At 33.5% G+C, this 127,507-nt stretch overlaps 16 protein-coding genes and 2 pseudogenes across 21 annotated transcripts; 9 read left to right on the top strand and 9 right to left on the bottom strand.

Moving 5' to 3' along the window:
* The first annotated feature begins 18,276 nt into the window (after window positions 1-18,276).
* Window positions 18,277-23,389, top strand: LOC145561830 (U-box domain-containing protein 5-like). The gene is made up of 6 exons (XM_081621948.1): window positions 18,277-18,855; window positions 19,892-19,976; window positions 20,378-20,563; window positions 20,822-20,929; window positions 21,203-22,350; window positions 22,458-23,389. The coding sequence occupies exons 2-6, from the start codon at window positions 19,920-19,922 to the stop codon at window positions 23,185-23,187; spliced, it is 2,229 nt and encodes a 742-aa protein (XP_081478074.1). The 5' UTR covers window positions 18,277-18,855; window positions 19,892-19,919; the 3' UTR covers window positions 23,188-23,389.
* Window positions 23,390-25,162: 1,773 nt separating this feature from the next.
* Window positions 25,163-28,618, bottom strand: LOC145561829 (tubby-like F-box protein 5). Its single transcript, XM_081621947.1, has 5 exons — window positions 28,142-28,618; window positions 26,743-27,155; window positions 26,534-26,621; window positions 26,218-26,347; window positions 25,163-26,128 (listed from the first exon to the last, which is right to left on the bottom strand). The coding sequence occupies exons 2-5, from the start codon at window positions 27,097-27,099 to the stop codon at window positions 25,462-25,464; spliced, it is 1,242 nt and encodes a 413-aa protein (XP_081478073.1). The 5' UTR covers window positions 27,100-27,155; window positions 28,142-28,618; the 3' UTR covers window positions 25,163-25,461.
* A 4,956-nt stretch (window positions 28,619-33,574) lies between these two features.
* LOC145563013 (laccase-11-like) lies at window positions 33,575-36,412 on the top strand. The gene is made up of 6 exons (XM_081623421.1): window positions 33,575-33,786; window positions 33,941-34,092; window positions 34,247-34,491; window positions 34,590-34,718; window positions 34,835-35,764; window positions 35,986-36,412. Exons 1-6 carry the CDS (start codon window positions 33,673-33,675, stop codon window positions 36,114-36,116), a joined length of 1,701 nt encoding a protein of 566 aa, XP_081479547.1. The 5' UTR covers window positions 33,575-33,672; the 3' UTR covers window positions 36,117-36,412.
* Window positions 36,413-37,221: 809 nt separating this feature from the next.
* LOC145563012 (putative glucose-6-phosphate 1-epimerase) lies at window positions 37,222-40,568 on the top strand. The gene is made up of 10 exons (XM_081623420.1): window positions 37,222-37,421; window positions 37,571-37,692; window positions 37,854-37,971; window positions 38,111-38,162; window positions 38,467-38,604; window positions 38,841-38,939; window positions 39,294-39,391; window positions 39,798-39,905; window positions 39,986-40,067; window positions 40,288-40,568. Exons 1-10 carry the CDS (start codon window positions 37,348-37,350, stop codon window positions 40,351-40,353), a joined length of 957 nt encoding a protein of 318 aa, XP_081479546.1. The 5' UTR covers window positions 37,222-37,347; the 3' UTR covers window positions 40,354-40,568.
* A 285-nt stretch (window positions 40,569-40,853) lies between these two features.
* On the bottom strand, window positions 40,854-46,398 carry LOC145561828 (syntaxin-112-like; annotated as a pseudogene). Its single transcript, XR_014094226.1, has 8 exons — window positions 46,078-46,398; window positions 45,082-45,153; window positions 44,265-44,324; window positions 43,880-43,974; window positions 43,401-43,470; window positions 43,138-43,275; window positions 42,616-42,620; window positions 40,854-41,908 (listed from the first exon to the last, which is right to left on the bottom strand). The product of XR_014094226.1 is annotated as a syntaxin-112-like (transcript).
* Window positions 46,399-51,559: 5,161 nt separating this feature from the next.
* LOC145563009 (peroxidase 27-like) lies at window positions 51,560-53,412 on the bottom strand. The gene is made up of 4 exons (XM_081623419.1): window positions 53,119-53,412; window positions 52,760-52,945; window positions 52,488-52,653; window positions 51,560-52,341 (listed from the first exon to the last, which is right to left on the bottom strand). Exons 1-4 carry the CDS (start codon window positions 53,326-53,328, stop codon window positions 51,935-51,937), a joined length of 969 nt encoding a protein of 322 aa, XP_081479545.1. The 5' UTR covers window positions 53,329-53,412; the 3' UTR covers window positions 51,560-51,934.
* A 3,409-nt stretch (window positions 53,413-56,821) lies between these two features.
* On the bottom strand, window positions 56,822-60,514 carry LOC145563008 (uncharacterized). Its single transcript, XM_081623418.1, has 4 exons — window positions 59,817-60,514; window positions 59,006-59,108; window positions 57,505-57,704; window positions 56,822-57,416 (listed from the first exon to the last, which is right to left on the bottom strand). The coding sequence occupies exons 1-4, from the start codon at window positions 60,416-60,418 to the stop codon at window positions 57,167-57,169; spliced, it is 1,155 nt and encodes a 384-aa protein (XP_081479544.1). The 5' UTR covers window positions 60,419-60,514; the 3' UTR covers window positions 56,822-57,166.
* Window positions 60,515-61,795: 1,281 nt separating this feature from the next.
* On the bottom strand, window positions 61,796-65,741 carry LOC145563007 (transcription factor bHLH18-like). The gene is made up of 4 exons (XM_081623417.1): window positions 65,600-65,741; window positions 64,789-65,214; window positions 62,541-62,987; window positions 61,796-62,183 (listed from the first exon to the last, which is right to left on the bottom strand). The coding sequence occupies exons 1-4, from the start codon at window positions 65,630-65,632 to the stop codon at window positions 62,100-62,102; spliced, it is 990 nt and encodes a 329-aa protein (XP_081479543.1). The 5' UTR covers window positions 65,633-65,741; the 3' UTR covers window positions 61,796-62,099.
* A 4,770-nt stretch (window positions 65,742-70,511) lies between these two features.
* Window positions 70,512-73,997, bottom strand: LOC145563006 (putative E3 ubiquitin-protein ligase BAH1-like 1). Of its 2 annotated transcripts, none has more exons than XM_081623415.1 (7): window positions 73,867-73,997; window positions 72,814-72,969; window positions 72,280-72,530; window positions 71,746-72,003; window positions 71,312-71,449; window positions 70,939-70,997; window positions 70,512-70,864 (listed from the first exon to the last, which is right to left on the bottom strand). In XM_081623415.1, exons 2-7 carry the CDS (start codon window positions 72,962-72,964, stop codon window positions 70,765-70,767), a joined length of 957 nt encoding a protein of 318 aa, XP_081479541.1. In that variant the 5' UTR covers window positions 72,965-72,969; window positions 73,867-73,997; the 3' UTR covers window positions 70,512-70,764. The 2 variants fall into 2 exon arrangements, with proteins under 2 accessions (XP_081479541.1, XP_081479542.1); XM_081623416.1 differs by having other exon boundaries at window positions 72,814-72,965; window positions 73,867-73,974.
* Window positions 73,998-75,480: 1,483 nt separating this feature from the next.
* Window positions 75,481-78,581, top strand: LOC145561826 (uncharacterized). 2 transcript variants are annotated; one of them, XM_081621944.1, is made up of 7 exons: window positions 75,481-75,731; window positions 75,862-75,966; window positions 76,633-76,771; window positions 77,218-77,388; window positions 77,519-77,756; window positions 77,848-77,939; window positions 78,155-78,581. In XM_081621944.1, the coding sequence occupies exons 1-7, from the start codon at window positions 75,617-75,619 to the stop codon at window positions 78,441-78,443; spliced, it is 1,149 nt and encodes a 382-aa protein (XP_081478070.1). In that variant the 5' UTR covers window positions 75,481-75,616; the 3' UTR covers window positions 78,444-78,581. The 2 variants fall into 2 exon arrangements, with proteins under 2 accessions (XP_081478070.1, XP_081478069.1); XM_081621943.1 differs by having other exon boundaries at window positions 75,482-75,731; window positions 75,859-75,966.
* Window positions 78,582-78,725: 144 nt separating this feature from the next.
* On the bottom strand, window positions 78,726-83,175 carry LOC145561827 (ankyrin repeat-containing protein BDA1-like). Its single transcript, XM_081621945.1, has 5 exons — window positions 82,847-83,175; window positions 82,235-82,766; window positions 81,981-82,111; window positions 79,777-80,348; window positions 78,726-79,600 (listed from the first exon to the last, which is right to left on the bottom strand). Exons 4-5 carry the CDS (start codon window positions 80,344-80,346, stop codon window positions 78,878-78,880), a joined length of 1,293 nt encoding a protein of 430 aa, XP_081478071.1. The 5' UTR covers window positions 80,347-80,348; window positions 81,981-82,111; window positions 82,235-82,766; window positions 82,847-83,175; the 3' UTR covers window positions 78,726-78,877.
* Window positions 83,176-83,457: 282 nt separating this feature from the next.
* LOC145561825 (ankyrin repeat-containing protein BDA1-like) lies at window positions 83,458-87,227 on the bottom strand (annotated as a pseudogene). The gene is made up of 3 exons (XR_014094225.1): window positions 86,743-87,227; window positions 84,817-85,388; window positions 83,458-84,223 (listed from the first exon to the last, which is right to left on the bottom strand). The product of XR_014094225.1 is annotated as an ankyrin repeat-containing protein BDA1-like (transcript).
* Window positions 87,228-87,355: 128 nt separating this feature from the next.
* Window positions 87,356-90,926, bottom strand: LOC145561823 (protein RER1D-like). Its single transcript, XM_081621942.1, has 4 exons — window positions 90,753-90,926; window positions 89,500-89,896; window positions 87,732-87,912; window positions 87,356-87,551 (listed from the first exon to the last, which is right to left on the bottom strand). The coding sequence occupies exons 2-4, from the start codon at window positions 89,865-89,867 to the stop codon at window positions 87,495-87,497; spliced, it is 606 nt and encodes a 201-aa protein (XP_081478068.1). The 5' UTR covers window positions 89,868-89,896; window positions 90,753-90,926; the 3' UTR covers window positions 87,356-87,494.
* Window positions 90,927-97,955: 7,029 nt separating this feature from the next.
* Window positions 97,956-102,301, top strand: LOC145563005 (soluble inorganic pyrophosphatase 1-like). The gene is made up of 9 exons (XM_081623414.1): window positions 97,956-98,138; window positions 99,398-99,542; window positions 100,046-100,074; window positions 100,490-100,555; window positions 101,134-101,241; window positions 101,343-101,408; window positions 101,531-101,651; window positions 101,773-101,854; window positions 102,000-102,301. Exons 2-9 carry the CDS (start codon window positions 99,407-99,409, stop codon window positions 102,040-102,042), a joined length of 651 nt encoding a protein of 216 aa, XP_081479540.1. The 5' UTR covers window positions 97,956-98,138; window positions 99,398-99,406; the 3' UTR covers window positions 102,043-102,301.
* A 1,659-nt stretch (window positions 102,302-103,960) lies between these two features.
* On the top strand, window positions 103,961-108,661 carry LOC145561822 (gamma carbonic anhydrase 1, mitochondrial-like). Its single transcript, XM_081621941.1, has 5 exons — window positions 103,961-104,246; window positions 105,548-105,691; window positions 106,829-106,954; window positions 107,038-107,189; window positions 108,133-108,661. The coding sequence occupies exons 1-5, from the start codon at window positions 104,132-104,134 to the stop codon at window positions 108,412-108,414; spliced, it is 819 nt and encodes a 272-aa protein (XP_081478067.1). The 5' UTR covers window positions 103,961-104,131; the 3' UTR covers window positions 108,415-108,661.
* Window positions 108,662-109,376: 715 nt separating this feature from the next.
* Window positions 109,377-113,883, top strand: LOC145561821 (gamma carbonic anhydrase 1, mitochondrial-like). Its single transcript, XM_081621940.1, has 5 exons — window positions 109,377-109,590; window positions 111,108-111,251; window positions 111,858-111,983; window positions 112,066-112,217; window positions 113,180-113,883. Exons 1-5 carry the CDS (start codon window positions 109,476-109,478, stop codon window positions 113,432-113,434), a joined length of 792 nt encoding a protein of 263 aa, XP_081478066.1. The 5' UTR covers window positions 109,377-109,475; the 3' UTR covers window positions 113,435-113,883.
* Window positions 113,884-116,327: 2,444 nt separating this feature from the next.
* Window positions 116,328-119,801, top strand: LOC145561820 (uncharacterized). Of its 2 annotated transcripts, none has more exons than XM_081621939.1 (8): window positions 116,328-116,641; window positions 117,049-117,312; window positions 117,405-117,476; window positions 117,639-117,677; window positions 117,883-117,990; window positions 118,103-118,200; window positions 118,992-119,103; window positions 119,266-119,801. In XM_081621939.1, exons 1-8 carry the CDS (start codon window positions 116,468-116,470, stop codon window positions 119,512-119,514), a joined length of 1,116 nt encoding a protein of 371 aa, XP_081478065.1. In that variant the 5' UTR covers window positions 116,328-116,467; the 3' UTR covers window positions 119,515-119,801. The 2 variants fall into 2 exon arrangements, with proteins under 2 accessions (XP_081478065.1, XP_081478064.1); XM_081621938.1 differs by having other exon boundaries at window positions 118,992-119,130.
* A 447-nt stretch (window positions 119,802-120,248) lies between these two features.
* Window positions 120,249-123,107, top strand: LOC145563004 (cytochrome P450 71D8-like). The gene is made up of 3 exons (XM_081623413.1): window positions 120,249-121,491; window positions 121,922-122,264; window positions 122,354-123,107. Exons 1-3 carry the CDS (start codon window positions 120,926-120,928, stop codon window positions 122,975-122,977), a joined length of 1,533 nt encoding a protein of 510 aa, XP_081479539.1. The 5' UTR covers window positions 120,249-120,925; the 3' UTR covers window positions 122,978-123,107.
* The last annotated feature ends 4,400 nt before the right edge of the window (window positions 123,108-127,507 follow it).

Below are 127,507 nucleotides of genomic sequence, written 5' to 3'. Positions count from 1 at the left end.
TGTCCTGGCTCTACTCTGTTAAAATATGCTCTACTCTGCTCTGCAGTGTGTGAAAATCCAGCCTTACTCTGTTCTCTGAAATCTACTCTACTCTGCACAGTAACTCAAAAGAATAAGGTCATGCTAACATTTTTTTGGGAGGTAAGGAGGATGTTTGATCATAACCTCTCGCATAGTCCGTTAGTCACATGTCAATTTCGTCATGATTTAGGGCTTGTTCTCTTCGGCTTAATTTCACTTCAATTCAACTCCAATCAATTTAGTTCAGTTCCTAATTTCCATCTCTCGTAAACAATTCAGTTTAGTTCAGTTCAATTCAGTCCAACTCTAATCAGTTCAGTTCAGCTCAGTGCAGTAAATCAGAACAGACCCTAGATGTATGTTAGTTAGGAGAAACAGGAAAAGCGAATTTTCACCCAACGTGTAGAGTTTTGATCACACAACCTCGTGATTGAAAATATACAAATCTATTGTCAATTGACCAAATTAGTAAATTAAATAGACTCATAGCGACCATTTGGTAAAAGTTATGGTGGCTGTGTTATGGTTAGTCATGTCTAATGAGCTATTTCGATGTAACCTTAAGTCACAAACTTAGCTGTTGGTAACATTAATTAATGAGGGAAAATATGTAAATGGATATTTTTAAGAGTATAAATGTCCGCACATTATTCTGAGGAATTTAATAAAAAAAAAACAATTAACATTAATAAGAGCAAATACTATTCATAAGAGTTATCTTATAATTTTTAAAATGTAGTAAGATAACTCTAGCAACAATTTGGTAACAAAATAAATAAATAAATAAATAAAAAAAACCTAACCATAAATTGGTAAAAAATAATATTAGGCGACAATTAATCAAAAAAAAAAAAACAAAAAAAACACACAACAACAACAAACTGCTCGCGAATACTAGAGTTCATTTAGTATCGCCGTGGTTTTCTTTTTATTGTTTTTTGTTTTCCCTATAGGAATATAATTTACCTCCCATTTAAACCAAACAAGCCCTAAATCCATTATATTTTAATTTCCATATTTTGACTTTTAGTCTTGTCAATACATAATTTCAACCATTTTATATCTCTAATTATAAATAAGAATTTTTTTAACAAGGATTTTTTAAAGCTATTTTGATGAGGATAAAATGATATTTTATATCTTATCAATCATCATCAATCAATCAATAACTAATATAACACATGTCATCTCCCGGTATATATTAATTAAGGATACAAATTATTAACAAAAATAATATATGGAGTACATATTTTTAATACATATTCCATATTAATATTTAGTAATTACTTTGTATTATATTTAAAATAAAAAGATTTCACAAATCTTTCTAAAATTTTTTTGGACAACTATAAACCTAAAATCACACTTTGTATTACTTTTGTTTTAGTTGTTTATTATGAGTAGTAGCTATAATTAAAAAATGCAAATACCAAATTAATATATCACACAATTTTATTATTCCTCAAACTAAGGCCCCGTTCACTTCACCTTATTTTTGATGAACTGAAATTATTTGTATTAACTGAAATTATTTTTGCTGAACATAAATTATTTAAACTGAACTGAAATTAATTTTGTTGAACTTAATTATTTTTAATGATTATAATTCATTTTCAAAGCTACTGAATTTATTTTTACCGAACTTAACTTATTTGTACTAAAATGAAATTATTTGTAGTGAACTAAAATTATTTTTACTTAATATTACTTTTTTAAGATGAAGTAAACTGGGCCTAATTTATAATTACAATACTTATTAATCAATAATCATACTACGTAACTATAAATCACCAAAAAAAAAAAAAACTCCGTACCATATAAGGTCCCGTTCACTTCACCTTATTTTTGCTGAAGTGCAATTATTTTTACTAAAGTGAAATTATTTTTGCTGAACTGAAATTATTTTTACTTGATTCTATGTTATATTTCTTATTTAGAGTTACTAATTTTTACCGAACTAAAATTATTTTTATTGAATTGAACTGAAATTATTTTTGCTAAACTAACTTATTTTTACTGAACTGAAATTATTTTTTATTTAATAATAGGAATTTTTGACTTTTATGACAAAAAAAAAATCAAAAAATTGTTTTTTACCACCAAAACTTCTAAAACTTTTATTTTACCACCAAATAAAAATAATTTAAGTTAAGTAAAAAGTTTTGGTGGTAGAAAACAATTTTTTGATTTTTTTTGGTGGTAAAAGTCAATATTTCCTTAATATTATTTTTTTTAAATGAAGTAAACCGGGCCTAAGAGCAAGTTTGGCCCCAAGTCTTAAGACTTGGATGTGACATTATTTTTGGTGGTCCCATTAAAAATGATGTCATCAAATTCTTGTTAAGACTCACTAAGACTTGCACAAATTTATCACTTTAACCCTAAGACTCAAATGTATGACATATTATATGTAAAAAAGTGTAAAAAAAAAATAAAAAAAATAAAAGTGAGGTGGGTCCCAATCTCAAGTGTAAAATAATTTTATCACTTGAGACTTGCTTGAGATTTAATAAAAAAAATGGGAAAAGTTTTAAACATAAGTCTTAAGACTCAAGATGATGATGTCACTTCAAGTCTTAGAGCAAGTTTAGCCCCAAGTCTTAAGACTTGAAGTGACATCATCATCTCGAGTCTTAAGATTATGTTTAAGACCTTTCTCATTTTTTTTCAAAAATCTCAAACAAGTCTCAAGTTGAATATTAAAATTTTAAAACTCAACTTAAGAGTTGAGATTGGGACCCACATCACTTTTATTTTTATTATTTTTTTTTTCACTTTTTTTTACATATAATATGCCATATATTTAAGTGTTAGGGCTAAATTGATAAAATTTGTGCAAGTCTTAGTGAGTCTTAACAAGAATTTGATGACATCATTTTCTATGTGAACCATAAAAAATGACGCCATATTCAAGTGTTAAAACTTGGGGCTAAACTTGCTCTAAACGATGTAAAGTTTTTTCTAGAATTCTTGGAGACAAAAAAATATATATTTCTTTTTGAAAAAAGAAAGAAAAGGTGGTTTCGCAAACTCTCAGTTGTGCACTTGTGCTACGCTCGTCTGAAATGTGGATATTCAATTTGGTTGTTCTTCCCAGAAGACCGCTTTTCATGGTTATTCCTCATCCGTAAAAGGTAAACCCTCATCTTCCGATCCCTCATTTTTTTTTTAAATTCATAATTAATTATATTGTTTACTTTATGCAATAATATGTGATGATTATAATTGATACGTTATCCGTCTTTGATATGTTCATTTGTTTTTGTGAAATTGTTGGTAAAATAGCAAAACCCAAAATTTTCATTAATACTGAATAACAAACATTACATTACATAAGAACACAATTACAATAGATCATCTGAGGATGGAATACACATAATAATTAAGAACACAATTACTAGGTCATCTGATAATGGAATACACATAATAATTCTTGGCTAATTGCACTGAAAATTGGAAATGTACTTAAATTGACTGATAAATTGCCCAAGAGAACTTCCTTGGAATAATTATGGATGGGTGTACCCAGAATTCCGTTTTCGCCGTCTTTACACGTGGTAGGATAATTTAATACTATTACTCCATTACTGCATTTTGAGCGTATAGCCTGTTAAACACCCAAACAAATGAAATAATTTTCAGTTACAAAATTCAATTTACAGAATACTAGAAATAATCATGCATGTAGATGTAGCATGTGATAGTAGTGTAGGAAAATTAATCAAAACTTGGTTGTTAATTATGGGTTTAATTACTTTAACTGGTGGGTATTTGAAGGGGCAGCTCAATGAGTTTTATATACTACCAAGTATGCGACAAATTTCAGTTTCAGAACTGATGCTTGTGAAAAGTGTGCTATGTTGGGTTGATAAAACAGTGGCTCTAAGCGTGGACAAATGGTTAGCTTTATATTTTCTCCATTACTTTATAAAAGACTAGGAACTATAAAGCGAAAAGAAGAAAAGGCGTTGGGTACGTGATATTGGAGTATCATCATCCATTTTAGTCCATCTAATTATTAGGAATCTTAAAAGATAAGCTGGTTGGATGTGCAAGTTGCAAGCACACGAAACACAGGATATATTATCCAAAATCTAATTGAATGTTAAATGGGTTCTTTTTTTTTTTTTTTTTTTTTTTTTAGGTAGTGAGGGATTTGGGACAGGATAAGGAGTTGCATGTACTGTGGACTGTGGTCAGGAACTCAGGAAGTACTACGTGTATGATGTAATATGAAATACTAGATTGATATCCATAAAATTAACTTCCAGTGCTCTTTCTGTGTCATGCTTATTGCTTAAATCCTCGAGTGTGAAGTGGATGTGCAGTATATAACGTATAGTTTAAGGTAGTTGATTGATTATCATGCTTTTTAGAAGGTGGATGGATAGACAAGAGTGAGCTGTTTTCTCTCAAAACTAAAGGAGAAGTTGCTCAAGATCCTATGCTTTTAAGTATTGCCTATGAACAATGACAATTGTTGAATATGAATTAATCTAGGAAGTTATGGCTGCATGAGGTATGATATATGCAATGTATGGTGGCAAGTGATTGCTGTTTCAGCTGATCAGTCAAGAGCTAGATTAAGATTACCTTCACTTGCAGATTTTTGATGTTTAGCCATTGTTTCCAGTTGATCTATAAGGATATGGGACTTGACCTTGCTCAATGCTTTTAACATCTTCAACAAGGATTTCATAGTGCCTTTTTACTTCTTCTGGAGATTTTCCAACGACATTGGCAACCTTTTGCCAGCGGTCTTGGGTGTCCTTATCATATAAAGCCAAGGCCTTTTCGAACAGTTTGTTTTGCTTGGTTGTCCATGAGGAGTTGGAACTGCATGATGCCATCTGTGACTTTAAAATGATTAATTGAACTCTTGGTGTTTCTGGAAGCGTATAGGACGAATGAAGGTCAGGGAGGTTATTTTTTGGTTGACAATCCTAATGTTCAAGGAGGAAATGAGCAGCAAAAGAATTGTGACCGGAGAAAACGACTAGTCACTTTAGTACAGGAAGACTCCTTGGATTGAGGTTGGGAATGGTTTGAGATTAACAGAGTTACCTCCTTATAAACTGGAGGAAAAGTTGTTTGTGGGGTTAGTCCCAGCTGTGAGAATCCTGCAAAAGGTATTCCAAGTGGTGACCCTTCCCTCTTTTGAAACCACAAATTGATCAGGCCAACGAGCGTCTGTATAGGGCATACCGTTCCTGAGCCAGATTATCTTGTTTATCATATAATAGCAGACTAATTCTCTTCGCATTTGTCATTAGTTGCTAAGTTTCCTACTTGTTTTTTTATTTTTATTTTTTTTAATTTTTTTTATTTCCTGAGGATAATTTAATCCCCACTAGCGTATTCTCCATTAATTAACCCTCGTCATTTATTCCCATGCTGTTCTTTTGTTGGTATGTTCCCCAGAATGATACCCAACTCAATGTGCCTTATTTCCAATCCATTTTTTGGCAAATATCCCCTCTTTTCCTCCCAGTGGCCTGTGGTAAACTGTTTGTTGGGTTTAGTTCACATATATGACTTAAATGTGGTACTGTGTATAATCCTAGATGCAGTCTAATATAGAATATGCTACTAAATATCAAAAAATTTATTTTCATGGTAGTGCTGATAATGTGATGTACAAATGTATTGCAACTTGTATCCGACATTGGCTTTCTGTAGATTCCCCTTATTGAAACAGCGAGGGTAATGACCTGTGGCAAAGGAGTCTGAATAGACACCCAACTTCAGGCTTCACTCCCTGGCTCTCCTAGTGTTTGGCCAGGGAGTCAAATCTAATGGAGTGATAATGAAAAGCCAAAAGCTAAACTAGAGATCATTATCATAATAATTGTTCTTTTTATGAATTGCTCAAGTGAGAGCAGCATCTTCTTAGCAACAAAGCACCAATATCTGACTTCAGCTGACATAATCGTGTGTATTGGTTAATTTGCTGCACTAAACTGGAGAGTAACTCCACTTTCTTTATATTTAGGTGGTTTTAGTGGTTGGAGAAGAAAGCTTCAAAAAGGTCTTGCTCACCACTTTGTACGGATCAAATAACCTTTTATACCTACCTAGCTACATGATTCCTTTAGGCAACATCATACACAGATACCATATATAGGAACTAATACACTTCAATTGGGTTCCCGTCACATCTTCAAAGATCTTCTCGCTTGTGATTCTTATATCTGAGCGGATTGTTATTCTTCCACTTGCTTTTATTCAATCAAGATATGGAGTGCATTTATTCAGTGAGCGAGTAGTTTATTTCTTGTTGAAACATATGGCATATACTGTAAAACTATTATGGATGATTTTTTGCATTTTATTTTCTCTTGAGCAAGTTGCTTGTAGCATCTAACCCTTTTATTAAGTGGAATGACTGCTGTCCATTCATTTCAATTAAAATCAAGTACATCTTTGTCTCTATTCAGTCATTAAAACATGAAATTCTTCTTTCAAATGCTGAGGTATGGAATAAAGCATAGCCTATACTTATAATTTGACATTGTAATGGTGTTTGCTTTCCAATTAGTAAAATATGTCCAAGTGGATTCCTGACTTGCTTTCAGAGTAATTTGCAAGTATGTGACCATCTTATATGTATTTGTGTAAACAAATATTACATTTTCGTTGACACATACTACTATAGGTTTCTAGAATTCCAAATGACTGGTTAGATTTCCTTTTTGTTTTGTGTGTAAGGTAATAGGGTACATGAAATCATATTATTGTTGACTTTACTCCCCTCCCCAAATAATTAATTGCGTATGGATGCATAAGTAAATGAGTATTTGTTATTAATAACAATCAAATATTAAAGCTTATATAAAGAGAAAGGAGAGAATCTAGATAGGGAAAAATTCAAGAGGATAATGTCAGTGAATAGAGTTTATTTCGATTTATATAATATATTTCACTCATATATCTGTGCTTTTCTAGTGACGCCTTGAGGATAAAGGAACATTAGATACAAGGAAGTAGCGCTAATCTTGATATTTTTTCTTATTAAATTCTAATTTGTTGGACTAGTCTAGAAGAATATAATTTAGCGCAGGATGGACACTTTGATTGGTTTTAATTTTCCAGGAAGGAAAGAGAGTAAGATGGGTGACTGGGTGGAGCTTGTACCTGTGTACCATTGGAGAAAGAGGGATCAAAAAATGTGAAAGAGATATCCACCCACAATGGTCCTTAAGGTTGATCATGATGATGATGCTAATATCTCGAATCTTGTTATCTTCTAAGTCTTCTTTACTCATGCATATTTTATGGTCACTAATTTTATCCGTAAGCTAGTACTGTAATGTACCAATGATGTCTGATGAATGTGTTGATGTGCATGGTTAAGTGATATTTGCAGGTTAAACAAATAAAAAATGCAGGGTATAATTAGGCTTAAGCTAAGATCTTCTTACTCCTGTTTGTTTGTTAGAAAGAATTGAAATGGTTTTGTTTCGAATCTAATTATGTCTCCATCTTGAAGCACGTATAGGAGATTATTCTCTCTACTTTGATGCCAAGGATGAATAACTAGAGTAGACCATAGTGTTTTTTCCACTTTGTCTCATAGTGAATACAAAGATATGATATTTGTGGACGAATCTTATCTGGGCATAATTTTGGCACTCCCTTCTTTTGATGATTAACTTGGGCCTCTGTTTTCAAGCCTAGCCCAGCTAACTCAAGTGCAACCTATGATCATGACCCCAATCCACTGCCCCCTGCCCCCTGCCCCAACCATGTGTGTTTAGCTGGTTAGACCCATGAATTTGATATGGGAGATGTGTGCCTAAACATCTGGCTGACCGCCGAACCCTGTACCTCAATGACCAATAGTTCGGTGTTATTTATGATAATGAATTTGGATTTTTGAGCTGTTGTGCATCACATGTAAGAATGGGTTCATATACGGAGGCCATCTTCATCCCCTCAAACAAGTGGTGCACAACGGTGTTGTAAAACTACCTGTGAGATTGAAAAATTTATCGGACATGAACATCCAGGAAGTTCAAATGAAATGAAAACATTAGCTGGGAGTCTAATGCATTTTTTTTTTTTTTTTTTTTTTTTTTTTTTTGTGACATAGGTTTTCTCAGCTTGTAATGAGATATGGAGGCTGACAAGCGAAAGCATGAAGCTGGGAAGCCGTGAGAAAGTAAATAACAGGTGAGTAAAAAGTTTTTTTGGCTAAGATTATCTGTCAATGCCCTTAAGCTTTGAGCCGTGTCCGTAAAATCATGATTACTCAGTTCAGAGATGGGCAAATCACCCAATATCAAGAGATTTTCTTCACCAAATATCCCCTTCTCTACCGAGGATCATCCCAAAATGTTCTATGTATGGCTTGCATATAGATAAACACCCATTAAATTAAGTCTTGTTTTGCCCCGTCTCTATAATAAATTTTAAACTATGATTATTGCAGTATATGTATTGATCCGTACAGAGACTACAGACCGTACCTCTCTGTTATGATTTGATTACGCTAAAGCATGATTTGCCTATTCGTATTTCAATATCATTTCGTGTGGGTCTCTAAGGACTTGGGAGGTAGGAATAGTCTATGTATGGGTGGAAGGTTATGGCTACGTATGGGATTACTACATTATTGTTGTTCTCTTAGGATAGTTTCGTAAATTTGCAGTGGAACCAGGCGCTTTTAATCACTACCATCGCCTCCACCCATTTATAACCTTTTTAATAACTCCAGGATTCCCCTAAATGATTTTCACCATTCCAAATAATCCCCAAGTAGGATTCATTTTACAAGAATTCTTTGTACTGCTGCACATGTTTTTTGCACCCTAGAAAGTGACACAAAGAAAGCGAATATGCACCTATGAGCATCCGAGTACAAAGATAGTTAAGTGAACCCAAGAACCCAAATTTGAATTGCATGTTATCTCTTCTGTTCTGTTAATGATGTAATGTTTTATTCTCTCCTCCAACATGAATCATATGAAGTACTCCGTAGGTGATAATGTATACTTAATGCAACAACGGAAGTGTTGGTTAAGAGGAGACGAAAAGGAGCTGATTCTTTTGCTTAGCAAGCAAAGAGCAGCCTGAAAGATAGATTGCATAAAGAGAGAAACTGAGAAAGCTACCCCTAAATTATGGGCTAATAATATAAATGATTTAGTCATTGTTTGGAGCCTTAAATGTGCTTGTATGATGAACCCAAAAAAAAGAGGAAAAAAAAAAAAAAACAGGAGAAGTGGAAGAATCTGATGTTTGTTTGACTAAAGCATAGGATTTTAAGCTTTCTAGGAAGTTTGTACTTGTGTTAGTAACATTATTAGTGAAGTTGTGAATGACATAGCTAAGAAGGAATATGGTTATTGGGAAATGAGGTTTCACTGTTTGAGTAGTCGAGTTATTTGCACCTTTGTGACATAAAGATAAGTCAATTAGTTGTGAGTCCTTGTGACCCTTTCAGGTGGGTGTGCCGTAACTGCATGTAGGAGGTTTGGAGCAGCATCTTTCCAAGTGCACAATAAATTTAGGGGGTAAAGTTAGAAATTATTTGGAGAAACCATTTTGTTTTAAATACAATTTCCCTGTTTTTAGATCGGAGAGACGGAGAGATAAGAAAAGAGCTAATGTTAAAAATGTCATAAGTTCTAAGCAATATGAATGATAAATTCACGTAATCAATATTGAAATTGATGATTAAACATTTTTTTTTATTATACTTTGTACTTTCTTTGTTCTTTTTTACTTGACCTGTCGATATACAACTTTAACCATCAATAATTTTAATTCTCTCTGAGTAAAAATTATAAAAGTTATATGTATGAGTTGGTGAATAGTGTAAAAGTCAAAATGAGTCAAATAAAAAAGAACTAAGGGAGTATAACTTAATGTCTTCATTTGTGACCTTTTTTTTTTTTTTTTTTTTTTTCTGTAAGGGATCATTTTTGACTCCTTATATGTTGCTAGAAGGATTGTATATTTGTATTTGTATGTATCATTTTCATATTTTTTGCTGTTATAAATATCAATAATCAAAATTCAATCTTTATAAAAAGTGGATGCCTTGATAAGTTGATTGCTTATTTGCTTTCCATGATTCCTTTTACGTAGTACTCGTGTTAAAAAAGGTGGAGAACAATTCATTGTATGGCTAATGTGTCATGGATTTCGTTTCATTTGTTTTAGGTCATCACTGTTTGTACTCCGCATAAACTCCTCCGTCTCCAAATGTTAAAACTTTGTCTAATCACTCAAATGTTAAAAGTTTGTCCATAAACTTCCTTTAACCTATAAGAAAGGGCATAGTCATGGGATATTTTGCAATGCGAAGTACAATTCACTATGCATGAGAAAACGAAAGAAATTTTGTACACAAAAAAAATGAAGATGTCTAATGTTTAAAATGAGTTATAAATTCATAAAAAGTCTGTTTTTCAGAATTTCTTAAAATCGGGAGAGAAGTTCTAACTAACCAAGCTATCCTCATTCTTGTAAAAAGTTTGTTAAACTTGTGGACATTGTGGTAGTGTGTTAATATAGCAAATCACACCTACAAAATAAGGGGGTTGTTTTCTGCCTCTCTTGATACTGTATTACCTTACTAATAGTGTGAAAGGTTTATTTAGAAGTGGGGTTGTGGATCTTGACCTCCTATTTAGCGGTCAATAAGAATAGTTGATCTACGTCATGTGGAGCCCACGCTGAGAGTGAGCTTAATGACTTCGTTCTTCAGATGTTGACCGTACTTCGTACGGAATTAATACTCCGTAGTAGAAACTATGAGTACTCCTTATTAGTTATGGGGGTTAACCCTTAGACCACTCTCACTCATGGACAAAAAATAAAAATGCCACTTTCTCTTTACTAACTTTTTCACTCCTCTTTTCCATTTTTTCTTATGGGCATTTTATTTAAGAACTCTTTCCACACTCATGGGTTAAACAAAAAAAAAAACCACACCACCATCTCTCCTATATTTTCTCTCACAAACACTCATGGGCCCATAGGTAATGTAGCAATTTATTTTTGCCATTCCTATGGGCATTTGGTAATCTCCTCATGGGCATATTTTTTTTTGCTCATGAGTGGGATAACATTTTTAGCATTTTTACCATTAAATTCTCCTCATGGGCATTTTTTTGCCCATGAATGAGAGTGCTCTTAGAGCATAGTTGTTATTTGTTAGCAAACATATAGAATGAAAATCTTATCACTATATACATAATAGGTGACAGGTGGTAAGTATTTTGAAAGAAAATATTTAACCTATTGGATGGTAAAAAGTACCACTACCTGCATAATAGTACAAAAAAAAGTATTATTAAGATAACTCATACTTTAATGGTACATTATACATGTATAATAGTTCATTATAATGTACCACTATAGAGTCAGTTTTTTTCGTTACGGAGAGTATTACTAATCCTAATTTACTTAGGCCCTGTTTTGACTGACTGAGCTCAGCTGAACTGAACTGAATATTTTATGATAGAAGGAAATTAAGAAGTGAACTGAACTGAACTTATTGAAGCTGAACTGAACTGAAAATAATCTGAAGAGAATAAACCCTTAATCTTAAAATTGTTAGTTTGATCATCATTTTTGTCAATTTATACTATTAATTAAGTACTTCATATGACATTTGTGTAGGATCATTTTATATTGTAAGACCGTTTAACTATTATAAGACCGTTTTTATGAGTCATTGACTCATTGCAAGCATATAATCTTTTCTCAATTTATTTTCTCCTTTAGCCCGACCTACCTACAACGTAGAAGTATCTGAAAAACGTACATTAAATTAATAACATTATGCTTTTGCCAAAAATAAAATAAAATTACATTATTCGCATTTTTATCTTATTATTATTAATAAAAATATATTATCTAAATTTTTATACAAGTATACAAACAAAGAAGCTTTGTTATTATTGTATTTAATTTGTTATTTTTTCGTGGGAGGAGGGTGGTGGGTTTGGTTGATTTTGAATTTTTGACTGTACAAATGTACAATCCTTTTTAAAAAACTTCTTCTTTTTTTTTAATATGTAGAACAGAAGAAGGAATTAGTCGCTAATGATACTCCGTAATATATTGTGAGTTTATGAGAGAAATTAAATATTGTATGTAGAGATTAGAGTACATCATATGCTTTGACAAGCAAAATTATGACAGATTCGTAATCTTTAAAATATTTCTTACGAGTAAAAGACAATAATCAATAGTGTTAAGACGTTTGTTATTCCATAGACATTCATTTACGTCATAGAAAGTACACAACAATATTTACGTCATAGAAAGTACAATATTTACCATGAATCCATAATTAGGGATGGCAATTCAGTCCGAATCCAATCCTACTCTGCCCCGATCTAAGATAAAAAATCCACTTCGAGTCCAAGAAAAAGGCAATCTGACTCTGTTAAAATAATCCGACTCCAAGCCGGATAGAGTCAGATCCTACAAAAAATCCGACTCCGACAAATGTCTGACTTTGACATATTATCCGACTTTTCGATGGATTGTGGATTTGGATGTGGGTCGTGGTGGCAATGGGTGTGGGTGTGGGTTGCAAAGGCCAAATAGCCCAATTTCTCAAATTATATTGAATAACCGAAGAAAAACTCAGAGTTGGGTTGGATTGGAGTTGGAATTGGAGGTCGGATATTGAAGATGGATCGGAGTCGGAGGCAGATTTAGCCTTCGACTTCCTGTAGGGTCGGAGTCAGATTTAGCATAATCCGCTCTGAGTCCGATATGTTGCCATCCCTATTTATAAATCCATAATTACCTTGAGAAGATATTTGACTTGAGTAAGAGAAAGTTTTAAGAATGTTTTAAACTCGTATTATTTATCGTGGAAAATGATTAAAGGAGCATATAATTATTAGGGCTGTACTATTTAAGAAGCTATAAATGAAAATTGTAAGCTAAATTAAAAGTAAACTACTCCAATTAAAGCATATTTTTATCATTATTTATTATTCAGTTCTTAATTAGGGTATGTTCACATTTGCTGAACTAAACTAATTGGAGCTGAAATGAAATGAATATTTTATAAGAGAAGGAAATTGGAAACTGAACTGAACTGAACTGATTGGAGCTGAACTGAACTTAAGATGAAGTGAACAAGCCCTTACTCCGTATCATTTTACCCTTTTGTTACGAGTAGTAAAATATAGTTTGTCAAGGTTCAAACTAGTTAAACACCAAAATAATATGATAATGTCCAACAAGACCTACTTCAACTTGTCTAAGAAGGATAGAATTGAACATCCTGCTTCTTACGTGATTACGTGAGATCTCAAGTTGGTTAAAAACTTAAAACATGGACCATTCCCCCCCCCCCCCCCCCACACACACACACACAAAAACTAACCAACGGCTTGTCCTATCTTAAGAGGAGATCGAAGTTGAACCCTTCATGCCATCACGATATATGCAAGGGTTAACCGTGTATTTATCCTAGACTCTTTCGGTGTGTTTGGATAGAAGGAAATGGAAGGAAAAGAAGGGGAGAGAAATGGAGAGATGTGATATCTTTCATTTGGATAACAAATGAGGAAGTAAGGGAATTGGAGGGGAGAGAAATAGAGGGATTAAATTGTAGGAAAATCATCCCTCTATCAATGAAGAGATTTGGAAGGAAAACTCACCATTCTTCTCTCCCCTCCCTTTCCCTCCCCTCCTCTTCTCCCCCTTCCCCTTCTTTTCCTTCCTCTAATGTTATCCAAACACACTGTTTAAGAAAATTCAATCTCTAAGCTACGTAATAAACCTGGTTGTACCTTGCAAGGAAGATTTCTCGTGACACCCGAAATTAATTACCCCAAGTTACCATAAAAGATAAAACCTATGATCTAGTTCTTGTCACAAAAAAAAAAAATAAAAAAATAAAATCCTATGGTATATTTGTATTAGAATGCTTTTTTTTTTTTTTTTTTTTTTTTTTTTTTTTTTTTTTTTGTTTGTTTGTTTTTTTGTTGGGTATGTTGGAGCATAATTATAGACTCTCATTCCCTTTTTTAGCTGAGGGCATCAATGCAAAATTACGAATGAAGTGATAGAGAATTGCATGATTCTCTTTGATTTACAGTGAAACTTACGCATTAAAAAATAACTTAGTTTACATCAATGATAAAACTCTATAATAATACGGAGTTGGGACTAATAGTGGTATATATTCTTTATTTTCCTACACTTAGATGTATTTATTAATCATTAAGTATGCGTCCTACGTTTAACGTAACACTTTACATGTATGTCCGTGGCCCATCTTGCTGACTTGCTCCCGATGTTTAATGAATGACCAAAGTGGTTTTTGTTTTATATTGGAGTGGAAATGAATGAACAAAAATTAAGTCTTGCATCTTATGCTTATCCTTGAATTGTTCTTGGGCTCTATGCAACTAATTATTGTAAACAGTAGAATTTTGGAACCTTGACTACAAATTATATTGTGCAATTAGGTGTATTGTGTATCCCTGTACCATTCTAATCTTGCCTTCGGATCGTAAAGGAGAAACGGTTTCATGTGTCCCCCCCCTTTTTTTTTTTGTTTTTTGGGTGCAAATGAGCCATATCATTCTAATCTTGCCTTCGGATCCTAAAGTATAAACGGTTTCATGTTTTTTTTCTTTAAAAAATTTTATTTGGGTGCGAATGAGTCATAGGACAATATAAATTACTAATGAGACCACTGCAGGAGCATTTAAACACATGAGTGATATGAACTATCGTTCTATTGTACATAGACTTTCAGTCAAAATCGCACATTGTAGTGGTGCATGGTATATAACGATGGACCTGATCGTACACCATAAACACTACGAGTGCATGACAGCTAGTGCTACAGCGGCATATTTGGATATTACCTTCGATGCTTACATCAAAGCTTTAATTTGTTAACCCAAGTACTATATGAGGTTTAAGTTTAATGAAAAGGAACCTTTTCATGTTATGCATTTACTTCTATAATTTATAACATGTGAAGTCAATGCCTTTTTTTTTTTTCTTATCCTATTGGCCTATTGGAATTTCGAATTTATTTTATTCATGTTGGCCTACAAGAATATTTTAATATATATTGGGTGTGACTTGTGAGAGAGAATATAATCCTATTGTTTGATTTTATGGTTATTATAATTCCTTTTTTAAGGTAATTAGAATTAGAATTTAACAAACGAAATATTATAATTTTCCAACGTGGTAATGACGTGCATAATTGGATTAATTAAGATTCGAGCTCTTGGGTATTATATTTGATGTGGATGGCTTTTGTTGAAATTCTTTGATTAGTGACCTCTCGATAATTAGGATTATATCAAAACTACTCCCTTCGTCTACTTATATTAGTAAAATCTCGTGACCAAAAGAATCCAGAAGTTAAAGAATGTTATTAATCATGACTATAGAATTTTATAAAGCATGGATGTTTTTCATTCCATCTTATACTTATATCCAAAAGTCGAGGATCATTTGATTTGGCATTGAAAGCTAAGTTCTTCACTTGGTGATTTTCAACCGATTGATGATCACATGGTATGATTATCTTTATAGAATACGTAGTCCATTAGGTAGCATGCTTATGAATTATTTGGCCTTTAATGTTAATGCATGTTCAACACATGTGAAAGAATTGAATTTAAATTTAGATGCCCTAGCCGAAGTGAGTGTTACCCTACTTAAGGTAATGCCCAAAAATTTGGAGGAGCTCATATTAGATTTTAGAGATAACAAAATAGTCCATTTCATAATTTATTTGTGGCACACTAAATGAGTTTTGTAGTAATTTTTTAAAGGAAATAAAGTTTTATACTTCGTACTTCATAGTATTTAAAAGATGGTTGGTGATGTGGTATGTAACATTTTTGTATCATAGACGTTTGTAGTAGTAATACATTATTTTGGCTTTCGGTGATATTTTAAAAGCTTATTGATTAATTTTCCAACACTCTTTAGATATGAGATTGAGTTTTTTCTTATGAGTATTTTTGTTTTTCTTCAATTTGTGATCACAATTATGAATTATTATACGAAGTATTGTAAATTGGTGCTTGGTAGGAAAAGCTTCTAGGGAAGATCATAACCATGCAAGAATCCAATTTAGATGATGTAGGAGGTTGTATGCATTCATGTATCATACAGTAGGAGAATTCAAATGCAATAGTTCAATTTTTGTGTGCCATTTATTATGATATGTCTTAGACTCTTAGGACAAAGTTTGCTTGTTGAAGTCAGGGAAACTTGGCATATGCTCTTTTATTGAAATCTTTGTGCATATGTACTTACTCGTTTACACGTTAGTGATGTAAATTTGGGTCAATATATAGGGAACAAGTTCATCACAATCCCCTTTGGGTGTTTGAACCAAGTTAATAAGATACTACATTCGTTCATTAAAAGATTGTCCTGTTTTCAATGTTCACTACATCAATTGTATTGAGCGAGTAGATAGATTTGTTGTTTATTACATAGGATAACAGGTAATTTAAAGAGTACATGGTGGGAATATGTTTAACTGAAAATGAAAAGGGGGATTATTATGCGGGAGAATTAAAAAGAAAAATGGAACAATCTTAAGAAATGGAGGAAGTAGATTAGTAGAACTTGGTCTTTACTAGTTAACTTCTCTCGTTGTAACATAGGCTAATTTATTTATTTAATTTCTAGTATTGGTTTAGTTGGATTAAAAAAGTCACACGAAAGAGAATATTGTTATTGAGTACTGTAGTAGTGTAGTACGTTAGTACCAGACAATCATCATGCTATTATGGGAGACAAGAGATTAATTATGAATTTATGATGGTAGTATAAATGGATAGGATTTAGAGGGTGCATCGTGCATGGTCACTTTTTGGAATAGGTCATTATTTTTGTATTGAATTTCTTACCTACCCCAAAAACTCTAGGAGTAGAACAAACAGCCGTCATTTTTCACTCGTTCACTAAACTCTACACCTTGGTTTATTTTACCTTGGTTTTGGCTTAGGTTAGATTAATCCGAGTCATATTTGAGTGATGAGTTATTTGTAAATAAGAAGTGCAGAATTCTTTGCATGAATGACTTTTTTGTTTTTCTTTTCTCAAGTGAGTGAACCTTTCCACAGGAAGTCCAACTTCACATATTCAACAAAATTTTAAACAAATTTCATAAATTAGAATATCTTAAGATTTGCTAATTCCTAAAGAGTTTAACTTATGGTCAGGGCCGTCCTAATCATTTTAGGGGCCCTGTTCAAACCCTAGAAATTGGGCCCTAGTAAAAAGTATAAAAAATTTTTTTAAAAAAAATCACTCTGTTATTCTGTATCACTCTATCAGATACAAGTATTACTTTTACAGTATTTCCATATTCAATATACACCATTTATTTAACCAAAAAAAAAAATCCACCATTTTAAAGTTTTAAACAAAGCCCAAAAATAATCAACAGTATATGCAAAGGGGATTGAACCAAGGTTTGCCGCAACAACTAATCTACTATAGAGACTACTTGTTTGCTACAAGTCTGCAACTCGGCAACTCACAAATTCATAATTAATCAAACATTTCTTTGACTTTCTATCTTAAAATGGTAAAATGGCAATAATAAGCTTATAGCAAAACTACAGATAGGAAATTCATTACCATAAAAAAAAAATTTGCCGTCAAAATAACGACAGTTAAGAGATCTAACTATGGGAGACACGAAATTAATTCTTCCATTAGAAGCAAGAAAATCTTTGTAATTGATTGAGAAAGGAAAAATTTAATTGGAAAATTTGAGTTAAATAAGAAAATTAATGAATAATTATAATTGAATGAAGGAAGATGGAAGGTTTTAAAACAATTTAAGGTAATTAAGAGAATTTTACGGAAGTAAGCGTTGTACTGGAGTAAATGAATGGGAGAAAGATGGGATGTTGACGATTAAGCGTTCAAAGTCAGACACTTTTCTTTTTTTTTTTTTTTAACAACATTGGGCTCTATACAAATTGGGCCCTCAATATTTTGGGGCCCTGTGCTAAGGGTCTGTTTGCACAGGCCCTTAGCCGGCCCTGCTTATGGTGTGCAACAATTGACCACAACCACTAAACTAAACTAAACTAATGTTGAGAATTAAACAGGATTATAGTTTTCCTAATTATATACACAATGCTAGACAAAGTTTGTCATTGGATTGACCAAGAATAGAAAATTAAATAAATAAATACAGGAAAATAAAGAAAATATTTTTCTGATAGAATTGACAAGTCTACCAATGACCAATATTACCAGAAACAAAACCAACAAGTAAAGAACGATGTCTATCAAAATCGTGCGGCGGCCCCCGTCTTGTTCTTCTTTATACAAGTAGAAATTTGGAAATGGTCAAGCTGCTTTTTTTTGCCGGGATACTTAGCTTTAATAATTTCATCTTTTTAAAAAAATCATCTTTTTAAAAAAAATCATTTTTTTTTTTTTTTTTACTTTATTGTGTTTCTCTCTCCTTTCTTCTGCAACTTTCATCTTGATATAATTCGGATTCTCCATTGTCACTAATTCATTTCTCTGTTCTTTCTTCTTACCCACCACAAAATATAAAATTGTTTAAAAAAATTTTAAAAAGTCCTTTCTCTTGTTCTTCTGCTTTGTAAAATTTTCATTTAGAGGTGGGTGTTGGGAGAATTTCTGAATTGTATGATGCAGTAGGAATATGATATTTTTATTTTATATTTAATTTGTTTTAAAGTTTTTTTTTGGGGTTTAATGAAGTGTAATCTTTGTCCTGGGTGCTAATTGGACAATCAAGGGTAAAAAGTGAAGGTTTGATAAAGGAAGAATATAACAAACCAACAATTTTCTGGGTTGCTCTCTACTATTGGTCTTCTGGTACTCCCTATTTTTCTTTTTACTTTATAATTATTAGTATAATTATTTTGGAATAAGTTTATTTTGAAATCATTATTATAATAAGTCAACCAAAGTTGTAGTGGATTCTTGACTGCTTGTATATTGCTTGCTTTATTCCTGGCTATTCTTTTTTTTTTTTTTTTTATTGAAGATAGAGTAGTTCAATGTTAAATTGTCACTTTTCATGTATATTTATTGTATACTGCATGCTGCCTTGCCTGTTTAGATCTTTACTTGGTTGACATTTTGGTACTTGAGGATTGAATTTATGGATTAATAGGTTGATCAGTCTTGGTTTGGATAGAAAGGTACTCATTCTCTAGGAATTTAGGATGATTGAAGTTGGCAATGAGCTTTTCCGGCACAAAGTTGGCCTGGCCTAACCTTACAATGGCATGTCCAGGCCACATGTCGTGCTTAGGTTAAGATTTTCAAAAATTAGCCGGCAATATCAAGCAGGCTAGCACCAGTTTTAAAGATGATGATGCTTTGGCATTATTGCGAGTGTAGAACGTAGGGTATGAATATATGATGTAATGATGATAACGAGTTGTTTGTAGCTTGGGCAATGGCAAAGAAATTTATAGCTGCTTGAAAGTCCATCTAGCTCTCTAGTCCAAATTATGATTCAGGCTCATCCCTCATGTCTAGCGTAGGCCTAGTAAGAGCTGGAACAAATTTTATTGATGGATTGGGTAATGGGTTGCATCCATTGGTTTCCTTGTGTGGTTGGTCTATCTGTTGCAACAAATCCCAGGAAACTTCTGGAGTTCTTGCTATGGTCAAATGTGTTATTTATACCTCTTTAGTCAATGTGCTACTTGCGGTGCATCCCTCCTTGTGTGTGTTTACTTTATGTGAATGACTGATGTGCATCAAAATCCAATTTTTTTCCTGGATGCTCAAATAGACACATGTGATTTCACTAGTTTGATTTTGAAAAATCAAAACTTAACATTATTTCAGAATTTGGTCTTAACAATATTAGCCACCCTAAATTCAATTTTTGATCCAGGACACTAATCTTGACACTAATCTTTCGGATGGGGTCTGATGTCTCTGAAGTGCAGGAAGCATCAACACAGACTCTTTCTATTAAGGTAATTACTAATTAGTATGCAGTTCTTGTTTTGTTTCGTCTTCAGTTGTTACGCTTCTTGATTATGTTGAGTATAAGGTAATGAGTATGCAGTTCTTGTTTCATTTCATCTTCAGTTGTTATGCTTCTTGATTATGTTGAGTATATTTTCTCTATTAACAGAACTCAAGACTAATTTGATTGTGTTATATACTTTTTAGTTGTCAATGTGATCGAAATTTGTTAAACTAGTATCTTTTTCCATTGAGGTCAATTAAAATACATAACTGGAAAACAGTGTTTCGATGGTGAATGAAAAGGTTCTGCTAAGAAGATCATCTGTGGAAATAGATAAATAGTTGTCTCCCTCCTCAATTAGTCTAACTTTTTGAATCATAACAATCTTCTTTATTGCATATGCAGGTGCATATATCTATGTGTACACAACTCCTGGGACTTGTTGAAATTATCGATAGTATAATTCCAGTTATTGAAGCAGCTCAACCTAGGTGCTCCCTAGGATTGCAGGCACTTTCCCATTTACGCATTGCAATTGAGAAATCCAGGGAACTTGTTCAGAATTGCTGCATGTCTAGTAAGCTGTACCTGGTATGTAAAACCTATACAACAAAAATACTTCCAATAGATTCTCAAGCATGTAGTTCAGTGGATTAACCCGGATATTTATGAAATTTATAGTTGCAATTCCATATTTCCTGTGAGTTTGAATATGGGATTTCCCAGTTTGAATAGGCATGAAGAAGTTTATCCTTGGCTCTTTCTTTAATAATATATAGCGGAAACTCGGAAAGAGAAAAATATAACTGTTATATCAACATAAAGATTTTTTTTTATTTTATACTTCAGGCAATGACAGGGGAGACAGTAAAAGCAAGATTTGATAAAGCAAAAAATTGTATGGAGCAAAATTTGAGCCAACTTCAAAATATGGTTCCTGTGTCTTTGAAACTGGAGGTCTGTCATACTTTATTTGCTTCTTCAGCTCATGCATGTTTCTTTCTTCATCTTCATATTTTTTTTACCGTATATCACTTTATGCTGCTGTGAAACCCACTCCTTCCATGGGCAATGAGAAGAAATGACATCTAACAACCTCTCAAAAAAAAAAAAACAAAAAAATCTCAGCCCTCCCAAACTCTTGTTCTGTGGAGCTAAACTGCTAATTCATGCTTAAATATTATTTGCCTGAGATGAAATCGATTAAGCAGCTGTATTTGTGTTTGGCAGATGTCTGACATACTTGTTGGTCTAAGAGGTATAAAATTCTCCTTGGACTCATGTGAAGAATTGGCTGGCAAAGCATTACGAGCAATACTGCAGCAAGATCCTTTTCCTGTAAATTCAGTTGGAAATTCGGAGATGGAGTTACTTCAGTTTGCAGCTTCAATGCTTCATCTAACGACAAAAAAAGACCTTAAGATAGAAGGAAGACGCTTAAAAAATCTTCTTAATGACGTGAAAGAGGAAGGGTCAACAAAATGGAAGACTCTGAAATACCTTCTTTATCTCCTGAACAAGTATGAAAAACTTATTGTGCAAGGGCAAACAAGAAGCTTCTCAGCTCAGCATGATTTAGCTTTTTCTGTGAAGTCTGATAGCGAATCTATAACAACCCAGTCTCCTGATCTTGATTCCCGTGCAGACAATTTCAACTCTCTTCGCAGGCCTGACCCACCTGAGGGATTTAGATGCCCCTTATCCTCAAGGTTGATGTATGACCCTGTTATGATTTCTTCTAGACAAACTTATGAAAGGGCATCCATACAAAAATGGTTTGATGAGGGTCATGATACCTGTCCAAAAACAGGGATGAAGCTATCGAATCTGTCCATTACACCCAATACTACCATGAGGAAGTTGATCTTAAAGTGGTCTATGGAATATGGCAGTGAATTTCCTGACCCAACTATAGTCGCATCAGTATATGGCTCCCTTGAGACTTCTTCAAATTCTATCCGTAGCACTGCAAGTTCTATGAAAGATATAAATCTTCAAATAGATATAAGCAACTTATCCCTAGGATCTCTTGATAGCAGTTACAGTACTATGTCACATGCTAAGCTTGAGAACAGTTTTGGCTCTATTAAGAAGTCTTCTGCTGTTGAATTTCATAGATTTCAGTTCTACTCTAGCATTAATGACATTAGAAAGCAGTTCTTATCTAATGTCAGGGAACTTCCTTGGGAATCACAGTGTACAGCTATTCAAGATGTTAATACTTATTTGAATGACTATAATCCTTCTTGTTCTTTTGTTTCTTCCGAGAATTTTCTGGATCCACTGATTTTGTTCTTGGAAGATGCTCTTGGCAAGTGTGATAAAGATGCTCAAAAGGCTGGAATTAAAGTGCTATCAACTTTTCTCCAATCAAAGAGGTGATTTTCCTCATTTTGATCTAAACGTATATCCTTCAAGGTTTTAACTAACAAGATCATAATTCTTCGCTTACATTATGTTATTAACTTCCATTAATGTATTGCAGGAAGGAACCCGCTCTTTTAAATGAGGATGTATATTGTCTCTTGGCTTCTTTCCTTGCAACTGAAGCTGCTGCTGAAACACTTGCCATAATGGAATTATTATCTACTGAGGTTGATTTTTTCATATTTGCAGCATCAGGTGCTCTGAATTCAATTCTCAAAATACTTGATAGCCACAAAAAAGATCTTCAAGAATCAGCCCTTAAACTACTGTACAGTCTTTCATCGAGAATTGATAGTTCATCGTGCAACTTAGCTCCAGATTGGATACCTATATTGGTTCCTTTCTTGGAAGATAGCTCAGTTGCTGGAACTTGTTTAGGCATTTTGGAGAAGTTGTGTCAGTTTGAAGAGACTAGGATTTCTATTGCTGAGACCCAAGGCTGCATTGCATCAATCATTAAGGTACTTGAGGATTGCAGCTACAAGGACCAAGAGCATGCAGTCCGTATTCTTCTTGATTTATGTTCTCAACGCGAATATTTTTGTCAAAAGGTCATACGTGAGGGATGTATACCTGCTGTCCATTATGTATCAGTCAAAGGAAGCGACAAAGGAAAGGCAATCGCATCAGAATTGCTCCGGCAGCTGAATGAGACTAGATTTGAAGAAGAAAAGCAAGAGTGCCTTAGATCTACTGGTGATATACCCGTGGCTTGTCATGTGGGAAATAATGCTCAAAAGTCTTCCAAATCACCTGGTTTTATCAGGAGACTCTTCAGAAAGAAGTGATGCTCTTTTCAAATGGTATGAAGGGTAACAACTTTGCTGATTCCTTAACCAAAATTTTGAGGTAAACTAATGATGTAGATAAAGAGTGTCAAATTGGTTAATTTGCTACTTGCTGCTAACTTACTACTAGTTGCTAACTGATCCATTACTGATGTAGTAGCTTCTATATGTACAGATGTATATAGCATTCATGTTTTCGGTCGGCCGTGTGAATTTTTTTTTTTACCTGTTTGGTATGAGGTAACAATTGGAGGTAAAATATTCAGACTTTGGCACTTTGCCACTGAATTGCCAAAAATACTCGTTTTAGTTACCTCCATTCATCGTCTTGTATGCTGTATCAATCGGGCCATTAGGATAACCTGTAGTTTCTTTGTTTTGAGGGTGATTTCCATAGAAATGGTTGGAAAAGTTATAAATTCCAACAATGTCACTTTTTGCTAATATTCCCTACATACTATTCACGTCATCAACCATTTTTTTTTTTTTTTTTTTTTTTTTTTACTATTTTACAACAAAACGCGGTTTTATCAAAAAGAAACCGCTAATTGAATTAGCGGTTTCATTTATTTTGTTTCGTATACATGAATTTCAAGTAAATAAACCGCTAATTCAATTAGCGGTTTTACTTTAAAAAAAAATATAAATCAATTTTTATGGTGACATGGACGGTATGTAAAAAATATTTACAAAAACTAACATAATCTTGCAATTCATAACTTTTCTAACAATATTGATGGAAATCACCCTTGTTTTGATTAGTGTTTAGTTTCTCTTTGATTTGCATGATATGGAATATCAAATAGGATTAGGAACTTGTACAGAGCCTCTATAAATGGAGGAAATACTACTATTTTTTTTTTTTTTTTCTATAGGTAAAACTGTTAAAGTTAGTTTGTAACGTTGAACTATGTAATATCACTTTCCTAATTTCCTTGCAGAATATCAATAAAATTTCTTAGTTTGTGCTATACATCTGAATGAACAGCATCAGTTGCATGTCAGAATATTGGAATGATCAGCTGATGTGCGAACAGCAGTAAACATGAAGTAAAATATCCTGAAGAAATACTAATCTTCTTAAAAATATGAATCATAATATTGGAATGTTCTTATAACATAATCGGGAAAATAACACACTGTAAAATTAGTTGTTTAACTTGGTCTTACAAAGTTACAACTCACAGAGTATCAAATTGGGCTTTCTGAGTTTTGACATGCATTTTTCTTGTGAAAAGACTCAATATTTCCTACTAGTATTTTTTTCTTACCTTTATTATTTATGCTTGATATCCTGAATTGTAGTACTGTAATAAATTAAGTCCAAAAGTTCATATATGCCTTGTCTTAGAGTGAGAAAACTTGAGCTCCGAATCCACACATGACACATGTGCAGGCCGCCTTGTCTGGTCCGAGTAGAGCATGTTGCATGTGTGCCTGTGGGTGCAGGTGCATGCTCCTCTTCACAAATAACTCTCCCACTAATATAATACGAATTATGATGTTACAAACTCCTGGCCTAAACAAGTGCACATATCTAGCTGGCTGACTGGCTGTATCAGCACTGGAGACATCATTTACGGTTGCAGCACCATTCTGTTTTCAAGGTAACCACATACAATTTGAAAACAAGATATGGCTGTTGGTACCTTATTAATACGATATACGAAGTAAGATAGACGTGATCTCAATCGATGTCAATATCAACATTAACGTGGATCGAGTAAGAGCTCGATAGTTTGGCTCTTCCATCTTCTAAGAGGCACCTGGGGGGGGGGGGGGGGGGGGGTTCTGTGCCCTTCTGGTTAGGGAAGTACCCTGTTTGGGGTTTAACTTCAAGAAAGGTCTGCTAACAGTCTCCACATCCTACCTACTTACAAACAAAATTCAATATCAACATTGCCAACTATGCTTTGGTATATAGCTTATCTCAATTCAATATCAGGATTAAGCCATTCTCAGTGCAAAACTGATAAGAAGATCAAACTAACCAAAAGGAGTTTGCATGAACCTCCGGTATCTCTTGAGGCGAGTATATGTAAATAATACCGAGTTGAAGGAAAATGAAATTACAACATAACCTACTTCCCCTGGCACCATAAATATACATCCATTGATGTTTTGCAATAAAAATTTCCATGACTGCACAGTTAAGATCACTCGCCACAATCTGCAGGGTGGCACTCATGGCCATTGATGCAGATGCCCAGTGATCAACTATCACAGGGCAAGCCTTACAGGGGATGAGAAACTCGTGAAAACTAACCCTAGAAGTCATTCGCATGCTGGCTTTGTGTCAAAGCTGCTAAGACAGATTGCAAAGGCTTGAAAAGCAGAGAGTGGATAGCGATAATCCATGGTGAATATATCTTTTCCAATCTTTCCAAACTGTAGTATAACCTTTTCTTGCTCAGCAACAGGGATGTTGTGGTGTGGCTCAACAGCTGCCACAAGCTGAAAATTCTTGACAGAGGCAACTGTTACCCGGCCTCTGAAGTTCAAGCACCAACACTGCAGCTGCTCATGCCATCTAGGAGCTTTGTTTTTAAGTATGAGTCGGTCATCTGAGAAGGTAGGCGGCGGCTCTGATAGACTGGTGGAGCTAAAACTGATAGGTTGTTCCTTCCCTGGCAAGCCTGGTGAAGGTGGACAATGCTCATTAATTGATTGAGGAAATGATTGAGGAGTTGGGGCAGATCCTCCCTCTTGAATGGAAGCTAGAGGAATGGAGTGAATGACACAATGTAATCTCCTAGGCCCTCGGGTGCGGAGAACACTAAGCTCATAAGAGATGGTTGCTATGCTGTAATTGTAAGCAGGCACTCTAGGAGAAACCTGCTTAGAATGAAACCTTCGGCTAGACCGACTGTTAGTTTTAACTGCTGCATCTTGTGGGGGTTGGCTGTCATACACGGTGAACTTGGTACCCAAAAAATTTGACCTGAAACAATAATAATAATAATTTGTCAGATGTTTTTCATTGAACCATTTGGACAGCAATTGACATCTGATGTGATAATGTAAGCTTGCCTGAGCTTTCCAACATATGCATTGCTAGCTCTTGAGAAGTCGTCTGCAACTAAAGATATTACAAAATCTGTGCTTGTTGCTCTTCTGATCTTCCTAGCAGCCAATAGTAATTTATCGTTTTCTTCTTCAGCTGCAAAAGTGAACAATTAATATGCATATATACTTAGTTACTCCACTTAACCTAAGCTTGTTCAGTAGATGTCCTACAAACATCACACTAATCTCCAAGCAAAATGCTCCTAGAAATATATTCAGAAACTAACATTTGCATCTGAATAATATATTTATACAAAAGAATGAAAAGAAACTGACTTACATGGCGTCAATCCATAGTAAAGGCGGAAAGTAGAAGTTGCTCTATCCCTTTTGATAAAACATTGTATAGGCTGATCACGCGATCCAGGCTACAAGAAATTCACATACAACGGAAATTAGATGTCAAGGAGAACAAATCTACACTCTATATACAAGTATAAGAATGTTCCAACTTTCAAGCAGTAAACCACACTAAAATTCCAGTTATACCTGCTTCAAAGAGATCGGAAAAGTGATCCTTCCACACTGTTCTGGAGTCTGAACTATTTCTTTCGTAACATCTCTCCACGATCTACAAACGGCAGCACAAAATACTACAACACTTCTAGCAGGCCATGATGTCTCAGTATCTTCAACCCTCCTAATGATATCCAAAAGCAATTCAGATGGCAAATTCGCCCACCGACCTTGCTCAACTTCTTCAATATTAGGTGACGCCTGGTCAGGTGCAATATGTGATCTCGTTCTCCCACGCCACTGCCTCCCTCCTTCTCCTCCCCGTCTGGACCGGTTTCCGATCCCCTCTCTCATCTCTTTCAGTTCCCTTACGATGCCCTTGAAGGACATCTTATTTTGGACTAGTCTGGTCTTTTAATATATGCACCTAATGAGCTTGATGACACCTGAAACCAAACTAATGTTATCATGATTTAGACAAAGTACGGTCGGTCTTTCAAGGCATCCAACTATTATGTTTATTAAACATAAAAACAATCTGTTATTATCTTGATTTAGATAAGCTATAATCTTTCAACACTTCCTACCTAATCAAATTAAGATACATCAAAATAAGCAGTTGTCAATTTGCCAAATTACAATAGTGTTTTGTAGCTTAATACTTTGATGATGACATTGAACCAAATTATTACTTGTATTAATTATCAAAATATAAACAACAAAACAAATTTCAACTAAACCCTCAAACACAGCTAAAAAACAAACAATATATACCATTTTTATTATCATTATTCAATGCTCAAAATAAGAACTTAATTAGCCAAAATACATCATCTTACACCTAAAAAAGTTGAGATTTTTAACAATACTTTCTTTTGGTTAGCCCAATTAAAAAATGAGAGCTTTAATTTTTTTCATTTTTTTATGCATCTGTATATGCAGATCTACAACAACCTTTAAGTCGACATAAAAATCCAAACCCTAAAAACTAAGATAAAATTAATTAAATGGGCAGTTGTAAATTATGATTTTTATAACAATTCAAAACTGTACTCCAAAAACTAAACCAAAACCCTTTTCGTCTCTAAAAGTTCTTCTTATTTGGACGGTGATTATAACACTAATTAAAAAAAACTCAAATACGAGAACTTTTGATGTGGAGAGTAGCAAGAAATGATCCGATTATCAACCAACTTTTCAAATAATTTGGCGAACATTAAATTAGCATTAACTAATTTGAACATTTCTAGATGATTAAATTCAAAAACTATCACATTTTCACAAAAATTGTAACAAATTTATCCACTAAAAATGTCAATAAATGTCGATCTTATCAACTTTAACCCCAAAAATAGCAATTTTACAAATCCTAACAATAACCCAAAATAAAAAATAAATAAAAAAAAATAATAAATAAATAAAAAAAACCAACCTGGGTAAAAAAAAAGCTGGGATTAGATAGAAGAGGAGAGAGAAAGAGTGGGTATAAATTCAAAACCCAGAAAAAAGTGAGCAGCAATCAGATCAAAGAGAGAGATTGAATGAAAATTTTGGAATCAATCAACAATCAAATCAAATCAGAATAAATTTTCAGATGAACGGTTGGATCTGATCAACATTTCTCATTCTTTCAATCTCCGCCGTCAGATCACCGCCGGTAACGGTCGGAGGTTCCGGTGATGCCCGAGAACTGCCCACTGCCCCCCACCTTCTACCCGTAAATTTGAGAGTTTTTTTTAGATCCCCATTTTACTCTTCTACCTTTCTTTTCTCTCACTACTTTTTTTTGCTTTTTCTAATGTTTCCAGAATGGAGGCTCTCTTCTCATTTTTGTTTCTCTCTCCTCGATTTTTGCGCCGCTTCCCAAAAAAAAAAAAGAAATTTACTTTGTAAAAGAAAAGAAAAAAAAAAGATTTCTGGGCTATTTTTGTGTGTTTATTTTATTTTATTTTATTTTATTTTTTATAAGAAAAGGTTTATGAGTTTTCTGTAAAAAAAGTGAATAAAGGCTTATCCGTTTTATATATATGTATGTGTGACATACAGTCATGCACTCATGCTGGATAACTAGAGTAGAGTACTAGACTAGTTTATGTGTTTGCTAATAGCGCCTCATAGGATATATACAAGGGTTATTTTGATTTTTCTAACAGAGTATAAATAAATACTTCCTCCATTTTTTAATAGTTGCAACACACACTTTCACGGTATTTAAGAAATGTGAGATTCACATGATATAATTCACTTTAAAATAGGGTGAGTGGTTGTTAGTAGTGTAATTTAGTGTGCCATGTACTTTAAATAATGAAAATAGTATAATTTTTCCTAAAATAACTTTCCATTTATAGTATATTGCAAGTATTGTGGCATTTTCATTATAGGGAAGTGTTGCAAGTATTAAAAAACAGAGGAAGTACATCATACTCTGTACTCATGCTTTCACTATTACATATTCTCTCCGTTTTTAAATATTTGCTCCACTTTTTTTTTCGGCCGTTTTTAAATACTGCTCTATTTCCTTATTTGAAAAGATTTTATAATATTTAATTAATTTCTCTCACCAAGTGGACCCAACAATATTAATTTCATATTCTCTCTCTTTTAATTCTCTCCACTACTTTTATTTTTTTACAATTTTTTATTCTTCCACCAACCTCCATATTTTATTATTTTCTTCAATTTCTCTAATTTCTCCTAAAACTCCGCACATGGAGAAATGAAGCAAGTATTTAAAAACGGAGGGAGTACTAAATAGTCCATACTACGGAGTATTTTACCAAGCTAAATTTGATCTAATAGAAAAGATTGTACTAGACTAGTTTATGTGTGTTTGTTGATTGAGTGCCTCATAAGATATACAACTTGTTTTTTTGTTCTACTATGTACGGGATATATTTTCATGTATGCCGATACTTGGTTGTTAATAACATATATTTTCACGAATTATTGGATTTTTGATAAATTTTATTGTCCAAATAAGTCATAAAAACAATACAAATATCTCATAATAAGGTGGCTTAAGACCTAGTAATCTATTGTATATCATTAGATCAAGACCTCATAATACGGTGACTTAAGAATATTGGTGTTATTCTTATTATTACAAATCAATGAATCATGACAAAAGTAACGGTCAGATTTGCTTTTAAGGCATTGAGTTTGTCCATTGACTACAGTATTAGCATGAGTGTGAATGCATTCAATCCAACCCCGTTTTTCATTTCCTTATTTAGATTGGTTGATTATTTATAAGTATAACCTCTTTTTATTTTGAAATTTATAAAAAAAAAAATTTAGTATTTTTTATCTGCAATATAATATTTAAAAAATTTATTTGACTTTCTTTTAATACGTGAGTACTAAGTATATTTATTGACTTAAAAAAAAAATTGTGACTTTTCTTATAAGAATGAATCATATGTTCATATCCAATAAAAAAGCAAATTATATATGGTATACAAGTAATTGTCCATAGATGCATTGGATTGAGGTAATTTTCCAATTTGTTAGAATAATAAAGTATTTGGTTTAAATTTTGATATAAGAGAAATTAACTCTTCGTGTACTTGAAATTTTCGATTTTACTTGGTACATTTTTTTTTTTTTTCTAACAACTGACTATTTACAATATTCCACAATACTTAAGGAACCATGTTCAAAATATAAATGACTTTAAAACTTGGCTGTGAGTTTATATTTCAAGGCATGCTCGTGTTTATAATAAACATTTTGATTAAATGGTCATGATTAAATCAAACTGCATACTTAACTTTTATAGGGCCCATAACCAAAAGGTAAGAGAAATGTAAATAAAGTAGAAAAAAAAGTTATGAAGTCTTTTTTAAAGCATGTATTCCTTCTTAGCTACAAAATTATTTTTTTACTAAAGAGGTTTTATTCAATATTGTCAATTAATATATCCACAAATTCATTATTACTCCTTTTTTTTTCATTAAAAAGACACAATTAGTTAAGACTTTGGATAAACTTTTGACGATTATGGAAATCAAATAGCACTCTAATTAAATTCATGCAATAGCTTTAGTACGTAGTAATTTACATGATTTTTCTTATTTTTTTAAATACGTAGTTCTATTAGTATATAGTATCGCACAAGAGGTAAGTATTCTTTTCCGCTATGACTTTTCATCATCAAAAGGTAAGTTTTCATGTTTTAACTTTTCACATGACTTATGAGACAATCAACGTTTAAAACTACTCGTTTTGCTTTTTTAAAAATTCTTATTTTAAAACAATCACCTTTTAAATAAGAAAATCTTATAAAAACGGAATGGGTAGTTTAAATAAGTTTATCGGGGAGGAAGTATCGGAAAACGAGTAGGCCCCTTGATTAGGTAATCCGTGCCAAGATGCAACAAAAAAGGGGCAAAGAAGGACTAAGATGGGATGACGGGCACATGCAATGTTAAAATCCATTTGCTTAGAAAATACCAACCATATATAGAGCCCCAAATCCAACCAAACTCTCTATATAGAGTCATACAGATGGATCAGTTGAAGTGAAGTAGGTGGTTAGTTAATCTTGTCTTCCCATGTTTTCATCACAAACATGAAAATGATCTGGACTATCTCATCATCATAATATATGAGGTGATCAATATTCATGCTCAATGATATAAATGGTTAATAATTGATATATATGTCACGTTATACAGTCATTTTTTTTGTAACTTTTCTTTAAAAAATTGCCTTGACATTTTTGGTATTCTTTACTTTTTCCGGAAAGATTTGTACTTGGCTGGAGAAGAGTGTCAGAGGGAATTTAGATGGAAAAAAGGGGTTAAATCTTTAGTCCATGTATGTATATCAATATATTTATCAATTTATTTATGCAATAGAAGTCAAAATAATAAAGATATCCACGATCGAATGTTCGCATGTATGGCTAGTTATTGTAGAATGTAGATTAGTCAACTTTATACTTTATACTCCAATTATGTAATAATTGAGTGAATTTCTTTTATAATACTCTTATATATACAAGTATATAACAACAATCACCAAATCGTAGTCATGAGATAATTTGGCTAAAACGTCCATAAAAAGTAAATGTATCTATAACAGAACGTTCTTTAATTTTTATTTTTTTTAATAAACAGATTGTTCTTTGTTATTATATATACCATTTATATATAATTATAAATCATACTTCACTTCTCACAATTTGCATTATATAAGAGTTGAATTCTTATTTTATTTTACAATTAGTCATTTAGGATGGGCCTCGATTGCATGACCCTATTTTCTACCTTGTCTAAAAAATCTAATGAATTAAAGGACAATACAAATTATAAATGAGTGTGCAAATTTTAAACATATAACATATTGTATAGTATACGAACCTCAATCGTAACCGGTAGGCTCAAATGGACTCAATGAGTAGTCCGATCCTTTATCCCAATTGTGTTATACAAGTATAGTATACTCTTACAATACTACTAGTTATTTTTTCTTCTTAAAATGATTGGAATGCATGCAACTATGCAAGGTGGCGCGGTATGGCAGAAAAGTGTAAGGCAAATGGGCTAATTACTACAACTAACCAACAAAATGAAATATGATTTTTGGGCCTACCAAAGTGTGTGTGGGCTAAAATTTTAATTACAAGTGAGTCTGTACATTTTATGGAGATTTATAGGCCATACATTATCCAAACCCCCATACCTGACCATATGCATAAAAAAAAAAATAAGTTTGTAAATTAACAATGTTTAGACATTAAAGATTCAATGTTTATTCTAATTTTAGAAAATTTAAACTTCAACCTTGTTTAGAATTCTATTTTGCAAAAGCTTTTAATTATTTTTTAATTTTTGCTTTTTAAATAACTTAAGAGGTGCTGCAACTTAATAAAGTTATTTCATTGACCACACTTCAAAAACACTAACATACTACATACAAACAAATAAGGAGAACTTCCTTCATTTCCAACTAATCTAATTATATTTCCTTTGGGAATAGGCATACATTTATGTAATTGGACTCCTAAGATAAAGAACAATAAATTTCAAACCATAAACTAAACACAAATTCTTATATATAGCCATCATGATAGTTATTTTGTGACTGTTATGGGAGTTACTTTGATCTTTTACAAACGGCCACATAATGTGACTAGCGGCACATGAAATGTGCTATAAATTAAAATATCAAAGTAACGTATATATAAATGACTAGTGCAAGTACCTTATAGTATAATAGGACATCTTTTGATATAATGTCAATCGAAAGGAAAGTAAAAAAAAACTCTAGATCATCGACATTGACATCCTATTACCATTTCTATATACTTGTGTGGTTGAATAATATAGCTGGTACAGTACAGTTTACAAAAGTTGCTCATAATTGGTCAGAAGGAGCTTTCATTACAGAAATAATATTAGTGAATGTAAATAATCTTATACCACATAAGTAAACTTTATAGCCAGTGGTATTGTCAACATTAACAAAATAACAAGCTAAATATCCCTTCTCCTTAAAGCCTAAGTTCTAAGGGACCAAAAGTAAGGTAGGTTGGCCCTTAGTTTCTCTCGATCATTTTACTTTTAATTTATGATTTTTTTATTTGTTCATATTAATGTTTTTACCTTCAAATATACTACCTTCAAATATACTATTGTAATATTAAATAAAAAACATAAAAAAAATTTGACATATATATCTAATGTAGGAAAAACTTGATTTAGGGTTCATGTTATCTCAGCCTCTAAGTCAGTCAATCACCTGCCAATACAATGCAAGCCATTTTCTGTATAAGTTACAACTAACTGATTTATTTGTTCTACCACCCTACATACGTATAACAACGTATTACATATGTAGATATTTATACATCTATATATTAAAATCATTCCTTCACCTTTCTCACCAACATCATCCAAAATCTCTCTATTTCTCACATTTCTAACAGATTATATCAGGGAGCTTATTGGCTCCATAAAGATGGCGGCCTCGAGCTCGAGAAATTTTCACCATGCTTACAAATGTCTCATTTTCATTTTCCTAGCTACATTCTTTCTCCCATCAGAAGCAGCTGTGAAGAACTACCAATTCGACGTGAGTTTATAATTTAAACGTCTCACCACTTTCTTAATTCGATCATATAACTTCCTTAATTAGTGTTGCATTTAAATTAAATTGCATGTACTACATAAGGTGCATGCATGATTTAATAAAATCAGATTTTAACATATGATTTTATTGATTTCAGATACAAGTGACGAATGTAAGCAGGCTATGCCATGCAAAGCCTATAGTAACCGTGAATGGAATGTATCCTGGACCAACTATTTATGCTAGAGAAGGGGATAGAGTTGTGATTAACGTTACAAATCATGCACAATATAACATTTCTATCCATTGGTAAATATTTTCTATAACTCAATCTTTTATTAGTTTAATTAGACACTTAGATAGTCTATATTAAACCTTAGATGATTTTAATCGATCTACTTTGTTCTTCGTTTCTTTAATTTGCTATATTTGAAACAATGTTTTGGTTGGGCAAAACTTGTAGGCATGGGCTGAAACAATATCGAAATGGTTGGGCAGACGGACCAGCATACGTAACTCAATGTCCAATTCAAACCGGGAATAGCTATGTCTACGACTTCAACGTTACAGGACAAAGAGGAACACTATGGTGGCATGCACATATTTCATGGCTAAGGGCCACTGTTTATGGTGCCATTGTCATCATGCCAAAAGAAGGGACTTCATTCCCTTTTCCTCAACCTCACTTGGAAGAAAACATTGTTTTAGGTGAAGTAAATATATAACTTCCTTAATTTATCTTAATAATTACTTATTTATCGTGCATTTTGTTGATTTTGAAAGTGGTTGTATGTACAATTGTGCAGGGGAATGGTGGAACACTGATGTTGAGACGCTTGTTAAACAAGGCAATCAACTTGGTTTGCCGCCGAACATGTCAGATGCTCACACTATCAATGGAAAACCAGGACCCTTGTTCCCTTGCTCGGAGAAACGTAAGACTAATCGAAATAACATAACACAATTACATGTTACTATGTTAGGCTTGCTAAATACAGAACATTAATTTTCCTGCTGACAAATCTTTTCCTTTAATTTTGTTTTTTTGTAGACACTTATGCAATGAAGGTTGAACAAGGAAAGACGTACCTCCTTCGGATCATCAATGCTGCACTCAACGACGAGCTATTCTTTGGCATAGCAGGCCACTCTATGACCGTGGTAGAAATAGACGCGGTATATGTCAAACCATTCACAACCAATTCCATCCTCATAGCTCCAGGCCAAACCACCAACGTGTTGGTCCGAGCAGATCAACCCCCTAACCGTTACTTTATGGCCACTAGAACCTTCATGGACGTACCCATCCCCGTAGACAACAAGACAGCCACCGCGATTTTCCAATACAATGGCGTCCCTAACACCATCATCCCTTCTTTACCTCAACTTCCTTCACCGAATGACACTTCATACGCGCTATCCTACAACAGGAAGCTTAGAAGCCTTAACACCCCTCAATTTCCTGCCAAGGTACCTTTGAAAGTTGACCGAAAATTGTTCTTCACGATTGGATTAGGGGCAAACCCATGCCCTACATGTGTGAATGGGACTCGTTTTACAGCCTCATTGAACAACATCACCTTTGTCATGCCTAAAACCGCGCTCTTACAAGCTCATTACTTCAACATGTCCGGGGTGTTCAAGACTGACTTCCCGGACAAGCCTCCTAAACCTTTTAACTACACCGGGGCTCCATTGACAGCTAACCTTAGGACGGTCCAATCAACAATGCCGCGGCTTAGCAAGATTGCTTTCAACTCCACGGTTGAGCTTGTTTTGCAAGACACCAATTTGCTTTCCGTAGAGTCTCATCCTTTTCATCTTCATGGCTACAACTTTTTTGTGGTCGGTACTGGGGTTGGTAACTTTGATCCCGTTAAGGACCCGGCTAAATTTAACTTGGTTGATCCTCCTGAGAGGAATACTGTAGGAGTTCCTACCGGAGGTTGGACTGCTATCAGATTCAGAGCCGATAATCCAGGTAATTAATACTAACATTTTCAAATGCCTTATGATAGAGTATGTAACATCTGCGCACACATTTTATTACATAAAGTATACAAATTATACGTGACATTGACTAGCTAGGGTGTGTTTTAGTCTAACATTAACGTTGCACATATATATTCATTACTTGTATTAGTATATATATTTTGAGGTGCTACACTATATTTGCTAATAATTGATTATATATGGTTGCAGGAGTATGGTTCATGCATTGTCATTTGGAGCTTCATACGGGTTGGGGATTAAAGATCGCGTTCGTGGTTGAAGATGGACCCGGACCAGAGTACTCTGTGTTGCCTCCACCAAAGGATCTTCCACAATGCTAATATCTCTCAAGTATAAAACCATGAAAGTTGCCTACTTTATTATTGTTATCTGGGTGTAACTTGTAAGAGTCGCAGGAGTAGTTGAGATTTGAGCTTACTTTGAGGAAAAATTATTGCATTGTTTGATGAGCATCATTAACGAAAATTGTAATTTGTAGCATACTCTCAACTGTAATACAGATTTTCAGCAAAACGTTTGGATATGATGATTGTTGGTTTTTCCTATAGTTGTTCACTTGTTCTTGTTCCACAACATTTACCAACTCTATGTCAAAATAATATACATTGTTGTCTCATTGTATATCTCTACATCTCATATGTTAACTTATGATTAAGCATAAGATCCAGACATCCTCGATAATCCAATAAGCTAGAATTTTTATCATTTCTTGAAAGTTGTTTAACATTATTATAGGTGACAACAAAGGCCTATTCTGATTTACTGAAAACAACTAAATTGAACTGAACTGATTGGAGTTGAACTGAACAACTGAACTGATTGGAGATAAACTGAACTGATCTAAACTGATTGGAGCTGAATTGAAATGAACTGAATAGAGCTGAAATGAATTGTTTATAAAAGAAGGAAATTAAGAATTGAACTGAAATTAAGCTGAAGAGAACATGTCCTAAGTGTACTATCTTAGTAAAAGACTTGAAACTACTCCGTACAGGTTAAGTTTGGCATGAAATAGCACTCCGTGTCTCCGTATCAATTTACCCCTGTACCACAATACTGACTTTTTTTACTCCTAAAATTAGTAGAGTATAGTTCATTCTCTTAAATTTCCATATATATTTTCAAAGTAATATCCAACGATGTGATATGTGTTTACTGTTTAGTAGTAGTAGATGATACCTTCCACAAATATGGTATATCCGATAATCCGAATCTATATTTGCAAATATTGCAATAGGAGACAAGTTATTATTTGTCCACTCTTATTATATCGGACAAGAAAACAAGAAGTAGTTGTGTACTTGTGTGTGTCCAAAAAATCAAAATAAAAAAATAAAAAAGGGTGGAGAAATCATGGTTTAATGAAAGCTTAATTATTTTGATTTAATACTAAAGAAGTTGAGATAACATTAGTTAATTACAGATAATATAATGTCCGAAAGGCAATACAGCTGAAAATTGACTCGTGGTTTAAGTGCAGGGACACACAATATTAAACTCTAAAAAGTAAAAACTCATCTGCACTGCAACACCATAACTTTTCTATCGGAGATGGCATCAATTTTAATGGCAGCTTCATTACCCTCTCTTACCAACCTCAAACTCCATTGTCCCAATTACAATAGGTATTCCTCTTACCTTTCTCTCTCAATTACTCTAATCATTCAATTAAATCAAATAAATGGTCTAATTTTATTGATTGAATCAGCTGAAAAAGTTTTAAATTGATGTAAAATTGAGTAGTAATTTCTTTGGGATTTGCATTTTGGTAAAGATTTACAACTGTGAGTATGAGAGCATCAGCAAGTATTGATGGAGCAGCTATTTCCACTCAAGGAGTTAAGCTTACTGAAGGATTGGGTAATCTTCCCAAGGTTGTTCTCACTTCTCCTCATGGTAGGTCCACTAATATCGATAACACTGATTTACGCGTGATTTTGTCGCTTATTCCGAACTTTATACAAAACCCATTTGTTGTTGTTGTTGCTGCTGTGGTAGTTTACTAATACTAGTAGTAGAATATTAATACTGTGATTGTTTGATGAATGGGGTTGAAGGCAGTGAGGCTGAAGTATACTTGTTTGGAGGTTGTGTGACTTCATGGAGAATTCCAAATGGCAAAGACCTTCTTTTTGTCAGGCCTGATGCTGTGTTCAATGGCCAGAAACCCATCAGGTTTCTCTCTTCTAACCCTCGGCCTCGGCCTCGGCCCGGTGATTTAAGGGTCTTTGAATGGTTAAATACGGAGTACTTTGTTATGTATGATGTATGATTTATTGATTACTGATATAATCTATGTGATGTTACATGGTAGTGGAGGAATCCCACATTGTTTTCCTCAGTTTGGACCTGGGAAAATACAGCAGGTATGATTGTTACTGCTTCTGCAATGCTTTTCATCATTCCATTCTGAAAAGCATATAGATTTTACTACTGATTTTGATGTTAATTTATAATATGCTATCCCTGATATGTTATTATAACATTTGAAATTTTGGGTTGATAGGGTGATGGACTAAGAAATAAAAATGCTTTCTGTGTGAACTAAAATGGGTTATTAATGGAATAATCATGAATAATTAAGAATTCTTCTTTGTTATTGTTGCTTTTGTTTTGTTCTACCATCTGCAAACATCTTCATTATGCTTGCTTTCATTTATCATTCTGCAGCATGGTTTTGCAAGGAATATGAATTGGTCGGTTGTTGATTCTGAAAGTATCGATGGGAAACCTGTTCTAACTTTAGAACTGAAGGATAATCCTTACAGCCGGGCAATGTGGGATTACAGCTTCCAAGCTTTGTATAAGGTTAGCTACTTAGCTGCCTTGCTTTGCTTAGTATTAGGTTAAAGAAAGAATTACAAAATGACTCAAGGATGTTAGAGATTTCTATTTCTTTTCCTATTTTAGATCCCTTTTTTGTATCATGTGTCAATCATACTTCCATTTGAATGATGCTTGTACCTAATTTTAAGTGAAACTTGATCTTCAATGCTGTGATTTCAAGACTAGCTTAACGTTTGTGTTTCTCTTGCATGTTTCAGATCATTTTGGATTCCAATAGCCTTTCAACAGAGTTAACTGTCACTAATACAGACAAAAAGGCCTTTTCTTTTAGCACTGCTTTGCATACATACTTCCGGGTGAGTACCCTGCTCACATTTTGAACACTAAAGTTATTAGTCAAAATCAAATTATTTTGCACTTTCCTCAATGGAAGCTTCAGAGTGGATAAGCTGTAACTCTGTAAGCGTAATCTGTATATATTTTGAGCCTTTTAAATGCTGTAAAGAGTTCTGGATAGAAGGCTTTTTAATAAAAGGATGATCATAAATTACTAAAATGTTAGTACTCCCTTCTCCAGTAGTCCCTATTATAAATCATCAAAAAGCTATTTTCCATTTTCCCAATCATATGTCTTCCTGCCTTCCAAACTTGTTTGAAGTGAAAATGAAAAACTTCATCAGAAATTCAGAACTGCCTTGGTTACTGTGCAGGCTTTGATCAATGGGGTGGCGGTTACAGGTCTGAAAGGTTGCAAAACACTAAGCAAAGAATTAGATCCAAAAAATCCTCAAGAGGGTACAGAGGAGAGGTACATATCATATTCATAAAATGCAAGTGGGATATCTATTTCAGTTTTAGCTGGAAGATTTTAACATTGATTCAAATGACAGCCAAATATTGTAGATGGTAGACAGCTTGATTGGGGTACATTGTTATTATGGTACAATTTTACACTGGTGCATATCTTCTCTAAAAATTCATCTCTCGACATACATAATTTTATGTATTTTTTTTTGGTCATGAGTTCCACTCGAATGCAGTATTTTGCTCTGACAGTGGTGGTTTAGAAGTGAAGAATAGTTTTCAGTGCTAAATAGGCCTTTACATATGTGAAAGTGGAGAAAATGTTCACTTTAAGAATGTCCCAGAAAAGCTTTAGATTGTGCTTTGCATATCTTAGTCATATGGTCAATTGACTTATAATGATATTTCAGGGATGTGGTCACATTTCCTGGATTTGTGGACTGTGTATATCTTGATGCACCAAATGAAGTACTCCTCGAAAATGGTTTGGGGGATAAAATATCAGTCAAGAATACCAAGTACTTTCTTATCTGAGTTCATCTGTTCAGACTCAACTTCCTAAGTTCGTCATTCCTCACACCTTGTTAAATCTATGCAGTTGGTTAGACGCGGTCTTGTGGAATCCACATCTGCAGATGGAAGCTTGTTACAAAGATTTCGTTTGTGTTGAGAATGCCAAGGTAAATTCTTAATTATTGTAAATGGATGACATATTTGAGCTATATGCTTCAGCTTCTCTCTGTAGGGTAACTATTTTCATTCATCATATGAACTCTAAAATTGTTTGTTGAGTCAATTCCTGATAAAAAGGATCTACCTATTTGCTACTAGATCATTTCAGAGAGTTTTAAAGCCCTTATTATACTCAAATCTTTACTTATGGATCATTCTGTCATGCAGATTACAGAAGTCCAGTTACAGCCTGAGCAATCTTGGACAGCAACACAGCAACTTAGTGTTGCTTGAGATAATTTTTGCGGCATCACATTTAAGGAACGCATTTCCCTTGTCAGCATCTGAGAAATACTCTTCATGGATTTGGCAGCTTGTCATTTGAATAATCAAAATAAATTTTGTATATTATTCAGCATTCTTCCATAAATATTTTGTATCTAGTTGACTTGTTGTAACATATTACTGTTCAATGGACAATCTAGCAATTCCAAAATTATATACTGTCACTCTGAGACTAATTGTTTATGCTGAAGCAATTTCCTTAACAACTACTGTGAGACTGATTGTTATTCAACTTCATACTCCAGTACCAGATTTTGGTTCTCAGAATATGTGGTACATTTGTATATGACGTATGAAGGCTTCAATTCACACTATAATAGGCAAAAGTTCTGGAAAATGATTGAGTTCAACATAATGAAGTTCAATAATCAGAAACACACGAAGAAATAAAAGCAAGAAATTAACTTTTATTAGTGCTATATCATGGAAATCTTTGTATCTAAAGAACTAAAAGAATTGACAAACTAGGTAAGTAGCCAACTAAAAGAGCTCAGAAAAGCTCAAAAAAACCCCATAAACTGCATTTACATTAGCAAATCTAAACCCCAATTAACCTAAACACATGATTTATTCTTATCTCAGAGCAATTAAGGAGATGAAACACACCAACAAGATGATGAATCCTACAGCCCAAACCCAATGCACCCAATTCCTGTTTTTCTTCATCTGCTTAGCATAGTACAGACTGTTAGTCCCTCCACTGATATATTCTCCTGCATTCACCACATTCTGCTCAATGTCATTGATTTGTTCCCCTTGTTTCTCGATCAAAACCGCCATATCGAGAAATACTTGATGCAATTTATTCAAGCTCCTTTGTATATCCTTTACAACCTCATATCTTTCCTTTTCCTCCTTGTCTGCTCCTCCCACTCGCCCCTCGAAAACCTCGATTTTCAGACTGCCAGCCAGCAGTTTCTCCACAGTTTCTTCACTAGGTGCCTCTCCTGTAGCATTATAGTACTTCCTTCTTAGATCATCCCTATGATCATTCATGATTGTTTCCCTTAACCCTGTAAAATCAAATATCATATCCTTGAATTTGATTCTTAACCCATTAGTCACTGCCACCCTAGTACGATCCACAGTGCTTCCTTCACGAAACGAGACCGATACTCTTCGATTGCTTACATTCGAGTTATCGAGGGACTCGAGGCGGGACTTGAGAGACTTAACCTTTCGAAGAATGGCAATGGTGTCGGAATCCATTCGATCTCGAAACCCTCGGAGGAGTTTAGTACTGTGAGTGGTCTTGGATTCTTGATGAAGAGACTCAAGTTCATGAAGAAGATTACTGATTTCCTCCATTTGGGATTTGATCAAATCGATTTCTTTGAAGAAAACAGAGAGATTTTCTTGATCAATTGGGTTTAATTCCTTCCATGTTTCTGCATCAGAAAGCTCTGTTTCAACGTCTGTTTGAATTTGCTTCTTCAAATCAACATAACTTAAGAACGATTTCGTCATCAAATCATTCATTTTCGGAACAATTTCTGAAATGCAACTGCCAATTCAACACAGAATTATCAGAATCCATCAAACCAAAGGAAAAACAGAGCATAATTTTGTGATTATTGAAATAAACAAATACAAACTTAAATGGGTTACTAAATTCTATTCAAATTCTTGATTAAGAATAAATAACAAAAACAAAATGAGAAATTTCATAAAATTAAACCAAGATTCTGATTAACTTCAATAATCAACGTAAATAAGAAAAATAACAACTTAATTGTAGAAAATTAAAGAAATTTAATAAATACCCAAATAACAAGTTCTGAAAAAATTCATAATCGACAACTAATTTGAAAGAAATATATGATTACCTTGCTGAAGATTGAAGAAGAACGCTTTTTTGGTCTATTTTCCTGTGTTCTTCAAGAAGAAAAAAACGGGTTTTTTTCCTCTCACTAAATTCTTTATCTCTCAACAAAAATTGGGGATTTTTAATTGTTTGAAGATGAATGAGGATAAGAAGAAGAAGAGAGATAAAAAGGGTTTGGAAATGAAATTTTGGTGAGGGAGAAATGGAGAAAGAAGCTGTTAATGAGGGAGTTGGTTGTTTTTTGGGAGGGGTTTTTTGAATTTTAAATAGTCAGCCGTTAACATTTTCTTAACCGCTTACAAGCGTTGTTTTTTAAAACGTTGACGTTTGATTGTAAAATAGATTGAAACGACAAACACCTTACAAGAATTTAGTTCGAGGGTAACAAAACCTAAAAGAAATATAAAATCTATTTGTGATTCGTATAATCGTATTGTTGTAATACAATAGAACTGCTACGCAACAAAATTCTTTTAGATGTTATACTAGTAGAGTGTGAGAATTTATTTATTTATTTTATTTTTTTTAGAGATTAGAGTCTACAAAACTCGTAAAATTGCAAACTTTTTAAGAGTGTTTGTCATAGACCTTATAGTAAGTAGATCGAAAATGTTTCATTGGTGATGATTTTTTTTTTTTAATTACTCGTATTATGGAAGGTTATAAATGTAGCTAGAAGACTTGTTAGAAAATTTTTCAAGGTAACTCTGCACATAGTAAATTTTCTTGTACAATGCACATCTTTAATGTTTAATTATGAATTGCAACCATTAACTCTAGCAAAAATGTAACAATGGGTAACCGCAACGCAAATTGTCACACAAATGTTAATTCTGAGATATTATGTATGCAAATTTCTCGTACACGTGTTATGATGTGTATATGCTTATATGGAGTATATCTTTCACTAAGGTGATTCGATATCCAAAGGAAGAATTTCAGGTTTCTTGCTGAATTCCTAATTTCTCTGCCTCAAGCTTTCTTAAGGTTGTCGAACTCAGCTTATCATCACTTGTTGTATCAGATACTAAATCTACAACTTCAATCTGCAATTAATATATAATGCGAGCTTCAGACCAACACAAGAATATGGAAGAAATTTCTTTTTTTTTTAAAGGCTCAGCTTACAGAAAACTAAAAATAGAAAATGTTTGCAAGTTAATGATCAAACCTTTAGTTCTGAAAGTCCCTTCTCAGCTCTCTTTCGATTGACTGACAATCCTCCGGTATACGTCTCCTTACTGCCAGGAAAGCAGAAGCATAAATCAGTCAGGTGTGGATTGTGACTGAGAATCGTATAAGTTATGTTTTAATCAAGATCATGAAGTCAACACTAATGGCACAAAGATATCCTTATCAGAATCCAGCAAAAGACGAGCAATTTCAGCAGCTTCAATGCAGAGTAAATCTTCCCATCTTTCACAAATATACAGTACTAAGGTAATGGTATATACCAAAAAATGTATTACTCCTACAAGATGCTTCACATGAAGTATGTGCCAGAAGAAAAGAGCACAAAAAGAATCAAAACAGCCCAAAAGCTGTCATAACAAGGGGGTATGTGGAAATCAGTGGAATTAATGGGCTGCGATTAAGAATAAAAAAGACTGCTAGGCTGCTATTTCCTGCACCTAAATCCACATAACATACCTGACTACAATGGCCTCCAAATTTTCATCAGTAATAGAAGGACCATAAGGATCTACAAGGGGTTCGACTTGAACAGTTAGCTCTGGTTTGATGGACTGCAGAAAAGAGAATATACAAAATACGATAATTCTGATTAATAATGTGAGAAAATGGAGAACTGTGTAGTCATATGCAAAGAACCAAAGATAAAAACAAAGCCAGACGGACTTTTATAGCCAAAAAAGACTCATAAGTTCTATAAAAACAAGATTGAATTTCAAAATGTTATCAAGCAGGAGTTTTGCAGAAATTAAGTAGCAACAGTATTAGAATGATGCCACAGAGGTTAAGCAGATAATTTCTAAGAAATATGAGCCTTTGTACTTGATGATTACAACATGTGCACCTTAATATAATCTTGCACGTTCTGCATCCTTTTCTCAATAGGTTCTATCAATTCTGCATACTGCAAAAAAATTCAAGATGGGTAGAAATTATCAGTAAAAAATAGTTGAAATTCTGTAACCATACTTGAGAAATAGAGCATATGGAGTTCTTAGAGTTCAGCTATGTGGACCTTTGGTAGTAATTTTATAAGCAAAGATTAGGCTAAAGGAGCATATAAATATGGAAAATCAAATTCACAAAAAACTAACACGAATGAATAACAGTTTGAACTCAGTGGATAATTCTAAGTCCCACGTCATTAACATGCTTTAGTATGGTGGATGATAAGACAAGGTCGCAACTACATGAGACACAGAAGCTCAGTTATGGCCAAGCACACTCTAAAGCAGCTTTCAATTCAAACTGAACACGAATAATTCACATCCTATCTCTGTAGCTTTCATTTCACTTGCCTGCTACACAATTTACGGTCATTAATTAGAATTATTTTGACAGAAACATTAAGATTTGACAAGCTAATTAAAAAGACAGGACACTCGGTGATTCTCGTTTGTTATTGTTCCCTTCGTCAACTACTAAGACATGCATGTTATCTGATATCTCCTCATTATGGCCAAGTAAACGTAGATTTTCAAGATAGTAAACTTACAGTGGTTATCCAGATAGTAAAACATAATAAATGAGGCAGCAAAAGAATTAATATCAAAATATTTTCAGATGCATAATCAAATCTTCTCACGGATGGTCAAGTAAAAAGAAAGATGAAACAGGCATATACATGTAGCGATTGGGGAGTTTCGGGTGGAGAGATTCACCTGCTTTTTAGCCAGCATAGGGCCATCACAAACTCCAATAACAACACGGTCTGTAGCAAGATCAGCTGCAGCCTAAATTAACAATGCTCTGTCAGGAATGTCTCAGCATCCAAGTCAAATCAATCAGAAACATGTATGTTGTCTAAAAACAGAAAAGGCAGTTTCCGAATGTCTTCCCTAGATCAATAATAATAGCTTTCAAAATGACACACTCTTCCTTAAACATGGCAACCCCATACAACACCATCCCTATAATAGTTTGTCATAATCAGATTAACTGAAAACTTTAGAAAAGACATTATTTCATATGCAAAACCAAAAACCTGCAGGCCACATCCACAATTATCAACGCCGACACTTTTGTACCTTCACTGTGGTTCAATACTTCTATTCCCAGAAGCCATTACTATAAGAATGTCTAGGCTATGAGAGCTCTTGCCATTAGTCCATAAAATTCATCTCGAGCATCAATGCTATTAGCATAATAGAACTAAGACATCATAAACATATCTCAGAATCGACCCAAATATAAACTCTAATTAATAATGAGCTTAAATCTCTGTCTATGTAATAATGAGCTTAACTCTATCTATGTAATACACTAATATGTAATCCATCTATGTCCTACAGTATACTATGTTAGGAAATTCAGTAAGACAATAATTCAAGCAAATATAAACCCAAATCCAAATTAGTCATTAGATAAGAGTACTACAGAAAAGTCAAAGCCTACAAATTGTTGATCAAATTCATGAACCAAACAAATTCCTAAACAGACTATAATAAGGTAAATGTATAACAACTTATCCCAGAAATTAATTGTCAAAATTTCCCAAAACAGCAGCTCCTGTAAAATTGAAACCAAAAATAGTAACATATCCCAATTGACCAATTGTAGTTGAACCCCACAACCCAAAATCCTTTAATTACTAATATTAGATAATTAATTGAAGATCAAAAAGAAGGAATTAAGTTAAGGATAGGAAAAGATAGAACCTTGAGAAAAAGACGGTGACCATCGTGCAAACGGTCGAAAGTGCCGCCAAGAACAACACCCGAAGATGAATTTGGAGGAGAGAGATTCGAATTCAAAGGTTGTTGATCATGGCTTTCTTCTTCAATTGGATTAGTTTGTGGCATTGTCAATTTGTTTTCCAAAACCCTAGATTTCTTATTATTAGAAATTTCTTGAACAATTTATGAATTTGGAGGAGACAGATTCCAATTCAAAGGATCGTTCGATGTGATGGAAATTGGTTGAATGAGGAGAGAGAGAAAGGTTGGTAAAAATTTTGGTGTTGGAGTGATTTTTACTAGGGTCAGAAAACGAGGGAGTACGAGTCTAGGGGTGAGCATGGAACGGGTACCCGTATCATTAGGACTAACGGTTCGAGTATCCGATAACCAATATTACTAAAAGTGATATTCATAAACCGAACCGATAAGTTCGGGTATCCGGACTTAGGGTACCCAAATTTTCGAATCGGTTATCGGGTATCCAATAATGATAATTAAACATAATAAATTAGTTATTATGATATTTTTAACAATAATTAACAACAATACCATATGATCTTGGTCAAGTTATTAATAATATATTACTAATCATTAATATTATATAGTGATTATTTCGAACCGTTATGGTTATCGGATCGAGTATCCTAATTTTCGAAACGATAACAGAATGGATTTTCGATTTTTCGGGTAGTTTTGCTCAACCCTAAGTACGACTGTACGACTCTACCTCATTTTTTTTTAAAGAAGGATTCTAATCGAATTTCAACCCTCACGGTTTTTAATTTGATATTTGCGGGTTAGACACATTATGAATAAGGAAGAAAAGGTAAGGAATCCCTACTCTCAAAGTGCTTCTAATGAAGATTGAATCCCCATTCTCAAGATTAGAAATACAATCTTTCCCACTACACCAAATTTAGGGTCTGTTCACATTTACTGAACTAAACTGATTGGAATTGAATAGAGAGAAATAAATATTTTACGAGAGAAGGAAATTAGGAGCTGAAATGAACTGAACTGATTGAAGCCGAACTGAACTGAAATTAAGTTGAAGTGAACAGGCCTTAGTTTAGTAGACCCTGTACTTGTGGTTCGATAATTTTAAACTTTGTCGATAATTCAATTACATAAGCATTTCAATAATAAATAAGCATTTCCCCACAATCCATATCAAACACATTCATAAGACATGTTCATAGACTCATTTCTCAAATTTAATCGTGGATGTTAACAATAAATGTTACCTCAAACCGTAGAGAATGAAATTGAATGTTCTTTTCTTCTAGCAATATCAACAGACTGTTCTTCTCCGCGCTTCCAAGAATCACTTACTCAGTTACTCTTATAATTGGAAAATTTGCCAAATTTAAATCACGTATTAGTGACTATTTGAACAGTCGAGTTAATAATACCATAGCCCTTAAAGACATCAATCATTCTTAGATTATAATGTTATTTTGAACCTTATAAACTTAGTAAAATACTTGTATAAAAAATACTAGTATATTGGCTTTTGATATAGTAAATCCTTTTATAAGATTATATTTAGAATATACTTCATACTTCAATTCGTATATCACAATTTTATTGACAAAACATTATAAATATTAAATTAGAGTTTATTAGAGTTGAACTAAACTGAACTGAAATTAAGTTGGAGAGAACAGGCCTTAGTAATAGTTTAGTGTTTTGAGAAAATATGATCATTTCATAAAATTCACTTAAACTAGTCATATTATTTGCAAAACACTTAAATACTCTTGAGAATTCCATTGTATGATCTCAAATACTCATGAAAGAATCATTATTTTAAATATAGTTTTAAAAAAACAAAGCTAATGATACTATATAAATCCAATATAATAATAATATTATAACGATAGGTAAAGTAAATCCAAAATATTTCTCCAAAATATAAGTAACATCAAAAGTTAAAAATACAATTTAATTATTCAAAGTTTGGGTTATTAAAGGAGGAAAATCAAAGACCCAAATTATAAATAAAAAATATAATTAAGGAAGCACCAAGGAAAAAACAGAGGAAAGGAAGATGAGGGGCGGCGAGTGTTGAAGGCGGCGGCGCCACGGTGGTTTGCCGGAAGAAAGGAAAGATTTTGAGGTCTTTAAATTGGGATTTTATTTGGGATTAATAGCTGAAATGTTATGGGTAAGATTGCAATTGAAATGGGATGAAATTGAAGGTAAAAATCATGTTATTTAAAAGCTTGGATTGGTTGACAATTGAGGTGCATCTTGTGGTTGGGAAGAACTTGAAGATGGTGTATGAATTGTTGATTTTTACACGTAGATGAATGCAATTGAACAGTAACTTTGTAGTTTGAGGCTCGTATATTTGGGGAATATGCATCGACTTGAACTAAGGAATATTGACCCAACTAATTAGTTTAATGAATAAAAGTTTAGAGAACATATTTTGCTTATTTAAAACCACTTTTGAATTAAAAGTAGTGTGTTTGAACTTTGAACCTTAAAATGTTCCGAATTATTGCATTCACGCTATAATTTAAACCCTTATTTGTATTTAATTTTTTAAAAGAATAATGCTTAGTGGTTAACACTTTAGTAATCAAATTGATGGTGTGGATCAAATTTTGTACAAATTATATTTTTAAGCAACTTTAGGAATGCTTCTTTATTTATATACTACCTTCAATTTTTTTTTTAGTTGCAAATTTGGGGTATTATTTAAGAGATACGAGTATAAAATATTCCGAACTTACAACTAAACATGGGCATCGTGCCGTGCTTGGCAGTGGACCATTCCGTATTTTTTTTTAAAAAAAATATATATGTATATATAAAAAAAACGATATATATATATATATATATATATATATATTTAACAACTTAAGTTTATATAAATAATGTTATAAATTATGTTTATGTTAATGTTAATATATATATTTTTTTAAACAACTTTAATTTAATAAGGTTTATAAACTTACAATAAATTATTTATATAAACTTAATTAAATAAGTTTATATAAACAAACTTATTTATTTATTAATTAAATAAGTTTATATAAATGAAGGTGGGCATGGGCCGTGCCACGTGCCAGGCTGGTAGGCCGTGCCGGCATGCTAACCCACGGGCCGATGACCGTGCCGCCCGCCGTGTCCGTGCCGGATTTCAATTTTTTTGTTCACGGCACGTCCCACGGCCCACAAGTGAGCCGTCGTGTCGTGCCGTGCCGTGTTGAAACCGTGCTGGCACAGTCCATGCCCATCTTTAATTGTAACTAAAAAAAAATCGGAGATAGTATATTGCTTGAGTATAGATTTAGAAAACTTAGAAATATCTTGATTTGCTGATATACTCCGTACATAATTTAATTAAAAGTTCACTCCGTTTCTTTCTTCTTAATATCCTACTCTAGTGGACCTAGTGTACTCTTTATTAAATTGACAAGTACATTAGGGACATTTCATTGGCTCTATGCCTCTAATAATGAGGATAAACAATGCATGTTCAATTATTACAACTTACGTATCCAACAACATGTCTGTAACATCACTTTGACTTTTCTTCATTCAACTTGTGACATGTTTTCCTTACAATTGCAATTTGCAAATCACTTACTTTTGCTCAAACACTGAAATTTATTACGGAGTACTCTCAAATAGGGGTGATCACGGATCGGATATCCGATCCGAAATTCAATTTCGGATCGGATATCCGAATCCGAAAATTCCTAAATCTAATATCCGTATCTGCTCCGAATTTTTCGGATATCCGAGATCCCGGATATCCGAAAGTTTTGGATCGAATAGTTCGGATATCGAATACCCGGTCATTTTTTAAAAGGTAATAACAGTGAACAAGATTAATTGAGAGTTGAGACCAAGAAAATACAGTAGGAATAATAATATAAAAAATAAATAATAAGTCAATGTTAGAATGTTAGATTATCATCAAACCAAGATTAAAACGACAGTTCTTAAGCCAATTAGAACGGCCAACTGCTCATCAAATTATTTACAAATTGAATCAAAAAGCAATCCCAACTTTTAAGTAAAATCAAAACACAACAAAATTACAACCAGCAATAATAAATTAACAATGATACACTAAAATCTCTAAAGTAGATTAATTGGGAAAAAAAAAAAAAAACTACTACTCAAAAAGTTCGAGAAAAGTAAATTGATTGAAGCCCCGCTCGTAATTTGCTATGAGGAGAAGAGAGGGAAGCCGCCGTGAGGAGATCTGAGAGGAGAAAGTCGATTGTCGGTGAGGAGGGAAGCCGCCGTGAGGAGATCTGACAGAAGGACTACCCGTGACTCCGTGAGTATGAGCTCTGAAATGAGGAGAGAGAGTTAGAGAGAGATGGGAAGGAAGAGTGAAAGAAAGTGGCTGAGGGAGTGAATTGTTTTGTTTATATTTTAGGGTTTGGGTTGGTATTGGGCCTATTGGGCTGTTGGGCATCAGGTATGTGTTACGAAGTGATTAATAAAGTAGTTGTATATTTCGGATTTCGGATCAGATATCCTAAATTTCCGATATCCGACTTTTTTTTCGGATATTCGGATATCCGAAATCAGAAATTCCAATATCCGATATCCGAAATTTACGGATCGGATATCCGATCCGAAAATTATTTCGGATCGGTTACTCTAAATTTTCGGATCGGATGCGGATCGGATTATCGGATTTTCGGATTATCAGATAGTTTTGCTCAGCCCTACTCTCAAATCTCAATAAGGGAGTCTTTATTAGACCATGTACTTTACATTCTTTAAAACAAACATTGCAAATTACATACTATTTCCGGTTTAAGTTACTTGCAACTTTTACCATTTTGGATTGGTTCACATTACTTGCAACTTTTCATTTTATTTCCTTGTTTAATATGTTTATGGGTGGTAATTGACCAATATACCTTACTTTTTTTTTAAAAAAACAACCTTATTAAATTACAAATCTGATTTCATTAGATTAAACCCCAAGCTTAAATAATAAAACCCTCATCCCCTTTAATTTTCTCTCTCCTCCTCCAACCCCATTTTCATGGTGGCTTCGTGGTGTTAAGAGCGGTGGGGTTGCAGATCGGCGGCATCGTGGTGCTGGGTTCATGGGGTGCTAGGTTTGTGGGTTGCTGGGTGCGTGGGGTGGTGGTGGTGCGTCGGCGGTGCTGGGTTCGGTGTTGGGTGGTGGTGGTAAGTGGTTTGGGTGATGTGTGGTGTTGGTGGTGGTGGGTTATTTAATTTAATTAAGGTTGAATTTGTTTTTTTTTTTTTTTTTTTTGGAGGGGGGGGGGGGGGGGTTGGATTAATAGTTAAGCATATACCCTTATTTTTCCACAATCATATTTTCAATCTTTTGCCTCGACTTCCGCAAACTCTCCCAAAGTCGCAAGTAACTTGAACCGGAGATAGTAAATTAAATAATTTTTCATTGGTGGAAGAGAGCATCAGTACATAAACAAAAACAAAAGCTCAGTAATGGAAAAATTACACACTTATTATTGAAATCAATCTTATGAAAGATTGTCCTATGTAACAGAAAAAATATAAGTGGTTTAGAGCACCATAATATAGTAATATACATCGTTTGTGCCATTAATCACTTAAACCTCCCCACTTGATCTAGACATGAATTTTCACTTAAACACCTGCGAAATACAAGTATGTTCTCTACGAACACAAAGCTTCACATACATACACTTTACGAACCGAAATTGAATTTTATGTCCTATAATTAATTTGTGTAAAATCTTCTTATTTATTCATGCAAATTATATACCCAAATGAACCAATTCAATCAATAAATATGAGGAGAATTTTGTTCCACGGTATGTCACGTGCTTTTGATCATAAATCAGTTAATCTTTGAACAAACTTTCCTTATTTGACCAGCATTACCTGTAAGAACACCAATTCTACCCATATTTACCATGGACACCCCAAAGTCTTTGAAGAAACTTTCTTGGTTACCACCTTTGTGAGCTAATACATAAGCTTTAGTCTCAGCATTGTTGAGTAATGCAGCATCAGATTCAAACAATCCTCTGTTTTTAGACACTTGCGCGTAGTAACCCTCATCGAATTTCTTGGAACTTCCGGGATCCATTTGCACGAACACATCAGGACCATTTACGGTACATATCTTTTTTAATGTAGCGACGTAATGGGAATTCATGGATGGATCGGCGTCACCTTTACCGGTGAAGTTGTAGAGACGGTTTTTGAATGCAGAACAATGACCTATGCCTATTGTGTGCGCGCCTGCACAATTACATATTCAATTAAGTTATTACAACATACCAAGTACTACCTTTAGTAGAATGTTGATTGTAAAGTTTAATTTGAACGTATCTTAACTTACTATTTGACACAAAAATGTAAATATAGTAAAAGAAATAAAGATATACCTGATAAGACAACAAGATCCTTAACACTCAGTCCTTTTCCCCTAAAAACTCTCACCAAAGCATTTATATTATCAGAAGGTGGCGGCAAATTAGTTAGAGCATCATTAAGCAAAGAAACAACACCATCTCGTCTTCCTAGCTCAACATTCCATGAAAATCCACCAGTCTACAAAGGTAAACGATAAGAATAATTAAGTGCCAAATTACAATTAAAAATCGAATAATGATTTAGAGATTTGTGTATTAATTATTAAATGTCAAGTGATATACACCTGAACCACGACGTCTCTAGATACCATGGCTATTATATCAGCACATGAAACAACTCCAGGACAATGAATTTCCAATGCGTTCTTGACTCTATCTATGATTTCATATCCTCTAAGAGTTTGATTTGGAATTGCATCTTTCTCAGCTTGGTTTGTAGGAGAATTTAGCAAGACAGAAGCATCACAACCCTGTGAATCAATGCAAATATAATAATAAGAAAATGATTAGTATGGTTGTAACTTATAAGTTGTAACTGTGTTATATACGAGTACAGAGTCGAGTATAAAAAAATATAATTTGAAAAGAACATAGCCTAATTTACGATACACAAAAAAAGTACAATAATATTATTATTACTCACCCTAACAAAACAATCATGAAAGAACATTCTCAACAAGGGGCCAGAAAGAGAAGGAGCAACAGCTAGAGTTTCTTTGACAACATTCATTGTTATGGACTCGGCTTGAGGACATGAACGCCCATAGTACCCCACTGCTAGGCCGTTGCCATTAACACTCAATACAAGAGGAAGAAGAAGAGCTAAGAAAAACATAAATTTCGGAGTAGCCATTATCGATTGATCTCTTAATTAATTAGCTAGCTTAGTATAGAATTGAAGAAGGAATAAATTAAATGAAGTAGAGTTGCTAAGATGAGTATTGTAAGGATAATATGCATGAGGTTCATTATATAGTGAATAGTTTACGTACGAATTATGCCGCCACTAATTAACATGTCAAATATTGCCAACCAAGAGGCTGCTGTACGTTGTTCCAATATTGCATGCATCCAAAACCAAAGCCAAACAAAGCCTTTTGTTTGCACGTTTGTAGTTGGTTTTTTTTTTTTTTTTTTTTTTTTTTTTTTTTTTTTTTTTGGTTGGTGCTAACAATTATTATATTGGTTATATAAAACTTGACAAAGTAACACTTAGACTATATCTTAAATAATTACCTAGCTAGCCTATATAATATGGCTGCTTGACAGCTTGACTACTTATTATTTGCGAGGAAGCTAAGGTTGAATAATCTCCTTTTTTTTTAATAAATAAAATAAAACACTATTATTCTTAATTTATATAATATGGGACCACATATGGAACATATATTCATAATACACGCAAGATGCAAGCATTTACTTAGGTAGTTTGGGCTAGTTGGTGATGATATACAATAATACAAGTATGTATAATGTACTGTCGTATTGTCTATTAGAAAATGAACATAATATAGAATATTTTAATTATCCTAATTCAATAATAACAAACTTTCGAGGTGTATAGTTATATGAAAAAACAATGTTTAATTATTATAAAATATATAGTTATATGAAGTGTTTCTATAACGTAAGTATGTACGGAGTAATATTTTATGTCTAGTTACAATTGATGTATGTACGAGAATATATCTATCTATATATGATATGTATGATTAATTAAAATTTATTTAAATGAAGGTCAACTTGACAAATGACAAGGTACACCATGATTTGATACCAATCGAGCATATAAGTAGATGCATATAATGTGGATACCAAGTTTGGAGAATCTCATTTATATCAGTGCCTTTAATTCTATCATATTACTCATTTGCTCATATATATGATACAGTACTGTATAATGTATATAGAATATTAAATTTTTAATATCCCCTCAAAAAAAAAAAAAAAAAAATACTCTCTCCGTCCCTTTTTTACATTCATGCTTTTCTTTTTGGCTATTTCAAAATTACATTTCTACTTTCCTTTTTTAGTAAGTAAATTTTTACTAAATATCCCAAATTATCCCTATTTTTCTATTTTGTAATTAATGCTTTCTCTATTTTCTCACTCTTATTTTCTAATTCTCACTCTTATTTTCTTAATCTTATTTTCAAAATCCATGTGCATCAATTTAGATGAATATGATTGGTCCTTTTTTTTCCACAAAAAAATGTTATTGATCCTTTTTCTTTTCAAAGGATTGATGATATGTGCAGCATTAAATATTATTCCATCTTTGTTTTACTCAAAGACATCAATTAATGTCTTATTGTACTTTGTTTTATTGTTCTTTGTTTTATTCCAAGTTCCTTAATTCCCGTGTAATTTTACAAATAGGAATGTAAAAAAGGGACGGAGGGAGTATGCAATACAATTTAATTATTCTTCTAATTTAAGAGTAAAAGATTAATTTGTACACCATTTAATTTTTTAAACTAAGTATTGATCCTCTTTACCTGTATAAACTGTTGCTTAGATCAATACAACTTTGAATATTAATATCTTTAATTTTTCTCTAAGTGATAGAGGATTGTAAAAAGTTGAAATGTTGAAAGAAAAATAAGATATATTTAGCCTTTAGCTTCATGTAAGGATCACAATTAAATTGTTTAAAATAAGTTAAACATTAATTATATCGATAGACACGTTATTTTGTTATGCTTTTCTAATTAATCAAATTACTAATACGGGGTAATATAGTTTATAAATTGGATATACGTTAAAAATCTTGAAATAAATTCAAAAGCATTCTAAGAAACACTATTTATTTTTATGTATTAGTAGAAAATTTAATATATTAAAATAAGACATGCAAATAATGTAAAAATCAAAATAGATCAATAATTAAAAACGGAAGCCAGTAATAATGTAATAATTTAACTTTTTTAGTTGATGACTAACTCAAGAAATCGAATAAAATCGAAAACACCAATATAATCATCAGTGAAATGAGACAACATCTAATCATGACTCTATCATACGGCGTATACTATATTAAGTCAATATGTATTATTGTTAGTTAGGTCTAACAGACAAATTATTGGTTAAAATTAGGAATCTTTATGGTTTATAAGAATTATTATTTTTACGGTGAATAATTATCGGTAGTTTGGGTCTAACACTATACTCTAATACGTCTTATCGATGACATGACTTATTAATCAACAAACATGGACAAGATGAGATGGGCATGCAAGAGAGAACAACTTAGATTATTATTTTTTATAATTATTTTTAGGGGCATGGCATTTATTACCATGCAATGACATTCTAACAAACATGACTTAATCGTGCTGGTATGTTGAATGTTCTCTCTTCTACTTATCTTAATCAATCACCATCTTGTACTTTGTATTTTATTTGATGACATTTTTTTTAAAATATATGGTTGTATGCAAATTTACTAAAAAAACAAAGGATAAATTAAAGAACATGGATATGCTGTGATACAACCTACCTAGCTAGTTATAAACTTATAATCATGCATGCAATGTGTATTGCTATCATAGGTGACTCCCTCTACGCCAAAAACAAATTGTGTCATCTTCTATCTTGTTTCGTTGCAAAATTAGTGTTTCAAATCCTCATCAATTGACTGTCATTTGTATAATGAGGGAAAAAAAAAGAGTTTTGAGTGTTTTTGTTTTATTTGTTGTACGATATTTCACATGTTGTTGGGAAGTAAGAATTCGAAATTTCCAATACTAGACTGGATTGCATTACAAAATACTTACAAATATACCACAAAGAAAGTAATAGTGATGGTTTCCGACTACTGCAATTTGCAAGGATGAAGGGTTTTTTATTATTCACAATTAATAACAAGATAATGACTAATTACTATAAGCCAATAAGTGTTTGTGTTTCTGACTTCAACAAAGTTGAAAAAACAAGCAAAACAATTATCAATTACGGAGTAATCGGTCAAAAATAAAATAACCGATACATCAAGTATAAAAAAAAAAAATTAAAATGTCACTCAATAATGCCATTTTATTGCTTCAAAATTGAGCTTCTGAATGACCTAGGAAAATTATTGACCTCATCCACCTCTTATACTCCGTCTGTATTTTAATACTTAATTCACTTCCTTTTTGCAGCCGTAATTTATTACTACTTGTTCCATTCCCCTTTTTTGGAAGGTTTTAACAATGTTTTACTATTTTTCTCTGCATTAATAGTCTCCTCAAATCATATACTCGCTCCTCCTTACTTATACTCATATTTGCTTTTTTTTTTTTTTTTTTTTTTGATTTTTTTATTTTCAAACTAAACCTCACTTGCATCTTAAAATAATACTTTCGACTATTTTCACCTACAATTCCGTGTCCAGAGAAATGGAGCAAATAATAAAATATGGACAGTATGTAAAAAAAAATAAAAAATAAAAAAAATAAAAAAATCCCAATGAGAATAGAGAACAATAAACTGGCAACTTTTCTAAAACAGTAGTGAAACATATCCTACCGACAAAAAAAAAAAAAAAAAAATTATTACATGTAAGACTGCACCTTTAACAAACAATTAATGCGAGTACCATGTAATCATCCTAATAAAGCAATAATGATGCATAAGGAAATGCCTCCACGGCAAAATAACTGACAATCTCACTCAACAAAACCAAAATCTGCAACAGAAACTTCATCTGTTTATTTGAAATGTGTTTTAAAAAAACTGTTAACCTGAGAGGTATATACATCAGGAAATGCCCTGTAATGATCTACATGAGGTGAAGATCCAAAATTATAGGACCACACATCTCTTCCCTTCGACTTTTGGTGTTCAATAAAAGATTCTACGGATCGATATGGTATAACCTTATCTGCTGTGCTGTACAGATAAAGCTGTGGACATGGTGGCTGATTTTCTGAAAGATGATGTATGATCTTCATCAATCTCCTATTGATAAAACAAAATAGAGTACTCATTTGGGGTGATTCAAAGTCATGTAACAAGAGGTATGAAACAAGTTAAACAGAATACTTACTGGTTCACAGCAGGCAACTTAAAAAGGAAGGAGAACATTCTCTCCAAAACTGCAAATACTAAAGCCTCAACTATGAGAGGGTCTTTTTCCTGCACGTTTGACTTGTTTTTATCAGTACTTGGTTCTACATTCTTAACCGACGGAACCATTACAGTATTCCGTTTCTTCAATAGGGCAGCAGTAAAACCAGCTGCCCAAACCTGAAAGATATGTGAGAATATGTGAGTCTATATAGTTCATCCTTCCCATGCATTTTACTTTTCCAAAGTTTTTTTTTCTTATAGGACCTCACTGGAAATAACTCTTCAGCCATGATGTAATATTCTTTCTTAAGAATAAAAATAACAAGAGTAATAGGGAATTACAATGTGAGGGGTGAGCCCCACTATCTACCTATAACATCTGAAATATTTGGTCATGATGCTTAAAAATCAAAAGAGCAGAGTGATAGGAATAACAATTTGAGGGGTGAGACTCACTGTATCCCTACCACATACAAAGTACTATGAGTAACACTTCTTAAATATACCATACTTTCCCTGGGAAAAGAGTAATGAAATAGAGCTCCACTTCCCATTTACCAGTTGAGACAGAAGAGCAAAGTCTCACCTATGGCAGGAACCCTTATAGGAGACGATCACTCAAGCCATCAGGGGCACAATCTGTCAACAACAACAATTATAAGTACTTTTAAAAATGGTATAGAAGTCTAGACCCTAGTGTCCTAGAGACTAGGATAGTGGGAGTATCCATGTTTATTTTTGAAAAGGAGTCTTGTAACAAGAAAACACGTTAGTGTCACCCTGAATATGCCAGTTTGCAAAGCCATCCAGGATCACTTTGGCCCAAGCTCATATTTATGCCCGACATGGCTGCCTCTAAAATCCATATAAATAGCTTAGCTTCGACAGATACGTGCGTACGTGGCATTGTGGCAATCAACCAGCAGGCCAGTTGAGAGCCACTGTGCAAACCATAAAGTTGTCAGACCATCCTCAGATATCCAAGGCCAAGAAAAGAAGATAAAATGATCACTATCAAAGTCTTAATTTCTTAAACTCTTAATGAACTCCAGAGGCTCTCCACAAATTGCACTTAATTAAAAGCTCTAATTCTTGGCAGGTCCCAGGTAATGCCAAGTCTAAGACACATAGGTGAAAATCCCCAACAAATATCAGCCTTCATTACCTGTTCAATGCAACTTAAAGAGAGTTAAGGCCTTCACAAAGTTGTTCATGAACCTCGAATAGTCTTGATAGCACTATCTAAAATGCTGGCCCAATCCCAATCTAGGGATGCAAAAGTTACCACAACAAGAGAAGAACCTTAAGTCATCCTTATATGCACACCAAACTATTCCGTGGTAGACGGCAAAGACATACTTCAGACCAAAAATTAAAAATAGTTTGCAAATCAAACAACTTTCATCACCTCTAAAATCAATAGATTTGACAACAAAACATCAAGCATCTCATAATAAGCTGAGAAGCAACACAATTACCTTAGGATTAAGTTCAGGGTCCCCTCCAGAATCAATAATACATCCTTTTATCTTTTCTATAAGGTCTGGCCTATCCTGCAGATGAACAAGAATCGACCCATATCTACAAAAACAACAGAATAACACCAAATCATTATCACCATACATTCCTTGTACACAAGAAAATGGCCACCATTAACGATTAAAGCCAGGGAGCTCCCATAACAACCAAAACTTTTGCACCCTTAGTAAAACCCCGTGAAAAAAAGAGCTCTTGTTGATACAGATAGCCCGCCAACTCTATGTCTCATACAAAGATCAAATCACAATCAATTAGCCAATGGCTAGTCAGAATTCACAAATGCACTCTAGAGTCGAGGCACGGTAGTCAAACTAAATCAAAAAAACTTATTTAAACCTAAACTAGTTAAACACCATCCTTACTTCAAAGTAATTCCCAACATCCAAATCATCAAAAATAACACTCCCTCTACTTCAAAGTAACCGCCTTTATAAACTGCGCACACAAATATACTTGGTAAGCGATTGCAATCCCGCATTAGTACTCTAAACTAAAAATTTAGACAGATTCCAATAATTCCATCCTTAACCATAAAATGCACCTGATACCAACCATCCAATTCATCAAAAAAAATTCCCTCTACTTCAAAATAACCATCTTTATATACAATGCACACAAATATAAGTAAAGGCAATCCTGCATTAGTATTCTAAACTAATCATTTAGAAAATTAACCACATTTCAACAATCAAAGCAAAATTAACACAAACAAATAAAATTGGTAATTAGGAAAATGCAGAATAAACCTACACAAGCCAACCAGTGGTACTGAATGTGTGAAAGATCAAGCGTCGTTCTCGGCCTTGCGCCTTCGACAACCACGAAACGAGCTCATCCGCCAACTCTCGAATCCGATTCTCAACCTTCTTCCCCAAATCAAACCAAAGCACGTCTTTCACAGGAACAACAAATGTAATTGCATCAACCCCTTTTGAAGTATACATTTCCGCGTATCTCCTCAAATGCTTCGGCATCGCTCCTAACCACCCTAGTATCACCGCCGCAACCTCGGGTTTCCCACCGGCGGCGGGAACTCCGGCGACCGGTGCCGATGCTTTGTGCCAGTGGAAGAAACCGCCATTGTTAAGGTGGGAATTGGGTTGAAATTGTGAATTGGAGGAGGAAGAGGAGAGAGAAAGGAAGAACCCTAATTGGGAAGAATTGGGGGGATTGAAAATGGGGTTTTTGAAGGGATTTGAGGAGAGAGAATTGTGAAATTGAGATTTGAGAGTGGGAGTGAGAGGAAGAGAGTGTGATTTTGGATTGAATTTTGGGGAAATCTGACGATTAAGATAGAAATTGCGATAACTAGGGTTTAGAATTCGTAATGGTGCTTCCATTGATTTCTGCATTTGGTTGAAGATTTCTGGATTTTAATGTACAGTAGTCTGCTAGTAAGTGAATCAGTTAGCAGTGTTCCTCGGAAATCTCATACGCTGTAATAGAAAATTAGAAACTCTTATTCCGTTTTTTTTCCTTTTTTTTTTTTTTTTTTTTGGGAGGGTAGGAAAGGAAAAAAAAAGAAGTATACTCATTAATTGTTTTTTTTTTTTTTTTTTTTTTTTTTTTTTTCAGGAAAAAAGTATTTTTTTTTTCAGGAAAAAAGTATACTCATTAATTGTAATGTTAGTTCCAAAGTGATTACTCATACATTACTCCACAGAGAGTTAGGATAAATCAAGTTATTAGAGTTTCTCTTCTGATATCAAGAGATTCTAGTATTGATTCTCACTTCTCGCCTTTATGGCTCTCTAAACATCAGAAAGAAAAAAAAATTACTCTTTCCGTTCATAATGTTAGTCTCATATACTATTTTGGGCGTTTCAAAAACATATACCCATATTAAATATATTTCATTTATAATTTGATTTTTTTTGGAATTAATAAGTTGTGGATTGATGACATTACTCTAAGTAAGGAAATCTTTGTCTTAAATTATGCAATTATAACTTGTGCTTTCCTAATAAAAAATTTAAAAAGTTAAATAAGGTAAACTAATTATGAATTATATTGTACTTTAATGTTAGATTCCAAATATATTTCTTTTCTTATTTTATGTAATTGATTCCATATGGGACTAACATTATGAAACGGAGGGAGTACATTACTCCGTACTCTGTAAAAATTAAAAATATATTTTTATAGCGACAATTACCCTAAAAAATACATAAATTTCCGATAACCTACTCGCAAATGCTTAATTTAGTTCGTTTTTCGTGGTTTTTTTACAGAAAAAAAAAATAATTTTTTCACCTAATTTTCCATCCCTTTAAAGAAATTACAACTTGAAGAAAAAATATGTTTAAATAATAATTTTCCTTCCCCTTATTAACAATTTTTTTTTTTAAAAAAAAGGGTTGAAAATAAATATAGTATCTGAATTTAGCAAAATTTATGGGAAAAATAAATTTAAAAACACAAAAACGAAATAAATTAGGGTTTTTATTAGGAGTTTGTCGAAAAAAATACTACGTTGAAATTTTGGTCTAAACGTCGCCTAATTTATTTTTTTACCGAATTATCGTTGGAGTAAGTTTTTTTACCAAATTATCGCTAAGGGTGTTTTTTATTTTCCAATCTGGTCAATTGAATATATAACCGCGATAACAAATAAGAACAATACATAACCATTGAACTATATCTTAATACATGTCTTTAATAGCAAAAAGAAATTATTATATGACAGCATTATATACACAGTTATTGTAATACATGTTATAACTCGGGTATCGATCGGGACCAAAAACTAGATAATTATTTAAATGACAATAATCAAGTGACATAAGCAGATTTTCCTAAAAAAAAAAAAGTGACATAAGCTGATTTGGTGAGGGGGTTATATAACACGTGCCCCTTCATTTTCATAAAATTGTTAACAAAAAAAAACCAACTCCAATAATAAAACGTGATATACATTAAATTGGTGTCTTCAAAAAAAAAAATACATTAAATTGGTGCTCTACCAATTTAATAATTCTTCATCCGATAGTGAATTTGTTATATGCGTGGCGCGGTTAATGGCTACTAACGTGGCTAGTTAACCGTCACGGGTTCACGGAGAGTGGTGCATAGAGTTTTAACAAAATCTTTCACATTCTTATTGAAATTCCTCCCAATCTGCATAAATAAAACTTTATTAATTACTTCATCATGTGTTAATATAAAAGATGTAACAACAAATTTTCGTACAATTCACAACAATATTTCTCTAGTTTTTTGTAAGCACATTAGAAGGTAAATTCTACAAAGTGATTTGATCTATAAAAAATTCACTAGATCTATATAATTATTAATAAATTGAAGATAAAGTATGCATGTACTGTATAAAAAAGGTTCTTTTCCTCAAAACTTGACAACTTTGATGGAATCTGACTTCTTTTATGAAATCCGCAGCATATTTTCATAAAAAATAAAAAAATACGCATATATATATAAGGTCTTTTAATGTAAATGTAATAGTATTGTGAATGTTACCTGTGCAATTATGGTAATGATGGCCAAGCTCTCAAAAGGTGTAACATTAGAATGTGTAATACTTAAATCATGTTTGTACAACTCTGCATATAACTTGGGTAGAATCCATTTTAGCTTTGCACAACATACTTTTAATAGTAGGGTCTCGCCCAATTTCTTAACTTCGATTTCTGGCAGTGATGAAAGATTGATAGTGTCTTTCTCATCGTTGTTACCATCACCATTATTGGAGTTACAACCACCACTCCCACCGGCACAATTGTCACCCATTGCCGAGGAAGAATCATTATCATTATCGTTGTCGACTGTAATTTTACGGGTTTTTACCATAACCACCATGGACTCTATAACCTTCTTTTCATCTGCCTTTTCTTCAAGTACCTTCACTTTCTCTTGAAGTTGCTTCACATATTTGATTGTCTCTGTTAACACCGTTGTTTTATCAACCTGTGTTCATAACACGTACGTACTAATTAATTATTCACTGTGTAATTAACTATCTATCGCATAAAAATTCTTTAATAGTAACTCAAGTATCTTAATCTTGTCGTATATTGTGTCAAAAATTAAAAAAATCTTGTCGTGTTTATATGGATTTTTCAGTGGACGCATATAAGTAATTAATTAAGATGGTAATAGAACAAGTTGCGCTGACATGAAAAAGACATGACACAACAAAGGTGCAAGGTAGGCACAACACAAGCTCGTAAGCACCATATATACAGGTCCATGGCACGTTGGCTAGGGCAATACATAAGTAATCTAACCTTTCTTATTAATTGTAACAAATGAAATTTTTTATGTATCACAAATAATCTTTTTGTTGCAATTAATAAGAAACGAAGGTAATATTTGGAAATTTCAACACAATACATATCTAGTGGGCTTGCCTATCGTGCCCAGCCCACGACCATCTTTACATGCAACTAACACTTCAAAATATACTACTCCGTCTGTAGTAATTATAAATTAAGACGGTAATTATAGGACAAGTTGCACTAACATGAAAAAGACACGACACAACAAAATTGCAAAGTTGGCACAACACAAGCTCGTAAGCATCATATATACAGGTCCATGGCACATTGGCTAGGGCAATACATAAGTCATCTAACATATCTTATTAATTGCAACAAATGAAATTTTTTATCTATCACAAGTAATCTCTTTGTTGCAATTAATAACAAACGAAGGTAATATTTGGAAATTTCAACACAATACATATCTAGTGGGCTTGTCCATCCCACGATCATCTTTACATGCAACTAACACTTCAAAATATACTACGTAGTAATAAATTAAGATGGTAATAGGACAAGTTGCGCTAACATGAAAAAAACACAACACAACAAATTTGCAAGGTAGGCACAACACAAGCTCGTAAGCATCATATATACAGGTCCATGGCACATTGGCTAGGGCAATCATCTAACATATCTTATTAATTGCAACAAATGAAATTTTTTATGTATTACAAATAACCTCTTTGTTGCAATTAATAACAAATGAAGGTAATATTTGGAAATTTCAGCACAATACATATCTAGTGCCTTAGTGGGCTTGCCCATTTTGCCCAGCCCACGACCATCTTTATATGCAACTAACACTTCAAAATATACTACTATACCCCCTTCGTTTTTTTTTAAAGTGACACAGTTTGACCGGCACGTAGTTTTAGGAGATTTTATTGACTTTAATAAAATAAGATGTTAGTGGGGTAGGTTGGAGGAGTGAGAAATGATAAAGTAAAATAATGTGAGAGGAAGTGGGGACCACGAAAGGAGTGAGAAATGATAAAGTAAGAGATAGTGGGGTGAAGATATATTATTAAAATGTAAGGAATTTCTAAAAGAGGAAGTGTGTCACTTAAAAAAAACTGCGATTTAAGGAAAGTGTGTTACTTAAAAAAAACGGAGGGAGTAACAAAAATGTACTCATGCACATATGCAGTAACCGTGTTTTCAATTTTATTTTAATGCACCGTAAATACATACAATAATTAGAGATTTTAATGATCGAAAACTACTTTTTGAAAGCCATGTAAAAAGAATATACTCCCTCCGTTACATATTATTCGCAACAAAGGAATATTTTATGTCTCACAAATAATACGTATTTATTGTGAGTAATATGTAACAGAGGGAGTAAAACAGATGGGGTAAATGTTTTTTTAAAAATTGCTCATATATCATCTTAATAAGGAATTAAAGATTAGAATTTCACTAAAATCACATTAAGAAATACTTACCTTCTTAAGTCCAGGAACAATGGTGGAAAGAGATATGAACATCTGAGTGATTAATTCACGGCGCTTCCTTTCGGCTATAATATGATCTTGTACTTTGTGAGGTAGTCTTTTCCTCTTGGTACCTACACTCACTGCTTCCTTCTTATTTTGTTGATGACTCTCTGGCCCATCGACATAAGAGTTGACAATTTTATCGACCTTATTATCGTTATCGTTATCGTTATCGTTACTGTAAATGTTATTTCCATTTCCACAACTATCGGAAAGATGGTGGGTTTCCATGACAGCATTGCAACTAAATTCTCCCTGCGAAGAGGCGGCGGCGGAGTTGCCTGCCGCGTGGGGAGGATGAGGAATAATTGGAAAGTCCTCACCAAGAGTAGCAGCGACTGTGAGTTGATGCTCCTTATAAGATGCTTCCATTTCCTACACATAATTGATCTATGCTAAATATTGACAATAATGCAACTTCTTATGTTCAATCAAATGAAACGACCGTCAAATTTTCAAACTATCTACACAAACATCACGTATTTAGAAATTGTTGTACGAAATTGTATTACTATGCACTTATTAATTAGTAGTTTAGACGTAGTAGATATTAACAATGGATAGACTTACAATGCAATTTTTTATGTTCAACCAAATAAAAAGACAGCCAAAATTTCAAATTCTACACAAACATCACATATAGACATTATTGTACATGCTTAAATTATTATAGACTTATTAGTTACCAAATGTTGTTACTTCATCGTATATAGAAAAAATAATGTCCAAAAAAATTGGAGTTGATAAAGTATTTTCTTACCAATTCAGTAAGCCATGCTTCCATAGGAGTCATCCCTCAATTTTTTCTGTTCAAAAAAGAACTAAGAATACTTGTAAAATAAAGAGTACTACTAGTTGATTGTACGAGATTTTTTTTTTTTGGAGAATTAAGTAGACTTGTGCCAGCTGCCAAGGTTTTAGAAACCAGATAATATATATAGTGACGTAGCGAAGATCTCAACCTCAAGTGTTTCTTTCACATTTTTTCTTGATTGGTTGGTGAATTACGTTATTTTTATTGATAAATCATCATTAAATCAAAGTATTCCATCGAATTATAAATCCGTGATTTGTGTTCTAAGAAAAATACTCCGGATTACAAAAATCATTTGCTTTATATAATAATTTTTTAATGATATGTAGACTGCAGTCACTTGACTTTATAATTTGGTGTCAATATACAATGAATTAGTCAAATGATATCATTTCATTTTATAATTAAATTCTCTCACTCTCAAGTCTCAAAAGCTAAATTGTATAAGCTAATGAATAATGATAGTACAATATACGTCGTATACATATTACCTATGTTCTATAAACATTGCACCATAAAGGAGGGGAAGGACAAGAAATTTGGTAGGAAGATAACATAATTTTCTTTGCCCCAACAAGGAAATTTTTAATTACTATTAAGGGTCTGTTCTCTTCAACTTAATTTCAATTTAATTTAGTTCAGTTCTGTTTCTAATTTCCTTCTCTCATAAACAATTCAGTTCAGTTCAGGCTGTTCAGCTCAGTTCAATTCTGTTCAGCTTAGTTCATTAAATCAGAACATACCCTAAGTGCGTATTTTAATTAAATGTATATGCAGGACACTTTACATGGATTTTAGTAAAGGTAGATTGGTAAATATACAAAAAAAAGTTTTTCAAAATAAAATTGTTGCAATAAATATGAAACCTCTTTAATCTAATTAAACAAAGCAATATTAGTTAAGCGAAAGAAGTGTTATTAGCTACTTGTATTGGTATCATATTTGTCAAATTGCTAATGTGGCGAAGAGGCGGGTTTTTATTTCTAACTATTGGTAACAAATATGAAGTACATAGTATTACACATTTACGCCAATACAAACTAAGAGCCTGTTTTCATCAGATTATTTTCAGTTCAATTCAGCTATAAATAAGTTCATTTCACTTCACTTCAGCTCATTTCAGTCAATGAGAACAAGCCCTGATTAACCAAGTGAGTTGAGCTTAATAAACGAATTGATTAACTAAGATTACAACATTTTTTTGGCATATTGGCATGTATATAAATTATTAATTCACATAAATAAGGTTCTGAACTCATGTTTTGAGCCTTTGAGGCATAGCTTTTCTGAAACAACGAATACATGTAAGTGTCCCATATTAATAAAGAATTAGAGAGTTAAGTACTTGAGCCTAAAAAGCTACCTTCTTATTATATCATATGAATTTGGCATGGAATCTCATTAAATTTGTAATATGGACGTATTTAACACTCATCAGAAGGATGAACTAAACATAGTTTGATCCAAAGTTATGTACCAATTCCTCACTTCCCTCGTTCCTAAATAATTGACACATTTGACTTTTTTTTCACTATACATATACTAATTTTGACCATTGTTTTTTAGTAACGTATAAAAAATATATTTTATCATGAAGCATATTGTTAAATAGATATTAATATACAATTTTATAATATCAACTTTTTTTATTTTCACTAACATTTAATCATATAAATCTAAGATCTAAGGTTAATCTTGTGTATTAGTATGTGTTAAGTTTAAATATGTCAATTATTTAGAATGAGATGGAGTAACCTTCACTCGGACGTACTCATCAACTCAGCCAATTAACATTAATGGTTTCATTTTTTTATTTTTTATTTTTTATTTTTAATTTTTATGGTTGTGGTAATTGTATACAAGTATATTATTAATTATTAGAAATTGCCCAATGAAATTGTGACCCGTTCCCTATCCAATGAGAAGTACACAAAATGTCGCTTTCCATTCGGTTTTTCTTTTAAAGTTTATTTTTATTTTTTATAAATATGCATATGCTTATCATGTTGCATAGTTCGTTTCCCCCTTATGTGGTTATGCTCTTTTGTAGTCCTCATCTACAACTAGGGATGGCAATCCAATCCGAATCCGACCCTACTCTGCCCCGATTCGAGGTAAAAATTCCGCTCCGAGTCCGAGAAAAAAGTAATCCAAGTTCGACTCTGTTAAAATAATCCGACTCCGAGTCGGATCCTAAAAAAAATCCGAGAAAAAAATCCGACTCCGACAAATGTCCGACTTTGACGGATTATCCGACTCCGACTCCAATAGATAGTGGATTTTTGTGTGGGTCATGGTGGCATTGGGTGTGGGTTGTCAAGGCCCAAATAGCCCAACATCTCAAAGTATATTAAATAATGTAAAAGAAACTCGGAGTCGGGTCGGATCGGAGTCGGAGTCGGATTTCGGAGTCGGATGTCGGAGTCGGAGTCGGATGTCAGATTTAACATCCGACTTCTTGTCGGATCGGAGTCGGATTTAGCATAATCCGCTCCGAGTCCGACCCGTTGCCATCCCTATCTACAACACAACTCAACACAAGTATGTTTACCTTTCATATCCTGCCAAAAAGATACTCTTACAGCATTTATTATTAAAAAAGTTATATAAATATGTTTTTCGTCTATTTTAGATAGTTATAGTGAAGTTTTTTGAACACTCGTTTATTTTCAGTTGTTTTTTAAAAGTCTTATCCACTTTTTGTTTTTCCATTTGTATAAACATTCGATTCATCGGTATCTTACCTCATTCTGTAAAACTCTATTATACTTTGTAATTGTTCCCTTTATGACAACCTTTTATTCCATAATTAATTGTTTCAATTTCAAATCTAAAAGTCGTTTTCAAGTCAAAGTAGCAAAGGATAATCGAGGCAGCAAGGGCGGAAATGAGAATAAAATGAAAAAAGTAATGTTATCACCTCATCCCAACAATCTATATCCACAAAATCATCAATCTCTTGCTTAAGTGAAGATGCACGAGTGTAACAAGAAGCTAAGGTGCAAGAAGAAGCTATCTTGGCATTTGGCAAAAGGTTCAAGTCTTCATTTGTCAATTACTTCCAAGAACTCATCGAATAAGATTAAGAGAACACGATCCTCTAACATAATTTCGACTATTAAGCCATATGTCATTAAAAAAATATGAAGAAATAGTTCAACGCATCATAGCTAGTGTTAAAGGACGTGAGTTGTCCTTAGGCCTTATCCATCCAAGGAAGTTTGCTCTAACAATCTCACATCATGTTAGTGGTTTATGTTTTCCTAGCTAGTTCCTAATTTTGTTAAATAATTTAATAGTAGTCCCCATCAAAAGACCATGGGCCTTTAAGTAGTGGATAGTATGCATTCTTGTGTTTGTTTTCTTTTTATGTAGCTTCAAAAAAATATCTTTGTAAATCTCACGTTTTTAATCTGTCCAAGGACAACTAGACAGCAGGTGACAGTCATGTAACAAAAACTAACCTCATGAAATAGATAGAAATTTAAGGTCCAAAAATTTTGACATAGTTTTTGTACTTTCGTACACTTTTTCCTTGTATAAAATTATGTTACGAATCTTTTGACATTTTTGTGGACATTAAAAATAAGGAAAATTTGTCAGAAACAACCTTTTAAAGTGTTCACTTTATTTAAAACAACCTTTTAAATATTTTTTTACAAATTCAGACCACATTATAATTTATTTTTATCAAAGACAACCTAATGCTAGTTTTCGGCGCTGACTCTATTTCTCCAATGTTGACCAAGAGTGTATGAGGCATGTGACCTCATATATTGCTAATTACACCCCTTTCCCTCCAATTCACTCGTACTAAATCCCCTCCTCTCTCAAAGTAATTTGTCACTTTGAAGGGTTTTAATAGGAGTTAATTGGAGGGGAAAGGGGTATAATTAGCAATATATGAGGTCACGTGCCTCACACACTCGTGGTCAACATCGGAAAAATAAAGTCAACGCCGAAAACTAGCATTAGGTTGTCTTTGGTAAAAAAAATTTATAATGTGGTCTGAAGTTGCAAAAAAAAATTTAAAAGGTTGTTTTTAATAAAATAGGCACTTTAAAAGGTTGTTTTTGACAAATTATCCTAAAAATAATGGTTGATCCGTACATGTAGCTGCCAAATTATGCCTGACTGAGTGGGCTCGTATAAAACAAAACAGAAATTTATACAACGTGCGTAAATAAATTCAAGTACATAAAGGGCCTATTTTGATACAATTATTTTCAGTTCACTTCAGTTTAGCTCTAGTAAGTTCAGTTCAGTTCAGCTCTAATAAGTTCAGTTCAGTTCAGTTCAGCTCCTAATTCCCTTCTCTTATAAAATATTTAGTTTAGTTCAGTTCAGTTCAGTTCAGTTAAGTTCAGTTCAATTCAGTTTAGATCTAATAAGTTCAGTTTAATTCAGTTCAGTTCTGCTCAGTTCAGTCAATCAGAACATGCCTAAATTAATGTCTCAATTCATGCTTTTCTTCAACGTAGTGTCTATCCAAAGTCCTCCGCTCAAACGACAGTTTCTAGCCTCATGCTCGTATGTATGTGGGCATTCATCATTCGTCATCAAATGACGTTATAATAATGGAACGTACTCTTTCTGTTTTATGTTGATGCTCTTAATTGGATCAAAAAGGGTAATAAAACTTTTATAGTCGTGTGGTCCAATTGACGATCATGTACATATGAACTCGGAGAAGCTCCAAAACCTAACAACAGGTTGCGAGGATGATAGGTAGGCACGGCCAAGCATGGAAAGCGGTTTTAAATCAAATCTTATACCTCATACAACAACACCATTTGATCCCGAAACTACACAAGATTCATAAGGTTATTGGTATTGTCTAAAGTATACAAAACAAAGATTTATAAGATGCCATGTATATTTAACCAATTAGGTTAGCTAACAATATGACATCCACGGTTATAGACATATAGTGTTATGTACCTATGTGAAATGATCATATGTACCGTTATTAGTTATTACATTTACAATAGTAGTTACAAAATAAACAGAGGATTCTTCGAGCTAATGTTTGCAAAAAACAATTATCTTGACCCAAGACTCCTAACATGTGCACTAGAAAGAGGGCAATTATAACAACAAAGCTCAAACTGTCATGAGAGACCATTCACTTGTGACTGCCAATGTTCCTTCACCAGCCGAAGCCTCTCTACTCTCTCTGACTCAAGCCGCTTTTCCCAATACTCAGGACACCTGCGCGTTAGTATACTGTGAGTTTATATATATACTTCATTTTCCAACTAGGATGATTGGGACAGTAAACACACCTTTTGCTTAACAGAATGTTTAATTCGTCCAAGCGGATGGCATTACCATACACCCTAGCCTGAATAAACATGGAAGATGATCCAAATGATAAGTTTATTAGTGATGCCACTGAAATTAAGAATTGTCATGTCAGTCACTGTTAATTAATATGCTCATAAAGTTATAGCAATCTATCAATTTAAGTAGTAATGATTATCTATCTGTTTTACTTATTAATATGATTACATGAAAGGTCCGATTTCAATCATCGATTGACTACCTTAGATTATGAGTATAATGCCATGAAAGCTAAGCTTACTGCACTTTAAATTTTATGGAATTATGTTTTGTGATTATTTATAGACCCAAATGCACGTTTGGAAAAGTAGTTACCTCTCGACATAGAGGACACTTCTGCTTTGGAGTAGCTGCCTTTAAGCCATCGACTATAGTCACTGAAGCAGCAGAGCAAGCACACATATAGCATAAGATGTGTCCACATCTAAGAGCCACCGCATCAAAGACTATATCCTGTTCATGTCTTAACATGTCAATCATAAGAATATAATATACAACAATGTACAAATCTCCTAGGACAATGCAAACAACTACTACTTTATGCAATTCATACCAACTTTTGTTCTAAATCACAAACCAAAAAACATTTTACAAGGTATTATAAACAAGAGGATGGTTTATAGATTGAGAATCATCATCCTATATTCAATATTCCTATGGCTTCTGATCATTTGGATTCCAGCAAGAAAACTTCAGTCATAGACACTAGTTTTATAAACTAAGAAAGTTACAAGCCAAGAATGACATACCAAACAAATAGGACAGATTAAATTGACATCGACCCAGAAGGAATCAAAAAGTCCACAGCTCATCGAAGGAATTTCATTGTTAAACATGAGGGCTAATTCTTCAAACAGCGACGCATCTGGGCTTGTATCTTTGAATTTTTTATCCCTCAAGTTGATCTGGAAAGACATGAGTTCATAGAACCAAGGAGATTGAAGGATCATGATGTGTTTAACCTGGGCACCTGATTTGAATTCCCGGCCTTTTTCACTCTTATGAACCTTAACAAACAACAAATCACTTGTAAGAAAGCAATATATCATACATGTACTATAATACTACTCCATGGTCAACACTGAAAAAACTCTAGCTACCTAATCGCCTAACAATTAGGCAACTAACATGGGGTGAAATGTTAATACTCTGTACCTTCCGACCCCGAGCCTGACTGAGTATTTCAGACATTTTGCCTCATGTTTGTTGCCTAGTACTAGTTAAATTAAACATTTTCTACTCCATCTTACTAATATGCAAACTGCAACGTATTTAGAATATACCTTGTCATACTTTTTAAGGATTTTCCTAAATGCAATGGCATTAACCATAGCATAAACAAGCAGTTCTTGACCCTCTTTCATCAAAACATGATCTTTTGGCCCATTTCCTAAGCAGTCAAAGCAAGAGTACCTCCAAATGCCCCATGGGCATGAAAACGGTGGATCAAGCAACTTCCGAGCCTCTTTGTCAAAACAATCAACCACAGCGGACATTTCGTCAAAGAGTGAAGGGAAAAAAATCCCATCACACACTGCAAGAAAGTGAAGGATTAAGGTAAACAAATTGAAAATAATGCTTCCAAATAAGAATAAGACCAAAACTAGAATTGCTTCCACATATAATAAAGTTAGTCACTTTCATTTTTTTCTGACTATATCTTAGACATAAATGTGATGGTACTTCTAGTCTTCTACACTAAGAAAGGTGCTTGGTACAACAAGTTGCAAAAATACGAGCTGAGTTTTATAAACGATCTAATTATCTTAAACTCGGACTAAATTTAAGCCTTTGATTCTCCCTCCCCTATTACTTACCTGAACAATCAAGAGGACTAACAGCCTCATCTTGAGACATCATATGATTCCTGCACTTGTTAATATTTTTCTTTAGCCTTCTGTATCCAATCCCGGGAAGGGTCTTCCCCAATTGCTTCATGTAATTTTCATAACTCTTGCAAAATTTCATCCTTCCTAATACAAATCCAGCAAACCAAGCAAACAAATTATCAAGCTTATTGATCATATAAGCAAAGAAAAGGCGGAAAAAACAGGCAACGACTGCTGGATCACTCGCACGGACCGAAAACAGTTAAACTGAATATCACAAACTTGACAAATATATATAATAAAAATAATAATTCAGGCTGAAATTCATAATAAAATTTCAAAAAGGGTCACTAATCTCTATATATAGAGTACAAACTTGCTCTAAAACAATAAATTAATGAAAATTATACACATTACGCCCAAGTTCATGCTCATGTTATTGGTAAAGCGTGTTTTTACTCATCTTTTTTCGCTCTCTCATGAGTCATGACCAAATCAGAGTTGAAACCTTGTAAGATTCTTGTAAATATTGGTGATGTTCATATACAGGGTCAACGGCTATAAACTGTATCAAATGCTAACTGATTGATCTTGCTTGCATTTATCTCTTCCATCTTTTAACTCCTATTTTACTCCCTCCGCTTTATATTAATTATCGTTTATCGTTTAAGGTTATACACAACTCGAGTTTTTCTGTACACTAAACCTAACACAAGATAGTCTATTAAGTATTAATTGATACAAGATTACAAGGGATACAAAAAATAAAAAAATTTGAAAAAAAAATCAAATTTTTGTTTCCCTTTTCAAATTGAATCAAGTAAATGTCAAACCAAGTGGGAAAAATACGAGAAATTCAGTTCTGAACATGGAATTCGGACTAACCACATTATTTCCTAAATCGAAAAAATCGGAGCTTTTATCTACTTCATTTTTGTGGGGAGAAAGGTTTTATAAATTATTTTTTTAATTCATAGAATTGAATTGAATGAATGAGTATAAAATTGAATGAATGGAAATGAAATTAAACAGAAAACTTACAGGTTTTAATTTTGAGAACGAGTCCAATGCCATGGTGGTTTCTCCGGGGACATATTCTTTCCTATTTTACTTCATCTTTTGCTTTAAACTTACTTTCTTTGTAGGCTTCAACCGCTTCACATACATTTCATACAATTTTATTATTTTAATATTTGTATATGTTAGTTTAAAAAAAAAAAAAAAAAAAAAAACCTCATGTAAATTTTATAACATTCTTAATGAGTAGTTTATACAATTTTAATTAATTACATATGTTAATGATTAAATTGTGCATTAATAAGCTTGAAAATTATAAAGGTAAGTAGGCTAAAAACAAGTGAGGTACTCCCTCGGTTTTGTGATGTTCTAAATAATTTGTGGGTTTTTTCCATAGATAATGCTCAAAAAGACTAAAATTCCCAAATTACACCCTTTTTACAAAAAATTTCCTCCATACCGTCCACATAAGCAAGTTTGTTGTGTTTTTTTTTAAAAAAAAGAAAATTCAATCAACACAAAACAATTAGCGGTTTCATAAAGGATAAAACTGCTAACTCAATTAGTGGTTTTATAAGAATTTGTGCATACAATTGTGGAGATTATTTCACCTAGCAACTAAATTAGCGGTTTACTAGTAAATAGTAGAAAAAAAAATCAATTTAAACGCTGAGTTGGACGGTATAGGGGAAATTTTTTGTAAAAGGAATGTAATTTGGGAATTTTTGCATCTTTGAACTATTTTTATGGAAATCACTCATAATTTGTCAACATTTTTCATATTTTGTACAAGGTATTTAAGGTGTCCTAATTTAGCTTTTTTTCTATACAAGTCAACCCTTAAATTATAAGGAAAAATTGAAAAAGTGAGGAAATTCCTCTACTCTTAAGCATATATAGATGCTAGATGGTACAACGAGTAAACAATCCATCACCTATTAAATTGACTTGTCCCATTTTTTTTTTTTTTCTACCCAAGTCAACACTTAAATTATAAGGGAAAATCAAATAAGGAAATTCCTCTACTATGAAGCATACGTAGATGTTAGATAGTATGATGAGTAAACGGAGGTCCCTTGGTTTCTTAGCTCTAACCCAAAGTCTAGGTTAAGTATTGGCGCATAGCTGTTATTTACACGCCAAGTAAATAGCAGCTATACGACAAAAGAGTGGTGAATTTATTTTTTCCCAGTGGTACAATATTTGTATCACTGTTACCTAAAATAGCTATAAATAGTATTACTAAAATAGCATATACTCTACTAGTACATTAAAAATTCCACTGTAAGTATAATGGTACATTAAAAATTCCACTGTAAATATAATGGTACATTAAAAATACCATTGTAGTGATAAAAAAATCTCAAAAACTAAGTGAATTTTCCAATTAACCCTCCTATATGCATCCTGAACATATAGGAGCTATGCACCTAGTTGCACTCCAAAGTCTAGACTCAAAGGTGAAAAAGGAAGATATTTTGCTAAAAATTGGGAAGTTTTTTATTTTATTATTTATTTATTTTTAAATTTTTTTTTTTAACAAGTAAAAATTGGCAAGAATTGGTTTACATTTGGCCACGCCTAAAAATTTCCCTCCAACCTCTATCCACATAAATAGTTAATTAAAGCCATAAAATTAAATAAAAAATGCTGCAAATATAAACTTGAACAAAACTTTTTCCCAGCAAAAATTATACCAATTGAAATAGATTTTACAGAAAAAATTGTTTTCTTTAACTAGTTAGTATTATATTCATTCATACCTGGGTTTTCAATGTTGTCTTCTTCATCATGCCTTACATCATCAACTCCTGCATTCAAACTCAATAAACATCAATTAATTCTTCATTCTAGGGGCTTTTCTGCTCCTTTAAGATTCTGTCACCCAGGTATGCTTTATTCAATTCCTACTTCAATTTTTATTTCTGCTCTACTTACAAATGTTGATTTTATCATTAGTTTTTTTTGAAAAAAGTTATAATTCTTAAATTTTTTTTTTTAATACTGGGTTTAAAGAAGGGAGCAAATACCAAATTAGTAGGAGGGGTATTGCTTTGAGAGGAATTGTAGCTACTGGAATCACAGCCATGGAGTCGGCTTCCCTTGCTACCAAACCTGTCCAAGGTACTCGACGCGTACCTTTTAATATATACTCACTCCGTTTTGAAATAATGGTTACACTTTAATTTTTCATCTAAAGCAGGAGAATGTTGACAAATAGAGAGAGAATTGAAAAAGGTGTAATCTTGAAAGAAAATACAATACATGTAGCTAAAAAATTAAGTTGAAGTAATATGTATAAAAAGAGAATGGAAGTGCATAAATGTAAATCATATGTTATCATGATCTGAATTATAAAAATATTCGGTAGAAACATTAAAGAGATTTTAGATGTGTATGGATACTTCTGAAAATCCAAATTCTTTAAAATCTTGGTTATTTGACTTGTAAGTGAACAGATATACCATGATTACCAGGTATTGAAGGTAATATGTTTGTGCGAGCGCGCTTTTATATTGTTTAAGATTTACCTGTCATATATATAAGTTAGTATATGAATTGCCACTTTAATTGAGATTCCAATGAATGCAGCCACTTTGTCACAAAGTCAAGAATTTGTAATGGCATGCTATTTTCATGCTACAAATGACATCTTTGCTGTTGAATTATAAATTTGGGCTTAAGTTCTTCGTTTCTCTTAGTGTTGATTTAGATCAACATTGGTTTTCCTTTGTTTTTCGAGGGTATGAAAGTGATAAAACATTTTATGAAGATTCAATGTCTTTCCAGGGCTGGATATATTGCCTTACAAGCCAGAAGGATATAATTTTTGGAATTGGAGAGGTCACAAAATACATTATGTGGAGCAAGGAGAGGGTCCCCCAATTGTTCTTGTACATGGCTTTGGTGCTTCTGCATTTCATTGGAGGTTTGTTGTTTTTTTGATCTTTGTGTTTGTGCCATATTAAACTCTTTTATAGCTCTGAACTTCTGAAGTCAGTGTCTGACACTGAATAATTTGTAACCTATCATGAATATTGTAGTCTTGTAAGCTGTTGATTTGGTGTACACTTAAAAGGTTTAAAACTTCAGAGGGTTGTGCGTATTGTGAGCTTGTGACCTATGTTAGCAGGACTCGGGTATTGGTGTCAGATATTGATTCATGTCCAAGTGTGAAACTTGGCTATTATTTGATAAATATCTATGGTTTGGTTTGTCATTTTCCATGTTGGAAGGATCCGACGAACACATAAAATTGTTACATGAGAATGCTAAAATCTACCATTAGATCATGGGATACGCTGTTAAACAAGCTAGTGAGCCCTTGCTCAAATGTAACAGCTATTAGTGTATGATATCTCCTTTCATGTGCAGATACAACATACCTGAGTTGGCTAAAAGGTACAAAGTCTATGCAATAGATTTGCTTGGGTTTGGATGGAGTGAGAAAGCAATCATCGACTATGATGCTATTATTTGGAGAGACCAAGTGGTTGATTTTATCAACGAAATTGTCAAGGAACCTGCTGTTCTGGTAGGGAACAGGTAACTGGTGGAAAAATAGTTTTTATCCTTTTAATTCTGAATATAGCTCTTCAGGATCTTTATTCGTAAAGCTAAGAGCGCTTCTGATTTCCTAATTTCTTCTGTTTCGCTACACGTGGTCTTTCTACAGCCTTGGAGGCTTTACTGTACTGGCATCAGCAGCTAGTTTGCCTGAAAATATTAATGGAGTTGTACTTCTAAACTCTGCTGGGCAGTTTGGAGATCCAAATGCCAAAACTGAAGAATCTGAGGATAGTATCTTGGAGAAGCTTACAAAGCCTTTCAAAGAAATTTTTCAGCGTATTTTTCTTGGATTTTTGTTCTGGCAGGCAAAACAGCCAGCTCGTGTAGAATCAGTGCTTAAAAGTGTAAGTTGCTAACCTTGTAAACTCAAAGGAACTTACAAGATTTCAAGCACTCCTTTACTGAAGTAGTCAATTTTGGGTCACTATTGTGTAGGTGTACATAAATAGCTCTAACGTGGATGACTACCTTGTGGAGTCCATTACTCAACCAGCATCAGACCCTAAAGCTGGAGAGGTTTATTACAGGTATGCATGCTGCCATGCTTTCTCTGATGCATTCGCTTTCATAATTTTACTGTAATTATATCACACTTAGTAAGCAACTAAGCATGTACATTAACGGACTATCCAACACCAACCCCCTAATTCTTCTGGTAATTAGACAGTTCAATTAGTGAAGAGCATCACAATCCTTCACTGTGAGCATGAAATTGCTTCTAATTTTGGTCCTTTGGTGATAGATTAATGTCTCGGTTCATGTCAAACCAGAGGAAGTACACACTTGACAGCCTCTTAAGCCAATTGTCTTGCCCGTTATTACTGCTCTGGGGAGACCTCGACCCCTGGGTTGGTCCTACCAAGGCCATGAAGATCAAGGAATTCTATCCTAATACAACAGTTGTAAATCTTCAAGCTGGACATTGCCCTCATGATGAAGTCCCTGAGCTCGTCAACTCAGCTTTATTGGACTGGTTGTCGAGTTTAAACCTCGAAAAATCACCGTTGTCAACCCCTGTAAATGTATCATGAAATTTTGACGAGTATATATAGTTTGTACATTTGTATCAACTCTAAGTGTAAGTATACTGTAAATTTTCATTATATTGTTTTATAGAATAGCATTATTAATCATAAAAAAAGTTATTGCTCTCCAGAATTTCAAGTCAACTACGGAGTAAGATCATTTGAGGTTCCCTAATTAAATAGGTAATGATGAAATATCAGGATATCCTGCTCACAAGGTCGCAAGGGCATATCTCAATTGAATTTGGTGAGTTGTTTTTATGAAAAGATCATGTAATTATGAAAAGCTTTGCAAGTATTACTTCCTGTATTCAAAAGACAAGTTTTCGAGAACTGCTTAGTGCAATACTACAATATACAACAAACAGGATGGGTTCCAAACATCTACAATGTATTATGAATAACATTATGATTCCTTGTCTCATTTACAGCACCCCACTTCAACATTCTTGTCGAAATTTTCGAAATATGCCCTTGATATGTTTGAAAACTTTATATCTTCGGAGCAAACCACAGCATACAGGGACCGCAGTAGGCAACACCGACGTGAACACATTTGAGAAAACTCTGGCACCCTTGGGTGAAGTAGCAGTTACAGCAACATTAAATGTTATGTAAAGCGCTAAGAGACATATTTGAAGCTCTGTCTGTAAGGGGAATTTCGACGTTAATTTAGCTATCATGTAAGCAGAGACATTAAATCCAATAGAATTGCAAGAAACTAACAAGATAAATGAAGCTAAGTCATGGGTGCCCAAGACAGAAGTCCCGGCAAGATGGCCTTGACTATCATCCTGCCATACACTACCAGGAGGGCTGATACCAACTTGGTATGTTGCTGTTGCTACCAACACAGCTATAACTAGAAGTGCACTTCGAACATCACTTGGTGAATCTCTTCCACTGTGAAATCTGAAATAATCAACGAGATCCTTTGAATGGTTGTTTACTAAAGGATGGTGAGTTGATGAGGTAAAATTTGTGTCATGGAGATTCAGATCTTGAGCTTTTAATGCCCCAGCACCCTGAAGTATTTCCTGAATTTCTATGTCACCAGCTTCACTTGGGAAAATCAACAACAAATCTAGTGCTGTCAAACCACTCTTGTTTACTGCATTCACTTCCAGAGTCCTAGAATTGTTCTCTAGAAGCAAATCCACAGCCTACAATCAAATTTAGAAATTTTCAAGGAAAAAATCAATATTTGTTTGGCAGAAATCTATATCTTAACTAGAAAAGGAAAAAAAAAAAAAAAAAAAAAAACAGATCATAGTTCAAAGATGGCATTAACATATGAATTCCCTGAGTTATCTAAAAACTTCGTAAAGATGAGACTTGCCTGTCTTTGCTTCTTCCAGACTGCAAGATGCAGGACGGTATTCCCATGTTCATCCTTTCTATTCAGAATCTCTTCCCTGTCCATTTGCCCGGTCCAATCCAACAAAACCCGCAAGCTCTCAAGCTGGAAGCTCTTGACAGCAAGATGAAAAACAGTCTCTTTCTGAACCGTCACATCCTCTATGCACCCTTCACAACTAGCTAGCATTTCGCTTATTAGGTCAACCCTCCCTCCTAGCACTGCAAGATGTAGAGGTGTTGCACCTTCTTTCCCTACAAGACGACATATACTTGAGTCAATTCTGATCATCTCTCTAGCTATCTCTATGTGTCCACATCCAGATGCTAAGTGCATGGGGCTATAACCTTCTGCATTCACCTGTCGGGCAAATTCAGGCTTCAGTTCATGTAGTTTCTTTGCAAAATCCAAGTGCCCCGCGGCAGAAGCAAAATGTAAAGGATTCTGAGCACATATAAGTGGGACTTGATGAAGGATGAGGGGATTCCTTGCTAGTAAATGGTGAAATTCCTCAATATCCCCTGTCTGCGCGGCCTGGAACAATCTGTCCATCACTACAGAGGAAAACTCATTAACCATTGCATCAAACATCTAGTTCTTTCATGGAAAGTGATTTGCAACTCAAACTTAGAATGTAATTCAAACTAATGATAAATATAACATATAAGAACACAGAAAAAGTCAACCAATGATGTTAGATAGAATATAATCTATAAATGTGAAAATCTAAGCTGATTCAACCATCTCACAAATACATTGAAACTTTGAACTAGAAAATATATTACAGTAGAATATTACTCGCTTCAAAAGTCTTTAAATATTTTATATTATTATGGTCATAATCATCGCCATGTCAAAAATTATTTGGTCAGAGTTCAGATGATAGGTGTAAGAAGCTAATGGGGTTTTTAGCATGCATGATCATAATCTATATTAAAATAGGTTAATTAACTAAATTATGTTTTCCATTCTTTCCAACAAATACAGCTTTGAAAGCTACAATAACTTGCAATACACTTGGAAGAAAGAAGCAACGTCACGAAAAAATTATTTTGTCAGGCAGGCTTTTCCCTACCCAAGCAAGAATTTTTAGAGCAGTAACAGGCTAACAGAGTGCACACATGATGCAACTCAGGCAAATGCCAATTATTTTTAGTTAAAGTGAAGGTGGCAGCATCTCTTAATTCTTCACAGAAGGAAGATCCGATGATGGAATCAAGAGAAAGAAAGGAATCGTTTGAGACTCTGAGCAGCTATTAAAGTGACACCTGACAAATGAAGCTTAGGGCGAGATAAACACTAGGCCAGAACACACTTACATTTGCTCAGACAGCTGGACTGTGCCAAGGGCCAGGCACGATGTTCAAGTGCTTTCTTTATTAAACAAATAGAAGCTAGCCAGCTATAGAATACACTTGAGCTCCTGGCCACAACATAGGACTCAATGTAATACTCCGTCTCCTATGTCCAAGGATCATCAGAGCATAAACAGCTTCAGACATCAGCACATGGTGGAGCACAATTCATCAATATGTTGCAATGTTTGTTTTTGTAAATGTCTGCAGCAGTCAATCCGCCCTAGTACAATTTTTTTTTTTTTTTTTTTTTTTTTTTTTTTTTTTTTTTTTTCAATCTGGCTTCAATATTCCATTTACTTTGTAATTGGGGATGCAGCAGACAAATAATAAAATACTGAACGTCATTGGTGCAAGAGTTGGGAACAATGTGTAAACGTGATTGTACCAGTTTCTTGAAACAGAACAAAGTAAACCTAATAGAGTAGTAGTCAATACTAATAGAGTAATAGTCAATACTATTTTACAGTAATAAACATAAAGAAGGGTCCGGTTTAACTTTTCTGACAAATCTATTCATGGCCTAAATTAAATATGTAACCTATCACTTGCCACATTGTGAATGACCACTATTCCATGCAAGGTTAGAATGTAGCAAAACCAGTAATTTGAAGCATTTTCAACCTAATTTTAAGTTCACCAAAAGGTATTAGCAGTGACTTCTGAAAGTTGTGAAAGCAGAAGTCAATGACTTTGCAAGTACATTGCCTAAAACCAATCACAGAATGAGATATTTCAGACACCGCAGACACTGAGTCACAGGCTCACACATTCACACATCTTGCAGCAGGTCCATAATTTAAAATGTAGATAACATCTTGGGATTCTTACCATCTTTCTCTCAAATATCTAACATGCAAAAGCCTCAGCCTCTATTGTTGATTTGTTGGAGTGTTGCCATAAAATGAGTATATGAGTCATGCTAGAGCAATATTTTGAAGTGTTGGCAACAGCATTCACACCTGTAATAAGCAACAATTTGGAAATCACAAATCAATTCAACCTCTATCATCATGTGTACGTTTGTTTGAAGAAACACACAAAAATTGTTAACAGAAGACAAGAAGAAATGTCCCTCAACAAACCTTTTCTCTAGAAGCTGATGAATAGCTAGGAAAATGCAGACTCCAATGTCATCTATATTGCATTACTTTGGAATTTCTGCCAGCTCCTTCACTGTAAGTACATAGCTCCAGCATTTAGAGTATTGGATCAATAAGAACATGCCACAATTGAAGAAGAGTTGACATGTCTCAACTTCCAAAATAACTGTACAAATTTTTTTTACATGATTTGGTCTAAAATTAAAGTAATCACGCAGTCCAGGAAAATTCATCAGATGAAATCAGGTCTAATGACAATGTTCTGCAAGAAACCAAAGCCAACAAAAAGAGTACCATACAAAAGAACAAAGGATAATAGATAGAGAGGCTATAACAGGCAATGAACTAATCATGTACAAGCTCATCTTACAATTAGTAACACCAATTTCTACTGCAAATCAGTGGCTACAGTTTATTTAATAAGACACCACTTCAATATCAGGTCATTCACTCTCTAAGTATGCCACTGCTGCTAGTTGATTACTTCTTCAGTTCTTCCGATCCCCTTGTGCTTCTGCAGAAAAAAATGCAAGAGAATGTAAAAGACCCGAATAGAAACATAGGTACATGCAACAAAATGGTTAAGAATATTACCTAAACATCAACAACTGGAGAGCTGAACATATCAAAATGGTTAAGAATCAAGGAATTCTATCCTAATACAACAATTGTAAATCTTCAAGCTGGACATTGCCCTCATGATGAAAACCCTGAGCTCGTCAACACAGCTTTATTGGACTGGTTGTCGAGTTTAAACCTCGAAATATCACCATTGTCAACACCTATAAATGTATCCTGAAACTTCGATACAATTATATAGTTTGAACATTTGTATCAACTCTCTCTCTTTCTTTTTTTTTTTTCTCTCTCTCTAAGTGTAAGTATATTGTATATTCTAATTATACTGTTTTAGAGAGGCATTAGAGATCATTAATTGTTGCTTTGACCTCCGAAATTTCACGTCAACTAAGATCATTTGATCATACCTAACTATATAGGTAATGACAAGATATTAGGATATCCTGTGGTCACAATTCACAAGGGTATATCTCAAATAAATTTGGTTAGTAGAATTATGATAAGGTCATGTAATTTAGAAATTACTTCCTGTAAAAAGTAGTAAAAAACAAGTTTTTTGAGAGTTCCTTAAGAGTAGTCCAATTACAACAAATAAAATGGATTCCAAAAATATCTACAATAATTATGAAAAAGATTATGATCCCTATTCTTATTTTCAGCACCCCAATTCAACATTCTCTTCCAAATATGCAACTTATGCGCCTCATACGTTCAAAAACTTTAAATTTTCGGAGCAAACCAAAGCACAGTGGGATTATAGTAGACGTCACTGAAGTTAACACAGCTGTAAAAATTTTGGCGCTATTGGGTGAAGTAGCACTAACAGCAACATTGAATGTGACGTACAAAGCTAAGAGACAGATTTGAAGCTCTGTCTGTAAGGGGAATTTCGCAGTTAATGTAGCTATCGCGTAAAGAGAGACATTAAACCCAATAGCATTGCACGAAACTAAGATGATATATGAAATTAAGTCATGGGTGCCCAAGACGGAAGTTCCAGCAAGATGGCCTTGACTATCATCCTGCCATACATTACCAGGAGGGCTGATACCAACTTGGTATGTTGCTGTTGCTTACCAGCACAGTTATAACTAGAAGTGCACTTCGAACATCACTTGGAGAATCTCTCCCACTATGAAATCTGAAGTACTCAACAAGATCCTCTGAATGGTTGCTAACTGAAGGGTCGTTAGTTGAGGTGGTAAAAGTTGTGTGGTGGAGGGTAAGTTCTTGAGCTTTTAATGCCCCAGCACCCCGAAGAATTTCCTGAATTTCTCTGTCACCAGCTTCACTTGGGAAAATCAACAATAAATCCCGTGCTGTCAAACCACTATTGTTTATTGCGTTCACTTCCAAAGTCCTAGAATTGTTCCTCAGAAGCAAATTCACAACCTACATTCAATTGTTTTGTAAGATTTGAAGGAAACAATATCATCTTGTTTGACAGAAATCCAAATCTAAACTAGGATAAAATAAAAAAAAAATAAAAAATAAAAAGAGAGAGAGAGAGAGAGAGGGGGGGGGGGGGGGGGGGGGGATCATTGTTCAACTATGGCATCATAAATATGCACAACATATGACGACATTGATTGCAAACAATAGTAAATTCCCTGAGTTATCAAAACAATAAATTACAGAAGAAAGATGTTGAAACATAACCTTGAACCACATTTGGAAATAGCTTTTGGTGTAAGAATTATTCTACTGATTTTATATGTACTGATTGACGTGATTGTTATTAGTTGTAACTGAATTTTACTAGTTATAACTGATTTTTATTCATTCCCTAGTGTTTTATTCAGACAATGTAGTTAGCCATTTCCTGATTTATTAGGGATTAAAAACTGACCTTCCTTGATTTTACTGATTTTAATTTAATAAGTTGAAGGGAACGGGTTGTAGCCAAGGTCCTTGTTTACTAGTTTTGAATGCAATTATAACATAGTAATAATTCTAACAAAAAACTTCATAAAGATGAGACTTGCCTTTCTTTGCTTCTTCCAGATTGCAAGATGCAGGATGGTATTCCCATGTTCATCCTTTCTATTCAAAATCTCTTCTTTGTCCATTTGCCTGGTCCAATCCAACAAAACCTGCAAGCTCTCAAGCTGAAAGGTCTTGACAGCAAGATGCAAAGCAGTCTCTTTCTGAACTGTCACATCTTCTATGCACCCTTCACAATTAGCTAGCATTTCGATAATTAAGTCAACCCTCCCTCCCAGCACTGCAAGATGTAGAGGTGTCGTCCCTTCTTTGCCTTCAAGTCGGCAAATATTTGAGTCAATTCTGATCATCTCTCTAGCTATCTGTATGTGTCCACATCCAGATGCTAAGTGCATGGGGCTATAACCTTCTGCATTCACCTGTCTAGCAAATTCAGGCTTCATTTCCAGTATTTTCTTTGCAAAATCCAAGTGCCCAGCGGCAGAAGCAAAATGTAAGGGATTCTGAGCAGATATAAGTGAGACTTGATGAAGGATAAGGGGGTTCCTTGCTAGTAGTTGGTGCAATTCCTCAATATCCCCTGTCTGAGCGGCATGGAACAATCTATCCATTGCTGCAGGGGAAAAATCATCAGCCATTACACCAAACATTTAGTTTTTTCATGGAAGGTGGTTTGCAACTGAATTTTAGAATGTAATATAAACTTTTTTTTTTTTTGAGGGAAAAATGTAATATAAACTAATGGTAAAAGGAGAAAGAATGAGTCAAACACTGAAAATCAAAAGGTAGAATATAATGTAGAAACCTTAGCTGGTTCCAGTATCTTAAGTCTTACGAATACTGCGCAAGAAAATATAATATGATATAATATTACTTTTCAAAAGTTTTTGAATATTTTATATCATCAAGGTCATAATCATAGCCATGTCTAAATTATTTTGGCGGAAGCTTGTAAATAGTTGGTCAGATTGTTCAAAAGATACGTGTAAAAAGATAATAGGATATTTACTATTAAGTATGAGATGGTCATGGTCAAATCTATATTAAAATATAACTTTGAATGCTACATTGCCTTGTAAAATAATTAGTAGAAAGATGCATCATCCAAGAATTTTTTTGTCAGGAGGACTTTAGCATTGGGGAAAATGTGTAAACTTCTAGAAACAAAACAATATGAACCTAATAGAGTAACAGTCAACCCTATTTTGCAGTAATAACCATATAAAGGAATCAGTTTAAAAAACTTTCCTAGCAAGACCTAATCATAGCCGGACCAAAACCCTATCACTTGCCACATTGTGAATGACCATTTAGCGGCAAGGTTTGATTGTAGCAAAACTAGTAATTTAAAGCATTTTCAACCTAGTGTGAAAATTTCAAATTAAGGGTAATACTTCTTCCGTTTCTTTTTAGTTGACACGTTTTTTTAGTCACGTTTACTAATGCACTAATTCAATCATTAATATCTTAAATTACGTAGGAACAAAAATTATAAAAAATTGATATTTTGAAAATACATATCGTCACGAATCTAACAAGATCCCACATGACTATATTTATCATTACCCATAAAGCACAAAACACAGTCAAAGGGAAGTGTGTGAATAGTGATAAAGTCAAAACGTGTCAACTAAAAAAAACAGAGATAGTAGGTAGTAGCTTCTAAGAATCGTAAAAGCAAATGTAACTCACTTTACAAGCTTCCTAGCCTAAATCCACTAACAGAATGAATTTTCAAGCACTGCAGTCTGCTCACAGGCTCACACATTCACATATCTTGCAGCAGACTAATCAGTATTCTCCCACCACATCTGCAAGTTAATCAATAACCCCCCCCCCCCCCCCCAACCACCACCCTCAAAAAAAAAAATCCAAAAAAAAAAAAAAACACCCATCACAATAATTTTAAATAATTGCTTCCAGCCATAAATAAAACCTACTAGATAGATCAAATTAGGGATTCTTACCATCTTTTTCTCAAATACCATGCAAAAGCCTCTGTTGTTGGATTGTTGCCGTAAAATGAGTATATAAATCATGCATGAGCAGCAATATTTAGTGTTGGCTACTCCGTTCACACCTGCAATAAGCAGCAATTTGGAAATCACTAATCATTTCTACCTCTATCATCATGAGAAAGTCTGACTGAAAAAACACACAGAAATTCTGAGCATAAGACAAGAAGTATGTCCTTCAGCAAACCTTTTTCTCTAGGAGGTGAAAGATAAAGGAAAATGTGTACTCCAATGTCCATCTATTTTGCATTACTTTGAAACTTTGTCAGCTCCTTACTGTACAATTATATACATGTAGCTCCAGCATTCAAGCCAATCTTGGATTGACTAGAGCATTCAAGCCACAATTAAAGGAGAGTCAGTGTGAGTGTGTGACATGTCTCAACTAGCAAAATAACTGTAAAAAATGTTTTATACATTTTTTGTTTAACATCCAAGTAAACACGCATTGTCCAGGAAAAATTATCAAAATAATATCATGTCTAATGACAATGCTCAAAGGAACAAAGCAACTAACAGGGTACCATACAAAACGAAAAAAAAAAAAAAAAAAGAATCATATATAAACTATAAAAGGCAATGTACTGAATATGTACAAGCTCGTCTTAACAATTAGTAACACCACTTCTACTGCAAATCTGTGACTACATTTATTCTTTTAGACACCATGAGTATACATGTGTTATGCTTTCTTCAATTTCTGGTCATTCATCTCTAAGTATGCTACTGCTGCTAGTTGATTCCTTCTTCACCTTGTGCTCCTGTGGGAAAATTCAAGAGAATGAAAAGACCTGATTAGAAACATTGGTACACGCAGCAAAATGGTTCAGAATATAACCTAAACAGCAACAACTGGAGCTCTGAACTATTATATCACTAAACAATGAAGGATTCAAAAACTCAATCACATAACAAGTAGCAGAAGTGCAGAACATCCTCACCGGTTTTGCAGTGCTGAATGGATTATACTTGTATTTGATCATATGTACAATTTGACGTATCATTGTGAGCACAAAGAGAAAGGCCCAGTAACTTGACAATATCGGCCAGAAAACCGGTACATCCAACACAGATATGAAGGTCAACATAAATGCAACAATAAAAGCCTTGGTGATGGCATACCTGAAATTGAAATTGTAAAACAGTCAAAGACATGCCAATGTAGACCAGAAATTCCAAATTTTAGATTAAACTTAAAAACCTGTAAAATATGAATTGGTTGACCACAGGAGACACGAATTGAGTAATATAAACATATTCATCTTAAATTAGCAGTTAGCGACATGATTCTTCAGATCACGAGATCCATGATATTTACGGTGAAAGGGAATAAGGCCTAAAAGCTGGACTAAATTAGGAACGGAGGGAGGACAGAGACTATAGGGATTACAGGTTTCATGGGACCTATCAAGCATTTTTCTATCCATAAACATAAGCAGCACCTGCATGTAAGGCTCATATGGAATGTGCCAAGTACTATTCCATCTAGGCATCCTGTAGAGGTAAAATCAACCTTCTATGGTGAACGATTCAACACCTGTAGAGGGCATTTACTTCCACATTCTGTAACAGGTTCATTTTTACATTCTATAGTAGTCATACAGTCCTATGTTACATGGACTCATCTTTTCACCTCAAATATCCATGTCGGACACTCGACACTTGGATATGGGTATGACACTTGGACACTTCACTTTTAGTTCAAAATCAAGGAAAATTTTCACAAAATAGCCAAGTCAGACGCTTGGACACAAACTTGTGTCGGGTACTAAAGTCCATGTAACATATAGGTCATACCGCTTCTCAAATAATTCTCCCTCATTTCATAATTTAAAGCCTCCATGCTTTCATTAATTCAATTGTCACCCTTAATTTCTTTTAAAAACCATTGATAAAATTACAAAATCTATACCATATGATTTGTATGATAAAGTAATGTCATAATATAATTTTGAAAATTTTGTGAAAAGAAATACTTAATTATGGCTAGCTTTGAGATTAACTACGTATTTTAAAATAAATAAATTAATAAATAAAAACTTGCAAGAAATTTTGGTATTGGTAGCAACACATCACTTCCAACTAACGATAGGTGTTAGGGTTGAGCCGGTTGACATATAGAGTATTAAAAAACCTAGCAGGCTAGCAACCCTTATTCATCCCGAACAATTGAACAAGGAGCAGGAAGATATTTCCCGCTAACATAATTTCAGAAAATACCAAGCAGGCTTGAAAGGAAAAAGTAGTAGGTCCTAGTGAACACTGTGAACCTTACAAAAAGATTACACCCAAAGTCTGTCATCAGCAAGAAAGCATAATACGAAAGCTAAATAAACCTCACCAAAAGGATGAACAAACACCACACGACTCGTAATAGAAACATAATGTGCTGGTGCTTTTTTTTTTTTGGGGGGGGGGGGGGGGGGGGGTTGATACACGTACTCACAGATGAGTATAATGAAAAGAGAATCATATGGATTTCATAAAACTAATGTACTCGTTAAAATTTACATATGAAGCTTTGAGTATGGAAGTGGTGTCTGGTGTGGGGATAACAAAATATTCATGACCGAGGACAAGACAAACATCAAAGTGGCAATGTATATAATCTAGATGGTACCTTCAGGAAGATCAGTGTTTAAGCTAGCATATCAAAGACAGTCCTTAATAAGTTAATCATGACCTTATGAAATAAGAGAAATCCATTACCAAAACCGAAACTCAGGCACTCGTCTCTCAAATGGCTTATATTCATCACTATCTCTTCCCGGAGAGGCCGGAGAGGGAGGAGCTCCATCTAGTCCTTCAAGCCCGGGATCAACATTTGGAGAAAAAAAACCAATCAACAAATTCAGCACATAAGTGGCCAAACCATAGGATATAACATGGAATCCCCTGAACCAATAAACCCTCAAAATATAGATCATTGCCACCCCAATTGTTACAAGCCATCTCCGCAACAGATGAGGCACCGATCTATCCAAGTAGTGCTGAAATTTCTTATGTAGGTTGCTTCTCCAATTTGGAAGAGGCATAGGCTCTTCACTATCACCAATCTCTTCATTCTCAGAGTTCATTTAGGCAAAATACAAAAACAAAAGCCTCGCTGTAGCACACACAATAAATTGTAGATTAGTGAAACAAAAGTCCGAATGTCGATCCTGCCTACATGTTATGAAATAATAACAAGGTAATAGAGTAATAACCAGAATTTGACTCGCAACTTATGTAATCAGATACTTGTATAAACGGTAATCACAATAAATATTCTTAGTTAATCCTCTGTAACAGCTTTGTGGTCAAATTAATATTCCTCCTTTAATAATATTACATCACATCCTCCCTGCAATGTTCTTTCCCAACATCCATTCAAATTTAGCATCCATTTAACCCCTACAAGGCTACAAGTGCAACGACTGCGGCCACTCCAGTACTGCCCACGACAAACAAGCAAAATAAAGGAAAACAACAAGGACAACTGATCAAGCAGCACCTTCAGGATCATGAAGACATTAATATATTATCATTTCTCTTTTCTAAGGATCTATCAATTCAATCTGGTAATCCACAAAAAAGGTGTACATATACATGAAATTGATATTTTAAGTAGTCACATATAAATGAGTTTTCCTGCAACCCTAATTAGTGAAAAATAAGCTAGCTTTTCTTTCAAATCACTCCAAATGATGCTCAAACAACAAAATTACATGTGCGTATATGAGTAAATTACGCTTTAAGCAAACATAGAATCATAATTAGTACTATACTCCGTATAAAATAAGCAAACAAAGTAACTAATTACATACCAAAATAATGAACTAATTATGTAGAATCATAGCATAAACCCTAAATTATAATGAAATGAAACATGATAGAAAGCTTGTAATTGAAGAATGTCAATGATTTGCAGCTAAATTAAGCACATCAGAACATTGAATTTGAACAGATTAGACATTTCAAACCTTTAATTTTGAGTTGTTGAAGAGAATCGTACGATCAAACCTCGAAGTTCAAAATAGAGAATAAAGAGGGAAGACAGAGGTGAAGATATTGGGGGTAATGCTTAAATTACGTACGAGTACTATTCTTCCCAGCAAACTTAATTAAGATGGTTAATTTCGTTGATACTTTGTCAATTTTTTCTGGATTTCTTGCACGGCCAATGTTTCCGTTGTTGGCATCTTGTATAATGTATACGGAATACTTTACCCTTTAGAAATTGTTTTATACTCCTTTGTTTTCTTTTATTTGCATCAATTTGATCGCTACATTTGCCTATATGCAACTTTAACGATTTAAGGTAAAATACAATTCCTGAACTTTGGTATTTGTAATATTTTAGTCCCTTAACTTTTAAATGAGGCAAAATGGTCCCTCAACCACCCAAGCCTCACCCTTCCTGTAGGAAAAGCTTAGTCAGCAAAGTTTAGGGACTTTCAAGCCAACTAAGCAAAGTTTAGGGACCATTTAATATGATGTGTCAATTATTTCTATTTTTTTTTCAAACAAAAGTTTAGTGACTATAAACTAAAACTTAGGGATTTATAAAGTGGTTTTTTTTTTTTTACCAATTAAATATTTATAAAGTGAGTTGACAAGAATTAAAAATTGCTAATAAAATTTGATAATTATGATATATTTTATATTTTTTATAATAAATTTTCTTCTTACCCTTTTTCCAGGCATGTTCATTATAGCTTAATTCCAGTTCAGCTCCAATCAGTTCACTTCAACTTAATTTCAGTTCAGCTCCTAATTTCCTTCTCTCATAAAATATTCAGTTCAACTCCTATCAGTTCAGTTCAGTTCAGTAAATGTGAACAAGCCCTTCGTAATCAAACTTTTTATAATATATATCAATCAACTAAACTCATTAACCACACATCCTCAAATCCTAAGTCCTTACCCCTTATATATTTGACACACCAAAAAAAAAAAAAAAATAATAATAATAATAATAATAATAATTAAATCAAAAAAATGTAATGTGTTTTCAAAGTGAGTGAGTAAGACAAAATCCAAACTCTGTAATATAAAACTAAATAGAAATATGAAAAGATTTAAAACTAGAATAAAAAATAATACCATCCCACTTTTTTTTACAACTAACAATTTATTTTCATGCGTTTACTTTCTTAAAGGGTTTCAATTTTTTTGGGTTTGTGTGTCAACTTTCAAGGTTTTTTTTTATTTATTTTTTTTTTAATTTTTAATTCTATGTGTTTATTTTCTAAATGATTTTCAATATTTTTGGTTATTTTGTGTGACATTTTTTAGGGTTTCTTTTTTTTTGTTTTTTCTTGTGTTAATTTCTAAGAGAAAATAATAATTGCCCACCCTAGATTATTAACTAAATATATTTAACTGAATAAGTAGAACTAAGAAAGAATTTTTCTTTCACAAACAAATTTCGTATTATAGCAAGATTTTAGCCAGATTTCATAATACATTTTAGTGAGAGAAAGTGGATTGTGACCATGAATTTCACACTTAAAATATCTCTCACTTATATATTTTTATAAAGTTAATAATTTTTACTAAAATTAATTTGATTATTTTGTTGAAATCAAATTAGATTAATTGAACTAAATGACACTTATAGGTTAAAACTTATAATCACTTTTATATGGGAGCGCCATGTGTCCCTATAGGTCCCTAAACTTTGGCCAATAATAATTGCATTAGCTACCTCACCTTATAGGTCCCTAAAACTTTCATTTCTAATTTAATTAAAGCCAACTCATCATCTGAAGGTCCCCAAACTTTGCTTTTAAAATCATTAAATTTATTGTCACATGTGCACTAAGGTCCCTAAACTATGTTTAGTCAGCTAATTTGTACCTGAAAAGTGAGTCATTGGTGGTTGATGGACCATTTTATCTCACTTAAAAGTTGAGGGACTAAAATACTACAAATACCAAAGTTCAGGGACTGTATTTTACCTTAATAAGCTAAAATACGGTCCTTGAACTTTGGTATTTGTAGCATTTTAGTCCCTCAACTTTCAAATGAGGCAAAATGGTCCCTTAACCACCAATGACTAACTTTTCAGGTACAAATTATCTGACTAAGCATAATTTAGGGACCTTGGTGCACATGTGGCAATAAATTTAATGATTTTAAATGCAAAGTTTAGGGACCTTTATCTGATGAGTTGGCATTAATTAAATTAGAAATGAAAGTTTAGGGACAATTATAGGGTGAGGTGGCTAATGTAATTATTATAAGCCAAAGTTTAGAGACCTTAAAGGGACACATGATGCTCCCATACAAGAGTGATTATAAGTTTTAACCCCTAAGTGTAATTTTTTTTTTTTTTTTGAGACAAACCCCTGAGTGTAATTTATTTCAATTAAACTAATTTCATTTCAACTAAAACAATTTAATTTTAGTAAAAATTATTTACTTTTTAAAAATATATAAGTGAGATAATTTAAGCGTGTGAATGTATGGTCGTCGCCATTTACTTCAGTTAAACACATTTAGTTAATGATCTAAGGAAATTATTATTTTCTCCTAGAAATTAACACAAGAAAAAAGAAGAAAAAAAGGAAAACCCTTAAAATTGTCTCTCATAAAACCCAAAAAAATTGAAAATCATTTAGAACATAAAACAAATAGAAAAAAAACCTTGAAATTGACACACAAAAACCCAAAAAATTGAAAACCTTTTAAAACATAAACTCATGAAAAAATAAATTATCAATTAATGAGAAAAGTGGGGTGGTATTATTTTTATTCTAGTTTCATAAATTTATTCAGTTTTATATTACAAAGTTTAGGTTTGTCTTACTCACTCACTTCGAAAACACATTATATTTTTTTGGTTTTATTTATTTTTATTTAAATTTATTTTGGTGTATGAAATATATAAGGGGTTAGGAGTTAGGATTTGAGGATGTGTGGTTAATGAGTTTAGGTGGGATATATTGTATAAAATTTGATTTCTACAAAATGGTAGGAAGTAAAGGAATGATTAAAAAAATATATAAAATATATCATGATTATCAAATTTTATTAGCATTTTTATTCTTGCCAACACAATTTATAAATATTTGGTTAAAAAAACTCACTTTATGAATTCCTAAGCTTTTGTTTATATTGTTTCAAAAAACAAAAAAAAAGTAAAAACTTTTGTTTGTATTTAATTTAATTAATTGATTATGATCTAACAAGTCCCTAAACTTTTGCTTGAAAAAAAAATTAGTCCCTAAATTTTGCTGACTCATCACTGAAAGTCCTTGAACTTTGGCTTAGTTAGCATTGATATCCCTAAACTTTACTGACTAGGAAGTTCCTCCACCAGAAATGGTAAGGCAAGGGTGGTTGAGGGACCTTTTTACCTCATTTCAAAGATGAGGGACCAAATATGCTACTAATGGCAAAGTTGAGGGACTGTATTTTAGCTTAACTCCAACTTTGACCATTAATATTTTTAACTATTAATTAGTAAAAATTATAACAAAATTATATTATAAAACTAGAGATTATCACAAATCTAAATATATATTATATAATAACATTTATAAACCATGGTATGTGAATAGTGCAAAAATCAAAGTAATGCATTTAAAAAAAATGGAGGAGTACACCCGAGTGTACGGTAATATTGTTTGCTCATTTCGACGATTAGTGCTCATTCTAAATGATGATCCCTTATCCTTCTAACCTACTCCCTAATTTTTAAAGTGATTGACCCGCAAATACTAGCTCTAATAAATCGTGAGAATTGAGTTCTGATCAAAATTCTTCTTCTTACCTTAAAATAAAAAATAAAAAAGGTGCTACATATGAATTTTTTAGGGGTTATGCTATGCAGATTATGTAAACCAACCTCATATCATTTTCCCTCTATGTTTTAATAAGTTTTATACTTTAAATGTGGTCATGTTTTAATAAGTGTTACGCTTCTTTATCTTGCATAAAGCTACACTATAATATTAGATCAAAATTTCATACTATACTTGAGAGGTACATGATGAAACAAATCTAAGAAGATCCAATTTGATAATGTTTTTGCTTATAAATTATAACTTCGTATGAAAATGTTGTCAGAATTCAATCAAATTAATACATTATATCATACCAAAAAAAAGAAAAGTCAAATTAGAATATTACGACCCATTGCAAGGTATGGGACTTGAGCCTTAGGGGGAGACTATTGTGGGGTTCTATATAGGACAATGGGCTCCCATCCTCTTAAGTTAGCTTTTGGGATAGCTCTCTTAGGCCCCGTTCTTTAGAGCTGCTCTGCTCTGCTTTGCTCTGCTGAAATCTGCTCTGCTTTGCTCTGCTCTGCTGAAATCTGCTCTGCTCTGCTCTGCTTCAATATGCTCTGCTTAAAATTAATACTTAATATTGAATTATTATAATAATAATGTATATTTAATAATAATAATAATAAATAATTAATACTTAATGATAATAATAATTAATATTTAATAATAATAATAAATAAATAATATTTAATAATAATAATAAATATTTAATAATAATAATATATAATTAATATTTAATAACAATAATATATAAATAATATTTAATAATAATAATAAATATTTAATAATAATAATATATAATTAATATTTAATAATAATAATAAATATTTAATAATAATAATATATAATTAATATTTAATAATAATAATATATAATTAATATTTAATAATAATAATATATAATTAATATTTAATAATAATAATATATAATTAATATTTAATAATAATAATATATAATTAATATTTAATAATAATAATATATAATATTTAATAATAATATTATTAAATATTAATATTTAATAATAATAATAATATATAATTAATATTTAATAATAATAATATATAATTAATATTTAATAATAATAATATATAATATTTAATAATAATAATATTATTAAATATTAATATTTAATAATAATAATAATAATAATTAATATTTAATAATAATAATATTAATAATAATATAATTAATATTTAATAATAATAATATTAATAATAACATAATTAATATTTGATAATAATAATATTAATAATAATAATATAATTAATATTTAATAATATAAATATTATTAATTATAATTAATATTTAATAATAAAATTTAATGATTATAATAGTAGTAGTAGTAGTAGTAGTAGCAGTAGTAATAATAATAATTGTAGTAATAATAATAATAATAATAATAATAGTAATAGTAATAATAATAATAATAATAGTAATAATAATAATAATAATAGTAATAATAATAATAATAGTAATAATAATATTAGTAATTATATTAATATTAGTAATAATAATAATATTAATATTAATGAAATCTGCTCTGCTCTGCTCGGCTCTGCTTTGCTCAGCTCTGCTCTGCTTCAATCTGCTCTGCTCTGCTGAAATCTGCTCTGCTCTGCTTTGCTTTGCTCTGCTGAAATCTGCTCTGCTCTGCTCTGCTCTGCTCTGCCCAGAAGCTCAAAAGAACAGGGCCTTATTGTCTTGTATCAATAATATCAAAGCAACTACTCATTGTGTCCACATGTGATTGATGGAGGTGACGCCATCACTAGTCCGGGGGTTAAGAACCTTCTCTCTCCTTCTTCCCAGTGCAAAGCTTGCCACATGAAGGCAAGCCCGTAGCAATGATTTTGGGGGCCCTGTTTCAAATCGAAAAAGAGGCCCTTAATAATGTGAAAATTATACAATTATTTTCATGTGTAATTTAGGCAATACGCAATTTTCCTACATATAAATTACAAATTGTGAATGCTTTTACATAACAATGATGTAACAATATGGTATAATACTATCATAATAGTAATAATAGTGTCACATATACAATAATTACAATTATACTAGGCCTATACAACAATCAAGATTTTAACAAATATACGACGTACAATCTAACATTCTAACCCAAAGGCCAAAGCAAAAAATAGCAACCATCAATATAAACATGCCCTTAGAAGAATTAATAACCAGCATACCCTTATAAAAACAAAATATTGCTTCCATTGACATTATCAAAATTAGGAAAAAAAAAAAAATTTAAAAAAAATCAAAATTTTACCTTTAATCGATGTGCAAAGCAGTGAAATTAATTGCTTCCATTCGTTTTTGTTTGATTGTTAGATGAATAGATGATTGAAGAATGATGGAAGATAACCCACCGTTTGATAAGACTAGTTATGGAAAAATCAAAATTAATTGCTTATTGCTATGGAAGAAAAATCGTTTGAAGAAAAATCGTTTGAAGAAAAATCCTTGAATGGAGAAATAGGAAATACAATATTCCATGGAATTAAGTGGTGTAATTATGATAATACTAAATTAAATTGATGGAGGAATTTGGAAAATTGTATAAATTAATATGGAAGTTTGAATAAAAAAATGAAAATAATGAACGTGATCAACAAGGATACCTAACATATTTTTTTATTTTTTATTTTTTTAAAAAATAGAATAGATAAAAATAAAAATAAAAAATGGGCCCCTTTAAATTTGGAGGCCCTGTGCAAGGGGGCACCTTGCACTTGCTCTTCTACGGGCCTGCATGAAGGACATGTGGCTTGCAAAAAGGGGTAGCCATCCCAAGGCATGAGACTTAAGTCCCAAATGAGTCTAATGTAGGGTTTATATGAGACAATAGGCTCTCTTCTTCTTGAATTAGTTTTTCGACATGACTCTCATATTGCCACATATCATATACTAGACAAGAATGGCTTTGTCAATATTTTCGGTGTCATGGGCTACTACCAATTTAGATGCATGTGCTGTCTTTTTTTCCTTTTTCATTTTTCTTTCATATTGACTCACATACATTTTTTTTCACTTATTGTTTCCATATCACAAACAATTAAAATTATTTTCACTAAATTCACACATCCTTTATATTATCCACTTTCACCTGTTACTCATGAACCTTCTTAAAATTACACATTAATACAAGTGTTATGATTATTCAAAAATGGTTATACTTATATGTACACATATTTTAAACAAAGAATATTCGAACCCTGAGATCATATTAAATAATACTCGTAAATTCGTAATCCAATAGATATCTGACCAATTTAGACAGAAGGTTGAAAATGGAATCTTAGCCCAAAAATCGACAAACATTTTTTGTTGAAAGGAAATCGACAAACTACTCGTACAACAATTTTCCTTATTCTAACCCCTATCCCACACTCATTCATAAGGGGTGGTGGAGTGTTCAAGCAAAAGTGTGAAATATTGTTTTAAAAATTGGGTGTTAAAGTCATCTTATTACGTCTACAAAGGTCGAAAGCATTTCAAATTTCCAATAAGTGATAGAAAGAGAGAGAAAAAAATCTCATGATCATACTTTGCTTTCAGTGATTCTCAGTAAGTTCTTTTCATCGCCTCTCTCATATATTTGGACTCCTGTTCAATTTTTTAGTGCTAATTTTTGATGAAAAGCTTCTTTTTGTTGCTGTATTTTAAATCTTAGTCTCATATTTATGGATGAATTCATGTGGGTTTTTATTGGATTAATTGGCACCTTTGTTTATTGTTTTTATTTTTTAAATATAGTATAATTTTTAATGGTACTCCAGATAATCAATTCATTCAGTTGTTGAATGATTTTAATTACTGTATTATTTTTTTGGAGTTCATAATCTTTGTTTGGTGATTTATGTTTAACGATAGTTGTAAATTTGTAATTGTTGTGGTTGCTGCATAATGCTTAAATGCCAAATTTCATGTTTAATTTTTTTTATTTTTATTTATTTATTTTTTTCCAGAATAAGTTATGTGTGTTTTTGAAGGTGATAGTGTGATTGGGAACTTGGGAGTAGGTTATTTGATTATCAAAGAATGAAGGGTTTTATCTAGTGTAACTTCTTTGATGCATAAGAACTAGAAGCTGGTGCAATTCCTGTTTTAGTTGAAATCCCGGGTGGTCTAGATGACTAGATACGACGTCTTTAAATAGCAGGCCACATTATCATCATTTGATTTGTATTGGAATGGTGTGTGATGCTTACCGATTAGGTGAATATTACATTTCGAGTAGGGACTTGGCCGACTTACCGGTGTTACTTGTAAGAGCTACTTCAATGGCAAACTAATTTGACAATTAACTTGCCATGCCACATAAGCTTTTAAGCTAATTATCATTTTAGTTAATTTTTGCTCCTATGGCTAGCTATTAGCTTAGTTGTAGTTGTTGGATAGAAAATACATGGAAAGAGTTTAATTGGTGCAATGAGCATTTTATTTTTGCAAGTTTAATTCCCAAGCAAATTAACTTGGCAAAGCTAATTTGCTTAGCCAAGCTAATTGAGTTTTCTAGCTCCAATGGTCAAGCTAATAGCTAGGGAATTATTGAAATTGCAAGCAAGTCCCTAGCTACAACCATTGGAGTTGCTCTAAGTAGTATATGTGGATTAAAAATGATTGTTTACTGATCCGATTGATTAGAAGTAGAAGATTACAGGGCCTAACAAATCTAGATTGATTGTCAGATGATTGTCATTTGTCAAATATCTTTTTCCCTATCCCCTGAAATTTTATTGGAGTTTTGACATTGTATTTGATCTATGGTTTTCATCATGTGTATGTATTCAGTTGATTTATTGGTTTCTGTTTTGGTCCTGTAGAAGGAAACAATGACGAGCAATGAAGGAGAAGGTAGTACTCAGGAAGGTTATTCAGGGTTTCCTCGTGTCGCTCTGAATGAGAGAATCCTTTCCTCCATGACCCGACGATCTGTGGCTGCTCATCCCTGGCATGATCTGGAGATTGGTAAAGTGTAGATGAATTTTTGCTGTTCTTTCAGCCATGATACAGATATTTTGCCATTTGCTCATTGTTCTTAACCTTTGATAATCTTAAATTTCACTTATTTTCTGCACTACTCATTATGTTATAGTTAAGGTTCATGTACAAATCTTTCTCTGATGCATATTGTTCATCAATTATATCTGGTTTACGAAAATTAGGGAAATATTTTATCATCATTTGCTCAGAATAATTAGGCATCTGTCAGATTGAAATCGGTTGGGACTTGGGACTGCTATCGTATAATTTATAAGGTTTACCATGTATAAGGTATTACCTGTTTTGCAATGAAATATATATTTACCCTAATTGAGTGGTTGAGTACTGCTATAAGCTGTATGTTGTATCTGTCTTCATTATTGGTGGTGTTGGCTAATTTACATCTCTGTTTTATGGAACATACGGAGTAGTTATATGACAAGTTTATCAGTGTAATCTGTGTTTCTCACATGTGTGTGGTTTTGTAGGACCTGGAGCTCCTACAATTTTCAATTGTGTAAGTACTATGCTAACAACCAATTCATCTTGTTATATGATAGTGATTTTCTAGACTGGACTTGATTTGCAGTGTATTGTGTGGCTGACAGAAAGTAACATTTTACTTATAGCACTTAGTTATTTGGTGAATATATGATAGTACTCTATCCTATGACATCAATTGTGATATTCAGATCTTAGATTTTTAATGATAGTCAAAAAAGAAACTAGAAAAAAAAGGTTAAGTATGTAATGGTATGAAGTATGGTAGTCAAATCATCTTTCCTCAAGGGCTTTTGCTATGTCTGAGCATTGGCAACGTAGTTTCCTTTCTTCTTCAAGTAGATTTTACATTGGAATTTGCCTCTTTTTTTTTTTTTTTTGGGAAAATGTGTGGTGTCTTGCTCACACTCTACAATTTATTTGCACTACAGGTTGTGGAGATAAGCAAAGGGAGCAAAGTCAAGTATGAATTGGACAAGACAACTGGGTTGATCAAAGTAATGCTAGTTTTAAATCTTTTGATTTATTTTTTCCTTAGATAATGTTAGGTGCTTTATAATTTGCTTTCTCATTTTTAATCATAATTTTTTCTGCTGTTGTTGGAACATTTTTTTCTTGGGGATAATATTTGTGATTGATTTGCCTAAATATCTACCTTCAAGGCTTCAATGTGATAACACCCCTCCTCCACCTCTGCTGTATATCTGTTCCTGTTTTACTTCTTGGAGTCTAATTTGAGGACATCTTGGAATGGTTGTGTTTAGGAGTAAATGGATCAGTTTTTTTTTTTTTTTTTTTTTTTTTTTTTTTTTTTTTTTTTTTTGGTGATCATTGGTTGGTTTGGGGAATGTGAGTAACAGCATTTTCATTTCTTTTTTTCCTTCTTGAAGGCAAATTCTGTGATGAATCATGTATTTACTTGCTCGTAGAGGCATTAAAGCCAATCTACTCCCCCTCCCCTGGGGGATATTGGCAAGAACTTAAAATGGATGCTTCTTTGTATGGCTGCATGCTTGTATCTATTACGCATTGTATAAGTTCCAGCTGTGTAACTGATGCTGATCTTTACTTGTAGGTTGATCGGGTTCTTTACTCATCAGTTGTTTACCCACATAATTATGGTTTCATCCCGCGTACCCTTTGTGAGGACAGTGATCCTATGGACGTGCTTGTACTGATGCAGGTAGCAAATAAGCTATGTGAATTGTTATTTTATGTTACGTGTGTAAGATAGCCTTCATAAGGTAACTCATGGATACCTTTTCATGTTTCTGCAATTTTCAGGAGCCTATACTTCCAGGTTCTTTCCTTCGAGCTCGGGCTATTGGACTCATGCCTATGATTGATCAGGTGAATATCTTTCCCCCACCTTCTTTAGTAATGTGCAGCATCATACAATTATTTGGTCCTACCATAAACTGAAATGCCAGGAATCAATTTTCTAAACTTTTTGCTTAATATATATGTCTCAGGGTGAGAAAGATGACAAGATTATAGCAGTTTGTGCTGATGATCCTGAATTCCGTCACTACACAGAGCTCAATGAACTTCCTCCTCACCGCCTTGCTGAAATCCGTCGTTTTTTTGAAGACTGTATCCTTTGCTTGTCATCTTTATCTTATGTTAACTAGAGATTATACTCATTATAGGTCCCATTTTAGACCTTTTATTTCTCTTCCACTTCCATATAAGGTTTCCTTCACAGAAAATATAGACAAGAAGAATGAGAATAAGAGTGTTGCAGTGAATGATTTTCTGCCAGCTGTAGATGCAATTGCTGCCATCAAATATTCAATGTGAGATTCTAACTTTGTGATAATACAATACATGATTCTGCAATGTCTTCATTCTCCAGTGCTCCACTACTCCAATGTCCTTAGTACTTTATTCTTCTCATATTGGATGCCAATAATAACTTGTGTTTGCTGTGTTGTGTCCCAGGGATCTCTATGCTTCATACATTGTTGAGGGCTTGAGGCAGTAAGGCACACAAGTTGACAAGTGGTTATGATGTTATTGTTAACGGCATTAATGCTTCATAAGCAGAGGCTGAACACTGATGAATTGCATTCTAACTGGGGGCTTGTGTCTCCGTAGTTAAATGCTCCAAGTCTCTGGATATGATAACGATGATAAATAGATTGTGTTCATGTTATATTTGACAGGCATGTAACCAATCTGGAAATCTTAGTGCTGGTTTTGAAATAAAATCTGGCACGCAGATCTTGATCTGTCGCCCTCTATTTGTGTGTGCTTTACTTATAGAAATCATTGCTCTTGAGAAAGAAGATTAGGCCTAGCCAATTAGGCATGCAATGCCCTAATATACCTGCCTGAAATCGATTTTGACAGAACAGATTAATTAGGATGGATGTACACAGAAATCCGCTTTCGTCCTCCACAATGTTAGGATTTAGTTACTGCTCGCATATTGTCGTTGCTGCAATTTAAGCATATGGCTTTAACATCATAGCAAATGAGTAAATTTATGAGATTTCATTTGAAGGAACCAAGAAACTATTATGTACATGATGCATTCGATTAGTTTATGAATTTTATAACATACGAAGTAACTTGGTTGCTAATTAGCAGCTACTTCAACACAAAAATTTATTAACATCCGGTTTACAATAATGATATTGTAAATCGGCTTGTTTGGACTCCGCGTGCCGCTCAATTCTCCTCCTTTTCTCTCTCTATAATGCTATAATATTTGCAATGTCAACCAACAAAGGAAAGAACGTCTTGATTAATCTTTCTTCATCTTCTTACGACGATAATGGCGACGATTCCGATTCTGCTCCATCTTCTAGGTATAGCAATTTTCATTTGTTTTTTTTTAAATGATAAATTATTTGCTGAATTTGAAGATATTTGTGAAATTTATTGAATTTGATTGATTTTTGCTGAAAATTTGGAAGAATGAAAAGTTTGAATTTGATTTAGTGGAGATGAATGTGAGTTGATTGATGATGAGGATGATTATGAGATTGAAGATGATGAATCTGAGGAAGATGATTGTATAAAAGATGCATGTGACTGCCATAGAACAGAAGATGATGATCATTCTCTAGCTCTCTAATCGAGTCATTCACTTTCTTCAAGGTTTTTAGCACTATTCTGTTTTGCTACTGTTTTAAAATTAGTTGTTTATCTTGTTTCTTCGTTGCCTTTTATCTTGAAAAAAAGGGTAACTTTTGTAAATAAAAAGGGTCACTTTTGTGAAAAAAGGGTAACTTTTGTGAAAAAAAAGGGTCACTTTTATAAAAATATGGGTCACTTTTGTAAAAAAAAGGGTCACTTTTTGCAAAATGTTCGATGTACAATAAAATTATTGTAAACCGGGTGCATGCAAAAGGTTTTGCTACTTCAATTGGTGGGTACTAGAAGGGAAAGCTTAATTGGGTTCTTACAAGCATTATCAAATTATAGGTTCAAATCTGATGTTGGATGGTCGATTTATACAAATAATTTGTTTAAGAAAAAAAATAAGAGATCATTCTTTAGAATGGTACATCCAAATTACTTGTATTAGATGGGATATATTTACACATACAAAACTTTTGTTCAATATATATAGTACTCCGTTTAAATCAAGCATGTTTGGTAGAGTTGGTAGGGAACTCATTTGGATTAGGGAATATAATTCTTCATTTTATCCTTAAAAAAGTATAGTACTCCGCATAATTTTCAAAATAAAAAGTTTTATCATTTTAGTTTAAGTTTTAAATCTAACAAATAAGTGATAATAAAATCAAATACTCCAAATTTCGCAACATTTGTTGTGCAAAGCTATTGTTGTAATTCACTAATCTAAATTAACTTTGTAATTGAATTTTTAGACAAAATAATTAAAAATGAAATGAAACAAACTCGCAAAAGGCACTACTAGAGTTTGGGGATCAGTCGTTAGTTTGCCCTTTTTATTTCTCTCTCCTCACTCTTTCAGTCATTTCTTCTCCATCTTCCCCAAATGCCCCCCCCCACTCTACTGATAAACCCTAATTTTTCCCCTTTCATCAAATCCCTAAATCGACGAACCAATCAAATCGGAGTAAAACAAGAAGAAGAAAATGGGGACGCTAGGAAGAGCTATTTACTCCGTCGGATTTTGGATCAGAGAGACTGGTCAAGCCATGGATCGTCTCGGATGTCGTCTTCAAGGAAACTACTACTTCCAGGAACAACGTAAGCTTCATTTTTTTCTCTGCATTTTGATTATTAGATCTATTGTAATTTTCAATTTCATCCGCCATTTTTCGTAGATTTTTTGGATCAAATTCTTTACATTCGTGGAAATGGTGAATGAGGTTGACTATGTTTTGAATTTATGTTCCATTCTATAAATTGGGGAAAGAGCTGTTGTTTTTATATGGAAAATATATGATTGAAGAAATTCTGGTGGATAGAACTTTGTTGTGGGGTAGCTGTTTTGAGTCATTGAAAGAAACTGGGTCTAATTTGCAATTGGGGCTTTATTATGAAATGCCGAAACTTGTTGATCATTTAGGATGTATTTACATGTACAATGATTCACTTGAGGTTTAATTCGAATTGTTAGCCTATTATGTGTGTAGGATTTTGGTTGTTGAACTTTGGCACCTGTGAAAATGTGATCATGTTTTGGTGGCTGTCGAGCTGCTAATATTGTACGGTGATGGCGGTGTGTTTGATTGAGGGCTGGGTTCCCTTTTATTCTTTGAAAGTTTGAAGGTAGAAATGGGAGTGATATGTTTTCAGCTGAATAGTGTGATGATTTGAGTTTTGGACCAATGCTTTAAGGTTTTAGAGAAATGTTTGGGTGACTCTCACTAGGGGATTCTATAAGGAGTTTTGTCTAATAGTTGTTATTCTGATAAGGTATGTTAGATGTGGGTGTTTTGCTGGAAGTTCTATATTCAAATTCAAGGGCATGACATTGCTGGCGATATTGGATGGAGTTGAATTGAGTTTCTAATAGTTCTAGTGTTTTCCAGGGATTTCTTGACTTTTATCTTAAACTTGGTCTCCTGGTCAAGTATAATGATTGATTTCATCGAAGAGGCCTGACCAATGACTATGAGACTATCACCTTTTTCTTAAAAGAGAAAGGTACTTTTCGTAATTTCTTTGATTAATAGGAATTTGTAAACCGTTGCTTGATTGACAGAGAATTAAGTAGAACATAGTAGTGATTGTGTGATGTACTGCTGGGAGCTGCAGGAAATTCTTTTTGAAGTGTTTGCTAACGTAAGACCATAGTCTCTCATTTGCATGAAGCTGAAAGCTGATCTGGTCTTATATATGTTTTTGCCAGATGTTGTGGAACTCCACACCCATATGTGCTATAATCCTATAAAATTAATTGGCAATATCTCACAATAAAAGATATTCACCGTCAATTGAGCATATATGCTTACTTATCTTATAATATGATGCCTCTAGTGTTTGGTCCTAATATTGTCATCTGTGTCTCATATTTTTATGTTGTTTCTCTTTCTTTTTCTAAGTGTCTCGGCATCGGACCCTCATGAACATTTTTGACAAGAAGCCCATTGTTGACAAGGAAGCATTCTTGGCACCTAGTGCATCTGTTATTGGTGATGTGCAGATAGGACGTGGTTCTTCCATATGGTATGGCTGTGTCTTAAGAGGTAAGGTGTTTAAATTTTCCCTCCTTTCCCAACCTTGTATGATAGTTTGTATTTGCTTTAAACTCACATAAACAAGAATCATGTGTTTGTTGGTAAAAGCTTTGATCTTATGTCACCTCCATCTCGAATTGATATGTCACATTTTACTTTAGTTGCCAAAGCTTGTTAATTGATCTATAATCTGCCTGATTTTGTATTGATTTATTTGCATAAATATTGTTTTTAGAAACAGCACTTTCATAAGCTATTTAATAGTTTTACAATTACATTCTGATTAAATAATACTGGTCAAAGTTGAAGAGATTTGATCATAAAGAAAAATGTGATCTAATATTTTGAAACAGATAGAATTTCAAATATTAACTTTAAGTTACTGAATTTTTATTTATCTAACAATTGGGCTTCATGCACTATTACAGAGTATTATTAAACTATAACAGCAGGGTCTAGGATGCATGAGCTCTTTTCATAAGTAGCTTAAACAGACAGCAGAATTAATGAAGCAGCACGAGGCAGGATTTTTATGTCCCTAGTGCTTTAATTCCTAAAATACCTTACCAGCAGAGTTCTTTTTAAGGCCTGTGATACATACGATGCACACCGTGGGGTGTTCAGTTTTCGTTGTAGCGAAGCTTAATTGGGAAAGAAGTTATAAATCTTTTGTTGCTGTAGAAAATGCATTGTTAAAATTTTGTGATACTTCTGTAATTTTTACGAAACATGATTATAGTTTGTTATTCTTTTAGTGAATGACAATTTTATTTCGATTGTGGAATTATGCGCCTGACTTAGCCTAGGCATGAACCTTTGTCTTTCTCCTCATGCATATTCCTTTGCTCACCTTTTAAATCTTTAACAGAACTAGCCTCTTTGATATTGCATTATTGTTTTAGCTTTCTAAGTTGTAATTACTGCTGTAAAGTAAATGGTAGCTTCATAGGAGGCATTTGAATAATGTTATGAATATATGATATGATTGGCACTTATGTCATATTTGCTTTTTGTCTATTTCTACTGTTAGCCTCTGTTTTCATTTTAAATAATCACTGCATGCACTTATGCACTTTTGGCTGCTGTTGGCTATGCTCCTTAAATTATGTTCTGCTGCTTAATTTGGGCTTAATTCATCTTATGCAGGTGATGTGAACAACATTAGCATTGGATCTGGGACCAACATTCAAGACAATTCTCTTGTTCATGTTGCAAAAACAAACTTAGCTGGGAAGGTATTGCCGACCATTATTGGTGATAATGTTACTGTAGGTGAGTTACAAAAGATAACAAACTACTGTACTTGTTTTCCAGTGTGTAGCAAAATCGTGTGACATTTGATATGCATTGAGCAGGTCATAGTGCTATCTTACATGGCTGTACTGTTGATGACGAGGCATTTGTGGGCATGGGTGCCACTTTACTTGATGGGGTTGTTGTTGAAAAACACGCCATGGTTGCAGCTGGAGCTCTTGTAAGACAGAATACTAGAATTCCCTCTGGGCAGGTAGTGACTTGCTCCCTTTCTACTGCTTAGCTAGTTCTGTTTAGTTATTCGAACTGCAAGGTCTGAACCATTTTGCACCTTCTCAGAAGTTAATGCACGGATTGCTTTAGAAACCCTTTTACTGTTTTGTTGTGAGAAAACCATGATGATCAAGGATCACGAGTGGTGGTTTTGATAATTGTTAAGGAATGAATGCCAAGTGCAAAGTAAGTGTTTGGGTAGAAATTGGAGTTTCTCAGTGTGTGTGTGTGTATAATATAATCTGGATGCAAAAGTTGGAATTGGACTGGATTTGTGAAGTGTTTTTAAAGAATAAAAAGGTCCTTTGTCTTTTGAAATTAGGGCAGAGTAGAAGTTTTAGATTGGATAGAGCATATCATTGATGAATAATTGTTTTAAAAATTTCTGTTATATTTCCATCTAATTAGTATTTTCATGTTTACATTACGTTCTGGTTTTCTATTTTAGTTTTAAGCAAATTTACCCATGTTCAAGACTTTTGTGTTATTGAGTCCTTCCAATGCATGAGATTTGTCTGAGCAGCTTGCTAAAAACCTGTGAGTCTAGTCATTAATGTGGTATCACATGCATCATTGGTGTATTTGAATTGGAAATCATTGGTGTCTTGTTCCATTTGTTCTATAAATTGTAGTAGTTATTTTGGTCTGGCCAGAGTCCTATCTGGTTATTATTGCCTGTTGGTATTCTGTCTCCGAGTTAATTTGTAGCATATTGCAATAACTTGATTAATAAATTGATGTTTTCATCTGAGAAATGCCTGGTGAGAGTGGTCGCTGCCACATCTCTTCTGCCCTTTGGCAGGGGTTGTTTAGCTTTACTTCTTTTGTTAACTGCCCTCTGAAGTATCACCGGTTCAATTGGAGAGTGCAGGAATGCAGGCTCATGCTTGCTAACATATTGGTATGCCATTTCTTGAATACAGGTGTGGGGTGGAAATCCGGCTAAATTTCTTAGGAATCTTACCAAGGAAGAGATAGCTTTCATTTCTGAATCTGCCATTAATTATACCAATCTTGCTCGGGTTCATGCATCCGAGAATGATAAGGGCTTTGAAGAGATTGAATTTGAGAAGGTTCTGCGAAAGAAATATGCTCGCAAAGATGAGGAATATGACTCAATGATTGGTATTGTCCGAGAAACACCCCCCGAGCTCATCCTCCCTGATAACATTTTGCCAAACAAAGGCGAACAAAAATCTTCCTAAATTAAGCTCTCTTGCAACTCTTGCTGTCAAATTGCTGGGGTTTGTTAATGTTATTTTGTCAGCTATGCTCAGATATTACCAAGGATGGCTGCTTCAGTTCCAATAATTCAAACAATTGTTGCCTTGCAGTTTTGGGTTTGACATCCATCAGTTGTTGGTTGTATTAGAAATTTGATTCCTTGTGCTCTGTAATGCCTTGATGATTCATTTCGGATGTCAATTCATACATAAAGAATCTTTTTGAGTTGCCATGTTTCAATGTTCATCCTATTTGCAGGCCTTGGGAATAACGTGGACAAAACTAAATATAATGCTTTGTTTTACAAAGCCAAATCATGTTGAGCGATTATGTCTTGCAAACAAACAATTCAGACAAATTTTCCTTCTTCTCAATTGTTACTCCGTACAATCCATACAAATAATAAAAATTCTATTTTGAGTTATGTATTGGCCCATGGAGGTTATGTATGAAATGCATGTCATTGTGTTGCACGTTATGCTCATGCTATCTTAAGCGTACTGTTCTTCTTTGGTATGATAAGCCGTAAGCTCTGGTTTTATGATAGAAGATGTGCCCTTTTATCTTTATTGTCTAATTTAACTCAATGCTGTCTTAAGTGTACCGTTTCTTTGGTATTTTAAGGGAGGTATAAGCTTTAATTTTATACTAGTAATAGAAGATGTGCTCTTTATCTTTAGTGTCTAGTTTAGTCTAGTCTACAAAATTCTATTTAACTCGCCAGTGTAACCATTTTCTAACAAAATTAAAAATGCAAGAAGTGAATTTAATCGAGGCGAGCAAGAAATAACCTTAGGCGTACCGTAAAAAGTAAAAAAAAAAAAAAAAAAAAAAAAAAAAAAAAAAAAAAAACTAAGCAAGGTGAAAGGACAAAGGAGCTATAAGCAAATGAGCTTTCTCCATAGCACGGTCGGTCGTAGCGCTGTCTGTCTTCGCCAATCTGTGGTCTCTCTCTCTCTCTCTTTCAGCTCTCTTCTTCCTTTTCACAGAAAAACCCTAATCATCGTCTCTTTCGCAATTCGACGAAGAAGAAAGGGGAAAAATGGGGACAATGGGAAGAGCAGTATACACAGTCGGATTCTGGATCAGAGAAACTGGTCAAGCACTTGATCGTCTCGGTTGTCGTCTTCAGGGAAATTACCACTTCCGAGAACAATGTAATTTCTCTCTCTTCTCGTTATTTTTCTGGATTCAGAAGTTTACTGTGCTTTCATTGTTGATTTCATGTATTAGTCTTTAACTGTAAAATGTTGCCGATTAATTTGACCTTTTGTTTCTGGATTAGGTTAATGTGTTTGAATAAGGATAATTTTTGTCCAATTTTTGTTTTTTGAAGTTGGGAAAGGAGATTGTTTGATTTATGCCTTTGAAGTTAGAATTCAATGGAACATATTTTATCAACAATCGATAATGTAATACTACTGTTTTATTTGGTTATTGATTTTAACCATTCAAGAGCTTCCCACTGAAGGAAGACAGAAAACGACTTCCGTGCCACTTAGGAAACAGTACACACAGAAGCAGCTTCTGTGATTAGTGGTTTTAATCCCATGAGTTCTTCATAAAGTTTATGGGGGTAATTGAATTGAATTGGTTTCCGTACATGCATTTGAGACGCGCTGTGTTGGTATTTAGATATCTTGAGAAACCTGTTTGAATCCATCCTCAAGTTATTGGTGAGCAATTGGGTTAGGTGGTGTATTCCATTACATATGAACTCCAACCTAAAGAAATTACGATATCCCATTAAAATAAAAACCATAGAATATCCCACACAATAAGTATAACAAGATTACAAGATATTTTTCATTTATCTAATTATTGCAAGTTGTTTTTAATTGTCCTATAACAATTGATCTACCGAATATATGAATTTGGAAGATATAATACACAAATGTATCATCAAGAACTCAAGACATTAAGTATGACTAACTTCAAATTATTCTGCCTCTGCACTAAAGGGTTAAAAAAGGGACAAAAAAATGGGGGGTGGGGGGGAATTATGTCTTGTTAATTGAGCACTATGTAATCAATCAAATTAATGCCCTAAAGTGTCGGAATGAAGATTAATTGTAAGGACGGAGGCAACAATTTCATTTCCCGATGTATTAGCTTTAGGATAAATTTCTGCTTTCATTGAAGCTGGAAATATGAAAGCAGAAATTTGACACAAGGACCAGAAAGTTGTAATGTGGATTTGAAGTGGGTGATGGCAGTTTTGAAAATTTGTCCAAATTGAGTGGCTGTCGAACAGAGAGTTGGTTCTGAATATTCTTCATTTACTGACGTCCCAAATAAGGAAGGCTAGCAAATAGCAATTGCCCTAGGGAATTGGGGATTTCTCTTTAGTTAACTGGTAATAAAAAGTCCACCATGAAATTTTTGTATTGGCACATCAGAATCTGGAAGTGGTGCATTGGTGATTGCTTCCATCTTCCTGTAGTTTCAGGGGCTCAATTCTCTCTCTCTCTCTCTCTCTCTCTCTCTCTCTCTCTCCCTCTTTTATTTTTAATTTCTTGTTATTGTTATGTCTTTTGGGTTCTCTTTTAGCTTATACTGTACACATTGACATACATTTTTGGACTTTGCTGGCCTGATCTTGTGAAATATCTTTTAAGTGTTACTGCAATAATATTGCTAACTTATTTCTTTATCTAACTTTGCCTTGTTTCAGTGTCACGGCATCGAACTCTAATGAACGTATTTGACAAGAAGCCTTTTGTGAACAAGGAAGCATTTGTTGCACCAAGCGCATCAATCATTGGAGATGTTCAGGTTGGACATCGTTCCTCAATTTGGTATGGATGTGTTTTGAGAGGTAATGCATTGCCATCATGTTTAACCTGTTCATAATTGGCTCAGTTTTGCATGCGCACCCTAGGGTAATATGCCTTATGTGCGGCGATAATGCCCGCTAAGTTACATTGCTAGACTTAGGGGATAGAAAAAAACTTCATTGAGTGAAGAATGTTTTCTGAGCTTTCTAGAAAGGTTAGACCTATGTAGATATGCAGATATCATCAAGATTGCATGGCTGTGTGAGAGGTTTTGTCTTTTCAATGCATCTTGTCTTGAAATGTCAGGAAAAGGGTCCTGATTTAATAATGAAACTGATAATCTCTTTAGCTTTTTATTGGTCTATGAATTAGCTATAAGATGAGCTTACACTGCTGATGGACAATATGAAGGTTGGGTTATAAGAGTCTATATTTAATACTTCATATAGACTCATCATTTGATTGACAATATGAAACTGATAATCTCTTTCCATGCTCCCCCTCTATATTTAATACTTCATGTCATCTCTTTCATGTCTATGTCTCATCATTTGAGGAACCACATACACACCAAAATTTATAAATTTCCTGCAATATCTGCTGTTTTCTTTGACTGGCAACTCTTACACGGCTTCAATTTTGTGCAGGTGATGTGAACTACATTAGTATTGGGTCTGGGACTAATATTCAAGATAATTCTCTCATTCATGTGGCAAAAACCAACCAATCCGGGAAAGTATTGCCGACTATTATTGGGGACAATGTTACTGTGGGTCAGTGTTATATAGTATTTGTTTTGCAGATGTATACTTTTATACAGTTTCTGTTGAAGCGACCTAAGTTTGGACTTAACAGGTCATAGTGCGGTATTACATGGCTGCACTGTTGAGGATGAGGCCTTTATTGGTACGGGTGCTACTTTGCTTGATGGTGTTGTAGTTGAGAAGCACGCCATGGTTGCAGCTGGATCTCTTGTACGACAGAATACAAGGATACCTTGTGGGGAGGTTTGTCCTTAACTTAAGCTGCTTTTTATTTTTCTTTTCCGATTTAGGGTCTGTTCACATTTACTTAATTTCAGTTCAGTTCAGTTCAGCTCCAATCAGTTCAGTTCAGCTCCTAATTTCCCTCTCTCATAAAATATTCAGTTTAGTTCAGCTCAGTTCAGTTCAGCTCCAATCAGTTCAGTTCAGTTTAGTTCAGTTCAATTCAGTAAATGTGAACAAACCCTTAATCTGTCATGACAATTGTTTGTGGAGGATAAAGCAAATGTTTTTACATAGGGTTCCAAAGGGGAAAAAGTGGCTTCGAGTGGATGATTAAGAATTAAGGGGTGATTTTTTTATCTAACCTTTTTTCCTTATGGGCAATTAGTAGAGTAAATGGTCCTTTAGGGGTAGGTTTTTTTTTTTTTTTTTTTTTTCAAGTTGTCATTGTTGTTAAATTTTCATTATATATGGTAGCATTCCGGATGGAGTCAAGCTCCAATAATCTGTGCCATGACAATTGTAAGGTACACTCACCACATCATGCGACCCTTTACTTGAGTCCGGGTAGTACTAACACATGTATAAGTGACAAATTGATTTTCTTCAAGGACTCAATTATAAATAATCCCTCCAGAAATTTATTTTCCCTATGACTCGATAATAGGCCACATCTGATGGGGGACTTTGTTTAAGAATTGAGTATAATTCCCTACCTATTCATCATTGTTCAAACTTCACACCTCCACCACACCAATGCAATTCTTATTTGATATAACGTTGAGGGTAATATGGGGAAGTACAAAGTTTAACATACTCGTCACGTAAGGACTTGCATGGCCTTTTCGCAAATGTTAACTTTAACTATATTTTTCACGGGAGTCCTCAAATGGATAAATTAGCTGCTTATATCAGTTTTTCTTTGGAGCTCCTTGTGCAATTGTAAATAGACTGTTGATTGCATTTTGAAACTTGTAAAACAGGTTTGGGCTGGAAACCCTGCAAAATTTTCGAGGAAGCTCACAGAAGAAGAGATGGCTTTCATTTCTCAGTCAGCCAATAATTATTCTAATCTAGCACAGGCTCATGCAGCCGAAAATGAGAAGAGCATTGATGAGGATGAATTCAAAAAGGTGCTTCATAAGAAATACAACCTCAAGAATGAGGAATACAGCTCAATGCTAGATGCTGTTCGCGAAACTTCACCAGAGCTTGTCCCTGACAGCACTGCCAGATAAGTCAGCAATAAGGGATTCCTAATTGGGAGCCCTTCCCAGGCTATTTGCCATTTTGGATTATGTTATTACCAGGTGACTTTTTGGTTATCCCCAATTTTGGGTACTGTCTGCTTTCCTATTTCGAATAGTATAAACATGTTGGCTGATATCATGGCCAAGACACAGCAAATCTTGAGTCTTGCATACCTCAGAATCTTAGGTGTTATGACAATGAACTTAGGTGTCAAATAATCTTCGACCCTTCATAGCTGCATTTGTTTCATGTATGGCAGAACAAAGAAAAACCTGTAATGAGGTCGAGTGTAGCTTTCTTCAATGGTTGATGAAGAAAAATTAGAGGCAGGAAAACATTGAAAAGCGTAGTATGGAGAAAATTTAGCTTTCTTTTTCTTATGCTTACTATTTGTTATTCTCCTTTTGAGTGCAAAAATTAAGATTACTTTTCTCAATGGTGATTTGCATTATTGTGATAAAGTCATCTTTTGTGTGGTGGTGAATAATAACAGGCTTTGTTGCATTTGCATATTACTGCTAGCTTTCGGCTGGATTTGCATATTTTTCATTATGCTTAGTAATATTATACTGTACTGGAAATGAGTAGTGTAGAGCTTGTAGCTTATAGGCCACACCCTTATCTCGATTCATTGTTGTCTTACTCCTCACCTAAGCAGTCAGCACATGGGTTTGATGTACATGGAACAAATTGAACATTCGACCGTATATTCATTTTGTCTGTTCATGAAACATTTTTTCATGTTTGTCGATGCAAAACTTTAAGCAACTTAATATAATTATGTTATTAAAGAACTGTAAGAAACATACAAATTGAGACTAGTGGGTATGTAATAGATCAACTGATACTCGGCTGAAAGAAGATTACAGATTAAGGCAATGGCCCTACATGGCTACATATGTGCCCTATTATGGACTGTAGTCTGTAGGGGTGCACCAAACACCAATTCTTCACATGCACCTTAAATGGCAGCAAAGGCAAGATCATAATCTTCAAAGATTCTCTACTTTAAGTGCTGATTAAGAATGAGTCACGAGGCATCTTTTAATTAATTAAGTACAAAAGAAGGCAATTATAAAGTTTTTTTTTCCTAATTTGATAATAGGGTATTTTGTTTTTTACCACCTCACAAAAACACGAAAATCTCTTTTACCACCTCCCAAAAAAAGTATTTTACTTTACCACCTCATAAAAAACACGAAAATAGGTTTTACCACCATTGAACTGATTCCGTTTAGGAATCCGTTAAGTGGGCCCATAAAGCCACGTGTCGTGTTATTATTGGCCAAAAAAAGAAAAAAATAAAAAAAAAAAGAAAAAAAAAAAAAAAAAAAAAAAAAAAAGAAAAACCTAAAACTACCCAGCCACCACCACAGCGCCACCATCGCGCCACCACCCCCTTCCCCCCAATTCACCACAACCCTCCCCGAAACCACCACCCGCGTCGCACCACCAGCCCCAACCCACCTGAACCCTCCCCCTCCCTTTCCCACAACCGCGTCGCCCCCAAAACAACCAAACCCAAAACCCTAGATCCCCACCACGGCCACGAATCTGGCCACAAATGGCCGAAATCGGCCGGTTTTGGGGCTCAGTGGCCTTGATCGGCCGATTTCAGCCTTTTAAGGTCAAATTCGTGGTCGTTTTTGGGGGGATGAGTTTTGGGTTTGGTGGTTTTTGGAGGCGATACGGTTGTGGGGAAGGGAGGGGGAGGATTTAGGTGGGTTGGGGCTAGTGGTGCGACGCGGGTGGTGGTTTCGGGGAGGGGTGCGGTGAGTTGGGGGGAAGGCGGCGGTGGCGCGGGGGTGGTGCTGCGGTGTTGGCTGGAGTAGTTTTAGGATTTTTGTTTTTTTTTTTTTTTAATTTCTCTTTTTTTTTTTAACAAATAAAATGCTGACACGTGTTACTGTGGGCTACACTTAACGGAATTTTTGGATGGAAACCGTTAAGTGGTGGTAAAACCTATTTTCGTGTTTTTTATGAGGTGGTAAAGTAAAATACTTTTTTTGGGAGGTGGTAAAAGAGATTTTCGTGTTTTTGTGAGGTGGTAAAAAACAAAATTTCCTTTGATAATATTAGAGGCATCTTCCATGCATAATTTACGGAAAGGCTTGATTAATGGAAGTCCTTTCGATGACAATATGGTCAAGATGAGATAATACCATTTTTTGGTGTACTAAGAGCAAGTTTAGCCCTAAATCTTAAGACTTGGATGTGACATCATTTTTGGTGATCGCCATTGAAAATGATGTCATCAAATTCTTATTAAGACTCACTAAGAGTTGCACAAATTTATCACTTTAGCCCTAAGACTCAAATATATGACATATTATATGTAAAAAAGTGTAAAAAAAAAGGATAATAAAAATAAAAATGAGGTGGGTCCCAATCTCAAGTCTTAAGTTGAGTCTTGAAATTTCAAGACTCAAGTTGAGACTTGCTTGAGATTTAAGAAGAAAAATGGGAAAAGTTTTAAGCATAAGTCTTAAGACTCAAAATGATGATATCACCCCAAGTCTTAAGATTTGGGGCTAAAACTTGCTCTGATCCTAAAACATTATCTACCAAATTTGTTGAATTTATTAAATTTTTTCTTTGCCCCAACTTAAAAGAGTGAATAGTATAAAAAAATCAAATCGGGACACTTTAAAATAATTAATCATAATACTCGTAAGTCATAAGTAATAACCTTCGTGAGTAATTATTTATGAATAATTAAAGATATTAATGGTAAACCGATACATTTACAAGATTCTGAAAAACCGAAAAGCGATGAAAAATCTGAGTGGGCCTATGTTGCACTTGCCGCAGCTGTACTAAAAAAAGTGAGGCTACCACTCCACTATAATGAGTTAAAATAAGATCCCCCGTTAAAAAGGACCGAAATGAGCAACCTCATCATCACTTTCTTTCACTCACTTGTAGTCGTCTTGAAAGTGTGTTGAGAGAGCGTGGAGTTTCTCCAACTTCTCCGCCGCCTCTTATCCGCTTCTTTACCCCTTTAAAATTATTTTTATAAAATGGGGGTTGAAGCTAAGGTTGAAGCAGACCCTATTTCGAATGGAAATTCGATTGAAATTGGTAATTTTCCAGTGGTTTTGGGTCTTCAACCCTCTGCTCTTGTTGATCATGTTGCCAGGGTTGATTGGTCTGTGCTCAATCATTGTTCCGGTGAAATGGGTGGCTCTATTCCGGTAATTCTATCATAAAAATCCCATCTTTTTTTTTTTTTTTCTGAATTACGAAGAATTGGATTGTATTTGAAATTTGTTTTTGTGTATGTTGCAACTAAATATAGTGTCCTCGTCCCAGTTTACTTGCCCCATAACCGCTTGTATGGAATTTTCAGCAAGCGTGGAAGTATAGGGTAAGCATGTTTGGAAGAGTTTGAGACCCAATTCAATAGAAAAAGTTTATGGGGCTTGGAATTGTTATAAAACATGACAATTCACATAATTGGTGATGAATATAAGGTTTCATGTTTTTTTAGTGGTGATTTATTAATAGTATAAGCTTGTGTTCAATTGTTGCAATGTTTAACCTTATGTGCTTGAATTCAATAAGACTTTCATTTGTTTTATGTCTTTTTAATTGTAATTAGGTTGCTTTTGCGGATGTAGAACGCATACTTACTGAGGTCAAAACCCATATATCCCTAACCCAAGATGACTTATCTCCTATGAAGATCCTTGGTGGAGGTAGTGTAGCGAATACGATTCGAGGTTTGTCTGCGTGCTTTGGTGTGGCTTCCGGTCTTGTTGGTGCTTGTGGTGATGATGATGAAGGGCAGTTGTTTATGCATAACATGAATTCTAAAGACGTTGATCTGTCAAGATTGAGAACAAAGAAGGGAGCCACTGCCCAAGTGAGATTTACAATATTTCTGACACTTGGAGTAACCCTGCTCTACATATTTTTTGTAGTGTGTATCTGAGTTGTATCTCTTGTGCAATACAGTGTGTCTGTTTGGTTGATGCAGTTGGAAATCGCACGATGCGACCATGCCTTTCTGAGGCTGTTAGACTTAAGGTGCTTGATTTTTCTCATTCTGTAATAGTGTTTGTGATGCTATTTGGAGTCATTTGTTTGTGCTATTCGGTGTAAGATGAGCACCAAGTTGTGATATTTAACCATGCTCACTTATATGAATGAGCTAACATGTCGTATTTCCTCATTTCTGATCTCTTTCAGGCTGATGAGTTGATTGAAGATAACTTCAGAGGATCCAAGGTAGTAACTTGTATTTTTCTGAACTATTTCATAAGTTTTCATTTGCTGACTTAGAAATTATAAGCGTGTTAGCAATATTTCCGACTCCCCATTCCTTAAGGCAAGGACAAATAAGTTTATCGGAAATTGGCTGATGTTGCAGAGAAATTTTTTGTTGGGCTAGTTGATTGAGCAATTTACTAAGCTATCTGATTTTTCTCTTCAGTGGTTGGTTATGAGATTTGCAGCGATCAATTTGGAACTTATACATGCTGCTGTTAAGATAGCAAAACGGGATGGGCTTCTTGTCTCCTTGGACTTAGCCAGTTTTGAGGTATATACTTTTATTCTTTCCCTTTGCTTTCTTGTGTGACTTCTTCTACTTGCTATCTTTACTAACACTTCCAGGCTCTTCATCTTTAATAATTTGTTAAAACCTTTGACAGATGGTGCGAAGCCATAAGTCAGCTTTGATAGAACTGCTTGAGTCTGGAGATATTGATCTTTGCTTTGCCAATGAAGATGAAGCAATGGAGGTTCTGAGGTAATCAATAAAATCAATATCTTCCTTACAATATGTCAGTATGTATGACATGTTGCTAGTTGCTATTGTATGACCCTGTGTAGAGCTAGACAGCTAGTTGAGTGAATTAGTCAAAATTTTATTTTCTCTGAAAACATAAACTTTGCTGTGACACTGAAAGTGTAGACCTCTATTGCAATGGATCTGAATGCTTCCCTGAAACCACTAAGTTTTGGGGTCTGACATACGAGGAGATGTGACATACAAGTAGATGATTTCTCCTTGATTCAAAGTTCATAAACATAATTATATTCATAAAGGACAACATTCATTTTAAAAGCGGATTTGTATATATTTCTTGATAAATTATCCTTTGGATTTATCTATTGTGGGTGTGTGGATCGGATCATTGGAATCGTCAATGAGTTAAGTAATAGACTGATTATGGTCAACATTGGTGTAGGAATCTCTTATTGAGATCAGAAAGTAATGGAACATTGGAACCTAGATTGTTAAATTGGTAGTATGTATGCAGTAATTTGCATATATCAAAAGTGAAATCCCAGCTTCAAGGTGAGTTTTGCTAGGAGGAAGATACTCTAGAATTTCATTCAAATCTTATTGCATCATTTGCGTGAATTTTACTGATGATAAATCCATGGTGTTGAACCTATCTCATTATGCTATATCAAGGCTTGGTAGGTTCGGTTTCATCAGCTGTTTTCCATAGTTAATACTGATCATGTATTTATGACTGAGAATCTGGTGGTCTATAAACATTTAAAGCATCATATTGTTTCCCATGGCTGTAGGGGCAAGCAAGATACAAGTCCTGAAGTTGCTCTTGATTATCTGGCCACACATTGCCAATGGGCTGTTGTAACGCTTGGCTCTAAGGGTTGCATCGCTAAGCATGGGAAGGAGGTCTGTTGGGTCTACTCAGATAGAATGGTGCATCATGAATTTTATGTCTTGCCTCTTAAGCATACTTGCTTCATGACATCAACCTCCTCATGTCATCTAATTATTTGTAAGCACTAAATATCTAACTTGATAAATTGACAACTGGTTGTTTCCCTCATGCAGACAGTGAAAATTTCAGCCATAGGGGAAGCACATCAATGCGATACCACAGGAGCCGGTGATCTCTTTGCCAGTGGGTTCATATATGGCTTGATAAAGGGTCTATCCCTAGGAGATTGCTGCAAAGTGGGTTCTTGTAGCGGTGGGTCTGTCATTCGTTCACTTGGGGGTGAGGTAACTCCAGACAACCGTCAATGGATGTACAAGCAGATGCAAATCAAGGATCTTCCCATTCCCAAAGTCTACGTATGATGCTTTCTATTAGTCATGTCAGCTTGCTCCCATTGGGAAGTAACACGTGAAGAGGTAACAATACTGTGAGTCTTAGTGTCTTACAGATCCTATGTTGAATCAGCAAATTACACCCCTTCTAATGATTGCTTAGATTAGCTCTTAAAAGACAGGCCAATTCTGTGATATTGTAAACTCCGATCCTGATTATGAGAGTAAAAGTTGACCATTCGATGTAAGCATTATTCCTTTGATAGCTGGGGCAAAAGATTCACCCATTAATAAATGAAAATTTTCCATTTTAATCATCCTTTTCCCAGACTCAAATTATGCGTGCTTAACCTCAAATACAGATGCCAAATATTACATTTTGTCAAGTAGAAAACACATTTTGACAATCTGACATGTATTTTGTGTGAATTGGCAAAAGCTTGCAAATGGGTTGGGCCTTCAAAACATAACTGTGTTTATGTTTTCATCATATTGGGCTTATGTATAGTTGTACATACAACTTAAATCTGTTTACATATACTTCATTATCGACCTGCATTGGCCCTAATACTCGTTTCATCCGCGGTTTTTTTTTTTTTCCTGCTCATTTAATATTCTTTGATTTTCTAAATTTAAAATCACGTAGTATAGATTCTGTGTTAGTCGCATTTGTCGTTGTTGTGGTTGTACTCCGAATTTCTGTAAAATTCAAGTGTTTCGTTACGATAAGCACAAATTACATGTCGTTTTCCTCCAGGAGGTCACCGACTCGCCGCTGCAATGAAAATGATATTAACAACACTAGAGCCAATTCAAAGGATCTTAGAAAGATCCATAGACTTTTTGTAAATAATATACTTGTGTATAAAAAATAAGTACAGATCTAGTGATCTACGTTCTTAGACCACTTCTTCTCTAAGATGTAAGAATGTAATCTTATTAAACTACTCATTACTAGAACTCTATGAAGATACGCAAACCTTATTTTTTTCCTCTTAGTACTAATACGGTTCTTGTAATGAGTGTCCATAGACACTTGTTTTAAAAAAAACTACTCGTAGTTTTAATGAGACATTGACATATATTACACGTCTGGAATTTTGATAAGGTCTCGAAAACGATGATTTTTATTTTACAATTAGTTGTATGGATTATATAAAGTTTATATAGTGTGTGAAAGCTTTGGTCATGAGACTCACGTCTTATGGCAATGAATTGTTTATCCACCAAAAAATAATATATCAATCCATCAAATACATAGGTGGCAAATAACAGTAATGGTAGTCCCAAATTTAAAAAACTACTAAGTGTTAGACCTCAGAAATTAGGAACTTCCTTTCAAGTTTCAACACAATACCACCTATATATATGACCAATATATATCCGGTTCATAAGTTAAGTTAAAGCATAGAAAAGAAATCATAAGTGTTAGCAACAAACAATGGAGGTATCTTGGATACTCTCATTTTTACTGTTGATTGTTTCCCTCACCATATTTTTGAACTTTTATAAGAAACAAAAAACACCTACAAACTTACCTCCAGGTCCTCCAAAGTTACCCTTAATAGGCAACCTCCACCAACTTGCATCCAAGAACACCCTCCCACACCGCCGTCTAGCCGAGCTAGCGGCAGTGTATGGCCCTATCATGCACCTTAAGCTAGGAGAAGTTTCGACTGTTGTAATATCATCACCCGGGATGGCGAGGGAGGTGCTGAAAACTCATGATGCGGTGCTTTGTGATAGGCCAAAGTTGTTGATGCCCCAAGTTGTGTTCTACAAAAGCACTGATATTGCACTAGCCCCTTATGGTGAGTACTGGCGCCAAGTCCGCAAGATCGCAACCCTCGAGCTCTTTACTGCCCGCCGTGTTCAAGGCTTTCGCTGCTTTAGAGAAAACGCTGTTCTGGATTTTGTCAAGTTATTACTTGCTGAGGCGGATGCAGCAGCGTCTGTCATCAACCTCACTAGTAAAATATTCGCCCTCAGTTTTGACATCACCTTAAGGTACAATATATTTTGAAATTACACTTTATAACGTACTCTCTCTATTTTGTAATAATCACAACACTTTGACTTTTACACTATTCATATGGTTATTTTGACTATGCATTTTACCAATACATAAAAAACATACATTGCTATATATGTAAATAATTTTGGATTAGTTTTTAAGAATAGTGTTTATTATATATTAACCTTTTTTATACTTTTTAATGACATACAATTACAAATATTGATGGTCAAAGTTATACTTCGTACATTGGTATGTGTATCAATCAAATTGTTGGGATTATTATGAAATGGAGGGAGTATCTAACAAGATCACATGTGACATGTATTCACTTCAATCTGTAAACCACATAACACGTTCAAAGTTTACTTAGTTTGACCACATAGTATAGTTGAATTATTGATTCGTTTAAACGTACACTAGGTTAGCTGTGAATAAGAAAGCAAATGACGGAGAAGAATTCAGAAAGCTAGTAGCAGATATGGCAGCATTACTCTCTGGCTTTTCGATCGGTGACTTATATCCGTCAATCGAGCTCATAAGTGTGGTTTCTGGTATGAAAAGGAAACTTAAAGATATAGTTAAGAGAGTTGACAATATAATGGATCCCATTATAGAGGAGCATTTGTGTAACAAGAGACTAGGTCAAAACGAGGGTGACGAAGACATTGTTGATATTCTACTACAATTTCATAATGATGATCTAAAACGTCGTACAAATGATCAATTTTCGCTCACCACTGATAATATCAAGGCTATTATTATTGTAAGTTGATCAATACTTAATAATCTATAGTTTAAATCAATTTATTAATGTTTAGCACGCGTTTAATTTATATGATTTAATTATAATAGGAGGTGTTTGGTGCTGGAGGAGAGACATCATCTACGACAATAGATTGGGCAATGTCCGAGTTGTTAAAGAACCCTAGAGTAATGGAAAAGGCACAAAATGAGGTGAGACGAGTTTTTCAAGGAAAAGAAATAATGATCGACGAGGCAAGTCTAGACAAACTCGTGTACTTGAAACATGTAATTAAAGAAACATTAAGGCTTCATCCTCCTGTCCCGTTCTTGGTTCCTAGGGAATCCATGGAGAGATGTGAAATCAATGGTTATGAAATACCTCCAAACACTAGAATTTTCGTCAATGCATGGGCTATTGGAAGAGATCCCGAATATTGGCAAGACCCTGAAGTGTTTAGTCCTGAAAGATTTGAAGATTCACCGATAAACTACAAAGGAACTTATTATGAATTAATTCCATTTGGCGCGGGAAGGAGAATGTGCCCTGGAATGGGACTAGGGTTAGCCACCGTTGAGCTCGTGTTAGCTATGTTGCTTTACCATTTTGATTGGAAGTTACCTCATGGGGAAAAACCTGAAGATCTTAACATGGATGAGACCTTTGGCATAGTAGGGAGGAGGAAAAATGATTTAGAACTTATTCCAGTGCTTTACTCCTCAGGTTTCAAATAATATAATGGTCTTGATGAAAGTCGCTATTTATATTTATCTACTCTTTAAACCTTATATTATACATTAAACTACTCTGTAATATGTATGATTGGTAATATAATTTGTAATTTGTAAATGTATTGTGTATGTTGCATGGAATGAACGTATTTGGTATCATAAATAAAATCATCAATCAAAATTAAATACGTTATTCATTTCATGGACGCATCGTGTGAACTGTAGTCAAGTGCTCAAAAAAGTCATGCAATGTGTATAACTGTAGTTCTTTAGTTCAAAGTCATGTATATTAGTCTAATTCTTCGTATTTGCTTATTGTACCTACATAATATAAGCTATGAAAATATACTAATTTGGTATTTAATGACGTACAATACTACTTGTTTGATGACAATACTACTTGTTTGATAAAATTTTACTTTTTTTTTTCCTAATTGCATATACAATTGTCGCCATTATTATTTTCAAGTTTGCAACAATTGTGTTTTTTTTTTTTTTTTTTTTTTTTTTTTGGGTATTTAAAGAGTCACAAAGACGGGGTGAAAATCGATCTCAGGATCTCCTTCAATCGGGAGAGAAGTCCTAACTAACCATTTAAGCTATCCCTCATTCTTATTGTGTATGTTTGTATAATTGCACTATATTGAAGAATATCTTAAATATCGCCCAAGATTGTTCGTGCAATCGTGCTACACAATTTTATTCTCAGGTGCATACGTGATCTTGAACATGCGTTCTATTCATGCATGAGTACATTCGAGTTAGGGCATGTTCGACAAAATATAGCTGTAAAGGTAGCTGTTGGCTGTGTAGGTAGCTTTTAGTTGTCAAAAAGCTGTAGCTGTGAAGATAGATAATTTAAGTATGAGTGTTCGGTAAAATAGTGGTTGACTAGCTGTTACATATAAAAATCAATATTTTGTATTTAAACTATAGATTAAATTTTCAACAGTTACCTCAAAATCTACCTTTACTTTCAAAAGCTAATATTTCTAACTTTTCATAAAAGCTGCCTCCACCACTAAAAGTTACCCTAACCACTACTTTGCCAAACACTCACACTTTTTGTTAAGTAGTGGTTTGACCAAGTCAAACCACTAATAGCTACCTAAAAGCTACTCAAATGCTAGTGCCGAACACGCCCTTAGCAGTTCATTTTCCTACACCACTAAAAACATTGAGAGAAATAATATTTAAGCGCTAAATCCAATTCATAAGATTCGATAAGAAATTAAGTAATAAATAACTATATTAGTCTCTCTCAAGCTAATTGTAAACAAATCAACAAATTAACCCAAAAAAATAAAATTATGAAAGCCAATTTGCACTTCTTGTACTCAACCACATCGATCCATGCAATCCCTTTTTTGCCAATTCTAAACACTAATTAATTAATAGAGAAATCTTAATGATATGTTGATTAAGGAAGAGCGAGAGATAATATATGATAATTACGTGCTTGATTTGCTCACTTAAACTTGTTAGCAAGTTAATTATTAATAGTTTTTCACATTAAAATAAAAAGGGGGAATAAGCTAGTAATTCCACGTATTACTTATTTATTTTAGAATAAAACCTTACTAGATAGTATTAGGCCAGACTCTTCTCTAATGTGGATAATGTGAGATTTAAGGTTGTGCTTTTACTTGATCATGTGTAATGTATTATGACTACGACTTTTACACATTATTACATATACAGTAATTTATTTTTACGTAGTATTTTTTTTGACCGAAGATATACAATAATTTTGAAATTTTATTTTGTAAACTATTTTTAAGTTGTCTTTTGTGTATAACACCCTAGTTCTTCATAACCCATTAAAAAAAACTACACCATTGTAATTAAGTATATATTCATCATTTTGACCAACTTGATGATGTCAGATTAATTGCATGAGTGGGACAAAATGAGTTTTTTTGGAAGAATTGTTTATGTACAGAATTATTACATAAGTGCTGGTCCTGATGAATTTAATCATAAACTTTCCCTGCAAATACATCCCATGTTAAGGCCTTGGATTACAACTTACGTTAACACAATACCTAATTGATTGTGCACATGATGATTATCTCACCCCTTAAAATAGTTTATTTTAATTAGATGAATAAAGGATATTCAACTAGATTTAATCTATGCTTTTTGAGTTGGCAAAATATGATTGGTTAATCCAAGAAGCAAACTCTAAACAAGCCAAAACTTTTTCAAAAATGCGTTATACCCTTCGTTTATGGTAAATTGTAGCAATTTGAGTTTAGCATTTATCAATGTACAACTTTAACCATTAATATTTTTAATCACCTTTTATTAGTAACCAAATATTCATAATAAATAAATATACATTGACGCTAATTCAAGAATATTCTATATATAACTATGTGTTTGTGTCTATGGATTACTAAAGAGTGCAGATAAAGATAGAAAATGAATAGTGTAAAAGTAGATATATTGCGACGCGTTTAATTAATCATAAACAAATTGAAGAGAGTATGAAGTTTGAATCTTGTTTTCCTCACTAATTTTTATACTATCAAATGATAAAGTAAAGCAGAATCCTCGACTAAATGCGAAAGTGTTGTCCTTTTTTATATAAAAGAAAAACGGCTGGGAACAAGAAGAACAAACAACAAAGTAAACTAATTAATTAATTAATTAATTAAAGGCTTAAAGCATTTACTTTGTTTTGGGTTAATACCCTTTTCCTAGTGTTATGTGCTTACCAAAAGAATGCTCCAAGGATTCGAGCTAATGATGCTGCATAATTGTAGGGCTTCTTGTCTTATGGAAAGATTTCCTCTAACAAAAGTTAGGGTAAGGGGTTAATTAAACTTTTTGTATAGTATGTAATTAAACTAATAATTAGTGATTATGACTATTAATTATTACTCAATATTGTGAAGAAAAATCTCTCAAGATTATTTAAAAAAAAAAGATAGCTTACTGATTAATAACTTGGAAAACTTGGTTCTAAAAAAAAAAAAAAACTTGGAAAACTTAAATATATATTTTGACTTCATACGTTTCTAAATATAAATACGTAAAAGTTAATGTGAAATATTAGACTAATACTCCATAGTTATCGAATGTAGTATTATTTTAATTTACATGAAGTATTTAGTAATGTTTATTTGTTTTATTATTTTGACGCAGTTAAAAGTTACTTTATGTTAAGTTTCAATCGTTATAATAGACATATATATAAAGTACGGAGTATATGGTCAAACAACAAAAAAAGCCTTAAATTTTGAAAAAAAATTCAATCTTGCAACATACACATATAAAGTATGATCAAACAACAAAATACTAGGGGTGAGCGCAGTAGAGTACCCTGTAAAAATCTCGATACCCAGAATCAGAACCTGTTGCAACAGGTTCCCAAAATTAAGAATCGGAACCGGAACCCGTTAAACAGGTTCCTAAAAATTTGGAATCGGAACCGAAACCTGCAGGTTCCGGTTCCGGAACAGGGTACCCTGTCATTCAAAGTAAGCTTAAGAGTTACTTGATTATCTAGAATATTTAATACAAAATTACAAATACTTATATTAGTACCATTAATTAAACCTTTAAGAGTAAGATGAAAATGAATAAGAGGAGGGAGAGAGGTAGGTGACAACTTTTATACAATTTTAATATAGGACTTTTATACTTGGGCTTAAATGATAGGTTTCGGTTTCAAGTACCATATAGGGAAACCTAGACTAACAGGGTACCCTACAGATTCCGAGTGCAAAATTTTATTACCCAGAACCGGAACCTGTTGCAACAGGTTCCCATTTTTATTACCCGGAATCGGAACATGATATACAGGTCCCGGTTCTGGAACCTGCGGTTCCGAGCAGGTTCCAGTTCCAGATTAGGGTACCCTGAATTTTTGCTCACCCCAACAAAATACTATGTTTCTCAAAAAAAAAAACAACAAAATACTTTTAATTTTTTTTTTAAAAAAAAAATCAATCATTGCAATAGACACTACATACGTAGTATAAAGTATGATCAAACATCAAAATACCTTAAATTTTGAAATTTTTTAGTGTTTTAGTGTTTACAAGCAATTGAACCAGAAGCATATATATCCACTCCTTTTTGTTTGAAGTAATGGTGATGAGGCCAGGTGATAATCCAATATTGCAAATTGCCAACTTTCTCCAAACTCTGCAGCTTTCGGTACCTTCAACAGTTCACCCCATCTACGTACTACTTATACTTAACACACTTACTAGCTTGTCTAATTCTTTTGACTTTTTATATGCTCATTATTTTTGCTCAGACCAACTTAATTAGTGACTTACCAAATTATCCCGTATTTTCAAAGACGTAAATCATTAATCTATACTATCTTATCTACTTACTAGGAGTTGTTATATGCTTTATAGAACATTTCATGTGTGATGATTATGTATGCATAGTACATACGTATTATTTTAGATTATACTGTCACTACTATTTTTTGTATTGAAAGTACACATCATACTATTATCCGACCATCAAGTAAATCGAACACACTATTTATCACATAGTAGGAGGAAACTC

This window comes from Chenopodium album, chromosome 10 (assembly GCF_948465745.1).
Source record: "Chenopodium album chromosome 10, dcCheAlbu1.1, whole genome shotgun sequence".
In the NCBI taxonomy this organism is placed as follows: Eukaryota; Viridiplantae; Streptophyta; class Magnoliopsida; order Caryophyllales; family Amaranthaceae; genus Chenopodium; species Chenopodium album.
The sequence above is the reverse complement of the archived record's forward strand: the minus strand, read 5'-3'. Positions and strand labels throughout refer to the sequence as shown.

Excerpts from the sequence above, each read along its gene's own strand:
- LOC145561830 (XM_081621948.1), top strand. The coding sequence starts at position 19,920 with ATGGGGTCTGATGTCTCTGAAGTGCAGGAAGCATCAACACAGACTCTT. Across the intron at positions 20,930-21,202 it reads CTGTGTCTTTGAAACTGGAG|ATGTCTGACATACTTGTTGG; the intron begins GTCTGTCATACT and ends TGTGTTTGGCAG. Across the intron at positions 22,351-22,457 it reads ACTTTTCTCCAATCAAAGAG|GAAGGAACCCGCTCTTTTAA; the intron begins GTGATTTTCCTC and ends AATGTATTGCAG.
- LOC145561829 (XM_081621947.1), bottom strand. The coding sequence starts at position 27,099 with ATGTCCTTCAAGGGCATCGTAAGGGAACTGAAAGAGATGAGAGAGGGG. Across the intron at positions 26,622-26,742 it reads TTCCGATCTCTTTGAAGCAG|CCTGGATCGCGTGATCAGCC; the intron begins GTATAACTGGAA and ends AATTTCTTGTAG. Across the intron at positions 26,129-26,217 it reads GCATATGTTGGAAAGCTCAG|GTCAAATTTTTTGGGTACCA; the intron begins GCAAGCTTACAT and ends TTATTGTTTCAG.
- LOC145563013 (XM_081623421.1), top strand. The coding sequence starts at position 33,673 with ATGGCGGCCTCGAGCTCGAGAAATTTTCACCATGCTTACAAATGTCTC. Across the intron at positions 34,093-34,246 it reads TATAACATTTCTATCCATTG|GCATGGGCTGAAACAATATC; the intron begins GTAAATATTTTC and ends CAAAACTTGTAG. Across the intron at positions 34,719-34,834 it reads GTTCCCTTGCTCGGAGAAAC|ACACTTATGCAATGAAGGTT; the intron begins GTAAGACTAATC and ends GTTTTTTTGTAG.
- LOC145563012 (XM_081623420.1), top strand. The coding sequence starts at position 37,348 with ATGGCATCAATTTTAATGGCAGCTTCATTACCCTCTCTTACCAACCTC. Across the intron at positions 37,422-37,570 it reads CATTGTCCCAATTACAATAG|ATTTACAACTGTGAGTATGA; the intron begins GTATTCCTCTTA and ends ATTTTGGTAAAG. Across the intron at positions 38,163-38,466 it reads GACCTGGGAAAATACAGCAG|CATGGTTTTGCAAGGAATAT; the intron begins GTATGATTGTTA and ends ATCATTCTGCAG.
- LOC145563009 (XM_081623419.1), bottom strand. The coding sequence starts at position 53,328 with ATGGCTACTCCGAAATTTATGTTTTTCTTAGCTCTTCTTCTTCCTCTT. Across the intron at positions 52,946-53,118 it reads TTCATGATTGTTTTGTTAGG|GGTTGTGATGCTTCTGTCTT; the intron begins GTGAGTAATAAT and ends ATTGATTCACAG. Across the intron at positions 52,654-52,759 it reads CTAGAGACGTCGTGGTTCAG|ACTGGTGGATTTTCATGGAA; the intron begins GTGTATATCACT and ends TTACCTTTGTAG.
- LOC145563008 (XM_081623418.1), bottom strand. The coding sequence starts at position 60,418 with ATGCAGAAATCAATGGAAGCACCATTACGAATTCTAAACCCTAGTTAT. Across the intron at positions 59,109-59,816 it reads AGTACCACTGGTTGGCTTGT|ATATGGGTCGATTCTTGTTC; the intron begins GTAGGTTTATTC and ends TTGTTTTTGTAG. Across the intron at positions 57,417-57,504 it reads AAGTTGCCTGCTGTGAACCA|GAGATTGATGAAGATCATAC; the intron begins GTAAGTATTCTG and ends TTTTATCAATAG.
- LOC145563007 (XM_081623417.1), bottom strand. The coding sequence starts at position 65,632 with ATGACTCCTATGGAAGCATGGCTTACTGAATTG. Across the intron at positions 65,215-65,599 it reads AAGCATGGCTTACTGAATTG|GAAATGGAAGCATCTTATAA; the intron begins GTAAGAAAATAC and ends AATTATGTGTAG. Across the intron at positions 62,988-64,788 it reads TTGTTCCTGGACTTAAGAAG|GTTGATAAAACAACGGTGTT; the intron begins GTAAGTATTTCT and ends TTATGAACACAG.
- LOC145563006 (XM_081623415.1), bottom strand. The coding sequence starts at position 72,964 with ATGAAATTTTGCAAGAGTTATGAAAATTACATGAAGCAATTGGGGAAG. Across the intron at positions 72,531-72,813 it reads TAGTCCTCTTGATTGTTCAG|TGTGTGATGGGATTTTTTTC; the intron begins GTAAGTAATAGG and ends ACTTTCTTGCAG. Across the intron at positions 70,998-71,311 it reads AGTGTCCTCTATGTCGAGAG|GCTAGGGTGTATGGTAATGC; the intron begins GTAACTACTTTT and ends ATGTTTATTCAG.
- LOC145561826 (XM_081621943.1), top strand. The coding sequence starts at position 75,617 with ATGTTGTCTTCTTCATCATGCCTTACATCATCAACTCCTGCATTCAAA. Across the intron at positions 75,967-76,632 it reads TGCTACCAAACCTGTCCAAG|GGCTGGATATATTGCCTTAC; the intron begins GTACTCGACGCG and ends ATGTCTTTCCAG. Across the intron at positions 77,389-77,518 it reads GCTGTTCTGGTAGGGAACAG|CCTTGGAGGCTTTACTGTAC; the intron begins GTAACTGGTGGA and ends GTCTTTCTACAG.
- LOC145561827 (XM_081621945.1), bottom strand. The coding sequence starts at position 80,346 with ATGGACAGATTGTTCCAGGCCGCGCAGACAGGGGATATTGAGGAATTT. Across the intron at positions 79,601-79,776 it reads TCTGGAAGAAGCAAAGACAG|GCTGTGGATTTGCTTCTAGA; the intron begins GCAAGTCTCATC and ends ATTTGATTGTAG.
- LOC145561823 (XM_081621942.1), bottom strand. The coding sequence starts at position 89,867 with ATGAACTCTGAGAATGAAGAGATTGGTGATAGTGAAGAGCCTATGCCT. Across the intron at positions 87,913-89,499 it reads GTGCCTGAGTTTCGGTTTTG|GTATGCCATCACCAAGGCTT; the intron begins GTAATGGATTTC and ends TTTCAATTTCAG. Across the intron at positions 87,552-87,731 it reads CATTCAGCACTGCAAAACCG|GAGCACAAGGTGAAGAAGGA; the intron begins GTGAGGATGTTC and ends ATTTTCCCACAG.
- LOC145563005 (XM_081623414.1), top strand. The coding sequence starts at position 99,407 with ATGACGAGCAATGAAGGAGAAGGTAGTACTCAGGAAGGTTATTCAGGG. Across the intron at positions 100,075-100,489 it reads CTCCTACAATTTTCAATTGT|GTTGTGGAGATAAGCAAAGG; the intron begins GTAAGTACTATG and ends TTTGCACTACAG. Across the intron at positions 101,242-101,342 it reads ACGTGCTTGTACTGATGCAG|GAGCCTATACTTCCAGGTTC; the intron begins GTAGCAAATAAG and ends TGCAATTTTCAG.
- LOC145561822 (XM_081621941.1), top strand. The coding sequence starts at position 104,132 with ATGGGGACGCTAGGAAGAGCTATTTACTCCGTCGGATTTTGGATCAGA. Across the intron at positions 105,692-106,828 it reads GTATGGCTGTGTCTTAAGAG|GTGATGTGAACAACATTAGC; the intron begins GTAAGGTGTTTA and ends CATCTTATGCAG. Across the intron at positions 107,190-108,132 it reads CTAGAATTCCCTCTGGGCAG|GTGTGGGGTGGAAATCCGGC; the intron begins GTAGTGACTTGC and ends TCTTGAATACAG.
- LOC145561821 (XM_081621940.1), top strand. The coding sequence starts at position 109,476 with ATGGGGACAATGGGAAGAGCAGTATACACAGTCGGATTCTGGATCAGA. Across the intron at positions 109,591-111,107 it reads TTACCACTTCCGAGAACAAT|TGTCACGGCATCGAACTCTA; the intron begins GTAATTTCTCTC and ends GCCTTGTTTCAG. Across the intron at positions 111,984-112,065 it reads TGGGGACAATGTTACTGTGG|GTCATAGTGCGGTATTACAT; the intron begins GTCAGTGTTATA and ends TGGACTTAACAG.
- LOC145561820 (XM_081621938.1), top strand. The coding sequence starts at position 116,468 with ATGGGGGTTGAAGCTAAGGTTGAAGCAGACCCTATTTCGAATGGAAAT. Across the intron at positions 117,477-117,638 it reads CTGAGGCTGTTAGACTTAAG|GCTGATGAGTTGATTGAAGA; the intron begins GTGCTTGATTTT and ends GATCTCTTTCAG. Across the intron at positions 117,991-118,102 it reads TGGACTTAGCCAGTTTTGAG|ATGGTGCGAAGCCATAAGTC; the intron begins GTATATACTTTT and ends AACCTTTGACAG.
- LOC145563004 (XM_081623413.1), top strand. The coding sequence starts at position 120,926 with ATGGAGGTATCTTGGATACTCTCATTTTTACTGTTGATTGTTTCCCTC. Across the intron at positions 121,492-121,921 it reads AGTTTTGACATCACCTTAAG|GTTAGCTGTGAATAAGAAAG; the intron begins GTACAATATATT and ends AACGTACACTAG. Across the intron at positions 122,265-122,353 it reads ATATCAAGGCTATTATTATT|GAGGTGTTTGGTGCTGGAGG; the intron begins GTAAGTTGATCA and ends TAATTATAATAG.